The 134977-nt window shown below is 57.8% G+C and overlaps 10 protein-coding genes and 1 pseudogene across 24 annotated transcripts; 6 read left to right on the forward strand and 5 right to left on the reverse strand.

Annotated features, from left to right (window-relative positions):
- Positions 1–327: 327 nt before the first annotated feature.
- On the reverse strand, positions 328–11970 carry TCIRG1 (T cell immune regulator 1, ATPase H+ transporting V0 subunit a3). 3 transcript variants are annotated; one of them, XM_057553788.1, is made up of 21 exons: positions 11885–11970; positions 10823–10886; positions 9508–9628; positions 9043–9121; positions 7969–8189; positions 7795–7880; positions 7424–7547; positions 7258–7340; positions 6988–7081; positions 6625–6837; positions 5792–5936; positions 3115–3254; positions 2862–3019; positions 2696–2786; positions 2038–2156; positions 1746–1959; positions 1299–1421; positions 1102–1206; positions 910–1027; positions 549–726; positions 328–465 (listed from the first exon to the last, which is right to left on the reverse strand). In XM_057553788.1, the coding sequence occupies exons 3-21, from the start codon at positions 9622–9624 to the stop codon at positions 387–389; spliced, it is 2487 nt and encodes an 828-aa protein (XP_057409771.1). In that variant the 5' UTR covers positions 9625–9628; positions 10823–10886; positions 11885–11970; the 3' UTR covers positions 328–386. The 3 variants fall into 3 exon arrangements, with proteins under 3 accessions (XP_057409771.1, XP_057409773.1, XP_057409772.1); XM_057553790.1 differs by having other exon boundaries at positions 10782–10886; positions 11885–11952; XM_057553789.1 differs by lacking the exon at positions 10823–10886 and having other exon boundaries at positions 11885–11960.
- A 2612-nt stretch (positions 11971–14582) lies between these two features.
- On the reverse strand, positions 14583–18751 carry NDUFS8 (NADH:ubiquinone oxidoreductase core subunit S8). Of its 3 annotated transcripts, none has more exons than XM_007171097.3 (7): positions 18662–18751; positions 17645–17702; positions 17505–17555; positions 16841–16930; positions 16574–16746; positions 14857–14985; positions 14583–14771 (listed from the first exon to the last, which is right to left on the reverse strand). In XM_007171097.3, exons 2-7 carry the CDS (start codon positions 17700–17702, stop codon positions 14640–14642), a joined length of 633 nt encoding a protein of 210 aa, XP_007171159.1. In that variant the 5' UTR covers positions 18662–18751; the 3' UTR covers positions 14583–14639. The 3 variants fall into 3 exon arrangements, with proteins under 3 accessions (XP_007171159.1, XP_007171160.1, XP_057409938.1); XM_007171098.3 differs by lacking the exon at positions 18662–18751 and adding an exon at positions 17958–18058; XM_057553955.1 differs by lacking the exon at positions 18662–18751 and adding an exon at positions 17841–17884.
- Positions 18752–20144: 1393 nt separating this feature from the next.
- ALDH3B1 (aldehyde dehydrogenase 3 family member B1) lies at positions 20145–38026 on the reverse strand. Of its 8 annotated transcripts, none has more exons than XM_057553926.1 (12): positions 36769–36819; positions 33000–33084; positions 32629–32791; positions 28968–29078; positions 28735–28855; positions 28353–28438; positions 27771–27852; positions 26741–27097; positions 25169–25555; positions 24291–24457; positions 22641–22740; positions 20145–20837 (listed from the first exon to the last, which is right to left on the reverse strand). In XM_057553926.1, the coding sequence occupies exons 3-12, from the start codon at positions 32788–32790 to the stop codon at positions 20647–20649; spliced, it is 1764 nt and encodes a 587-aa protein (XP_057409909.1). In that variant the 5' UTR covers position 32791; positions 33000–33084; positions 36769–36819; the 3' UTR covers positions 20145–20646. The 8 variants fall into 8 exon arrangements, with proteins under 8 accessions (XP_057409909.1, XP_057409917.1, XP_057409910.1 ...); XM_057553934.1 differs by having other exon boundaries at positions 32629–32774; positions 36769–36813; XM_057553927.1 differs by lacking the exons at positions 33000–33084; positions 36769–36819 and adding an exon at positions 37887–38026.
- Positions 38027–45627: 7601 nt separating this feature from the next.
- Positions 45628–56086, forward strand: UNC93B1 (unc-93 homolog B1, TLR signaling regulator). Its single transcript, XM_057553919.1, has 11 exons — positions 45628–45809; positions 45983–46124; positions 46718–46871; positions 49220–49381; positions 49605–49737; positions 50085–50178; positions 51085–51209; positions 51721–51903; positions 52542–52815; positions 54367–54485; positions 55331–56086. The coding sequence occupies exons 1-11, from the start codon at positions 45714–45716 to the stop codon at positions 55652–55654; spliced, it is 1806 nt and encodes a 601-aa protein (XP_057409902.1). The 5' UTR covers positions 45628–45713; the 3' UTR covers positions 55655–56086.
- Positions 56087–74647: 18561 nt separating this feature from the next.
- On the forward strand, positions 74648–85688 carry ALDH3B2 (aldehyde dehydrogenase 3 family member B2). The gene is given in 14 exon segments (XM_057552472.1): positions 74648–74709; positions 77861–77979; positions 77982–78022; positions 78408–78518; positions 78705–78791; positions 78794–78827; positions 79148–79168; positions 79171–79232; positions 79334–79415; positions 79682–80068; positions 80771–80937; positions 81513–81612; positions 81849–82113; positions 85547–85688. Coding segments are annotated over 14 exon segments (1680 nt in total).
- Positions 85689–87595: 1907 nt separating this feature from the next.
- Positions 87596–92003, forward strand: ACY3 (aminoacylase 3). Its single transcript, XM_028163598.2, is given in 6 exon segments — positions 87596–87831; positions 88683–88862; positions 89369–89455; positions 89488–89495; positions 89591–89685; positions 91737–92003. Coding segments are annotated over 6 exon segments (873 nt in total).
- A 3192-nt stretch (positions 92004–95195) lies between these two features.
- Positions 95196–101609, forward strand: TBX10 (T-box transcription factor 10). The gene is made up of 8 exons (XM_057552478.1): positions 95196–95202; positions 97806–98073; positions 98165–98266; positions 98622–98793; positions 99789–99944; positions 100260–100327; positions 100542–100636; positions 101071–101609. The coding sequence occupies exons 1-8, from the start codon at positions 95196–95198 to the stop codon at positions 101358–101360; spliced, it is 1158 nt and encodes a 385-aa protein (XP_057408461.1). The 3' UTR covers positions 101361–101609.
- Positions 101610–102736: 1127 nt separating this feature from the next.
- NUDT8 (nudix hydrolase 8) lies at positions 102737–104829 on the forward strand. 3 transcript variants are annotated; one of them, XM_007171085.2, is made up of 4 exons: positions 102737–102996; positions 103638–103770; positions 104341–104418; positions 104562–104829. In XM_007171085.2, the coding sequence occupies exons 1-4, from the start codon at positions 102803–102805 to the stop codon at positions 104745–104747; spliced, it is 591 nt and encodes a 196-aa protein (XP_007171147.1). In that variant the 5' UTR covers positions 102737–102802; the 3' UTR covers positions 104748–104829. The 3 variants fall into 3 exon arrangements, with proteins under 3 accessions (XP_007171147.1, XP_007171148.1, XP_007171146.1); XM_007171084.3 differs by having other exon boundaries at positions 102739–102996; positions 104520–104829; XM_007171086.2 differs by lacking the exon at positions 104341–104418 and having other exon boundaries at positions 104520–104829.
- Positions 104830–106691: 1862 nt separating this feature from the next.
- On the forward strand, positions 106692–110688 carry LOC103004645 (double C2-like domain-containing protein gamma; annotated as a pseudogene).
- Positions 110689–111025: 337 nt separating this feature from the next.
- On the reverse strand, positions 111026–116517 carry NDUFV1 (NADH:ubiquinone oxidoreductase core subunit V1). Its single transcript, XM_007171083.3, has 10 exons — positions 116341–116517; positions 115161–115243; positions 114917–115087; positions 114005–114188; positions 112990–113179; positions 112340–112552; positions 112030–112196; positions 111638–111719; positions 111284–111429; positions 111026–111179 (listed from the first exon to the last, which is right to left on the reverse strand). The coding sequence occupies exons 1-10, from the start codon at positions 116410–116412 to the stop codon at positions 111093–111095; spliced, it is 1395 nt and encodes a 464-aa protein (XP_007171145.1). The 5' UTR covers positions 116413–116517; the 3' UTR covers positions 111026–111092.
- A 12374-nt stretch (positions 116518–128891) lies between these two features.
- LOC103003254 (glutathione S-transferase P) lies at positions 128892–131701 on the reverse strand. 2 transcript variants are annotated; one of them, XM_057552932.1, is made up of 7 exons: positions 131582–131701; positions 131353–131388; positions 130949–131049; positions 130752–130839; positions 130264–130367; positions 129339–129446; positions 128892–129160 (listed from the first exon to the last, which is right to left on the reverse strand). In XM_057552932.1, coding segments are annotated over exons 1-7 (627 nt in total). In that variant the 5' UTR covers positions 131583–131701; the 3' UTR covers positions 128892–128971. The 2 variants fall into 2 exon arrangements, with proteins under 2 accessions (XP_057408915.1, XP_057408916.1); XM_057552933.1 differs by having other exon boundaries at positions 131598–131665.
- Positions 131702–134977: the final 3276 nt, after the last annotated feature.

A 134977-nucleotide genomic window follows, 5' to 3' on the forward strand; every position in this document is an offset into this window, starting at 1 on the left:
CTGAGCTAGAATGTACTGGAAACAGCGCTCCCTTGTCCTAGTTCTGCCCCCCCTCGCCCCAAGAGTCTGGGATTGTTGCAGATGTGCTCGTGGGTCCTCTCCTGACATCCTGAGGCCCCAGATCGTAGGCCAGTGGCTCCCACCTCCCCCCACCCCACACCAACTTCATCTGCAGAGACAGACATAAGGGAGATGGGCACAGAGGCTGGCATGGTGTCCATCCAACCAAAAGGCTCCCAGGGACAGGACCAGCCCACGCCAGAGCCCAGGCTCCTCCACACCCAGCCTCCCCAGCCCCTGCCTCCCAGACAAGACCAAGACACGGGCCCTGGGCCTTCCCCTTTATTTCTTCCGTGCTCAGCAAGGCAAGGGCAGGGCTGTGGCCCCTATTCATCCTCCACGGCGAAGGTGAAGGGGCTCAGCTTGTAGCCAGTACCCGAGTAGAACTTGTTCTGGAACTCCACCCTGGGGTGAGAAGGGAGAGCCGGTGAGGGGACGCCCCCCCCGGCGCCCCCCGTGCTGCCCACACCAGCCGGGCGGCCACTCACCAGTGCAGCCGCAGCGCGTGCAGGAAGGCCGAGAGCCCCTCCATCACCAGCAGGATGGCCACGGTCATCACGGCGAAGGCGGCGAAGACGGGGACCAGCACCACAGCCGCCACACCCATCTCGCCGCCCAGGCTCAGGCCGGCTCGCATCACCATGGCCCACAGGACCTGTGACAGCTCTGCAGGTGAAGGAGGGAACCGTGGGGACCACCACGCCACCTCGGCGTCCCGAAGCCCACCCTCCCCGCGGGCCAGCGGGGGACCTCCTCCAACGTTCCCCCCTTTACAGACAGGGATACTAAGAAGTGACCAGAGGAGGCCACCCATCCAGCAGCCGGGTGCGGGAAGGAGCCGGGACTCACGGGCGTGGGCCAGGCTCAGGGCCCAGAGACGCAGGTAGGAGGCCGTGTTGGAGATGCAGCCCAGGCAGAACTCGATGGTGTGGATGGCTTGGTGCATGAACACCTCGGACAGGACAAACTGGGGGAACAGGCGGCAGTGAGGGGCGAGCGGGGCCAGCAGCCATCCCCCACTCAGGAAGGCACCATACCCACCTCGGCCTCCTCCCGGTCCCCTGGGCACCCTGCCTTCTCCTCATCAGAGCCCTGGCTGGCCAGGGACGCGTCAGGCAGGTCCAGGAGCCCGGCCGTGTCCTCATCCTAGGGGTGGAGCAGCGGCATCACAGACCCCCAGCCCCAGATGGGGCTCACGTCCCGGACGGGACCCCACCCCCAGGCTCCCCTGCCTCTACCGGCTGTTGCCTCCTCCGAGAGTGGCAGCGGCGGTGCTCCCGGTGCAGGAACAAGGGCGTGCCGAGCAGCAGGACGGGCACCATGGCCAGGGCCAGCACCACCAGCGTGGGCTGCACCATCTCCTGCGGGGGAGGGGGCGATGGTCAGGGTGCCCCTGCGAGCCACCGGCCAGCTCGGGCCACGCAAGTCCCCGGGGGCCCAGGGAGCCCGCAGCCCACTCCAGCCCAGGGCCCCTCGCTAGGCATGGACGTCACCCCGTGTGGAATTCTTCTGGGCATAGAAGCCACCAGCCCTGCTGGGAGCTCCCAGGGAGGCGCCTCGACCTGCCTGTCTCACGGCCTCAGGCCTGCATCCCACCTCTCGGACGAGGATCCTGCAGCTGAGAGGCCCAGCAACCAGGGGGCCCCGGGGCAGGGTGTGAGCCGCCCCCCTCCGCCCCAGCCTACCTGCCCGGAGAAAAGCGGCCGGTTGGTGGGGCTGCTGGAGAAGAGGAACATGTTGATGAAGTGGATGAGGATGCTGGGGGCCGAGGCAGCGCTGGCGGCCGTGACGCGCAGCCACTTGTAGGCGACCAGGAAGACGAGGTAGCCGAACAGCCCCAGCAGGAAGACCAGCTCGGGGAGGGTCTCCAGCAGCAGCCGGTGCCACTGGCCGAAGTGCCTGGGGCAGGAGGGGAGCCGGGTCAGCAGGTCGCCCTGACCCTGCCCGGCCCCCCACCCCAAGGCCCCCGGTCCTCACATGTGGTTGAAGACTCCCAGGACCACCCCGAAGGTCATGTGGGTGACCCCCAGGATGACGGACATCTTCATCTTGAAGGAGTTGAGGAAGCTCAGGTGGTTGACAGCCAGGCTCCAGACCTGGGGTGGCGGGAGGGATGGGTGTCGTGAAGGGGCCTCTCCACCGGAGTCACTCCCATCGGCCCGTTTGCCCCTCCAGGGCCTCCGCACAACCCGTCACCCGCCCGACGAGGGGCAGCAGAGGGGAACAGTTAAGAGCACAGACTGGGCCGGGCAGCCTGGGCCCCAACCCCAGTTCTTCCTAGCTGGGTGACCTTGGGCGTGTAACCTCAGCTTCCTCACCTGTAAAATGGGGACCGTACTGACGTGCTCCCATGGAGCTGTCACGAGGACTAGACATAAAATCAATTCAACAAGGGCTCAGAACGGTGCCTGCCTGGCACAGAGGGGACTACAGAGCGCTGCCCTTATTAGGACTCGCTTCTCTGCTTCTCAAGTGGCTGCAATGCAGGCCCCCCTGCCAGGCAGGCCCTGGTCTGGGGGGCTTCTGCCTCCTGCACCCGGAATCGGGCCTGGTGCTCGGGAGGGGCTGGGCGAGCAGGGAGCCCCGGACCCGCCCTCCCGCCCGCCACCGCCTCCGACAGGCGGCCGGGACTCACCGGGTCGATGCCGAAGGGGTACGGTCCCAGGAAGACGCCGGTGACGTTGGGGTCCAGGGAGAGCAGCGGCTGCTGGGCCAGGAAGGCGTCGCTGTGACAAGAGCAGGAGGGCTGGTCAGGGGCCCGGGGGCCTCGGGGCTGTGGGGCGGGCGCGGCTGGGCCTCACCTCCAGCCCGACTGGTTGGCCATGGCCGCCACGCTCCAGCCCGAGGGGAAGACGGCCGTGGCGCAGCTGAAGCACTCGTTGTAGATGAAGCCGGTGTAGACGGAGAACAGGCCCATGAGCAGGAGCAGGTAGCGGCCCCCGAAGAAGGTCCTCCAGATCTGGGGGTGCAGGCGCGGTGAGAGCCGGCCTGGGCCCCCTGCCGTGCCCGGCCACCCCCCTCCCCCCAGACCACCCACCCCCTGCCGCCCCTCACCTCGTTCTGTGCCGTCTTCACGGCCGGCCGGTTCTCGGCCAGCACCATGGCCAGGGCGAAGAGAAACATGAGCAGCCCGTGGCCCACGTCACCGAACATGACGGCGAAGAGGAAGGGGAAGGTGATGATGGTGTAGGGCGCTGCGGGCAGAGGGGCCACGTGGTCAGCCAGGACCCCCATCCCTGTACCGGATGCCACAGAGGCCCCCCAAGCCAGGCTCCGGGGCCCCAGGAGACATGAAGGTGGTGTAGCCAGGCAGGGATGCCACACCGCCTGCCTGCATTCAAGATCCAGGCACTTACTACCTGTGCAACCTTGGGCTAGTGTCTTAACCTCTCTGAACCTCCACTGCCCCATCTGCAAAATGGAGATAACAATACCACCACTTTATAGGGCTGTTATAAATGAGTTTATCCCTGGACAGTACCTGGGAGACCATAAATGCTCAATATAACGTTAGCAGTTCTAGCTATTATTATTTACGAGAAGAGCTTAAAGCAGAAGCACAGAGAGCCCAGTGGTAGTCCTGGCTGGCACATGGCAAGTTCCAGAAGGCCGAGTTGGTCACTTAACCTCTGGGGCCTCAGCTTCCCTTTAGTAAAATGGGGAAATTTTCTCATAGGTGTTAGGATTCTAATGCACATCCCAGTTATGGGTTGAATTGTGTCCCCTACACCAACAAAAGATATGTTGGAGCCCTAACCCCCAGTACCTTAGACAGTGACCTTATTTGGAGATACAGCCTTTACAGATGTAACCCAGTGAAAATGAGGTCATTAGGGTGGGTCCTAATCAAATATAACTAGTGTCCCTATAAAAAGGGGGAAATTTAGACCTTAGACACATAGACTGGGAGAATGCCATACGAACACGAAGACAGCTGTCTGCAAGCCAAGGAGAGAGGCCTGAACACATTCTCCCTCACAGCTCTCAGAAGGAACCAGCCCTGCCGACACCTTGCTCTCAGACTTCCAGCCTCCAGAACTGAGAGACAATAAATACCTATCATTTAAGCCGCCCCATCTGTGATGCTTTGTTACAGCAGCCCTAGCAAACGAATACCTCCGCAAAGCTATTGCTTTGAGAGCTGGTGGCATATTACCAACCGTGGATATCTGGTGATCAGGCCTGCTCTAACCGGACTGGCATCCGCTGATGCAGAGGGCCTACGGGCCGGTGAAATGGGCTGGGGGTCCCACGTCAAGCTCCCAGATGCTGGTCCTGCAGGGTCAGCAGGCCCCAGAGCACCACGTGACCCTGGTCTCAGTCCACACGGCCCTGGATTCCATCCTCATGTGCTGCCTGTACCGCCCCGGGGACCCCAAACCCTGCCTCTTGCCCGCTGGATGAGGCAGGACCCCTCCCTGGCCTCCCGTAAGGGACCTCATCACGGTTCACCCTCACACCCATTCTTTGGGCTCACACAGAGATGCACTGCAGCCCCTACCCAGTGACAAGGGGGACGCTGGGCCACTGGCCACACCACAGCCAGCCTGCTTCAGGGAGGGTGGTGTCTGGAGGGAGAGGAACCGGGAGGATGGCAGGCCAGGTCCCACAGGCCTCAGGAAGGAGGAGGAGGCCAGGAAGGGAGGAAAGCCAGTGCCTGCTGCCCTCGGGACGGGCACTGGCAAACAGGAGGGGACTGCCACCACCCAGCTCCAGCCTGTTGGAGGTGGGCCATGTCGCCAAATCTCTCACTTTTCGCCAGTCTTGAGAAAATGCAGACTTTTGCAAAAACTCCCACTTTAAACCCTGGCACCCGCAGCAGACACTGAGGCTCTGCCCAGGCGGCCGCAGCTCCCTTGGCAGCTCTGTGCAACCCTCTGCCCAGTGGGCCACTTACAGAGCCTCGCCAGGCCAGTGAGGACCCAGGTGGACGTGCCTGGAGCTGACAGCCTCACTGCCCACCCGCGAGGGCCGGCAGATGACTGAGGGCTGGGTTTGAAAGCCCTGCTCATCAGCCTTGAGTGGACACACCATAGTGTCCTTCATGCTCTAGAGCTCCCTGCAGGCTCAGGCTGAGGCCGGACTTCACCTGAGACTGGCCCTACTCAGCTCTCCCCTTCCTGCCTGCTTCCCCATCCCCTGAGGTCCCTTACTGGTTTCTCCCAGGAACACCTCTCTTAATAGGCCACTTGCATCAGAGACCCCATCTCAGGGTCTGCTTCTGGGAGAACCTGACCTGGGGCTGCACCCAATTCAAACCTTTCAATGTGGCCAGACAACGTGGCCAAGCAAAACACATCCGCAGACTGATGCTGGCCTCGTGGACCGCTGGTTTGCAACCTTTGGCGATCATTAATCTTCCCAACACTGCTCAGGTCTGTACCATTATCCCCATTTTATAGATGAGGAAACTGAGGCTCAGAGAAGCTAAGAAACTCATCAAAGTAAGTGAGTAGGACCGCCAACCTGGGCCATTCCTACCGCAAAGCTGCTATTCTTTGCACAACTCTGCTGGTTCCCCTGTTAGCTTAACAGCAGGGCAGTGGGGGTGTTTGCGGGGGATAAACACGAAGCGCCTCCACTGGACCCCCAAGAGCGTGACCGGGAGTGCGCCTCTCGTCTCAGGAGGGCGGGACGGGCCCAGTGTGGGGACGCAGCCCTCCCAGGCCTCCACCCAGGGCGGCAGCTGAGCCTCCCGAAGGCCGGGGCTGTGGGATGTGGCGGCTCTCACCGGGGTTGACCTCCTGGTAGCGGCCCACACCGTAGGCGTCCACGATGCCCTGGAAGCTGGCCGTGAAGCGGTTGGTACGGATGAGTGTGGGGGGCATGTCCCGGCAGGGGATGCGGTGAACCACGGCGCTCACACCCGCCTCGCTCTGGGGCACCCGGCAGGCGGGCAGGCAGGCAGACAGACAGACAAGACTGATGGCAGGGGCCTTCAGGGACCCTCGGACCCTCCGACCCTCCAGCCACGGCCAGCTAGAGATGGAGAGCACTGTGGGGACTCGCTGGGTGGGACCCAGGGGACCCAGGGCAGCCCCTCCGCTCCCTGTGAAATAGCACGACCAGCCCCACCTGCCCCAGTTCAGGGGGATTCAGGGAGGGGCAGAGATTGGCCCAGGAGTCACTTGGGAAACAGAAGCCTGCTTCTTCCCATCCAGGTGGCCCGGGAGAGGGAGTCCCACTGCCATAGGTGAGCACCTACCACGGTGACCCCTGGAAGCAGGGTCAGCAAACCCATTTCACAGATGAACCCAAGGCTCCCTCCAATTGGCCCAAGGTCACAGGGCCAGTGCCTGCAGAGCCTGGATTTGAACCCGGTTTCTAACTTAACACCCAGTGCAGCTTCTAGGGTGTGACGGACCATCCCAGGGCCTCTGGGAAGTCGGGGCAGGGAGAGGGCTTGCTGGGCCAGGGCCATCACGGTGGACTCCCTGGAGGAGGATGAGCCCCAGCAAAGGCACGGCGCTGATGGCACCGGGAATGGGAGATGTGTTGTGAGGAGGAAACCAGCCCCTGCCTGGCAGCAGGGGAGGGCGGGAGACCCCCCCACCCCATGCTCACCGAGCTGCCCTGCAGCGCCTGGTGCAGGGTGGGCAGGTCGCGCGTGGCACACCAGGCCTCGGCGATGAGGCACTTGTGTGTGGTGCTCACGCTGCACTGGTTGAGGGCCAGGTACACGGCCTTCATCTTGCGGATCTGCACCTGCCAGGGCGGCAACAGTCTCTGCACCCGGCCCAGCACCTGGCTCAGGAAGCGCTCCGTCTCACCCAGGACCTGCGGCCAGAGCAGGCGGTCAGGAGGAGTGGCGGGGGGGGGTGGGGGGGAGGCAGGAGGAGCCGGGGTGGGGGGGGAGGGAAGGGGAGGGGTGTCCGGAGGGGAGGGGCAGGGGGAAGGCAGGGGTCCAGCCAGGCCACGGGCACCCACCTCCTGTAGCTCTTGGCTCTGCTGCTGCAGCTGCTGCAGCGCTGCACGGCGGGCCTCCTCCTGCTCCACAAATGGGAAGACATGGCAGTGGAAGCTGGCAGGGAGGAGGGGGGAGGTGAGGTGGGCACAGGGTCCAGGTCTTGCAGAGGCTGAGTCTAAAGGGAGCCCACAGGGCAGTGTGGCAGACAGAGCGGGCTCGGCGGAGGTGACACGCAGGGTCCTGGGCACGAGGGCAGCGGGTGGCCAGCCCCCCACCCGATGGGCGCTCACCAGTCAGTGATCTTGCGGATCTTCTGCCCGATCTGCTCGCCCCAGTAGGAGATGAGGAAGGTCATCCAGGTCGCAGGCTCACCCTGCCGGAGCGGGGCCCAGATCACCCTGCAGTCCCCGCTCCACCCAGGATGCACCCCACCCTGTGTGCTCCCGGCCGGCTCACCGTCACGGGGTCCTCCAGCGGCTCCACCTCCCTGAAGCTGGCGATGAGGAAGCCGCGGCAGGCCCTCCAGAGCAGGCGCTCCAGGGCGGCGGCCTTGTGGGGTTCCACGGCACCTGCCACGAAGCTGCGGGGACGGGCGGGGCTGGGCAGGGGCTGCTCCGACCTCCCCCCGCCTCACCCGGGCCAGGCACACTGCCCCCGTCCCCACAGAGGAGGCAGGAGCCCACGAGGCAGGGCCAGAAGAGACCCCCAGGGGCAAAGGCAAGTCCAGGCCTGAGGGCGGCTGCAGAAGGGCCCCGGACAAGAAGTCCGAGCTGGCCTGCCTCACCCCTGCCCCAACCGGAAAGAGAGCGAAGCTGCCCCTCACTTACTTGACCCTCAGGTCCTGGTGCGGCCCCCCGGGGGACTGGAGCAGGGGGCTTCTTTCCAGGGGCCCATCTGTGTGGCTGGCTGCCAACTAGGAGCCGAGAGGCGCCATGAGTCCCGGCCCAGGTGGGGCCTGGGGCCCCCGCCCCTCTCCGCGCCCTGCCCAGGCCGGAGCTGACCGGGGGGCCGTGGCCCTGGCCCAGTACAGCCGAGTGGAGCTGCAGCTGGTGGAGCTGGGCCCGCAGGGCCTGCTGGTTGCCCCGCACGTCCCGGAGCTCCTGTGCTAGGCGATCCGTCTCCTCCTGGATGCGCAGAAGGTCGCGGGGCAGGGGCGCCGGCAGCCCCGCCTCGGGCAGAGGCAGCGTCAGCCCAGCCCGCCGCACCTCCTCCTGCAGGAAGGCTGGGTGCAGAGGGACGGGTGTCAGGGGATCCCGCTCAGGGGCCACCACCAGCCAATGGCCACTATTAGCCAAGGGATGGCTAACACCTAGGGAATTCCAACTGCCTCCCCAGACTCGGCTGGCCACCAGCTAACTGATTCACTGCGTCTGAGACCCTGGAAAAACCTCAGGCTAAACCTCCATCCCTGCAGGTCTGCTCCGCCTCCCCCCACCCTGGGGCTCTTCTGGGCTGCTCTCCGTCCCCAGCCCCTGGCCTGGGTCCCACAGCGGTCCCCCGGCAGCTGGCCCTAGCGCTGCAGGGGATGAGAGCTTGCATGGAGGCCCACAGGGTACCTGCCTGACGACTTAAAACCTATCAGTCAAGCTAACCATTAAACAGACATGCTCTATCCTCCCACCTTGCAGGATCCTCCTAAGAGGGGTTTCCAGAATTGAACCCAGGGCAGGGGTCCCTCTTGCCCAGGTCCAAGAAGGAGCTGCTCCGTGGGGGCACCCGACCCAGGATCCTGGCCTCTGCCCACCCCAGTCCATCTGCAGCAGAGGAAGTTCTGTCCATGCTTCTCTCCTGCTTAGGAACCTATGGGTGGATCCTGGCATCCAGAGGATGAAGTCCTGAGCCCTCATTCGGTATTCAAGCCCTCTTCCAAGCCAGGCCTGGCCTGGACCCTCTGCTCAGCTCACCCAAGAACACCCCAAAGATCCCAGCTGCCCTGTCCCGGCTCTGCAGGGCCTGGCCCGGACCTCCCTTCTCTGCCGTCCGCCTGCGCAACTCGGACTCTTCCTTTCAGACCAAGCTTGACTGGCGCCTCCTCCAGGAAGTGTGCCTGGGGTGTGGGCCCAGGGCCAACTCACCGAAGGTCTTCTCCAGCTCTTCGCAGCGACGAACATCTACCACGAAACGTCTCTGGAAGGCACTCACCGAGGCATTGAGCTGTGGTTGCCAAACGGAGGGGTCAGTTTTCCAGGCAGAGGGCCAAGGAGGTCCCCCCACCAGGGCCCAGGCCTGGCTCTCCTCAGGCCATAGCTGCTTCCCCTAGAAAAGTGCTGAGTACACTGTGACCCTCCAGATGCCCAGCTGAAGACACACCAGACCCCATGTGGCCTGGGAAGGGTGAGGCAGGGCCCAGGAGGCCTGGCTGAACCCAGACTGGGGCAGGGTGGTCTCAGCCACAAGTAAAGCCGGCCTGAGAGCAAAGTATCTATGGCAGAGGTTGCCGGGATTCAAGCAGGGCCGGGGGTCAGTCTGGGGAAGATGGTCCACCATATGGGACACCCAAGGACGAGGCCTCCTCCCACGCCCACCCCGGCCCCACTCACGTCTCTGAACTCCACAAGGCCCAGCTCCCCAAGCTGGCTCACGCAGGCGTAGGCAGCAGCTGTGGGCAGGAAGAGCTGGACCAGCACCACCTCCTCACTCCGGAACATGGAGCCCATGGTCCTGTGGGGCCGGCAGGGGTGGGAGCTCAGGCGGGTGGGGTCACAGGCAGTTCCCCACCAGGTGTGAATTCTGGGTTCACATGATCCTGCAAGGTACCGCTACCACCCCTATCTGACAGATGGGGAGACTGAGGCCCAGGATGGCTCAGCGGGGTGCTGAGGTCACACAGGAAGTAAGCGGCACAGCTGACCTCACAGCCGGACCCACAGTCCAACGTCAAGCTCCTTCCCAGCTGGCTCTGCCCCGTCTGAGACCCCTGCCCCCCACCCCTAGTGGCTCCTGGGGACACTGGCTCTTCTCACACCTGGTCCCTACTCCTGCTGTGCCCTCTCCGTGACCTGCCCTCACCCGAGATCCTACACATCCTCGGGGCCCCCGGCCAAGGGCCACCTCCAGCGCTGGTCACCTGACTGCCCTCGCCTTTCCACCCCGGGGAGCATCCTTGACAAGGAACAGCAGGGCTGAGGTCCTCCCCATCCCCACAGGCAGCCAGGGCCCTCCTCCCTCCCTGCGGGTCTGTGGGCGCCGAGGGGTGGGGGCCTCCGCTGGGACTCGGGAAGGGTAGAGGGGACAGGCAGGGGGCGCTGAGGAAGCGGGACCGTCCCCTGAGGCCCGCGGGTAGGGGCTGAAGGAGGAGCCCTCCAGGTGTCGAAACCAGCAAAAGTGAAACTGTGGAAACTGAAATGGGCAGGAAGGGCCTGGCCAGGCCTTTGCTCAACCGCCGGCAGGGCAGGGGGAGGGCCAGGGTGGCCTCCCTGGGCCCTGGAGACGCCCAGCCCACAAGCCAGGACTCCATGGCCACTGCCCTTGGGGCCCATGGCCGGCCCCTTCCCCTCTGTGGGACTCAGTTTCCTTAGCTCTCAAATTGAGTGGGGGAGGGGAGGGGAGGGGACAGGAACAGGCCAGGGCCCCGCTGAGAGGGTGAACATCTGACACCCGGCCTGCTGTCTGGGCTGGGCTGGGGCCTGCCTAGTTGGTCACTTCCTTTCCTGGGTCTGGTTTACTTAAATGTAAATAGGAAAAGCAGCCCCTTCCCCAGCCCCGGGAGGAGAGAAGAGAGAATGCGGAGAGACAGCTGGGGGCTGTGGAAGCGCCAGGCCCTGAACAGGGAAGGGTGGGCAAGAGGGCCAGGGACCAAGGCTCAGAGCCCTACCAAGCTGTGATTAGCTGTGTGTTCTTTGGGGAGTCTCTCACCCTCTCTGGGCCTCCACTTCCTCTTTGGGTGAATGGGACTTGGCCACCCTGGCAGAGACAGGACCTAGGTGGGGAGATAAAAATAACCATGGCCCCCATGTAACTCCCTTACCCACAATACCTCATTTAAATCTAACAGCAATCTTTGGGGGAGGAGGCACTGTAGACCTGTTTTATAGACAGGACCGAGCCAGGCAGGAGCCAGGCCCTGGGGCTGCAGGTTTGGAAGTCCCAGCCCACAATATGCGCTCAGGGGAGGGCTGTCCTCTGCCCCAGGTACCCCGAAAGGCTGGGCTGGCCAAATGGCGGTTGTAGGGAGCTAGGTCTGGGGATCCAGGCGGGGCAGCAGCCCTGGGGCCTGGGCACGTCCCTTGGATGGGACAAGCCGTGGTGAGCACAGGGGTGCAGAGACCTGGGCAGATCCCTCCCCTGGCATTTCAGGCCTCCACTGTCTCATCCCCTCCCCCTCATCCTCCCTGGCCCCTTCCTGAGGCAGGGGCCACCCCAGCGACATTTACAGAACAAATGAAGGTGCCTCCGTCCTTCAGGGTCCAGACTCTAGTCACTCTGTGCCCCTCTCCTCCTGCTCCCTTGGGAGGCTGGAGGCTTAAGGCCAACTCCTCCAGAAAACCACCAGATCTCTCCTCTGAGCCCCTGGCCCGCTACGATGAGCTGGGCTGGAGGCGAGGGTCTGTGCTCTCTTCTAGCTCCGCCTCTTCCTAGTTGGGTGGGCCTCAGTTTCCTCATCTGTAGAATGGGTCCCTCCCTCCCTGCCAGGAAGATGCAGCAGAGAACGCTCTGAGCACCACCTGGCCCAGCACAGCTGAGCTCAATACTAGTTGTTTGTTACAGGCTGCTAACACCCCCATTCTCCTCTTCTTTCTCCTCTTAGTCGCCTCTGTGGCCCCCAGCAACGGCTGACACCCGCGGGCCGGCGGACTGAGCTGCCTCTACTGACCCAGCTAGTTGGGGGCGCCATGATCCCCCCCCTTCCCGGGGCAGTGGGAAGCGAGGGTGGCAGGCAGAGCTGGGGGCTCTGCAGCCCCCGGCTGGGGCACTCACCCCGGGTCGGCCGCACGCGGCGCTGCTCGGCTCTGCTCTGCGATCCCGGCCGCAGCGCCCACGCAACTCACTTTCCGCGGCGGGCGGGGCCGGGAGGGGCGGAGCCAGGGAAGCTCCGCCCCTGGCCCGCCCCGAACACCCACCCGGCGTCCTGGGAGCTGGAGCGCGGGTGCGAGGCAGGCCCTGGGCTGGGATCGCCTGGCAGCCTCACTTCCTCGCTCAAGGCTGGGAGACCATTCGGAGCTGTGGGCCGCCTAATCCGGGCGAGGAGGCCCGAGACGGGAGCAGACACTGACCAGCGCCAACCGCGCACATCTCCGTGGCCGGGATGTGGGGAGATGCCCAGCCTAGGCCCAGCTCCGGGGCTACAGGGTGGGATCTCCACCATCTAGAGGGCTCACTGGGCCTATGGCTGATAAGACCCCAATACGCTCAGGCCTGGGGCCCAAGACCTACGTATCCCCACCTCTGGGACCCCCTCCCCCTTGCGTGAGGCCACAGTTACACAGGTCCTTATAGCTTCCTGCTTCTGACCACCACCTTGGATTCCAGGTCCAGTGGTCTGGGCCTTTGGGTGGGTGGCTGCCCTTCTCTGGGCCTCTTTCCTCAATGGCAGCAGGACACCGAGGGCCAGGGCATGGGGCCCGCACCCAGCAGGCACTGGGCAATGCTCTGCCCTGGCTGTCACTCCTCCTGTGGCTGGATGTGTCCCCATGACCTTGCTCCTACTGAGCTCCATGCAGTTTGTCCTATCGCAGCACCCCCAACCTGGGGCTCACGACTGTCCAGGTGCCTGCACTTTGGACAGGCCAAGCCTGCACCCGCTGGGGCCCCTCAGCTCTGGTGATTCTTGAACCCCGACAGGGCAAGGGCCTGTGAGAGGTGGGGGGAGGGTGGGCAAACGGAGCCCCAGAGCTGGGGGCTGGTAACTGAGTCACAGCCAAGGCTAGTGTCTTCAGAAAAGTGGGAGACACTTTCTGGGGCACGGTAGGGCTATTTTCAAGGAGTAACCTCGACACAACCAAACTGAGTACCAGTGGGGGCCTCGGGTCAATACTTCCTGTTCAGGGCAAACTGGAACTCTATCATGTTACAAAATGGCGTTAGAGCTGCACTCTGACCCAGCAGTAAGGGAGAGAATCAAGTCAGGAGCTGGATAGACTCATCCATTTTATTATGATTTTTCTTTTTTTTGGCTGTGCCGCATGGCATGTGCCATCTTAGTTCCCCAACCAGGGATCGAACCCCACAGCCCCTGCACTGGACGTGTGGAGTCTTAACCACTGGACCGCCAGGGAAGTCCCTAGACTCATCCACTTTAAATGAAAGTATTCTATTTACCTGCGTACAGATATAGGCTTCATGTCAAGCATCTAGTGCTGGTTATGTGTGGGAAAAACGAAATTAGAGGCGATTTAGGATTTTAAAGCCTGCCTCTTACAACCGGCCTTGTTTTTGGAGAGCTCCTGCCCCCAGCAGCCAGCAGGACTAGTGGACACTCCCCGGGCTCAAGTCTTCCTTTCTGGTCCTGCACTTCTCACCTCTGTGCCATTTTGTGGGTTCAAAGGGCCCCAAAACCTTGGCCAGTGGTGGGGCCCACACAAGTCCTGGGCCACTTCTGCATCAGGAGATGGCCCAGCCTGGCCTGGTAAGTAGGTCCAGGTGTCAGCAAGGGATCTGAGAAAAGGGGCTCCCTGGTAATGAGCTGGGTAATCTGGGTTTCTTTGCTGCAGGCCTTCTCAGAGCCTTGAATGTTCTATCATTCAGTGCCTGTCTCAGAGGGGAGAGGCACTTGGGGCATTTCCCACACTTACTGGTCCATAGAACACCCTTCCAAGAAGCATCTTGGGAGATCAGTGTTTTGTAAAAAGCACTTTTGGAAATAATGGAGAAAGGGAACTCTGAGATCTCTCAGGCCTGGATTAGTTTTTTCATCAGATGTGTACTGTGTGATCCTGAACAAGACTCTTCACCCCTCTGAGCCAGTTTCCTCACTGCTGAGAACGAATTGAAATCCTCTCACACCTCTTAGCACCAAGTTAGAGGGGGTTGTTTTTGGCTATTGTGCTGCCACTGGGCTTGCGTGTGGCCCCAGAAGGAACCACGTCACTTGGCTGAGACTGCAAAGCAGGAAGTCCTGAGCAGCAGAAGCCAAGCCAGCAGCCTAGTCTGCGGAACCTGGGGAGAAAAGGGGATGTGGCTGGAGGAGAGGCAGAGCCAGCTCACAGGCAGCAGGGCCTGTGTCACCCCCTCGTGACTGTCACCACCCCCACCCCCCACCGGGGCAGGCTTTCCCTGCCTCTCAACAAGGATGCCCTGGCCTTTCCAAGTTCCTGCTCTTGATGTGTTTCTGCCTGCGGCCTTGGGAGAGGCTCTAGGTCCTTAGGGTCTCAGCTGTGGGTGGCCCTCAGGAGAGGGCAGGCCCCAGCCCCACCCCTTGGGCACACAGGATCATGGGAACAGTGGACCTGGGCCGACCTCCAGCCTGCGGAGCCTTGGGGAATATGCCCAGGAAGATGTGTGGGCCACACGCTGCCGTGGGCCGGGGCCCAGCCACGGGGAGGGCCTGGCAGGTCCCACAGAGTCGCGCAGGAGGGCGACCCTGTCCGAGGACCTGGTCCAATGCAGGAAGCCACAGGCCGTGGTCAGGCCGCGGACGGTCTCGGCCTGGACGGCGGACTGCTGACAGAGGCGGTGGGCAGGTCAGAGCTTTTTTATTGGGCAGAAGGGGACCTCAGGCCAGCCGGCGGGCCGGTCACCGATAGAGGTAGTCGGCCTGGATGTTGGCGGCGATCTCGGCCTCCCACTTGTCCCCGTTGTTGAGCAGCTTCTCCTTGTTGTACAGCAGCTCCTCGTGCGTCTCCGTGGAGAACTCGAAGTTGGGGCCCTGCGAGCAGGGGAGCAGGCGCAGCCACGTCAGGCCCCTCCGAGGAGCTTCCGCCCCGGCCTCCCCCGCCGCGGGGCCCGCTCACCTCAACGATGGCGTCCACAGGGCAGGCCTCCTGGCAGAAGCCGCAGTAGATGCACTTGGTCATGTCGATGTCGTAGCGTGTGGTCCGGCGGCTGCCGTCGGCCCGAGGCTCAGCCTCAATGGTGATGGCCTGGGGGGTGGCACAGGGTACTGTCACCTGCCAGCCACGCTGGCCCCAGGCACAGGATCCAGCCCCCGCCACGGCTCATTCCCACTCCTGGGGGACTGGTCCCCCAGGGCCTACAGAGCGGACCCTCTGTCATCCACTCTCGGCCCGCGTGTACCTTTCCTGACCCCTCTCCTAACAGGCCGCCCGGTGCGGCTGTGACGTCGGCCTCTGAGCACTTGCCCTAGCTGACATTCTCTTGTTTGTTAACTGCCAGCACCTCCTGCCTGAGAACGTGAGTCCCACGAGGAGAGGGCCGTTGCCTGCCTTGTTCACCATAGCACCTGCAGCCCCAAGGGGTCCCACAAAAAAAAATGCCCCATTACTGTCGGTTGTATGTTGAACAACCTTCCCAATTACATCTAGTTATCCCCATTTAATGGATGAGAAAACTGAGGCTCAGAGAGGTTGAGGGGTTTCCCAAAGCCACAAAGTAAGTGAGGGGCAGAGCCCAGACTCAAACACAGGTCCTTAACTCTCACTTCCTGGGTGCACACTTGCACCAGCTGGGGGAAGGGGTGGCCTGGGGCCTCCCACAGCTGGGAGGACCTTCAAAGGGATGTGGCAAAGGCCCTCAGATGTCCCCAGGAGTGTAATGCCCACCACTCACAGTGGGACCTTTGGCTAGTAGCCTCATCTCTTTGTGCCTCAGTTTCCTCATCTATAAAAATGGGGATAATAATTTCTACCTCCTAGAGTTGTTGCAGAGATGAGTCACGAGTTTGGCTCAGTGCCTGGTCCACAGCCGGCACTCACTGTCTGGATGCCACCACTGTTATTAGTTTTTCGGGGCTCTCCTACGTGCTCCAGGTCGGTGGCTAGACTGGGGACAGCAAGGCCACAACCCGAGGCCTGCAGGACCTGGGAGTGGTCCAGGAAATGAGGCAGGTCGTGGACAGGAGCCATCCTGAGTCACAGAGATGCAGCCTGGAGCAGCCGCTGGGAGGGGGTCGCTGTGTGGACAGTGAGGACCCCCGAGCCTGCTGGGCTCCTGCCAGGCACATCCACCAGCCCAAGAGCCCCAGCTGTGTCTTTCTGTTTCTGCACTAAAAGGCCGTGACTCCAGGCAGTCCGTGCGGGACCCTCCGACAGAACCAAATGCCAGGGGCTCAAAGGAGCAGCAACCGGGGGCAGTGAGGGCCTCGGCTGCGGCACACGTGTCCCTGGGTCCGGTCCTGTGACGGGCACACAGGCAGTGCTCCTGAAACTGCTGCTGCATCCGGGTGAAAGTGGAGACCCTCAGGCGCCGCCTCGTGGCTCGAGGCCTGGGTTTCTCGCCCCTGACCAGACCCCCAAGGGCTGGACCCACGTGCGTCATGTGGCCTGCTCAGGGCTGGAAACTTCCCTCCCCTGACTCACTGCCTCTGCGTCGGCTCCCATTCACAGGGGGAAGTGGCTCAGAGCCGGAAAGCGACTTTCCGGGGACACACACCCAGCAGGGGGGGCAGAGTGTGGGCCCAGGGCTGCCCGCTTCACTCTCTCTGCAGCTGGCTGTGGCCTCCCTCTCCCAGTGGCAGGGGCCGGGGGCGGTCAGGTGGGGTCAGGGGCTCACCTGGGCTGGGCAGACGGCCTCGCAGAGCTTGCAGGCGATGCAGCGCTCCTCCCCGGACGGGTACCGGCGCAGCGCATGCTCGCCGCGAAAGCGCGGGCTCAGTGGGCCCTTCTCGAATGGGTAGTTGATGGTGGCTGGCTCTCGGAACAGGTAGCTCAGGGTCATGCCCAGGCCTGGGGGCGGCACAGGCACGGTGGGAGGGGGCCCTCCTCCCTAACACATCTGTGCCCCCGACCAGCCGGCCTCTCCCCTCCCCCCAGGGCCCACCTCGGATGAGCTCGGTCCACAGCAGGGTCTGAGCTGCCCGGTCGGTCACCGACTTCATGTCCATTGAGGGCTCCCGCATGTTCACATATTCTGCAGGGGAGGCGGGCAGAGAGGCCGTGGCAGGAGGCCTCACACAGGCCCTCCCCAAGGACTCCAGCTCAGGGAGATGAGGCCTGGCCTCCTTCTAGGTGCAACAGCTGGGCCCCCCAGGGGTTTGTTCATTCACCAAACCTCCCCCGCCTCAGTGAGCACCCTCAAGGCCAGCCTCAGGCCCTGGGCAGTCTTCGCCTGCTTCTCCCCGTGCCTGTGTGGCCACCCAAGCCAGGAGTTGATGGGGGTTGGAAGGGGCTCGGGTGCTGGGGTCCTGATGAAGAGGCACAGCTCCCAGGGCTCACACCTGGTGGCTCCCTCCTTGTCCCACACGGGGAAGGTCTGAGATCACTCGGTGTGGCCATGTGGAAGGCCCTCCACCCCCTGCAATGACAGGCCCTGCCCCCAAAAATCATATTCAATCTTGATCACCATCCTCTTTTTACAGAGTGGAAACTGAGGCTCCGAGACGGCGAGCCCCCAGCAAAGCCAGGACCAGGACCCAGGCCTTCTCCCCTGCCTCTGGCGGGACCTTGATCAGAAAGCCTGAGGCTTGAGGCACCCCGGGACTCACTGTAGGTGGCTGCCACTGTGCTTCTGTGGAGGCTCCGGCCGCTGGGATGCCCTGCAAGGAGAGGGGTTACGCTGTGCAGATGCGACCTCGTGCTAGGAGGCTGGGTCCCTCACACCCAGGAAAGGCTCCCTTGGTCCTACCTGCACGTGCGGCCTGGGCCAGGGCCCGAAGCAGCATGGGCGTGGTCAGGCAGCGCATCTGTGGGCATGAAGAGAGTGAGGCATAGGTGGGTCTCAGACAGGCATGGTTCCCCACCCCCACCCCCCGGGAACCCGAGCATTGCAGGAGCCTTGACCCTTGACCCCAGTGCCACTGTGTCAGCTTGTCCCTGCTCACCCCCATTCTTGTCAGAGGCACAGACAGGTTTCCTGTTCCCAGGTGCAGCGCCTCCCGGCCTCCAACCTGACCCAGGTTAACACTGCCAACTGCCACCGGCGTTTATTCAGAGCTCACCGTGCCAGGCACTGTGCTAGGGGTCACGCGCACTGTCACTTTGTCCACATGAGGACCTCAGAGGGAGGCACAGATGAGAAGCCACAGCTCAGTCGTGTTAAGTGACTTGCCCAGAGTCACACACTGAGGGGGGTGGGACCAGGATGTGAACCCAGGCCAGACCCCTCCCTTTACACCCCCAGCCCTCCCCTGCTGAACCTTTTAAAGGCTTAAATAACCCTCAAGATCAAATTCCTCTTCCCAGCCTCAAGGTCCTTCTGGAACTGTCTCCCAGCCTGCCAAGTGACCTTGGGTTTTCTCACTTGTGAAATGGGAGGTCACGAGAATGGAGGCGGCTCGAAGATGCCAAGGGTTTAGCCCAGAGCCTGGCACTTAGCCGGAGCCCAAAAGTGCCCCTCTCGTGACCTGTGACCTCTAGCGGGACCATTTCTTTTGACCGCTGACTTAAGTGCCAGGCGCCCAACCCGGCTCCTTCCCCGACCTTCCTCATGACCTCTGACCCGACGGGCGCAGGAGGTGCATATGCGCCCTGAGGGTGCCGGTTTCCCGCCCGCTGCACGCTCAAGGACACAGAGGCCGCGGGTCCTGAGCGGGCCGAGATAAAGCCCGGGCGCGGAGCCGGCGGAGCCAACGGGGGCCGCACACGCGACCCCGATGCCGCGCTGCCCAGGCTGGGCCTTAACAGCTGAGCCCCGAACACCCACCTTGAATCGCTGCCTCTCCTTCCAGGGCCGAGGGTTCTGTCCGTCGAGAGGAGGAGCCTACATTCTGGGATGCTGCCATTGGGCGCGGACTCTTCATGGTGTGGTCTGATTGGCTGGTGGCGCAGCCGAAAGAGGCGGGATCAAAAAAACCTTTTCTCCGATTGGCTAGGGTAGCAGGCAGGCGCTTGAAGTGGTGCAGAGCGCCGCCGGGTTGGGTGCGAGAAGCTAGTGAGCCGGGACTCCTGAGCACTTGGAGGCGGGACATCCGAGGCGTGGTTTAAGGTTGCGGCTGCTGTCTGACCCGGCGCCCTGGGCCGGAGGACACCTGCTCGGCCTCGGCGGGGCGTGTGTGATAACGGTGATGAGAATCGTAGCCTGTGGTGATTCCGCGCGGGAGCCATGCCTACTCTATGCTAAGCCTTCATCCTGGCGTCTTCATTTAATCCTCCCGGCAGCCCTGTGGGGAGGAACGATTATTCCCGCTTTATAGATGGGGAAACTGAGGCACGGACTTGTGTAGTAACTTGGCTCAAGCCTTAGATTTGCGAAGTGCGGCCGCCTGAACCACTCCTGGATCTGTATGACCCGGTAGCCCCGTCCCTCAACAGCCCCCAAACCCGTGTTTCCTCCCAGTGAATTGTGTGGCAGAGGGACCCCGGAGGCTGCGGACACTGAGAAAGCCCCTGAGGCCGCCTGTGTGTTGGGGGGAGTGGAAGGTGGTCAGGGAGGGCTTCCTGGAGGAGATGATATCCAAGCAGAGCGCAAGGAGGAGTCGAGCAGAACCAGAAGGGCCAGAGAGCATGCCTAGCTTCTGTGCGGAGGTCCACCAGAGAAGAAGGACACATCCAGTGCGTTAGAAGAGGACAAGGATGGGTTGGTGGGTTGGGGGGGGGGGCGGGGGACGTGCACAGGGCTGTGCGGAGCCTCCCAAGGATTGTTATGGGTCCAGACTTGTGAGCCAGGGAGACCACTTAAGGGGTTCAGGCTGAGGGCTAGTATGGTCCAGTGGGCTTTGGGAAGATCTCTGAGGAGAAGGGCTGGGCCCCGGGGGAAGAGGGTAGGTGATGGATGGCCCGGGGCCCAGCGATTAGTGTGTGGATTGGGGAAGTCTGCGGTATTTTATGGAATCATCAAGAATTGCTCAAAAATGGGACTTGGGAGGTGAGGAGGGAGTGTCTAGCAGGAGGCCCGGGAGTCTGGCTTCGTGGCTGAGTGGATGGGGGATCACTCCATGGCATGGGGGCCCAGGAGGACAGGGAAGAGGATGAGTCCAGTGTGGGACACGGTGAGGGGAAGGTGCCCAGGGCCAGCCGCCTGGGGGACAGGAGCCAGTTCAGAGCTCCTAAGAGGCCCGAGGTGAAGGGAAGGGAGATCCTACAGTGGGCATCTCATCAACCTGACCTGGAGGGAGAGGTGCGGAGAGAGTAGAGGGAAGCAGCCTTCCCCCTCCCAAATGAGGAGACAGGACGCCTGGAGCCTGGAGTCGGCAATTAAGCTCCAAAATTTAATCCTCACGGTGATCTCAGGAGGTGTTAATCACCTCCTCTGTGCAACAGATAGGGAACCAGGCTCAGAGAGGGCAGGGACGACCCAGGTCACAGCAGGCCCGCAGTGTGTCATGGACTAGATGCCAGGACCCCTTCTGCACCCTCCACAGAAAGGGGGGTCCTGAGAGGTGCCCACATCTGCCCTCGTCTCCCGGAACACAGGTGGCCAGCGTGGGAGCGGGAGAGCAGGTTACTGCACTGTTTCCCATGCTCCCAAACCTTGGCCCATCCTGGCTGGGGGGCAGCTTAGGGCCTGAAAAGAGAAGCCCCAGGAGGGAGGAGGGCAAGCACTGGTCTGGGCCGTGGCCCCGGCAGGTGTTTTCCTCCTGTGTCGTGGACCCCAGGTCGTGTCTCCACCAGCCTCAGGTGGCCACGGCAGCGGAGGACGCGTAGACATGAGCTGGGAGGGATGCTCGGAGCCCCTGTGCGTGGGTTGGCTCAGAGCAGGGCGCAGCTGCAGCTGCGGGTCTCCATCGCCATGAGCAGCACACTCAGGTTGCGGGGAGTGTGGGGCGGGTAGCGGAGAGCGTAGACCTTCTCCAGCCCAGGGCGGCGCAGCAGGCAGGCGCGGTGGTGGGAGAAGGTGTCGAAGGAGAACTTGCCGTGGTAGCTGCCCATCCCACTGGCGCCTGTACAGTGACAGGGAACACAGCAGTCAGGCCCCCAGTGGCCAGCCGAGGAGCATCAGACAGACCTGGGCTCTGCCAGTCACACAGTATGACCTGGGTGGGCTACTTCACCCCCCGAGCCTTGGTTTCCCCAGCTGTAAAGTGGGCTAATCATGAGATGCTGTGGGTAAAGGGCTTAGCCCTGAGCCTGGCCCCAGCACCCACTCAAATAAATATTGGGGACACCAGGTGCTGGGGCACGATGGGTAGACAGTGGCCAAGAGTGGATTCTGGGGGGGGGGGATGTATTGGGAATTTGGGATTAACAGATACACACTACTCTATATAAAATAGATAAACAAGGACCTACTGTATAGCACAGGGAACTATATTCAATATCTTGTAATAACCTGTAATGGAAAAGAATCTGAAAAGAAGAGCGTGTATATATATATAACTGAATCACTGCTGTACACCTGAAACTAACACAACATTGTAAATCAACATTTTCAATTAGAAAAAAAAGAGGGAAAGTAAAAAAAAAAAGTGGATTCCAGGGCAGCTGCCCAGGGTTGAATCTCAGCTCTGAAGTAGCCATGTCACCTTAAGCAAGTGACTTCGCCTTGGTCTCCTTTGTGACATGGGGTGACAGTGGCACCCACCTCCTAGAGTTGCGGGGATTGGGCAAGTGTTCAGACCCATAGATACAGTAAGTGCTGTGTTATGAGTCGCAATGTCCAGGTAGGGAGGCAGTCAAGGACCCGGCAGTGGGAAGTCCAGGGGACCCAGCCTGGTGGAATCAGGAGTAATCCGGGAGGGCTTCCTTGAGTGGGTGAGGGCTGAGGGATGTGGAGTTGACCAGATAAAGTGGGTGTGTGGGGCAAGAGGGTCCCAGGCTCGGGGACAACTCAGGGAGCCTTGGAGGTGGCTGACCGTGGTGTGTTGGGACTTGGGCAGAGCTCTGTGTGTCTGGGGCAGCAACCAGGGAAGCGGGGAAGGAGGCGGGAGCAGGACTCCATGGCCAGACCAGGAAGGGCGGCCTCAGGAAGCTGAGTCAGAGCCCTGGCTCCGTCTGAGGGCCTGGGCGCCGTGGAAGGCTTTGTCAGGGAAGCAGCAGGACCAGATTTCCCCGCAGACAGACCCCCACGCTTCCCTGAGGAGGGGGTGCTGGGGAAAGGGGTTCCAGAACCGGGGACAGCAGCGGTGCGCAGCCCTGGACCTCCACCACCACAGCATCGATCTCAGCCTGCCGTGTGCTCCTGTGACACCAGCCGCTCCCCAGGGAGGGTCCAGGCCCACCAGGGCAGCCCGCCAGGACCTGCTGGTCATTGACTCTAGTGCCAGGTGTGGGCAGGTGGCGGGACCACAAGTCTCTGGCCCTCTCGTCCCCTGAGGAGGAGGTGGGCTCAGAGAGGGGAAGTGGTGGTCTTATATCACACAGCCGTCAGGCTTGCTGGGACCAGCCTCAGAGGCCAGGACTTCACAGCGGTACTGGGGGCTGCTGGGGCTTGGTGGAGGGGGGAGCCGGCAGGAGCCCCTGTCTCCTGTGCGACATGCCGAGCATGGGACAGAGGGGACACAGGAGGGGTTAAAGGAGCAGCATGTAGCCTCACTGTGGAGTAAAGAGAACACCCAAGGCCGCCCTGCGTGTGCTAAGCCCTAGCAATCATAGTGATGTTTAAAAAAAACCTAAACTGTGTATCTGTGGGTCCACCTACATATGTACGTGCAGAGACAGGTATGGAAGGTTCCGCCTCAGACTCTGCAGAGGGGAGCAGGGTGAGAGATGACGGTAAGAGATGGCACGGCTCTGCCGGCACGTACCCACTCCTCCGAAAGGCAGGCTGGCGACAGTCATGTGCATGAAGCCGTCGTTCCCACAGAAGCCCCCACTGCTGGTCTGGGCCAGTACCCGCTTGACCACCTGGGAGAGAAGCAGCTATGAGGCTGGTGGTGGAGCTGCCGGGGCCGCGGGGGCTCTGTCTGGCCCCCTCAGGGCCCTGGGACCCACTGCAGGGTCTGAGGCCACCGTGAGAGCTGAAGGGGGTGGCTGTGAGCAGCCTGCCACCCATCCCCAACAACTGGAGACGTGTTTCTTGAGCGTCCCTTGCTCGTGGCCCATGCAGGTGACTGTGGACACAGACTCAGGCCTGATGGGGAGGCGGGAAACCCAGCATCCTCCTGGGGACGTGGAGGGTGCAGGGTGAGGGGCGGGCAGTCAGGGAGGCGTTCCCGGGAGGGATGTGAGGTGCCTGCTGAGTCTCAAGGGGGGGCAGACATGAGTAGGAGGGCCCCCCAGGCAGAGTGAAGGGCAGGTGGGGAGGCCAGGGGTGGGGTGGGGCAGGGACGCAGCGAGGGGCCTGTGTGCAGCACAGGGAGGACATTGAGATTTGGGTTTTGGAAACATGAACTTGATCCTTGCTTGACTTAATGAAGGCCCTTCGTCTTCAGTCTGTAGGTGTATTTGAAGAATGAGGGCGGTGGGGTGGGGTAGTGGGGGGACTTCCCTGGTGGCACAGTGGTTAAGAATCCGCCTGCCAATGCAGGGGACACGGGTTCGAGCCCTGGTCCGGGAAGATCCCACATGCTGCGGAGCAGCTAAGCCCGTGAGCCACAGCTACTGAAGCCCTGCGCGCCTAGAGCCTGTGAGCCACAACTACTGAAGCCCACGCGCCTAGAGCCCATGCTCCGCAACAAGAGAAGCCACGGCAATGAGAAGCCTGTGCACTGCAATAAAGAGTAGCCCCCGCTTGCTGCAACTAGAGAAAAGCCCACGTGCAGGAACGAAGACCCAGTGCAGCCAAAAATAAATAAATAAATTTATAAAAAAGAAGAAGAAAGGGGGAGGAAAAGATTAGTAGACACTAAACAGTAGTTGCACGAAAACTTGGCTATAGTTAGTTGCAACGTGTGACCCTCAGGTAACAGCTAGGTTGGGGCTTGCCTGCTGGTGGGTGGAGTGGACCCCCATCCGCTGACTCAGAAATCCCACTGAGAGAAATCCCAGGGAGGGGCAGGGGACCAGGGCTCATTCTTGGGCCTGCATGTCCTGGTCATTCATCCTCCCCCAGTCGTGCCATCCCATGTCGTGTGTGCCTTCCATGAGCCAGGCAGAGAAAGGGGACACTGCCGCCACCAGGCCATGATGATGCAGAAGAATGGAGGTGGGGCTGACCTAGAGGGGACACTGGACCCTAGAGAAGACCCTGGGGAGCCGCCCACTAAAGGCCCAGGAGAATGTGGCCTAGACTGGAGGGCAGGGGGAGGCCCTGCTGCCCCGAGGAGAAAGGAGAGGGACAGAGCCAAGACAGCGCCACCATCCCAGAGCTCCTATGACTGTCCCCGAGGGACCAGGACCCCCTCCCCTCCTGCCAGGCCCCCTGGTCCACTCTGGTCCTGGAGCCACCTCACCCTCTGCTGACCTCACTCCACCCTCCACTGCTGCCACCTGCGCCCACCTCTGCCCAGCCCCACCTGGTTGCTGTTGGAGAAGGTGTACAGGGCCAGGGGCTTCTCCCGACGGTTGATGAAGTCGATGGCCTCGTCCAGGCTCCCCACGTTCATGATGGGCAGGATGGGCCCAAAGATCTCCTCCTGCATCACCGGCTCCGTCTCCTGCACGTCCACCAGCACCGTGGGAGCTGCCCGGGCACAGGGCACGGCTCAGCCCCAGGGGTGGGGCCTTGGGCAGGCAGGGCTCAGGGACCCAGGGCCCCAGGGCCCCAGGCTCAGGGACGTTCTGGGGAAGGTGATCTCCCCACAGCCCCCGGGAAGTGATCTTGAGGGGCTCCCCAGCCTGACCGGGGCCCGTGGAGCCCAGAGAGCCCCTGAGCCTTGGTCTTACAGTCAGAGGGTGACCGGACCTGAGGTCCCAGGTCCCAGCCTGTTGGGGAGCAGCGCCACCCTCTGAGCCGTTCGGCCCAGGAGACTGGGGCTGCTCTGTTCACAGCATAGCGGATGCTCAGGACGGGCTGTTGAAGTTCAGAACCAGGAACCGTGGGCTCATAGGACCTGGGGTCATGGCCCCGTGGAGCAGCAGAGCTTGGGGCTGAAGTTTGGAGCCTGAGCCCTAGAACTCTGGGGTCTGAGCTTGGAGAATCCAGAGCCTGGGCCAGAGTGCCGAGTCGTGGGGTCACAGGCTCAGACACGGCAAGGCGGAACACTAGTGTCACAGAATCGTGGCACCAGAGCCGTGGACCAGGCTGGGCTCTAGCAGTGGGGTCGGGGAGCCTCAGGGCCCCAGGTTACAGGCTGGGCCCAGACTCGGGGCCCAGCTGTGGCCCCCAGCGTGGAGGGGCCTTAGCTGGGGTGGGCTGGGAGTGGGGCACAGTGGCAGGGAGGGCGGGACTCACCGATGTAGCGATCGCTTTCATCACTCTGGCCCCCGATGGCCACTCGGCCACAGCTCAGCAGGCCCCGGAGCCGCTGGAAATTCTTCTCACTGATGATGCGGCCCAGGTCTGGGGAGCTCTGGGGGTCTTCGCCATAGAAACGGGTGATGGCGCTCTGCAGGGCGGGCAGCAGTCGAGCCTGCATTTCGGGGCTGCACAGGATATAGTCGGGGGCCACGCAGGTCTGGCCGGAGTTGAAATAGCGGAAGAAGGCCACGCGGTTGGCCACGGTCTGGGGGTCGCAGTTGTCGTCCACGTAGCAGGGGTTCTTGCCCCCCAGCTCCAGCGTGACGGGCGTCAGGTGCTTGGCGGCAGCAGCCATGACGATCTTGCCGACTCGGGGACTCCCTGGGGTGGAAGGAACCAGAGTGGCTCTCGGTCACTTGGACCAGGTGGGATGGCCTCAGCCCAGGGCTGGGACACCTCTAGGGGGCTCACTCCCTGCCCTGCGGCTCCCTGGAGAGGCAGTAGAGCGGAGGGTGGGGCGGGGGCGGGGCGGGGGGGGGGTGCGGAGAGTCGCCCTCACTTGGCTTTTCCTTGTCAGTTGCTGCTGCACTGGGACCTTTTTCAGGACGTCCCCCCCTCCCCTTCCTCCCACCCTCCCCCACCAGCCCCACACAGTGGAAGGTCCCCGAGGAGCTCTGCCCACAGCTGCAAGCCAGGCCCTGCTACCTCTCCTGACCTGCCCAGGTAGACACCCAGGAGCCCCCGTCTCCTGCTTCTGATCCCAGCTGGGCCTGCAGGCGACTCTTTCTAACCTGCCGCCCGAAGTCCCTCCCCACTCTCCACTCTCCTCTGAAAGTGACTCCTATGGGCCGGCTCCAGCTCTAGCTTGTCCACATTTGGGTCTCCCCTCCCTGACCTAATCTGGCAGCCGTGGCGCCCTCCACACCCACCGTCTGCCCCCCCTTCCCCTACGTCCCCACCTCTCCTCTGGGCTGGTGTCCTGGGTCTCACTGTCCCCTCCTCCACTCAACCACCCCCAAACACTCCTGACAGCGCCCCCAGGCCTCGAGACACTCTTGCCCATGCCTGGCCCAGGGTCCCACGCTGCCATTTCTGTCGTGATGACCCTGGCCTTTCTCGCCAGCCACCACGGCCCGAGGGAGCCCAGAGCCCAGTCACCCCTCTGGTCTCACTTCCTCCTGCTTCCCTGCCCTCGTTCCCTCCCATCCAGGCCCCCGTGTCCGCTGAGCCTGCCCCAGGGGCCTCCCCCTACCACGGCTCCTTCCTTAGTTCTTCCTATCTTTGTTCAAACACCTCCTTGTCTGTCAGGCCGTCCTAACCACGCCCACAACTGAATTCCCCACCTCCACCCTGATCACCTTTGCACGGGCTCCAGGACTATGTAGGAGGCTTTGTCTTCCTAGCCCTGCTTTATCCCAAGGCCTCGCGGTGCCCGTCTGCGCTCTCAGTAAACATTCACTGAGTGAGTGAGTGGATGTTGCCCAGGCCACATGCTGTGACAAAGGCTTTCATTCATTCATTTGTCCTTAAGACAGGCCTGTGACTTGGGGATGGCCCCTATCATACCAATAAGGAAGCTGAGGCCTGGAGAAGTCAGGAGATTATGGCGGAGTAGCTTCTGGCGGTCCATCGGCCTCTGCACAGACTGCCTCGGGGACCTGGCGTAGAAGCTGGCCTCCGGGGGTCTGCCTGCCTTGCCTCTGCACCCTCGGTCCTGGGGGGCCGGGGCCCAGAGTCCACCGAGCTTCGGGGTGTGATGGTGGAGGGTGGTCAGGCACCCCCCCGGCTTCCTCCTCCTGGTGCTCCCACCCCCTGGGAATCTGTAGGAGCAGCAGAGGACCCTGGCCCCTCTGCTCCCACAGTTGCCCTCCTTGTCTGTTAAGGTGGCGGCTGGCAGGCCTTGTCCTGGGCTCGTGGCAGGGTCTGGGGAGGAGAAAGGCAGAGACGGCACGTCCCCTGCTCTGATGGGGACAAGGTGTGCAGCACAGGAGGCGGGTCTGCTCCTCCCTCCCCCAGGGCCTCGTCTTGTCTGTATCCTCCGCCCTTCCATCTCTTCTGGAAGCTCCGTCCTGGTCACTGGGAGTTAGGTGGTGTCTGGACCACATGGGCACATGTCAGGGTGATGGCAGGTGACCTCTGGGAGCAAAATACAGCCTGCCCCAATCCTGGCTAGTGCAGTGGGCACTGCATCTTTTTGTCACCCGAGCCCCCAAACCCTCATCTGTCCAGCCCTCCAGAAGGGCCGTGGGCTCCTGAATGAGTGCCTGGCACAGCGGGAGCTCAGCCAGGGCAGGTGCTGTGATGCGTGAGATTGTGGGTGGTGGAGAGGCCTGTTTCCGGGATGGGGCCCATCCCTCCCAAGGGTCCCCAGGGGCCCGGGGCTGCTCCCCAGCCTGCTCAGGGAGCACGGAGCAAGCTCGTCCTGGGGCCGAGAGCACCACCCAGCACTTGCCCCAGTCTGCATCGTCCCTGGCTGTCTGTCTGCTTCTGTCCCTTGCAGCCCCTCTCCGAGTTGGGGATGAGACCCCTAAGGGTGGGGCTGGGCTCAAGCCTCTCACCTCTCCCATCCTGCGCAGCCCCCAAACTGGCGCCTCACCTGTGAAGAAGATGTAGTCGAACTTGTGCTCCAGTAGCTGCCCGGTCTCCTGGGGCCCGCCCAGCACCACGGCGAAGCAGCTCTGCAAGGCACACAGGCGGAGGGCTCCCTCTGGGACCCCAGCCTGAGAGCCCAGAGGGCACCTGCCTGCCTGCCTGCCTGGGACGGCTCCCCCCTTGCCTGGCCTGACCCACAGGTGCCAGGGCTCCAGGTGGGCTGGGTGTGGGGGAGCGGGGAGCTCCCCAGGGGCACTGGGCACAGGCAGTCCCAGCCCAACAGGTGTAAGGTTGGGGCCTGGCGGGTTTGGGGTTGGGACTGAGGCCGGGGCTGGGCCAGCAGGGCTGACCAGAGACAGACAGGGACCCCCAGGGGACAGGCCCCACCCCTCTGTTTCACTCAGAGGGAAACAGGCTGAGAGGGGCGGTGGCCTGGCCAAGGCCACACAGCCCAGAGGAGGCAGGAGTGAGGCTGGAACTCACGTCCTGTCTGAGGAGCCACCCAAGGGCTGCCCGGCCCAGCGGGGCCTGCTTAGCCCTGCTCAGCGCCAGCGTAGCTGCTTGGTCTGTACCTGGCCCTGCTCACCTGGTCCAGGTATCGGGGCAGCACCTCGGCCAGGACCTTCTCAGTGCTCTTGCTGATCTCTGAGGGCTTCAGCAGCACGCAGTTCCCTGAGGGGCGGGGCGGGGAGAGGAGGGGGCCAGTTGTAGCCACTCCCTGTCTCCATTCAGTCCTCACACCTGCAGGGCAGGTGCCGGCCTCACTCCACCTTCAGGTGACGAACATGGCTCAGAGAGGTGCCGTGCTGGCCCCAAGGCCACACAGCCTGGGGATGGCGGGCCAGATGGGAACCAGGCCTTCTTAGCCACCTGGTGCCCGCTCCCCCCTCCTCCCTGGCTCTGTGGGCGGCTGTGAGGCTGGGGGGATGGGCGGGGGGTGGGGGGAGAAGGTGGTGGTTCCCTCTCACCTGCTGCGAGGGCGCCCACCAGGGGCTCTAGGCTCAGGTTCAGAGGGTAGTTCCAGGGGGCGATGATGAGCACCAGGCCGAAGGGCTCCTTCCGGATGAAGGCCGAGTCCAGCTGCGTGGCCTGGGCCGGGGCCGGAGTGATGGTGAACGGTGAGGTGCCAAGACCCCAGCCCCTCAGCACCACCTGCCACCCAGAGAGGCTGCCTGCGGCCCTGACCCCCAGGGTCACTCACCAGGTTCTTGGGCACTTTCTCATCCTTCATCCAGGCCCGCAGGTTCCTAAGGGCCGAGTTAATCTCGTTCTGGCTGATGCTGATTTCAGACACCTCTGACTCGAAGGCGGACTGCAGGGGAGGGGGAGGGGCAGGGGCAGGGCTTGGGCCAGGGTACCCAGGATCCGCAGGTGGCCGGAGCCCTGGGGTGGGCAAAGCCTCCCCAGGCAAGGCCTGTCTTATCCACTCATTCATTCATTCATTCATTCACTCCATGTTCACTGAATGGTTACACTGTGTGGGTGCCGTTTCTGTGCTGGGGATGCAGCGGTGACTGAAACAGACAGAAAAGCTGCCCCACGGAGCTGACATTGTAGCGGGGACGGTCGACGTGATGATGAGAACACTGACTGCTCCATTAGGACGTGACAAGCGCAATAGGAGGGGATGAAACAGGATAGGAGGGATAGAGACGGCTGGAGTGTGTGTGCGTGCGTGTGAGTGCATGTGCGCATGTATGTGTGTGTGTCTTTGCTCTATTTTATATAAGATGGTCAGTGCCAGCCTCTGGGATGGGGTGACATTTGAGCAGTGAGGAAAGGGAGGGAAGGAGCCCATGGATACCTGGAGGCAGAATATTCCAGGCAGATGGTATGTCCTGTGCAAAGGCCCTGGGGCAGGTTCAGGCTTGCTATGTTCCTGATTGGCAGGGAGAAGAGTGGGTGAGGTGATGAGGCCAGGCAGCTGGGGTGAGGACTGTTGAGCAGAGCAGGGACAGGATCTAACTTAAGTTTGAACAGGACTGTCTGTGTGGCCCTCTGTGGCCTGCTGTGTGGATGTCAGTCTGCAGGGGACACTGGGGACAGGTGTCTCTGGGTCACTGGGGACTGGTCACTGGGGACAGTTGTCTCTGCCATCAGTTCCCACAGCCCAGGGGCCAGGGCAGATTTCAAGGGCAGGAGTCGGAAAAAGGAGAAAATCAATAGGGCTTTTGTCCTGATCTCTGCCTGCCGGCATGCCTGCCCCACCCCCATGAGGGAGGAGGGACCCAGCCTGTGGGCTGCAGGCAGCTGGAGGCCCATGGCCTAGGACACAAGAGCCAGGCTGTCCTGATGCCTGAGACTCAGCCATTATGGTGCAAGTTCCTTCCTGTCAGAAGAGAGGGTGATGGGCCCAGGAGTGCCAGAGCTGAGCCTTGGGGGGAGGGGTAGGGTGCAGGGACCTTGTGGGGGAGAAGCCACGCCCACCAGCGCTTCTAGGAGCTGAGCCTGCTTCAGGCATGCCTTCTACTATGTCTGTGTCCACAGCCCACGCTCCTGCCCAGCGAGGTCTCCTGTGACCTGAGTGAGGTTTGGGCCTGTTTAAGGGATGATCTGGACCCTGCTGAATGCCAGGAGCTTGGAAGAGTAGGCTGTTTTCAGCCAGGGTTCTGTGCCCTTAGGCAAGAACATGCCCTCTCTGAGTCTCCTCTGGGGGTGACTGGGTGTGACCACCTCTACCTGGAAGGGCTGTCGGGGGGTTAAATGGGAGGATTTGTGCAGGTCAGACAGGGCAGTTGCTGCCTGCTGGGAGGGTGGGGGACAGGGCTGGCCGAGCCCAGAGGGAGGGACCAGACCAGGGGCAGGGACCAGATTGGATTTTCTGGGCTTCTGCTCCCTTTGTGGGGCATGGGCTCCTGGAGCCTTGAGGGTTGCAGGCAGGAGGTGAAATCTGAGCCATAGGGAGAACAGGGACCAGATAGACCATCGGGTCAGGTCTCACGGAGGCGGCCAGGCCAGGCCAGCTGGTGGGCAGGGCAGAGGCTCAGTGGGGTGTCAGTCCCCAGGGAGCCCGACATGCCAGGGTAGGGGGTGTGAGCCCCCTCTGTCCTGGACCAGGTCCAGTGAATGGACACTCCCCACAGGGAGGCAAAGCCAGGCCCCTTGGGCGTCGGAGAGCCAAGGAGAGTACGACCCGGTGCCCTGGTTTCATAAATGGGATAGCAGATGATTCCAGAAATGGCTGACGAGGGAGCCCAGGTCTCACCTGGCTACAGTCCCGGAGTGTGGTGATAAATAGAAGGTTTGAGGACCCTGAGAAAGGCAGTAGGCGTCACCAGGAGGCCACGTCCCCAGGACAAGTCCTTGTGGCCAGCTTTTGCTGCCCCCGTGAACGGGGGTGCCCGATCCATGACCCCAGATGCCACAAGATACTAGTCTCGAAGTCTGTGACTGCTCTGGACACCTGGCTGGGTGCCTGCAAATCAGGTGGGGCCCAAGGAGGCTGCAGAGGGCCTCCCAGGCCTGCCAGTGCCGGCATCTCTTTCATGACCTGGGTGGAGGCCGTAGGCCCACCGGAAGGGCAGGGGAGGCAGGAGGGCAGAAAGGGATGACCCCAGGGTTCTGCTCGTGGGCTCAGGAGGTCTGGGGAGAAGATGAGCTCAGCGCCCAGCATGAGCCAGTGTGGGACTGCTGCAGCCCCCTGGGGACAAGTGGTGACCACAGGGGCTGGCCGGCAGCCAATGTGCACCGTGGGCCTGTCCTGGGTGTTAAGTATCAAAACAGCACCTTACCAGCTGGTAAAGAGTCACAGCCTTGGAGAGTTATAGGTGGTGAGGGGCCAGTGGAGTGGGGCGTCAGGGGTGAGCTTGGACACCGTGGCCTTTGTGGCAAGCCCAAGGGACATTTTGTCCAGAGAAGAAGCCCCTGGACAGTTGTCCTAGGGTAGCGGCAGCCACACGGGTGGGGCCCGCTGGCTGAGATGGTGGAAGGCTGCCTACAAGGGAGTGTATTTCTTGAGGTCCTGCTGTGGGTGCTGCTGGAGATGGGAGGGGCCGAGCCCCCAGGCCTCCAGGGTTTGGACAGAGGCCCTGATGCCCACAGTACCTCGTGAAGCAGAAGTCCTGCACATGCGGCCCTAGCGGTGTGACCCAGCTCCCTGGACCTCATCGCTTGCACACCTCTGCCTCTTCCACTCCCCTTCAGCCACTCTGGCCTCCTTGCTGCTCCTCAAGCACAAACACACCAAGCACCTCCTGCCTCAGGGCCTTTGCACATGCTGTGTCCTCTGCTGTTTCCCCCTCCTTGTCCACGTGGATCCTTCCCCCTCCTCCTTCAAATGCCACTGTCTCAGAGAAACCTTCCCTGACTCCCACATACAAAACAGCACCCTGACCCTGGCCCTCTCTCACCCCCTTCACACTGGGAGTGTCTCTCCATGGCATTCATTACCATCCAACGTACTGTGTATTTATTTACTGTCTAGTTGTGTCTCTCCCCAGGAGGCCAGCTCCCTGGACACAGGGACTTTGTTTTATTTGTTGTATCCCCAGAGCCTACAACAGTACCTGGCCCATAGTAAGTGTTCAGTAAATAGTAGTGGAGTGGGGGAATTCCCTGGTGGTCCAGTGGTTAGGACTCCGCACTTTCACTACCGAGGGCGCAGGTTCAATCCCTGGTCGGGGAACTAACATCCCTCAAGCTGCACCGCGCGACCAAAAAAAGAAAAAAATAGTAGTGGAGTGAATGAAGAAATGAACAAATGGGTGAATGTAGAAGGGCGGGTTACGGCACAGGAAAAGAGGTGGGGTTTGATGGCTTTTAGTTCCCCTTCATGGAGGGTGCAGCTGTCCCCATCTCCCCTGTCTCAACCTCCCCCGCCCCTGCCCTCCTCCTCCCGCCCCTGCCCCTCCCCCCCAACCCACCTTGTGCAGGTCCTGCGCCAGCGCCTCCTGCAGAAGCTGCTTGTTCTCTTGCAGGAAGCGGCTCAGGCCCTTCAGCTGGGCAGCCCGGAACTCAGCCGGCCGTGTGCGCCCCGAGCCGAAGGCCTCCCGCAGCCGCTGCAGCGTGTCTGCGAAGGGGTCCATCCTGCCGGGCGGGGCAGCATGGGCCGGGGCGCCCCACCTCCAGGCGCCCTCCACCGCCCCTGCCTGCACCCGCGTGGGCCCACGGGCGCCCCCATGGGGACTCACACGTCAGCCCAGGGACCAGGGCTGCCCCACCTACACATACACACACACAAACACACACGCAGGGGGCACACTTGGACACCCACTGACAGAGCTACAGACCACACCTCTTAACCAGTGGGCAGGAGGGCTCTGGACCCCAAGGCAGTCACCGGACTGGGTGTGGGCTTGCAGACAGCTACTCCGTGGCCCCTAAGAGTGAGCAGGGAGCCAGGGGGTCACGCTTCTTCCTGCCACACGGAAATTAGCCCTAAGCCATGGCCCCCACCCTGCTCCGATGCCCCTCCTGGAGACGGGTAGCCCTTACCCCAGCAGGCCTGAGTGCAGTAAGCAGGGGGAGTTCGGTAACTAGAGGGAGAGTCCAGCAACCACCACTTTGGGACATTCCCAACACGGAATGCTCTGTTCCCACTGTCCCCAGCCTGGGGGCCCTGCCCAGGGTGGCCAGGCTGGCTGGTGGTGGCTCAGAGGGCTGGGTGACAGGACTCCTCTCCCTGTGCCCCAGCTCCGCAGCAAGACGGGGAAAGAAGAACCTCACCTCCCAGAGGCCCTGCTGCCCATCCCAGCCCCATCGGCCACAGAGTTGGAGAAGCAGGGAATGTTGAGGGGTGAGGGGTGAGGGGTGAGGGGTGAGGGGTGAGGGGGCAGTCATGCCTCCATGCTGTCATCAGCCAGGGCTGGCAGGCAGGGTAGGGGCTCTGACATTCCCCCGGGCGCCCGCCTGCTTACTTGAAGTTCATCAGAGGAGCTCTCTGATGCACTCAGTCCTCGGCCTGGTGCCAAGGACCAGTGGGGAGCCTTTCCTCCTTCTCTCTCTGACTCACTTCCCTTCTGGTCTCTGCTTGGCTGATGCTTCCTTCAGGCAGCCCACCATGATTACTCCCTTACACATTCTCACAGTGGGCCCTTGGCTCTGCTCCCCACCACACTGTGTCATATCTTGTGATAAATACCTGGTTTCCTTCTGTCCACCTCCCTGCCCCGCCTCCCCATCCCTCTCTTTCCCCTCCCACTGGACTGGGCAGCAGGACCCCTCTTTGCCTACTTAACTTATCATTTGGGTCTTTGTGCCCCAATCTCTTCATCTGTTAAGGTCACCCTTCCACCTACCACCTGATGGGTGTTTATCAAGGATGAGACCATGCTGGCCAGTTCTAAGCCCAGGACAGGGCGTCAGTGCCCTCAGGGTTGCCAGCTATTGTTAAGTGACTACTGCCACCACGGCCTTAAGTTTTCTGGAGGACTCCATGACCCCAAGGGCTGAGCTGTTCCAGCCAACAGGATGGCCTGGCCTGATGGGCACTCTGTGCTGAGAGCCTGGCTGGAGCCCTACGCTGTCCCCATAGGCACGATGGGGGCCAAACCGAGCCCACAGGCCTCCTACTCCGATCAGGAGAAACGGGGCAGTTGTCTCGGGCACAGGGCGGGCACCACATCCCCCAGAGAGGGTGACTGTAGCAGAAGAGGGACCTCATCAGAGCCCCTCTCGCTCCAGGCTTGTCCCCAGCTCCAACCCTCCTCCAGGGAGGAAGGCATACTGGCCAGAGACCCAAGAGCCAAGAGACTTGCTGACCCCTAAAGCCGCCACCTGAGCTCAAACCCTGACCCTGCCTCTCTGGCTGTGTGACCTTGGGCAAGTCACTCATCTTCTCCCTGCCTCAGTTTCCATGCCTGTAAAAAGGGGGTGCTACCGTTCCACCACATGAAGCACCAGCCATTGTGTGCATGGTAAGAGCTTAATAACAGTCAGCTGTGGTTATTGTTACCAAGTATTCAACAAATATTTATCGCTCTTCCTTCCTCCCATCCTCTCTCACCTTCAGACTTCTGCTGAGGGCAAACCACACCCGCCCCTCTCCCGCCTCCACAAGGTTCTTTGCACTTTCCTAAGAGTCTGCAGAACCCACAAAAATGCAAGGCACGCCACTTGAATAGTGCATCTCCGAGTACAGTGTGGGGTGGGGAGCTCTGCGGGGATGGAGGTCTGGTTGGAACATTCCAGCAGCCTCTCCTGGCAACACGGAGGCCAGCTCACACCATATTGCAGTTTGGTCAGGACCGAGGCCCCAAGGGGTGACTGCTGCAGGGCAGGGAACTGGACTCAACCCAGGTAAGCAGATGTGCAAGGCTGCCTTGGGCCTGGGGGGACCCTGGGCCTGTGAGCCCACAAGGGAGCTGAGCAGCCACTGTGGACACACAAATGAGGGGGTTCCTTCATCGGGTGGTCTGGGGGCCCTGAGCCCACCTCCCTGGGAGTTGCTAAGTCACTTGATGCGACAAGGGATGGGCCTGGTTCCCCGGGCCCCAGGGCCAGCCACCTTCCCTCAAGGCCATGAGCCTGGGGATTCTATAATAATAATAATAATAATAATAATAGTGACCAGGCACTGCCAGCGTGGGTGCCTGATGTGAGTGCAGCATGGCTTTTGGATGGCACCCCTGTAGGAAGCTGAGGCCCAGGTCATGTGGCATCGAGGAGGGTGACAAAAGGGGCGGGCACTCAGGTCTGCTGCCTCCAAATCATCATCAAGAAACAGCTGCTGCCCGAGCCCCGTCCCTGGGCCCTGGCTGGTCCTGCCGATGAGCTACCTCCCAGCCCCCACCTCTGCCCACCCTCTCATCCTTTCTGCCTCGGTTTCCCTGTCTATACCACAGGCCTTCTAAGAGCACCCTCCGTATGACGTGTCGGGGGCCTGAGGACCTGGGTCCAAATCCCAGTAACTCTGTTTATCAGCTAGGAGACCTTGGGCAGGTGGCTTGGCCTCTCTGTGGCTCACTTTTCCCATCTGTGCAATGGGGATGGTGTCTTGTAGGTACCCCATAGTGCTGTGAAGTGCTTGGTGCAGGGCCGAGCCCCGTGAGTGCTCAGTGAGGATGGCTCTGAACGATGGTTATTCAGACTGCAAAGGACAGCTGTGCTGGGGGGGTCTCGGGGAGGAGACCCTGGGGTGGGAACCCGAGGAGACCTTGGCCCCGTGTGGGCACCAGGGAGGCAAGGACATCAACTTGAGACCCAGGTGGGGGCAGGGATGCGGGGCTGGCAAGAGTGACAGAGGTGAACATGGTGATCTGAGGGCCCAGGGGACCCCCATCAGCCTGTCAGAAGGTGGACGGCACGGGGCTGCCTTGAAGGCTCTGCAGGTCCCAGTACCCTAGAGTCTCCAATCTGATCTCCCCGCCCTGCCCCGTGTAGCCTTAACCTGGATTTTTACAAGGTCTCCCAAACTCTGGGGAGCAGCCCCCTCCCTTCCATGGTGGGTGTGGGGAGCTGGGGACCAACCCTTGGCCGTGGGCCAAGCCAACCCCCGCCCCGCCGCACGGAGAGGCTGTGCCACCGGCTGCCTGATGCTGGCGAAGTCTCTCCTTCCTGGACCCTGGCAGAGTCCGTTCCCAACAACACGATCGCTCAGAACCGCTCGCTGCGTAGCCCACCCCAGCAGCGGGCATGCGTGGCAGTTGCCCAGGAAATGTGTTGCCAAATGGATGCTCGACCACCCTCCCCCCAGGGACAGGGGTGCATTCCTTCCTGGGGCGGCCGGTCCAGAGCTGGGACTCTTGGCTCCCTTGGTAACTCCAGGGAGAGGAGGGGCGTCAGTCCAGCTCAGACAAAATAAGGGTGCTGCCTGGCCTCGGGGACTCTTGGCCCTCTCTCTTTGCTCTCTTAGGCTGGGGCAAAGGGAACTCCCTTCCTCCTTCCCCTTTCTCCTCAGGCGAGCAGAGAAGCCCCAAGAAGACAAAGCTAGTCCCTGTGCGTGGCCGTGAGTGGCCAGGCTTGCCAGGACTGACGGCAACCCAGAGTCCCCAAGCCAACCTGCCAGCGGGTCCCTGGCCCCGACTGCTCGCTGCTATATCCCCAGCCTCTGCAGAACACCGTACCTGAGGCCCTGCCAAGCTGCCCTTCCTCCTGGTCGGCCCTGCTCTACCCAGCTGCCCTTCTGTTACGAAATGTCCAAGGCTGGGCCAGCCCCTGGGGCGGGGCTGCCCTGGCCTCGTGCCTGACTTTGACTCTGGGCTGGCTGGAGGCTGCAGGCTGAGATTTCCCCATCACTTCCCTCAGGGGCCTCTAGATCCTTTCCTGGACCACAGAGAAGGAGCCAGGGCGCAGAGAGGGCCAGCACCAGGCCAGGGCCACACAGCAGGTCTCCAGGGAGCTCTGAGCTGAGGGGTCCATCTCGACCCCTGATGGGAAGGATGGAGGATGAGCTCAGGGTAGTGGGCCCAGGAATTACGGTGTGGGGTGCAGGCTGTGGCCTGGAGTAGCAGGGAAAGCCCCACTCCCCACAACCTGCCGCCCCCCACCCCGCCAGCCCCTCTGAGCCTCAGTTTCCCACCTGCAAAATGAAAAGCTCAGATCCAAAGACAGCTGGAGTCCAGAAATACAATCCCAGGGCCCAGGCCCGCTGCAGGCTTCGTCCCTGCCCTCTGCGCGTCTGTGTCCAACAGCACCACCTCATCCAGTACCCTGCTCACAGCACCTGTCACCCCTGCAACCTGACATTTTACAATGAGGAAACGGAAGTCCAGAGAGAGGGCACAGGGCATGAGTGACAGGCTGGGACCCACATGAGAAGGTTGTTGCTCCAGAGCGGGGCTGGGTCCACCCCGCTGCTGTCCCCTCCTACCTCCCGGGAAAGAGCGCCACCCTCTGCCCTCTAGGTGAGCCGTCATGATGTAAGTGTCGCCATGAGGTTCCTGTGTCCCTGCCCCTCTGCCTCACCCCGCCCCCACTCCGGGCACACCTGTCAGAGCCAGCACAGAGGGGGATGATCCCCTGGCAGGTTCTGGTGTCAGACAGGCAGGCGATTAGGTTACGGGTAGGGGGACAGGAACATCCTTTGTGCTATCGCCCCATGCCTGTCGCCCTGGGCCCGCTGCTGCCCTTCCACCTGGGTGCCCTAGGTCTTGCCTGGGATCCGGGCCCAGGGCCTCTGGGCCGACTGGGCACCTGGGAGATGCTCCTCACTGCCCCCGCCCTCCCCGCTGCCCCTGCCTACCTGGGAGGGCAGGAGAGGTCTCCCGGCCCACACCTGCTCTGGTAGCCCCTGGAGGCTTCAGCCGTTTGGGACTGGGGTAAGGGGCTTCAGGGGCCCTGTCCTCTGCGTGGGATAGAGCCCCCAGCCGCTGCCTGTCACGTGGCTCAGCATGTGACAGCCCTGCCCTGCTGTCTGGAGCTGAGCCAGGCAGAGGCAGAGCCAGTGTCAGGCGGGGCTGGGCTGGAGCTGAGCCTGGCAGCGGTCAGCCAGGAACCAGGTCCAGAGAGGGGCAGCCACTGATCTAAGGCCACACGGCCAATCAGGGACCCACCTGGGGAGGTACTGGTGGGTGGGAGGGGTATTGCAGGATCCTGAGCGGCCCCTCCCTGACTGGGGATCCCTCCAGCTGGGGTTACCCTGAACTTGTCATGAATTCAGCCTGGGAAGTCCCCAAAGAGGCCTGTCCTCCCGACACAGGGGTCCTAACCTGGCCTGGGAGTGAAGCGCTCGCCAGTCTGAGGGGGCACTGCCCCTTGGGGAGGAACAGGGACCGGCCCTCTCCCCTCTCCGGTTTGGATGCCTCTTGTTGATCCTCAGAGCTCCAGGAGCAGGACGTCCCTGGCGGTCCAGTGGTTAAGAATCTGCCTTCCAATGCAGGGGAAGAGGGCTCGATCCCCAGTCGGGGAACTAAGATCCCACACGCCGTGGGGCAACTAAGCCCACGCGCCACAACTAGAGAGAAGCCCGTGCACCGCAAAGAAGAGCTCGTGTGCTGCAACCAAGAACCGACGCAGACTAATTAATTAAAAAAAAAAAAAAAGCAGCTCCAAGGGCTCCGTGGTACCTAGGGGTGACATCCTTGTCGCAGGGAGCTCGGGATAAATGGGGGATGTTGCGTGGGGTACCACTAGGAGCCACTCTTAGAACCAGCTCCGGCGGGTGGCAGGCTCTGCCGGGGTCCCAGGTCAGCTGGTGGGGCGGGTGTTGGGGGGAGCACAGAGGTTGGAGGGGACACATCTGCCCAGCCAGGCCCTGCTCTTCTGCAACTCCTCTGGGTTTTAGTTTGGAGAACGGGATGAAAAGACCCTCATGAGTGTCACTGTTGGCCTCCCTCTCCGGGCAGAGGTGGGGGAGGATGAGCTGGTCATGGGCTAAGGCATCATTCATTCATTCATTCATTCATCATTCCCTCCCTCACCTGGTGAGCCTGGCTCACAGAGCCTCAGACCTGCCCAAGAGCACCTCACCACGTCGCCTGCTGACAGATTCAAACCTGGCTCCGCAGCCCACCTGCTGGGTGACCTCGAGCAAGTTAGGCCCCTCTCTGGGCCTCCGTTTCCTCCCCCCAAAATGGGATTGATTCGACCTGCCTCACAGGGCTGCAGTGAGGGCGAAATCAGAGCACATCTAGAATGCACCTGGTATACAGCAGGTGCTCAATAGGTGCGAAGGCTTTTCTGTCCCTTTCCCCACCTTCCTAAGGGAGTGGCCACCCCAGGCCTTGTCCTGGGGCCCTGCCCCCGCCTCCTTCCCCCTCCCAGCCTTGAAGGCAGGACCACCTGGCTCCCCCCAGCAGCCACCCACAGAGGCCAGTGTGACCCTGGGGTGCAGTCAGAGGCCACTGGGGTGCAGTGCCTGGACACAGCTGGCACTCATCCATGTGCTCACTTAGCAAAGCTTTACTAAGCACCTACTGTGTGCTAAGCGCTGCGCCAAGCACTTGACACAAATTCTTGTATAATTCTCAGATGTTATGGTCTGAGCTTTACAGATGAAACAACAGGCTCAGAGAGGGACAGTGGCCGGGCTGGGGCCACACAGGAGAGGGACAGATGGGGATTCTAACCCAGCCAACCCCAAGTCCCCAGCCCGCAGCGTCTCCAGGGTGCCCCGAACTCTTGCTTAGGAGCTGGGTGGGGGTTACCCCCACTCCCAGGAGTCTCAGCCGAAAGCAGCATCTCTCCTGGACACTTGCTGTGCCAGGCGCTGGGCAGGGTCTTGGCACATCCCAGCTCGGGGACCTCCCGACAGCTTGGGACGATCATCATCCCCATGGTTTTCAGTTTAAAAAGATTAGGGCTTCCCTGGTGGCGCAGTGGTTAAGAATCTGCCTGCCAGTGCAGGGGACACAGGTTCGAGCCCTGGACCGGGAAGATCCCACATCCCACATGCCACAGAGCAACGAGCTGGCAAGCCACAACTACTGAGCCCACGTGCCACAACTACTGAAGCCCGTGCGTCTAGAGCCTGTGCTCCGCAACAAGAGAAGCCACCACAATGAGAAGCTCGTGCACCACAACGAAGAGTAGACCCCGCTTGCCGCAACTAGAGAAAGCCCATGTGCAGCAACGAAGACCCGATACAGCCAAAAATAAATAAACTAAATAAATTTATAAAAAACAAAAATGGTAAAGATTTGCCTCAATGCCAGGGAAGTGGTGTTAGATGAATCAGCAGTGGACCCTGCATGCTACTTTGGATACAATGCAGGGGTGACACTTCACAAGATCGCCGGAGCTGTCTCAGGGTGTTTGAATCGGGAGCAATATGTATCTCTCCTGTTTGCTTTTCTGCAAGGAACATCTATTATTTTCATAGTGAGAACAAAAATGGAACCTAGTATAGAGAAAACCATTTGACAACAGTGAGGGTAGATGTGACAGGGAGTGCTTGAGGTCTGGATGGGGTGGGAGGGGCCGCTGGCCTTGCTCCGTTCTCTGCCCTGCAGGTCACATGGGCTGTGTTTATCTGGGTCCCCTCTAGGACAGTCTCACAGGAAGTCTCAAGGCTCCCTGACAGCAGCTTATTAAGCCATGGAAAAATTCTTTCTGGAAACAAGGGGATTTATAAGTCAGGGTTTAGTGAACAGAAACCAAGCTAGGTCTTTTGAGTAGGGAAGATTGAGTACAGGGAATTGGGTTGGTGAGGGAGCCTGGAAAGGTCAAAGGCAGGAATTGGTGTCACCAGACCCCAGAGGGTCAAGGTCAGCCAGGGAAAGCTAGACCATGGTAGGACTGCTCTGTGGACACTGGGACCCTGGAGGATCCAAGCCACTCTCCACGTGCTCCCCCATCCCCACCCTAGTTACAGCCCGGCTCTCTCCTCCTCCCAAACCCAGAACCTCCCACTGGCCGAGCCTAACCAGGGAGCTTGTTGCTCAAGTATTTGTCTCTCCAGGAGCAGTTTGCCAGTCACATCCAAACCCCAGCCTGGACTGATGCGGAGATGTTTTTCTTGGTAATTGACAGAGTTCCTGAGCAGTCAGCAGATTCTAGGAGCCCTGCGCCTGAAAGCACCTGCTTCTCAAGTTCATCCAGGGTCACTGTGTCAAACGCTAACAAGACCGAAATTACTCCTCACTCAACTTGGGACATTTGAATTTGCATTTTTCATGTCAGTGTTTTTAAAAATTAATCGATATTTAAAATTTAGATGTAAGTATATTTCCTTTTCGCTTTTAATAAGATTAGGACAGTGTCATTAACCACTGGGTGCCATGATGTCAGGTTTGGAAACAAGCTACCAGGAACCCCTCCCCCAACAAATCTTCTAGAATAAATTGATTTTAATAATGCAATTCAAAATTAAAAGTTACCAACATCACAGAAGGAGTCCACATGTAACAAGGACTCCAAGGACTTAATTAAATCATTTTAGGGCCCTAAACTGTACAGTAACCTCTTTTTTTAGGCATGGACCAAGACCCCACAGAAAGCAAGCAATATTGCAGAAAGCCAACATCTAAGAAGTAGCTGCCAGAGACTTCCCTGGTGGTCCAGTGGTTGACTCTGAGCTTCCACTGCAGGGGGCGCGAGTTTGATCCCTGGTCAGGGAACTAAGATCCCACATGCTGTAGCGCGGCCAGAAAAAAAAAGAAAAAAGAAAAAAGAAGTAGCTGTCAGTGGGGCTCAGCACAGGGGAGGCCAGGGGGACCCACTGGTATAGGCAGACCACCCACTTCCTGGAGCAGTGTCCCTGCTCCCCTCCTACCTTCTCTTTGCTTTCTGGCTGGTTCATAAAACACACTGCACTTGATTTCGTCTTCGGGGGTCCCTCCTGGTGGGAGATAAACAGCCTGTGAGTTCTGGGTCTGCCCAAGGCATCTGCTGTTCAATAAGCCTTGCCCCCTTCCCCATGAGCACATAAGCCCGCCCAGGAGGACTTTACCCTTTCTTGGACGACACACACCCGCTCTGGGTAAATACTGGGCCACCTGGAAACCTCAAAATGCTGGATGGGGGGCTCTCGGGCGGAGGGAGCTTCAGGTGGCTGCATCTTGGAGCTTCCTGACCCCTTCAGAGGTCACGCCATCTTCCCTTTGTCCCTTTATAGGACTTCTGTAGGCTTGCCCTCTTTCCAACATAGTGACAACTAAAAATCTTCCCTGTCCTCTCTCTCTCTAAGAGCCATTGGGCCTGGGACACTGCCCCTCTCTTTCCTTGGGTGCAATAAAAGAAATGCTCACATATTGATGTCTGGGGAAGTCATTCTGGCTTATCCATGAGTTAACTTGAATCTGATGCGAACTAGAACAGCCTGTTTGTGGCCCATCAAGCATACACTGTACATCTGCTTTAATCATTAAAGAAAAGGGCGCATTGACCAGAAGTAAAGAATGTCCATGTTAAAAATAAAGATGAAATGCGTCCCTTCCTGGGACGCCAATGCTGGTGCTCCTTTGATAATAAGACTTCTTTCCCAAGTGCCAAGGCCATACTGACTCGCCGTGTTGGTGCTGATCTGTTTTTTCTGTGAAACCTTGAAGGAATGTCTCCCTGACTTGTTTGGTGTTCTTTGTTCTGACAAGGCATAAAACTGTGCTGAAAACCATGCTTCTCCGGAGCAGTTCCTCGGAGTTACCTGAGAGGCTGTCTTCCGGGCTATAGTCCTCAGTTTGGCTCAGATAAAACTCTTTTCTATTTCCATTACAGATTGTTTATTGATTATTTTCATTGACAGGTGTCACACTCCTCTCTCTTGCCCCTAAAGGTCTGCTCTGGCCTCTAAGATGCTTCTCTTCCTCCTGGCCACTAGGCTGGCCCCCTCCAAACTATTTTCAGTGTGCAGAAGCCTTTTTCACCTACTCCTATTTTGCAAGGGAGGAAATATTGGGGTGAGGGAAGACGAGGTGAGGGGGTTTCCCACACTAACGCCCAGAGAAGACCGGGCACCCTGGGGGCCCCGCTGCATGGCAAGAGGGCCCTTCGCCCACCCTTCCTCCCTGGCTTGTCCCACGTTCTCCGTTCTCCATCCAAGGAGCTGGAGGAGCCAGGTGCACTTGGCTGAGTGATTTCTTTCCATAACTGCCTCAGGTGCAGAAGGTGGCAGACAGGGAGGTCATTTCCAGACCACAGATGCTAGTCTCCACCCAGGCCCAAGGGCCCCCTTTCTGATATGGTTTTAGGAGGGTGCACTCTTAGGAGGGGCAAGGGCCCCTCCTTGGTGTCCTCACTCTCCCATTGAGCCTCTGGACCCCCTGCCTGCTACCTACCCTCTGCTTCACTGAACCCACCCTCTGCGGTCACACCAGCCACCTCGGACAGCTACCTTTCCCTCCGTCCTGTTCTCCTGCCCTCCCGCTGAGTTCTACAGGACTGCGTCCTCCTGGGGGCGACAAAGTCCACTGCCTGCGTGCGCCCCAAGTCCCGTGACCTCCTGGACCTCATCATCCTTCCCCACCCCGTGCCATGGCCATACCCTGGACTTTGTCATCTCCCAAGGTAATGAGCGCTGCGTCCACTCTCTGACCACAGCCCCCCGGTGCCCACTGCATTCTTGCTCTCCCGCCTCCTCCTTGCCTCTGGACCACCTTGGGCCCCGCCCTCTCTCTTGCTCCTTCCGTATCTCCCACTGCCAGGTCCTGCCTGCCTGACTCCACCTGTCTGCTTTACTCATATCTGCACCTGGGCACGGTCTGGAGAAAGTTCCACCACCTTGCAGACAGAAGCCTCTGTAAATTCATACCCTGCACACGGCCAGCTCTCCACTTTCCCAGCAACCCTTCTGGGGTGGATATTTGTCACCCATTTACCCGTCCATCCATCCAATCACATTGATTGAACACCTACTAAGCGCCTGAGACAATCCTCTGCATGAGCGGTACGTGATGAAGAGTCACCCGGGGGGACAATTAAACTACAGAAAACCAGAAGGGAAATAGTTGGGGTGGGGTTTGTACCCCTCATCAGGGATGGCTTCTTATTCTGAGGGTGGGAAGGACCCCTCCTGGAAGGAGCAGGGGAAGGGGCTCTCCAACCGGAAGGAACAGCTTGTGCATTGTGCAGAGTGGGGGGAGGGAGGGGAACTGGGTAATTTTTTTAAATTAATTAATTTATTTTTGGCTGCATTGGGTCTTGGCTGCTGCGCGCGGGCTTCTCATTGCAGTGGCTTCTCTTGTTGCGGAGCACAGGCTCTAGGCGCACGGGCTCAGTAGTTGCGGCACGTGGGCTCAGTAGTTGTGGCACGTGGGCTTCAGTAGTTGTGGCACGCGGGCTTAGTTGCTCCACAGCATGTGGGATCTTCCCGGACCAGGGCTCGAACCCGTGTCCCCTGCATTGGCAGGTGGATTCTTAACCACTGCGCCACCAGGGAAGCCCCCTCTACACATTTTTAAATCGGTTTTTGTTGTTGTTGTTATTGAGTTGTATGAGTTCCTTTATGTATTTTGGATATTAACCCCTTATCAGATGCATAGTTTGTAAATATCCTCCCACATTCCATAGGTTGCCTTTTTATTTTAATTATTTCTTTTGCAGTGTACAAATTTTAAGTTTGATGTAGTCCCACTTGTTGATTTTTTCTTTTGTTGTTCATGCTTTTGATGTCGTATCTGAGAAGTCATTACCAAGACCCATGTTGAGGAGCTACTATGTTTTCTTCTAGGAGTTTTAGGTTATTAGGTCTTATGTGTCTTTGATCCATTTCAAGTTAATTTTTGTGCGTACTGTGAGACAGAGGTCCAATTTCATTCTGGGCATGTGGTTATCCAGTTTTCCCGACACCATTTGTTGAGGAGACTATCCTGAAACCAATATTTTTAAAAGCTTCCCAGAGTATTTCTAACCAGGCTGACACCCAGAGCTGTGGAGTGTCAGCTCTAGCAAAGCAGAAATTTCATGGGCTCTCACTGCAGCCCCAACCCCAGTGCCCAGTCAGACAGGGGCAGGAGGCTCTGGCCCCTGCTGCAGGGTGGTGGTGGGTGGGTCGCCCCTTGCAGTCCGGCAGCCCCCACAATCTCGGCCTCCCAGGGGCCCTGCCAGAGCTCCCACTTACAGGTGCCCAAAGGAAGCTCAGGGTGAGCGGGAGGTGGGCACGGGCTGCCAAGTCCTGTGGTGGAAGCCCTCTCCCCCCGCTATGAGGGCTCTTTGCTGACCTGCAAACACACCAAATGGGTCAGGGATGACAGTGGTAGGGGTAGGGCTGGAGGTGGGGTAGGGATGACAGTGACAGCGGTAAGGCTGAGGGGAGTTTTTACGGGCCTGGCACTTTCCTAAGGCTTTGCATTAACTCAGTAATCCCCAAAGAGCCCTTGGAAGTCGTGCTGAGTATCCCCGGTTTACAAGTTAGGAAAATGAGGCACAGAGAAGTGGACTTAATCTCCAAAGTCACGCCGGGAAGTGGCAGACGGGGGATTCGAAATCGCACCTCGCATTCCTGAAGCCGCCGAGGGACGCACGGACACTCCCCTACACACACGCACACGCACACGCACACGCGCTGGGCACGCCCCCAGCGGCGCCAGGCCCTCCCCTCGCGGAGGAGGTGGGCCCCGGGGCGGGGCGAGGCAGGTCCCGGCGCCCGGAGGAAGTGGCCGTCCGCTGCCGGACGAGTCCTCCGGCTGGTCCAGCCATGGAGGCGGAGCCGCCGCTCTATCCGGTGGCGGGGGCCGCGGGTGCGCAGGGCGATGAGGACCAGCTCGGGGTCCCAGACGGGCCCGAGGCCCCGGTGAGCGGGGACGGGGAAGGCGTGGCGGCGCGGGGACCGGGAGGGCTGGGGTCTCCCCCGCGGGAGTGGGATGCGGCCCCAGGGCTGGGGTGAGGGGGGCCGGGGGCGACCGGGGATGGACGCGGGGCTCCGGGGGTGCAGTGGCCGGGTGCGAGCGCCGTCGTGCCCCGCAGCTGGACGAGCTGGTGGGCGCGTACCCCAACTACAACGAGGAGGAGGAGGAGCGCCGCTACTACCGCCGCAAGCGGCTCGGCGTGCTCAAGAACGTGCTGGCGGCCAGCGCGGGCGGCATGCTCACCTACGGCGTCTACCTGGGTAGGTGGCCCGCTGCGCCCCGCGGGTTGGCGGGATGGGTCTCTGGCCACGCCGTTCCGCCCCGGGCCGGACGAGGTGGCACGGCCCGGCGGGTTCTGCGCTGGGACCCAAGTCCCTTCCCCTCCACCCGCGCGCCCCTCCCCAGACCTGAGGTTTCTCAGGAAAAGAGAAACCTTGGGGCCAGTCGGCTCCCTTCCTCTTTCACTTCTCCGTCTGCGCCCTCACAGCTGCAGCTGCGGCCTCCGCACATGGGGGGACGGTGCAGTGTCCCCGGGGCCCAGCCACAGGCTTCGTGAGTGTGTGGGCGGGCCCTGGGCGCCCTGGGCAGGTCTGCTGCCTTCGGAATCAGGGGCGCTGGGGTCCAAGTGGCTAGCGGAGGGACGTGGCGGGGCGGGGGTCTGGATTCAAGTCGCTGTCGTGGCCACTGGCAGGTAGGACCCTTGGCCCAGCCTGGGCTTCCACTCTGTCCTCACAGGCATTGGAACCGGGGATCCCTTTGGTGCCTGGAGCTCCCTGCCAGGCTTGCGTTCCAGCCTCTGCTTGGTTGCCCCCAGAGCCGGGTCGCCCCCTCCATGCCTCCTCCCTGTCCCCAGGCCTCCTGCAGATGCAGCTGATCCTGCACTACGATGAGACCTACCGCGAGGTGAAATACGGCAACATGGGGCTGCCTGACATCGACAGCAAGATGCTGATGGGCATCAACGTGACCCCCATCGTGGCCCTGCTCTACACACCTGTGCTCATCAGGTGCGACACTGCTGTCCCTATGAGGGCTGTCTCCCTGCTCTTGAAGGGGTGCAAGGGCTGTTGGACATGGGGTCTCCAGCTGCCCTGGTGTTCTTTTGGGGTGGGGTGGGGAGAGAACTTGCCTACCTGGAGGGGTGAGAGAGAAGGGGTGAAACCCAGGTTTGGGGAAGAAACAAGAGCTTTGCAACCAAGGCACCTTGGGTTTCAAGCAACAGAAATTCACTCAGGCTCCTTGCCTCAGCTTGCCCGTACCCCATGTGGCATCATCTTCATGCCCTCCTTTGTGGCCTGGAGCTACAATGACCTTTTGATATCAGGGCTGTGGAGTTTCTGGAGAGAATCTGATCAGCCAGCAAAGCCCAGGAACGCACCAAGAGCCCAATCAGCTGTGACAGTGTTGAGGGACATTTCTCACTGAAAAGGGTGTGGCTGGGCAGGTGCCCCAGGGGGTCTACTCCATACCTGAGCCTTAGTGGCGTCTGGTGCAGTGCAAAAATGCCCTCCACGAGTATCCTACTGCCAGGCAGTAGATCTGTGCTCAGATGGGACCCAGAGATCAGTGGACACATTAGATGAATTCCCCTGTCTTTCCGAAACAATAACAACCCCCTCAAACTCTTTTATCACAATCGCACAGACAACATTAGAATCATAATTGAAATCAGAAAAAAGAAAACCCCTCCCAAGCCTTCCAGGCAGTCGGCTAACTTTGTTTTTCCACCAGCATGCATGGATAACATTTCTGTCCTTGTCAACTGGAGTAGTGTATGCATGTGTGCATGTGCAATGTCACTTTTGCTTTCTTTTCACTGCACACATCTTGGCTAGCTTCACAGTGGGGACTTTCGTGATGTTAGCATCTTCTGCAGACATGGGGGCACTGAACTGTGGCTCAGGGCTGGACATTGCGGCTCCCTCTCCTTTTTTGCATGTTCTCTTTATGCTTCTGGCTGTTTCCTCGTCTTAAAATTAAAGAAAGAAAGAAGGAGAGAGAGAGAGAGAAAGGGAGGGAGGGAGGAAGGAAGGAAAAAGGAAAGAAAGAAAACCTCCTAGGATAAACTCTCAGAACTGCCCTTACTAGGTCAGAAGCATAGAAAAGGCTTTATGGCTCTTGAAACCTAGCAGTATTATTAATGGCAAACTCATTTCATTTCCTATGTGCTGGGCGCTTTATAAGCATATCGCATTCCCTACAATCCAAGGTGGATGCTCTGATCTTAGACACAGGGAGACCAAGAGGTTGAACCCATTCCCACAGGCAGCAACTGGCAGATTGAAGGTCTGAACCCAGGCAGTGACTCCAAACCCCATGCTTGCCCCCCCTCCCCCCCCCCCGACCCAAACTACCAGGCTGACTTTCCAAAGGGCTGTACCATCTGCATGCCCTCTGGCTGTATGTGTCATTTTTAAAACCACAGCCTCACCAGCAATGAGTGCTAGTATTTTTACTTTTTGCTGTTTCAAAATTTACAGTGCAGTTTGGGTGCCCTTCCCCAAATAGATCAGAGGAGGCTGCCTGTCAATTTATTATATGGCAAGATAAGGATAAAATTAAAGAATCAGGACCCTGCAATAGAAGAGAAAGTAATTGTATCAGAAAACCAGAGTCATTGAGCTTTGAGCTTCCTGGAGACTCAGACAAAGAAAGGAAATAACGAGCACAAATACTCAAAACAAACAAACAGAACCCAAAACAAAACCAACCCAAAGATCGCAATGATTGTGTCTAGGCTGATCAGCCTCCAGTGCCCTGAATGGGCCCTTATCCTGTCACTCGTCAACCTGCCTCTAACACGGTGCAACATTTTCCCAGAGCCAGTGAGGCCGTTGTTCTACAAGAAACTTCCTGACTGACCACAGTAGACTGAAAGGGCAAAGTGCAGAGGGGAAGGGGCGCCAGGGTTCCTCTCCCTGGTCCTCAGTCCCAGCTTGGGACAAGTCCCTCAGCTGTTCACCTGGGTCCTGCAGTCACTGCACGTGGGTGGGGAAGGGGGGCTGGCGAGTCAGCCCAGGACACAAATGAGGGTTGCATGTGCCCAAGGCCCACTGACTCATGACACCCTCTCCCCGCTTTATCTCCTCTATCCCTGCAGTGGCCGTGAGAGGCTCGAGGTTGGGGCAGAGCCCACATTACAGGTGTCTGGTTAGAGTGGCTCCCCTGAGGCCACCAGCAAGTCCGTGTCTCTGAGACTCTATCTTAGGACCCTCGACTCCAAGGCCAGGGGTCCCTCCCCACCTCATACAGCCTCGGGAGCTGGGGCCTGGAGTTGTGGCCACGCTGCTTTCGGGCTGCAGCAGGCTGGATGGGCCCATTGTGCCAGCATCCTCATCCTTCCTGCTGCTCGCAGGTTTTTTGGCACCAAGTGGATGATGTTCCTGGCTGTGGGCATCTACGCCCTCTTTGTCTCCACCAACTACTGGGAGCGCTACTACACGCTTGTGCCCTCAGCCGTGGTGCTGGGCATGGCCATTGTGCCTCTTTGGGCCTCCATGGGCAACTACATCACCAGGTGAGCCTGGTGGGCAGCAGGGTGGGAGACTGGAGACCTGGCAGAGCCTCTCCTGTGTTGCCCACCTCATCTTGGGGACCTTGGACCAGCCCCATCCGCCCTGTGGGCCTCAGTTTTCCCGTTCGTGAGACATTGGCTGGCCAGTCCGTAAGCCTGGGTGCAGGAAGTGGAGGTATCTGGCGGAGGTTGGGCTGGGGAGAGCCTTCTCTCCTTTGTGGTCCAGGATGGCCCAGAAATACTACGAGTACTCCCACTATAAGGAGCAGGATGAGCAGGGCCCCCAGCAGCGCCCACCTCGGGGCTCCCACGCACCCTATCTCCTGGTCTTCCAAGCCATCTTCTACGGCTTCTTCCACGTGAGCGCCCTGTATGGGAACACGGGGGGTGGGGTATTCCAGGCCCAGAATCACATATTGGAGACCTTTCCACAGACTTTTCAGCCCTCTAGTCCCACTGCCCTTTCTTGAGCCAACTCCTGTTTGCTTACCTCTGGTGACAGAGACCTCATTCCCTCCCTGTCTACAGCGCTGACCAGGAAGAAGTCTTCCTGCATTGGGCACCCCCCCCCAACCAGGCTGCCCCCGAGAGGTGGGAGGGCTCCTGTTCCCCCAAGGCTGTGCCCAGGCCCCCTCCCAGATTGTGCCTGTGCTCCTTGCCCAGTTGCATGCCCCAAGCCTGACCCAAGCTGCCCTCCTGCCCACAGCTGAGCTTTGCCTGCGCCCAGCTGCCCATGATCTACTTCCTGAACCATTACCTGTATGACCTGAACCACACGCTGTACAACGTGCAGAACTGCGGTTAGTGTTCATGGGGGTGGGGTCCCTAAGGTCTGCTCACCTCCCCCATTGAGTCACCTAGCAGACACTGGGCCCTCAAGGGCAGAGAGGATGCCCTCGCTCACAGGGCTCAGGGCTGAGAGCCTGGTGTCCTACAGATCTGATGACCGAGGCACAGGGCCTTGTGGTTAGGACATCTGATCCAGCCTGGGGTGGTGGTGGGGTGCGTCAGGGAAGGCTGCCTGGAGGAGGTGCCATCTGGGCTGAGGCTGCCTGTGGGATCTCTCAGGGCCAAGTATACCCTCAGTGCAGGGCGAATGTATGGAGGTGGGAGGTGGACTGGCTCCCACGGCAGCCTCGGGGCAATAGGGCAGGAGGGAGGGGAGGTGCTTTCAGCCCCAGTGGCCCTCATCTCCGAAGTGCTTCCCAAAGGAACCCTGCCTTTGCTGGCAGGGTCCTTGCCCACCCCCTCTAACCTTGCCCTCACCCGCCTGCTTTGCTGCATTTCTTTTTTTTTTTAAACTAATTAATTTTATTTTTGGCTGCATTGGGTCTTCATTGCTGCGTGAAGGCTTTTCTCTGGTTGCGGTGAGCCGGGGCTACTCTTCGTTGTGGTGCGCGGGCTTCTCATTGGGGTGGCTTCCCTTGTTGAGGAGCATGGGCTCTAGGCGTTCAGGCTTCAGTAGTTGTGGCATGCGGGCTCAGTAGTTGTGGCACACAGGCTTCAGTAGTTGTGGCACACGGGCTTAGTTGCCTGCGGCATGTGGGATCTTCCCGGACCAGAGCTCGAACCCGTGTCCCCTGCATTGGCAGGCGGATTCTTAACCACTGTGCCACCAGGGAAGCCCTGCTGCATTTCTTTGTGGCTCAGCTGACAGTGTGCCCTGCTCCCTGCCTCACGATGCCCCCCACCCTCCCCTTTCTCAGGCACTAACAGCCAGGGCATCCTCATCGGCTTCAACAAGACGGTTCTGCGGACGCTGCCGCGGAGCCGAAACCTCATCGTGGTGGAGAGCGTGCTCATGGCGTTGGCTTTCCTGGCCATGCTGCTGGTGCGGCCCGGGATGGGGGTGTTGACGGGGTCAGATCTGGGGACCGTGGCGGGGAGAGAGGAATGCGAGCTGGGCGCGCGGAGGGCGGGCCGGAGGCTTGTTCTGAGTCCAGAGTTAGGGCTGAGTCCTGGGGAGGGGGCCTGAGCCTAGGAGCTGGGCTTGAGGCTCGGAGGTGTGGCTGATGCCTGCGGACTGAGAGAGGAATTGGAATCCCAGAGGCCTGTGAGAGGGGGTCCAGGCCTGGTCCGGGGTCGAGCTGAAGACGGGGTCCTAGAGGATTGGCTGTGACATGGGCTGGACCTAGGGCCGAGGGTCAGAAGGTGGGGCTCCAACCTGGGGGTGGGACCAGGAGGCAGCGCTGAGGCGTTGGGGGCGTGACTACGTTGTGTTCTAGGGCTGGAGGCGGGGCTGGGAGGCTCATCTGTGGATTTGCCTGCGGGCGGGGCTGGGTCCCAGGGGCGGGGCCAGGATGCCCGGCTGCCCGCCCCCACCCTCACCTCCTTGCCTGCAGGTGCTGGGCCTTTGCGGCGCAGCGTACCGGCCCACGGAGGAGATCGACCTGCGCAGCGTCGGCTGGGGCAACATTTTCCAGCTGCCCTTCAAGCATGTGCGCGACTTCCGCCTGCGCCACCTCGTGCCCTTCTTTATCTACAGCGGCTTCGAGGTGCTCTTTGCCTGCACTGGTCTCGCCCTGGTAAGTGCAGCCTGAAGAGCGTTGCCAGATAAAATTACACGACGTCCGTTAAATTTGAATCACAGAATAACAACGAATAAGTTTTGAATATATATGTATAAGTATGTACAAGTACAGTGGGCCCTCTGCATTCGCGGATCCGGAGGGCCCACCGTACTACCCCATATTATATAAGGGACTTGAGCATCCGCAGGTTTTAGTATCCGCGAAGCGTCCTGGAACCAATCCCCCGCAGACACCAAGGGACAATTGTAGGCCCAGATATTCCCCTCCTTCTCCTTTTCCCTCTCTCCCCCCATCCCCCCCTCTACCTTGGGAAAGTTACTTTCACCTCTCCGAGCCTGTTTCCTCATCTGTGAAGTCTCTAATGACCATGCTCACTTCCAGAGGAGTTACACTGTTGAGATGGGATAACAGCCGTAAAGTGTTTGGCTCCATGCGGGTTTCAGCCTTGGTGTCTGGGGACACTGTCCAAGCGTCTTCTCACTGTCTGTCCCCGAGGAACCGTCCCACAAGCCTCGGAGGAAGCTGGCCCTGCGGTGGCCTAGAGAGGGCAGGACGTGGCCTGAAGTGAGACCTTGTGGGGAGGACCAGAGCCTGGGCCGGCTGACCTCCAACCCTCACCCCTGTTCCCGCAGGGCTATGGCGTGTGCTCGGTGGGGCTGGAACACCTGGCGTACCTCCTCGTGGCTTATAGCCTGGGCGCCTCGGCCTCCTCGGCCCTGGGCCTGCTGGGGCTGTGGCTGCCGCGCCCGGTGCCCCTGGTGGCCGGGGCGGGACTGCATCTGCTGCTCACCCTCAGCCTCTTTTTCTGGGCCCCCGCGCCCCGGGTCCTGCAGCACATCTGGATCCTCTATGCAGCAGCCGTGCTCTGGGGTGTGGGCAGTGCCCTCAACAAGACGGGGCTTAGCAGTGAGTATAGCCGTGGGCCCTGGATGCTGGGCAGGGGAGCCTGTGGCTACCTCGGGGCGGTTGCGGGGCGCACAGACATCCCAGCGACAGACACGGGGTTGCTGGGCACAGTGGAGGGCTGTTACGGGGTCCCGTGCACTTGGTGGAAGTAGGTGGGGATCCCTGTGCACACTCTAGGGGTGGAAGGAAGTCCTGTGGACTTACCCCAGGGGGTAAGTGCAGATACGGCATTTTTATGGAGAGGAGCTGGAAGCAGGCTGTAAAATCCCAACAGCAATCTGCAGAGCAGTGGAACCCAGGCCCCAAGTCTGGGCTGCTAGGGTGGAGGCACTGGGGCCTGGGGCCCTGCTTGCAGAAAGGGGGGGGTGGGACAGAGTTCATCTGTGTGATGCTCTGGGCCCACAGGTGAGCTTTTGCCAGTGACATGCGGCTGGTACACATGGGTGCAGCCATTTGGGTCTCCCACGTTGGCATCTGTTCTGGTGGGCCGGTGCCGTTAGCAGTTTTGAGCATCTCCCCAGTATGGCGTGGTGGAGGTCATGCCTGCTGCGGGCCGGGCAGGGGATGGTTCAGGCAACCCCAGCGCCCAACATCCGAGAGAGAGAGTCAGACACTGTATCTGCCATAGGGGATGGAGCCCCACACCCTGGACCACACTGTCTTGGCTATTTTGCCTCTGGACCTTGAGCCCATGATATGTCTGGACTTGGGCCAGATCCCAGCGTCCTCTTCTGCCCAGCTCCGCTTCCTCCCTCCTCTTATGCCCCACCCCTGGGGGGGCCCTCCGTGTCCTTTCACAGCACCCCCATGGGGTACCGTCGCACTGCAGGACCTCAGGATGGGAGTGTCAATGTCCTGAGTGGCTGGCGAGGGTACCAATCGCCAGGTGCTGTGCAGGCTTTCTCCCATTAAAACCTCACGGCACAGGATATACGTGTCATCGCATTTTACAGATGAGAAAAGTGGCTCTGGGGAGTTCATTGACCCCGAGTCACCCACAGACCCAACATCTCTGTGCCAACTCTCTCCACCTTTCAGTCCTGAGAGTGGAATCTGAGTCTCCTGATTCCCTGTCCGATGCTCTTTCTGCCCCACCCAGGGGAGGATGCTTTGGGAAACAAATTCCTCCCTCCCAGCTTCAGGTTGGATTTGCAGAAAGCTTGTTGCTACAGCGATTTGCTCTCCCTGAGCCCTGGGTGAGGAAAAACAGCCCCTGCAGGCCTGGCACCGCATGCCTGGGGTTCGGAAGAAGGCGGGATGTGACTGCTCACAGAACTTCCCACTTTTGAGGCCACAGATGGGTCCCAGAGCAGGCCCATTGCATCCCAGCAGGGGCGCCCACTGTTCCAGCCTCTGCTCAGCTCCCAGGCAGCGTGGTAACCAGTGTGTACACTAGGGGGCCGGCCAGGACCGGTTTACAGCAGCTTTCTAGGCGCTCCTGCCAAGGGCTGGGACCAGCGCAGGGCATCCGGGGGTCACCAGTGGGAGAACAGCAGCTCTGGGCCCCAGCTGGCACCTCTCCCCTTTCTGCCCTGTCCTGCCCACCTGCAGCACTCCTGGGAATCCTGTACGAGGACAAGGAGAGGCAAGACTTCATCTTCACCATCTACCACTGGTGGCAGGCCATGGCCATCTTCACAGTCTACTTGGGCTCAAGCCTGCCCATGAAGGTGAGTCCCCCTCCCCCACTCGACCCCCTAGACAACAGAAACTTCCTGAGTGCCCGCCCTGGCCTCACAGCCCCTGAAGGGCACCACTGCCCCAGGGCCCGGCCCTGGGCCAAGTCCACTGGGCGGCCCCACACCCATCACTGGCTTATTACTTACCGCTTCACCTCCTGCAGGCCTCAGTTTACCCATCTCTGAAAGGGTTCACAGTTCGCTCTCTACTTGTGGGCACATCCCAGCAGCCTTGTGGGTAGTTTGGTAACCTGTTCTCTAGACGTTGGGCTCTGAGCTGGATGCCGAGGGTCTGTCTCCCTTCTTGGCTCTCAGGGGTCCTCGTCCTCTGCTCTCACCTGCTGGTGGGTCAGTTTAGCAGGTCCCGGCCAACTTTTAAAAAAATGAAATAGAATAGGGAATAGCAGGGAGTATGCCTGTGAACATGTGTGTACGTACTGAGTTATGATTTAAAATTATTTCTGACTGCCTGTTACACTCAAGACCTCTAAGAAGCATTACTTATGATCCCACATGTAAGGGACAGAGTAATCTAAGCTCTGGTAAGGGAGGGCCAGGCCTCCCTTCACATCTACCCTGTGAGGCAAAGGGATTATCATTACAGTTAGGGAAACCGAGGCCCAGATGGATAGGGTGACCATAAGGGACAGAGCTGGGCAGGAGGGTGCCCAGGAAGTGTGGGTGGCGGGGCGGCTCCCAGGAGGAGGGAGGGACAGCAGAGGAGCTGCAGGGTTCGAGTCCCAGATGGGAGTGGGCCTATCGGGGCGAGGGGCTGGGCGGGGCGGGCGCAGGACCGGCCGCCCGCGTGTCCCCTGCATCCCTCCCTGTGTGCCCAGGCTAAGCTGACGGTGCTGCTGGTGACGCTGGTGGCGGCCACGGCCTCGTACCTGTGGATGGAGCAGAAGCTGCGGCGGGGCGTGGTCCCGCGCCAGCCCCGCATCCCGCGGCCCCAGCACAAGGTGCGCGGCTACCGCTACCTGGAGGAGGACAACTCGGACGAGAGCGACGCGGAGGGCGAGCGCGGCGGCGGCCGGGGGGACTGCGCGGAGGAGGAGGCGCCGCCCGCGGGGCCAGGGCCCGGCCCCAAACCAGCTGGTCTCTGCCGCCGGCCCTGCCCCTACGAACAGGCGCTGGGAGGTGATGGGCCCGAGGAGCAGTGAGGGGCCAGGCCTGATCACCGGCCTCGGTTTAACGCGTCTCAGGTCGGGGCCCCTATGATTCCGCGCCAATTTCTGGAAGGACCCTTGGCGCACCCCGGGTTCAGGAACGGCCCTCCCAGAGCCCCGGGCCACCGGGAGCTTGGGATCCTCCCCGCAGCCCCCTCCAAGGGAGGGTGGGGCCTTGAGACCTCTTGGCCAGGCCCAGGGTGCGAGGGACCGCACAGCCGAAACCCTCCGACCCCAGGGGCAGCTCTCCACGACCGCCTACCGGGCCCAGCCCCAGGGCTGGGACCCCGCCGTCCCGTTGTCCCAGCTCTCGGCTACAGGCCTGGGCCGTGCGCGTCGCCCGCTTTGCACATCCTATCCCCATGGACTGCCAAGAGGTACGACTTTAAGAAAATGAGCAATAAAGAGATTTGTGTATTGTCCTGATTGGGAAGTCTCCTGCCGTGGGAGGACATTGATCGCCCTGGGTGTGTGCCTGGCTGACGCTGCCCACTGGGCACTGTGGCCGTCTGCCTTGATCCGGGGGTGGGGAGGGGGTGGGGGGGCGGGGTGGTCGCTTAAGCCCCGCCCACCAGGCTGTCCTGGCTCCTGGAGGCACCGCCCCTCCCCACACCCGCCGGCTTTTGCCAGTCGCACCCCGATCCGCTCAGACAAAGAAGCGCCCTGGGTGGTCTGCAGGGACCTCAGCGGAGTGTGATGGGGCTGCCAGCCCCTCGTCGGTCTAGAGGATGGGACGAAGTCAAGAAACCCAGGTCCCGCTGCCCCCTCCTCAGGCGTCCCCAGCCCTCCTGCCCACTCCCATCTTTTTTTTTTTTTTTTTAATCCCTTGGGACGCTTCTGCCCACAGCTCCCCAAGGGACTCCTTTGGGGGCCAAGTCCACTTCTGAGCCGAGTGCAGGTCACCCCGTGTCCAGTGTAGGCCTGGGGCATAGATGTCTGAGCCCAGGTAAACTTGGCTACTGATGTCTCTGGGCTACAGCCTCAGCTGTGACGCCCGTGAGGGATGCAGAGGCTGGTGGGAGGGGCAGACCCGTACAGCCCGAGGGCGCCCCCCACCGTGGGGAGAGGGAACTGAGATCCCACTGTGAAGAGCTTTGAACAGCGGGGTGAGGACAGGCAAGGGGGCCACAGGAGGGTCCTGGAGCCCCCAACTGCGCCCCAGATCCGCACCACCAAAGCTGGGGGCCACACCATTCCTCACTCCTCACACGCCCTCCACCCCTGGCTGACTGCCGGACCCTGGTCTACACCCACTTCAGCGTCAGGTCTCCTAGATTCTTCCACCTGTAAACGGCGGCCCCCTCTCTCCTCTGCCTCATACAGTCCTCACTTGAGTTTGGTCCCAGCAGCCTCAGCGGGGGCCCTGGAGCCAGGCTCTGCGACCTCAGGCAGAGGGTTGGCCCGTCTGAGCCACAGTTTCCTCCTCTGTAAAGTGTATCTGTGGTGGCACCAAGGTCCCCAGGCCCTGCAGGAAACTCACAAGGGCAGAGAGGATATTTGAAATTTTCTAAAATTTGGACATCTACCCACTCTGAGCAAATTAATAGGTTCAGGTGGTTCACAGTTTCACTGTCAGCTCACACCACGATCCTTTCATGTCATATCTTTGAGAAGCTGGGTTTCCTGTGGTTTGGGGATAAAAAGTGAAAATCTCTGTGTAATAGGAAGTGAGGCCGGGGGTCTCCAGTCTGATTCCAAGGTTTGAGAAGCTGGCCGGTGCACACAGCCAATTAGTAAGTCATAGTGGTTATTAAAGAATGAAGTAAACACCGTTTCTCTTTCTCTTGGTGTGTGTTATATTTTCTAAGTGACTACTAAGTTACTAGAACCTAAGTACTTATTGGTTGGACCTAAAATATCTCACAAATAGAACTATTCGATATTTCTTTTGGCCTAGGAGCACCATGAAAAAATTCCTGAGACACTGAGGGTTCCATGAACAGGGCAAGTTTGACTCTGTGTTAGCGCAGGGCTGGCGCAGAGTAACTTACAGTGAGTCCCTCGTTGGACCCCGTGCCTCCACCCCCCACCTTGTCCAGAGAACCGGCGGGATTCTTTCTGGACCCAGCCTAGGGAAGGTGATTAAACCTAAGGTCCGTGATGCCTGGGAAGGGAACGCCCAGGGTCTGCTGTGAACCAACATGAACTAGTTGCCAAGTTGTTTTTGGCAGATTCGGGGGTCTTGCAGTCATGGGCGACGGTGAGGGCCACAAGGCTCCTCTCCCCAGCCTCCCTACCAGGTGGTCGCTAGACTCAGACAGATGAAGGGCTGAAAACTGCCTGCCTCACACACAGACTTTCAGTGACAAGCAGACCAAGACCGGTCATGCGGTGTGACCAGCACTCCGTCCTTCCCGTTCCCCACCAGCCTCTGGCATGGAGCGGAACTTCTCTGACGGCAGATGTGGCAATATCCTCCTGGCAGGATTCCAGCTAAGTTCCAGTCAGAGATGGGCAACCAGATGCTTGGGTAATAGGCCTCTGAATGCAGGGCAGGGTGCCATTTGGAAGCGCGTGGGCCCCTGGGCAGGCCGGGCAAGGTGGGGGAGGGGATGAGGATGGTCCTACAACTGGTCTCATTTCAAAGTCATTTCCGGTGATGAGCAAATGAAAGGGTGGCCCAGGCACACGGAGGGAGCACGGCTTCTGATCGCATGCCTCACACCAAGGTAAGTTCCCCATCAGAAGACTCCACACCTCCTCTCGCTGCTCCTGGCACACGGACAAGACCCACAGACAGACACACGTAACAGGCCACACCCATGACAAGCAACACACACACACACCCCCAGGACAAGCGGGGTAACTGTCACCGCAGCAAGCCCCTGCAGGCCGGCTCTTTTGGAAAGCCTAATTAAGCCATCAGATGTGAATGATGGAGCACCTTGGCAGCTCCAGGCCTGGTTGTAAAGTATGACATTGATGTCTCTGTATCAATAAGGTGGATAAGGTGACCTCTGGATAAGGTGACCGGGCAGAGGTCTGGACTCTGAAGTGGAAGGTCAGACTCTGTGTCATGGTTTCAGCTTCTGTGATTTTGTCAATCTTCCCCAGGGTAATTTTATTTTATCTATTTTTTTTTAAGTGAACACTTTTGTGATAGTACATTCACAATGTTGGCATTGAATGATTTTTTAAAATATTTATTTATTTATTTATTTGGTTGTGCTGGGTCTTAGTTGCAGCAGGCAGACTCCTTAGTTGTGGCATGAGAACTCTTAGTTGGGGCATGCATGTGGGATCTAGTTCCCTGACCAGAGATCGAACCCAGGCCCCCTGCATTGGGAGCGTGGGGTCTTAACCACTGCGCCACCAGGGAAGTCCTTGCCCCAGGGTAATTTAAAAATTATCTGATTCCAAGACTCTACAGTGTAAGATTTTAACTATCTTTAACTTCTCAATAGCGTGTTAGCCTGAAATTTCTCCTGCTAGAAACACCTAGAGATCCTGGATCAGAAACAAACTGATTTTCAAATACATAACTGAGCTCTCAAGAAAATAAGCAGTACCCCAGGGGGAAGGGCTGGGCTCTGAGACCGAAAGATGGCCCACTGAGTATTTCAGACCTGAGCAGGATCCCCCAATGTGTGGCAGCGTCCCAGACCCAAGACGTAGTGAAGGAATAGCCAGAAGGCTGAGCAGCGGTTCTTGTGTAACCGCCTGTGTTTAAAGATCTGAGGAAGTGGAAGGCCTGGACTTGGAATAGGCATTGTTTGGGGTGCGGGTGGGGGCTTGCTTAATATCTGCATGTTCAGGACTCGGGAGCACCTCCTACTGGAAGACACTTTATGATGTGCTGATTTTGATTCTCACCTGTACTGTGAGAAATGTTCGTTAGAATTGTTAATTATGTATTTTATATTTTTGATAATTTTTTTTTTTTTTGCCACACCGCACAGCTTGTGGGATCTTAGTTCCCCAACCAGGGATCGAACCCGTGCCCCTGCAATGGAAGCTTGGCCTCCTAACCACTGGATCACCAGGGAAGTCCATATTTTTGATAAATTATGCAACTTAGGTAGATCTACATCAGCAGGATACCAAAAGTAAAAGTCGATATTTAGAGGGTCTTAGGGTTTATATTTAGAGGGTCAGTCTGGTCTCCATCCCTTACAGCATGCAGAGCAAGCTTGTAAACGTGGACATTTTCCCGAGTGTCTTGTTCAGGCTATGAGCCTTTTATGAGAAGGTGAGACCTTCTGATAGTTGTTGAAGTTTCAAAATTTGGCACACAGGCAAATCATTTTGTGTTGTATATTACGGCTTATGAGGCAACAGATGTTGTGGTTTTGCTTTTATAGACAGCCAACCCATCAGCACAGCCCAGGAGTCAGGAAAAGTGCACATGAGGCCCCGGCTGGTCAGGGTCCTGCTCTGGTGCTAACAGTAGCACCCGCTTCGTCCAGCTGAGCTGCCCCGTGTTGATCAGGGAAGGCCGACAAGAGAGGGAACTGCTGCTCTCTGTGAGCCCCTTTCTTGTTTACTCACTTATTCCTAGGGGACCCCAAAGTGGTTAATGTCTCTGGGACAGGGGTGGCCTCCCCCAGAGTCACAGTCTCGGGCAAGGGACCAAGGGCGGGGGTGGGGATGGGGAAGGGGTGGGGAGACACTATGCCAGATGACCCAGGTCTGGCTTTATCCTAAAGATGTCGTCTTTACTGTAGCAAGGAAGCTTCTGTGGCCCACCTTCCTGACCCAACACATATGCGCAACTGTCCGAAAGGTCATCAGGTCAGAACCAGCGAGCTGTTACATAAACAGAAGTTTTATATGCGCTGGGGAACCAAAAAAATTTCTTGTGAGACTTGCTCTATTACGATACTTGCTTCCTTGTGGGGTCTGGAACAGAACCTGCAGGGTCTCCGAGGTCTGCCTGTGGGTGACGGTACGGCTGGTCAAGCTCATACCCAAGACAAGGCCAAGCCAAGGTCAACCCGACTGGTTTGGCTGGTAAAGGCACAAGGAGCCACTTTTAGATTTAAGGCGTATTATTTCCATAGACAGTGAAAAGGAGAATAAGCCCAAGGTGCCAGCCCCTGGAGGTCCTTGTCACTTACTCCGAGCTCCAGGGGCCCAGACTGCAAGGCCACTGTGGGAGACCCTGGAGCTGGGGAGCTGATTCTAGACCGCTGCTGAGTGCCTTTTTATCCTGTGCTTTCTTCTGAGGTGGGCAGCAGAAAGCCTCAGACCTCATCAGACTGGAGGTGATAAGAAGCTCTCAGGACAGCCTCCAAGGTGGGTAGGTGGGCGAGAGGCAGACGGCCTCACAGCAGCTCCCACAGGCCTCCCACCCTCCTGTGTCCTGGTGGATTATAGCTTCCTGCCAAGACTCAGATGAGCTGCGGTCCAGGCCTCTGCCTGCGTGGCCTGTGTGGACACGTGCAGGTCACTGGGGCGCAATGGAACCTTGAGGGCTTGTGCCCAGGTGGGCTCCATTTACGACGAGCAGACTTCTGAGAACTTGTATAATTAGGTTTCTTTTTTCTCTTTTTTTTAAAATTGAAGTATAGTTGATTTATGATATTATCTTAGTTTCAGGTGAACAAGCACAGTGATCCAGTATTTTTTGCAGATTATATTCCATTATAGGTCATTACAAGGTAATGGGTATAATTCCCTGTGCTATACAATAAATCCTTGTTGCTCATCTACTTTGTATATAGTAGTTTGTATCTATTAATCCCATATCCTTAATTTGTCCCCCCGCCTTCCCTCTTTGGTAACCCCAAGTTTGTTTTCTATGTCTGTGAGTCTGTTTCTGTTTTGCATACACATTCGTTTGTATTATTTTTTAGATTCCACGTGTAAGTGATATCATATAGTATTTGTCTTTGACTTATTTCACTAAGCATAATACTAAGTCCGTCCATGTTGCTGCAAATGGCAGTATTTCATTCTTTTTTATGGCCGAGTCATATTCTATTGTATGTATATATATATATATATATATATATATATATACACCACATCTTTCTTTTTTTTTTTAAGTTATTTATTTTTGGCTGCATTGGGTCTTTGTTGCTGCGTGCGGGCTTTCTCCAGTTGTGGCGAGCAGGGGCTACTCTTGGTTGCAGTGCGTGGGCTTCTCATTGCAGTGGCTTCCCTTGTTGTGGAGCATGGGTTCTAGGTGTGAGGGCTTCAGCAGTTGCGGAACGTGGGCCCAGTAGTTGTGGCTCACAGTAGTTGTGGCTCACGGGCTCTAGAGCTCAGGCTCAGTAGTGTGGCGCACAGGTCTAGTTGCTCTGCGGCATGTGGGATCTTCCCCGACCAGGGCTCGAACCCGTGTCCCCTGCATTGGCAGGCGGATTCTTAACCACTGCGCCACCAGGGAAGCCCTGTCGTTTTTTTTTTTATAATTTTATTTATTTATTTATTTATGGCTGCATTTGGTCTTCGTCGCGGTGCGTGGGCTTCTCATTGCGGTGGCTTCTCTTGTTGTGGAGCACAGGCTCTAGGCGCACAGGCTTCAGTAGTTGTGGCATGCGGTCTCAGTAGTTGTGGCGCACGGGCTTAGTTGCTCCGTGGCATGTGGGATCTTCCCAGACCAGGGCTCGAACCCGTGTCCCCTGCATTGGCAGGCGAATTCTTAACCACTGCGCCACCAGGGAAGTCCCTATACCACATCTTCTTAACCCAATCATCTGTTGATGGGCATTTGGGTTGCTTCCATGTCTTGGCTATTGTAAGTAGTGCTGCTATGAACATTGGGGTGCATGTATCTTTTCGAATTAGTGTTTTCATTTTTTCCTGATATATACCCAGGAATGGAATTGCTGGATCATATGGTAGTTCTAATTTTAGTTTTTTAAGGAACCTCCATACTGTTTTCCATAGTGGCTGAACCAATTTACATTCCCACCAACAGTGTACAAGGGTTCCCTTTTTCCCACACCCTCTCCAACATTTGTTATTTGTAGATTTTTTTATGATAGTCATTCTGACAGATGTGAGGTGATACCTCATTGTGGTTTTGATTTGCATTTCTCTAATAATTAGTGATGTTGAGCATCTTTTCATGTACCTGTTAGCCCTCTGTATGTCTTCTTTGGAAAAATGTCTATTCAGGTCTTCTGTCCATTTTTTGATTGGGTTGTTTGTTTTCTTGATATTGAGTTGTCTGAGCTGTTTGTATATTTTGGATATTAAACCTTTGTATGTCTCATCATTTGCAAATATTTTCTCCTATTCCCTAGGTTGTCTTTTAGTTTTGTTGATGGTTTCCTTTGCTGTGCAAATGCTTTTAAGTTTAATTAGGTCTCATTTGCTTAGTTGTGCTTTTATTTCTTTCACCTTGGGAGACTGATCCAAGAAAATATTTATGATTTATGTCAAAGAGTGTTTCACCTACGTTCTCTTCTAGTTTTATGGTTTCATAAAGATTCAAGATTTAGGTCTTTAAACCATTTTGAGTTTACTTTCGTATATCATGTGAGGGAATGTTCTAATTTCATTGTTTTACATGTGGCTGTCCAGCTTTCCCAGCATCACTTGAAGAGACTGTCTTTTCTCCACTGTATATTCTTGCCTCCTTTGTTGTAGATTAGTTGACCATAGGTGCGTGAGTTTATATCTGGGCTCTCTATTCTGTTCCATTGATCTATGTGCCTGTTTTTGTGCCAAATCATGCTGTTTTTTGTTTTTTTAAATTAATTTATTTATTTTTGACTGCGTTTGGTCTTTGTTGGTGCGCCCAGGCTTTCTCTAGTTGTGGTGAGCGGGGGCTACTCTTCGGTGCGGAGCACAGGCTCTAGGCACACAGGCTTCAGTAGTTACGGCACGTGAGCCGTTGTGACTCACGGGCTCTAGAGTGCAGGCTCAGTAGTTGTGACGCACAGGCTTAGTTGCTCTGTGGCATGTGGGATCTTCCTGGACCAGGGCTCGAACCTGTGTCTCCTGCACTGGGAGGTGGATTCTTAACCTCTGCGCCACCAGGGAAGTCCCACCATGCTGTTTTGATTTCTGTCACTTTGTAGTATAGTCTGAAGCCTGGGTGGGTTATACCTTCAGCTGTGTTCTTTTTTCTCAGGATTGCTTTGGCAACTCATGGTGTTTTGTGGTTCCAGATAAATGTTAGGATTATTTGTTCTAGTTCTGTGAAAAATGTCTTGGGTATTTTGATAGGGATTTCATTAAGTCTGTAGATTGCTTTGGGTAGTACGGCCATTTTAATAATATTGATTCTTCCAATCCAAGAGCAAGGGATAGCTTTCCATTTCTTTGAGTCATCTTCAATTTCCTTCATCAATGCTTTATAGTTTTCAGCATACAGTTCTTTCACTTCCTTGGTTAAGTTTATTCTTGGGTATTTTATTCTCTTTGATGTGATTTTACATGGGATGTTTTTTTAACTTTCTCTTTCTGATGTTTCATTATTAGTGTATAGAAAAGCAACAGATTTCTGGGTATGAATCTTGTATCCTGTTTGTATAAATAGTTTTCATAAAATTTGTAAATGGGAATATGTCACCTCAAAAATCCAAGTAGGCCCAAGAAATATTATTAGAAAACTCTTTAATAAGCATTTGGGGGGACTCCCTGGTGGTCCAGTGGTTAAGACTCCACGCTTTCACTGCCGAGGGCTTCGGTTCAATCTCTGGTCAGGGAACTAAGATCCTGCAAGCCACACAGCGCAGCCAGAAAAAAAAAAAGCATTTGGATACTTCTGTGGAAATTGTAGTCAATAAAATGTCACACTTGGATTCTGGGGACAACTACATGTGACCGAGGGTCTGTCTGCATGGATTTCATGCCACAGCTGGGCTGTTCAGGTATCCTGGGGAGTGGAGCACAGGTGTACTGTGCCTGGTCCAAGGTGAATGCAAATTGCTGAGAGTGACGGTGTACCACACGGGAGAGCCCCGATTGAACAGTGGGGCCTCCAGGAAGGCTAACAGGGTAATCCCTCCGCCCTCTCTGCTGGAGCTTAAGATAGAGAAGGACTTACCTTAGAAAGAACTGTGGGTGTACCTTTCATCACATGGAATGAACTTCAGTGAGAGTCACAGAATTCCCACAAAGTTTTTGAGAAATTTCGCCAGCTTGGACTGAAAGGATGCAGACAATACAAAACAAAAAGAGGCCGTCAGGATCCTCCCCAGTCCATCAAATTCTACCGCAGGAAGTAGGCTGAGAACACCACTCAGCTGCAAACACATGCTTCCTTTCATGAAAAAGGAAGGACTCAGACGACCAGGACCCAGAAAGCAGAGCCAAGAGCCATGGAGAATTCTTCCCAAACCTTGGAAGCTGATCAAAGAACTTCCAGCATGTTCCTGGCTGGATTGTAGAATTGCTTTGGACCATGGGACTTCCTGGTGGTCTAGTGAGTAAGACTCCACGATCCCAATGCAGGGGGCCCGGGTTCGATCCCTGGCGGGGGAACTAGATTCTGCATGCATGCCACAACTAAGAAGTCTGCACGCCTCAATTAAATATCCTGCATGCCACAACAAAGACCCGGCACAGTCAAAATAAATAAATAAAAATAAATAATAAATAAATATTTTAAAAAAAAGAATTGCTTTGGACCAGTCTGGTCCACTGTGCCTCACATTTTCTCCCTCTTTCAACAGGAATGTCTATGGCACTTATCCTGCACTGAGGTTATAAGACTGCAGTCAAGGCATCAGCCAGAATTCCAGTCATCTCAGGGCTCAGATGGGAGTAAACAAGAGAAGAAGCAGAAAGAGCATGAGCGATGGAACAATAGTCTTTTATTTTCGTGGAAACAAAATTCAAATAACACGCAACTCACCATTTTAAAGTTGCAATTCAGTGGCATTTTCTGCATTTGTGATATTACGCAATCCATATCCCTCTCTAGTTTCAAAACTTTTTCGTCACCACTAGGTGAACACCCTGTACCCATTCAGCAATCACTCCCCATTTTCCTGTCCCCAGACCTTGGCAGCCAACAGTATGCTTTCTGTCTCTATGGATTTGCCTATTCTAGACATTTCATGTGAAAGGAATCATGCAGTATGTTTGGTATCTGTTTTTTTTCCACTTAACATAATGTTTTCAAGTTTGGTCCATATCGTAGCACATGTATCACTACTTCATTTAAAAAAAATAGACTTTATTTTTTATCACAGTTTTAAATTCACAGCAAAACTTCATTCCTTTTTATGGCAGAATAATATTCTATTGTATGGATATGCCATATTTGATTTATCCATTCATCCATTGATGGACATTTGGGTTGTTTCCACATTTTGGCTGTTGTGAATAATGCTTCCATGAACATTTATGAACAAATATTTGTTTGAACACCTGTTTTCAGTTTTGGGGGGTATACACCTAGGAATGGAATTGCTTAGTCATGTGGTATCTTTGTTAAACTTTTTGAGAAACTGCCAAACTGTTTTCCAAAGCAGATGCACCATTTTATATTCTCACCAGCAATGTATGAAGATTCTAATGTCTCCACATCCTTACCAAGACTTGTTATTTTCTGCTTTTATGGGGTTTTATTGTTGTCATTTCATTATAGCTATCCTAATGGGTGTGAAGTGGTATCTTATTGTGGTTTTGATTTGCATTTCCATAATGATCAATGAGGTTAGATGTCTTTCCATATGCTTTTTGGTCACTTGTACATCTTCTTTGGAGAAATGTCTATTCAAGTACTTTGTCCATATTTAAATTGAGTTGTTTGCCTTTTTGTTGTTGACTTGTGAGAGTCTTTATGTATTCTAGATATAGAACCCTTACCAGATATAGGAATTGCAAATATTTTCTCCCATTCTGTAGGTTGTCTTTTCCCTTTCTTAATAATGTCCTTTGATGCACAAAAGTTTTAAATTTTTGTGAAGCCCAATTTATCTATTTGCTCTTTTGTTATTCGTGCTTTTGGTGTCAAATTTAAGAATCCATTGTCAAATCCAAGGTCATGAAGATTCACCCCTATGTTTTCTTTTTTTAAGTAGAATGCAATATATTTCCCTCTGTATTCTCTCTCTCTTTTTTAGAAGTTTTATTTTCTTTTATTATTTTATTAATTTATTTATTTATGTATTTATTATTTTTATTTTTGGCTGCATTGAGTCTTCGTTGCAGCACCCGAGATCTTCTTTGCAGTGTGCGGGCTTCTCTCTAGTTGTGGTGTGGGGGGTTTTCTTTCTCTAGCTGAGGCGCGTGGGCTCAGCAGCTGCGGAGCGCAGGCTTAGTTGCCCTGCGACATGTGGGATCTTAGTTCCCCGACCAGGGAACCCGCGTCCCCTGCACTGGAAGGCAGACTCTTTACCACTGGACCACCAGGGAAGTCCCCCCACCCCTATGTTTTCTTCTAAGAGTTTTATTGTTTTAGCTCCAATACTAGGTTGTTGATACATTTTGAGTTAATTTTTATATGTGTAGTGAGGTAGGTATTCAACTTCTTTGGCATGTGGTTGTCCTGGTATCCCAACACCATTTGTTGAAGAGACTATTCTTTCCCTACTGAATGCTCTTGCCACCTTGTTGGCAATCGATTGCTCATAGATGTTTGGGTTTATTTTTAGTCTCTCAGTGCTATTCTATTGGTCTATATGTCTGTCCTTAAGCCAGAACCAAACTGTTTTTGATTACTGTAACTTGAAGTAAGTTTAGAAATCAGGAAATGTAAGTCCTCTAACTTTGCTTTTCTTTGTAAATATATTTTTGGCTATTTAGAGCCCCTTGCAATTATGTATGAGGATTGACTTTTCCATTTCTGCAAAACATTGGAGTTTTGATAGAGATTACATTGTATCATAGATCGCTTTGGGGAATATTGCCATATTAAAAATTATTCAGTTTTCCAGCTCTCAGATCCCTCTTCCAAGATGACCAAGAAAAGAAGGAACAATAGTCGTGCCTAAAAGGGCTGTGGCAACATTCAGCCTACTCGTTCACCAGCTGTGCCCAGTGTGTGCCCAGGGGCAAATCCGTTAAGAAGTTCATCATTCAGGGACTTCCCTGGTGGTGCAGTGGTTAAGAATCTGCCTGCCAGTGCAGGGGACACGGGTTCAAGCCCTGGTCCGGGAAGACCCCACATGCCGTGGAGCAACTCAGCCCGTGCGCCACAACTACTGAGTCTGCGCTCTAGAGCCCCCATGCCACAACTACTGAGCCCGTGAGCCACAACTACTGAAGCCTGCACTCTAGAGCCCATGCTCCACAACAAGAGAAGCCACCGCAAAGAGAAGCCCGCACACCACAACGAAGAGTAGCCCCCACTCGCCACAACTAGAGAAAGCCTGCGCACAGCAATGAAGACCCAACACAGCCAAAAAATAAATAAATAAAAATTAAAAAAAAGAAGTTCATCATTCAAAACACAGTAGAGGCTGCAGCCATCAGGGATATTTCTTTTTTTAAAGAAAATATTTATTTTATTTATTATTATTTATTTTGGCTGCGTTGGGTCTTTGTTGCTGTGTGCGGGCTTTCTCTAGTTGCAGCGAGCAGGGGCCACTCCTCGTTATGGTGCGCGGGCTTCTCATTGCGGTGGCTTCTCTTGTTGCAGAGCACAGGCTCTAGGCCCGCGGGCTTCAGTAGTTGTGGCACGTGGGCTTCAGTAGTTGTGGCTCGTGGGCTCTAGAGTGCAGGCTCAGTAGCTGTGGCACACAGGCTTAGTTGCTCTGCGGCATGTGGGAACTTCCCAGACCAGGGCTCGAACCCGTGTCCCCTGCATTGACAGGCGGATTCTTAACCACTGCACCACCAGGGAAGTCTACAACTGGGTATCTTGATGGGAAAAACATTACATTGGAACTCTACTTCACACCACTTACAAAGTGCATAAATTCTAGCAGAACTTATTGTGAAAAGCCAACTTTTGGAAGAAAACACCAAAAAAAAAATTTTTTTGTAACTTAGAGTAGAAAAGGATTTCTTAAACAAAGTATAAAAAACACAAATCTTAAAGAAAAAATTAATTGGACTATATTGTTGATGTCCTCCAGCCAAAGACCACTGAGAACACACTTATCTTTGAACAAGCTGGACGTATTGCTCGTGAGACCGTGGAGAGCCGTGAGGCATCTCAGTAGGAGGGCGTTAGAGAGGACTTGTAAGACTCATGTTTATGTCAGGTGACTGGGAGGATCTGAGGAAGTTGGACTTTTCTCTGGATTGGGTGTTATCAGAAGCAGGGCTGGGACTTCCCTGGTGGCGCAGTGGTTGAGAATCCACCTGCCAATGCAGGGGACACGGGTTCGAGCCCTGGTCCAGGAAGATCCCACATGCCGCGGAGCAACAAAGCCAGTGCGCCATAACTACTGAGCCTGAGCTCTAGAGCCTGCGAGCCACAGCTACGGAGCCTGCGAGCCACAACTACTGAGCCCGTGTGCCACAACTACTGATGCCCACGCGCCTAGAGCCCGTGCTCCGTAATAAGAGAAGCCACCACAGTGAGAAGCCTGCGCACCACAATGAAGATGGTCCCCACTTGCCGCAACTAGAGAAAGTCTGCATGCAGCAACGAAGACCCAACGCAGCCAAAAATAAATAAATTAATTAATTAATTTAAAAAATACAAGAAGCACGGCTATTTCTATGGTTGGGTATCTGAATAAATCTTATCTGTAGGGAGTATAGACTAGAATGAGGGTAAAGCTGTAATTGGTCCAGCAGTTACTCATATTAGCCAGGATAGTGGAACGTTTAGTCACTTTTGTGGTCTGGACAACGTTCATGTTTGGGTGATGATGGTGTGTCAGTGGAGGTTTGTTGGTTGTAACAAATGTACCCCTCTGGTGGAGGGTGTTGACGGGGTGTGTGTGGAGGGGGGACAAAGGGAACTCTATTTTTTGCTCAATTTTGCTGTAAACCTAAAACTACTCTAGAAAATAAAGTTAATTAATTTAAAAAAGATGCTTGGCAAAGGATTACTGTTGCGAATATATAGAGAATTCCTACAAACCAATAAGACAAAAGAAAAATAAAACAATAGAAAACTGAGCAAAAAACTGAACTGACCAGAAGCCTGAATGGCCCACAAGCCAATGACAATATGGTCAACCTCGACAGCAACTGGGAAAATGTAAAATAAAACAATTGTAAATGCCTTTGCACATCTATTGGATCAATTTCCTAGGACAGCTGTGACAAATTACACAAACTTGGTGGCTTAAAAACCAGATATTTATTCTTTCACAGTTTTGCAGGGCAGAAGTTTGAAATCAAGGTGTCACAGGGCCGTGCTCCTTCTGAAGCCTCTAGGGGAGGATCCTTCCCACCTCTTCCAGCTTCTGAGGGTTCCAGGCATTCCTTGGCTTGTGGTGGCATCACTCCAATCTCCGCCTCGTGTTCATATGGCCTTCTCCTCTTCTGTCTCAAATCTCTCTCTTCCTTTTTCTTATGAGGACCCTTGTCATTGGATTTAGGGCTTTCCTGAACAATCCAGGATGATCTCATCTCAAGATCCTTAACTTGATTACATCTTTTTTTTTTTTTTTTTTTTTTTGGCCACACTGCATAGCTTGCAGGATCTCAGTTCCCCAACCAGGGATTGAACCTGGGCCACGGCAGTGAAAGCACCAGATCCTAACCACTAGACCACCAGGGAACTCCCTTGATTACATCTTGAAAGACCACTTCTCCAAATAAGATCGTATTCTCGGGTTCCAGGACGTGAACATATCTTCGTGGGGAAGGGTGGCACCGCTCAACCTGCTACACTCATTGGCAAAAAGTAAAAAGGCCAACAATGCCGAGTGTTGGAGACCATATGCAGCAAGGGGAACTGTCACACAATTGTCAAGAGGACTTTTAATTAGTCTCTTTGGAGACAGCATCCCCAATCCTGGGAAAGTTGAAGATGTACGAACCGCATCACCTAACTGTTTCACTCCCAGATACACAGCAAGAGACGTGACCCAATGTTACTCGCAGCAATGTTTGTAATCCTCAAAAAGGGAGCACTTCCACCAGCAGCGGAACGGGTAAGTAAACTGTGGTGTGTTTATTCAACCACAGTATGAGTAAGTACGGACCAGGGTGGGAAAACTTCAGAAACAGAATGTTGAGGAACAAAGCAAATTGCAGAAAGATAAGTAGAATATGACACCAGTGGTCTAAAGTTTAAGCTATGCAAAGCAATCCTATGTAATGTTCAATGATAGCAGATATACACCAAGAGCATAATGACACTCACAGGGTGATAAACATAAGGCAAACGTTAAGATCTGACAAAGCCGGGTGGTGTGTACATGGATGATTATATGTTATCCTGTGTATTTTTCGTATGTTTGAAACATTGCATAAGGCATAAAGAAAAAAAGAGGATTCTGTGTGTCCCAAATCCTAGTGTTCTCCATATTCTGAAGTTTAGAGCAGCTAAGAAGAGCTTGAGCTCTCAAGACTACACGTTTCCCTGGGTCCACGGTGCTAAAACACAGTGATTCTGGGGTCTTAATACGATTCAAGCCCGTCCTGGGACCACAGCTCCACAGCTGCCCCTCTGCCCTGTGCCGTGAGGGGCATGCAGGCTCCTCTGGCCCTGCCTCTGCTCCTTGCCACACCCTCACCTGGCTGGGTCCTTGGGGCTGGAGAGGACACATCGACCTTTGTCCCTCCCACCACCCCTTAGGCTTCTCACTGCCTGCAGTACTTTGAAGTTTCTCGAAGCATCCCACCTGGTCCTGTAACTACCACCCAGCAACCTTGTCGGATGGATGTCACATTTTTGCTTCTTTTTCCCCATTCTGTGGATGGGGAGACTGAGGCTCTGGGCATTCTGGACAGGGTTGATTCCTGGCTGAAGAGCTTCCACGTGGAAGAGGCCCGGAGGGATGCTGCCAGGGGCCCCCAGATCTGTCACAAACCTATTGGGTAGCTTTTCCCAGGAATGACCAGGGAGCAACCCCCTGCTCTGCCCAGGGAATCCAGTGGCAGTTTCTAAATCCATCTGAACCTCGAGATCATTTGGGAGCTGGTTAAAACCGCTGATGCCAGGGCCCATCCCACACCTGCTGGGGCAGAAACACAGAGTGGGCCCTGGAATCTTCAGGTCCCCAGGGAGGTTTGAGGGCCCCTGAATTAACCTGTTGAGTCCCACTGAGGAGGCCGGGGTCCTGGAGTCCTGGACACTGCTGTTTTTTTTCCCCCAAGAAGGATCCCCCTCACAGCGCACCAAGCAACTTGGATCTCTCCCCACTCCTACCTGAGGGAATAGAGGGTCCCTTTCTCCAGGCCCCACCCACCAGGTGGAGAATCATGCCAGGTCCGTATCTTAGGCAGCTTGGGCTGTTCTAACAAAATACCACAAATATTTCTTTCTTGCAGTTCTGGAGGCTGGAAGTCCAAGACCAAGGTACCAGCTGATTCGGTTTCTCATGGGGGCTCTTTTCCTGGCTTGCAGATGGCTGTCTTCTCCCTGTATCCTCACGTGGCAGAGAGAGCCAGCAATCTCCCTAGTGTCTTTTCTTATTAGGGCACCGATCCCATCACAGGGGCCCCACCTCCTGACCTCATCTAACCTTAATCACCTCCCAAAGACCCCAGCTCTAAATACCACACATTGGGGGTTAGGGCTTCAACATATGAATTTGAGGAGACACCATTCAGACCACAGGAGTCTGTCAGATCTCACTGCAAGGTCATGACCTAGACCAGAGTCTGCTGCTCTGCCCTCAGATTTGTCACAGCAAATCCCTCACTCCCCTACCCTGGCTGGTGGTTACTTCCTGGAAAACACAGAAACCCCCAGAGGAAATCACCCCTCATTCTCCCACCCCCAACTCTGCAACGCCCCACCCCACATCCACACACGCCACCCCCGGTGACATCGCCGTCAAGGGGATCATCCTGTAAGCACCCAGCGTGTCCCTGGACCACCCCTCTCTACTCCACCCCGCCCGTCAGCCATCACCCTTTCTCTGCTTCCCTAGAGCAGCAGAACTTCTTGAAAGAATCATCTAGGGCGGTGGCTCTCAACCGGGGCCGATGTCGTTGCCCTGGGGACACTTGGCAGTGTCTGGAGACCTTTCGGGTTTTTGAGGAGGTGTGTCCCAGTAAGAGAGAGGCAGAAGGAGATTCGACACACACGGCGAAGGCCATGTGAGGACAGAGGCAGAGCTGGGAGCAGTGTGGTAGGAGCTGAGGAGTGCCGGCAGCCACAGAAGCCACAGGGGCCCGGGAGGATCCTCCCCTGCAGCCTGCAGAGGGGGTGCAGCCCTGGCAGCACCTGGACTTCGGGCTTCTGTGCTCTGGGACTGGGAGACAGTAACCCCGCTGTTGCAGGCCGTTTGTGAGGGCAGCCACAGGAAACTGATCCAATGGGTTTGCAAAGCATCTTACAATGGTTTTATTTTGCATTTCACAGTCACTCTGGGGGCTGGACATATTTTCATTTGCTTGCGGGCTATTCAGGCTGCTTACCGGTTCCGTTCAGTTTAGTTTGTTTGTTTTTTGGCTGCAAGGTGCGGCTTTTGGAATCTTAGTTCCCCGACCAGGGACTGAACCCGTGCCCTTGGCAGTGAAAGCGTGGAGTCTTAACCACTGGACCGACAGGGGATTCCCTAGTTTGTTTAGTTTTTATTTATTTATTTATTTATTTATTTATTTATTTATTTATTTATTGGCTGTGTTGGGTCTTCGTTTCTGTGCGAGGGCTTTCTCTAGTTGCGGCGAGCGGGGGCCACTCTTCATCGCGGTGCACAGGCCTCTCACTGTCGCGGCCTCTCTTGTTGCGGAGCACAGGCTCCAGACGCGCAGGCTCAGTAGTTGTGGCTCACAGGCTTAGTTGCTCCGCGGCATGTGGGATCTTCCCAGACCAGGGCTTGAACCCGTGTCCCCTGCAATGGCAGGCAGATTCTCAACCACTGCGTCACCAGGGAAGCCCTAGCTTGTTTAGTTTTAACAGCTTTACTGAGATACAATTCACCCATTTGAAGCGCAAAATCCGATGGTTCCAGGGAGTGGGCCTCCTCAGTCACCAGCCTCTGCGCCCTGCTCTTAGACTGGTCTTGCCAGCCCTGTCTTCCCTTCTGGTGTCTTGTGCGGCTCCTGCTGGCCTGGTTCCAGTCGCAGCCAGGGATGACCTCAGACACCCCACCTGCCCACGATGCAAGAGGGTTCTCACGCTCTGCCTGGAACGGCTCTCTATAGCCCTTGGCCGTGGGTGTTTTTGGTCCCTTGGGACAGGCTGGAGGTTGGTGGGGGGACAGGGTCAGACCATACATGAGGGATAGCGGTGGGGCCTGAGTGCATTCTTCTGCTTCCCAGAACCTAGCAGGTGCTCAAGAAAGACTCGTGGAAAGATTAGTAGCCAACACTTAAGAGCACCGATTTTGCGCCAGGAGCTATGAAATGTCTTGTCTAGTCTTTCGTCTTCTCATGTGATCCTCTCAAGAACCATGACAATTAAGTGCAAATGTTACCCCAGGGAGGCTCAGGGAGGTTAAGTAACTTGCCTAGGGTCACACAGTAAACAGGAGAATAAGGGAAAAAAGGAACGAGGTGTGCCGCCCTGCAGCCACAGGTTCCCCAGCCCGTCCAGGCTCTCTCTGCAGCTGCCAGGGCCCCTCCCTCTGCCCCAGGGATGCCAGTCGGGCACATTAGGAGAGTGCAAATGAAGGAGCCCAGCAGGGTGGGGATGGGGGCATAGACATGAGGACCTGGTGCGGGGGCCTCGTTGGGCCGAAGAGCCCTGCAGGCTGAGGGCGTCCTGGAGGAGGCTGCCAGGGTCCCACTATTTTCATCCTGTAACCTTATCTTTCTCCTTATCAGGTAACTTTCTGCCAGGCCCTCCCAGCGATCACAGAGCAGCCTGGAGTTGCCAGACCTGTTCCCAGGCCAGCTGTGCCAGGTCGGGTGAGGCAGCTGCCGGAGGTGCCGATGTGTAAACCAGGATGAGGCCAGACTAGCTGGAGCTTCGGTTAGGTCAATCCAGGTGCCACTCCACTGCCAGACGTGGGCCCGCGGCATCCGGTGGGGGGCTGCGCAGGCTCCTGGGAGGACTGGCCGTCAGCAGAGGCAGCGGTGAGACGGGCCAGGAGCAGAGTCGGCACATCTGGAGGCAGCATGTCAGGCAAAGAGGGCAAAGGCTCGGCAATGGATCCAGGGTCGGAGCCCACACCTGCGGGGTACCTGGGGTCCCGGGGTGAGGGCCAGCAGCACGAGGTGCGGGGAGAGGAATGGAATGTGAGGCCACAGGGTGGGGGGTCGTGGTCCTGGGGCCTGGCTCAGCGCAGGGAGGTGGGTGCTGCCCTGCCCCAGCTGTGCACGTGACCTCCGGCCCGTCGTGCAGTCTAAGCCTCACTCCCCACCCCTGCAACCCCTGTGACACCCAGGAGTACCCTCGGAGGAACCCTCCATCCCTGGCCTCTGCTGGCCTGGCCCCGGGGGTAGAGGCAGACCCGGTCCTCCCTCGAGAGGCTCCCCAGGCTGGGGGAGGAGGTGGCGTGTGGACAGACGGGGGCCAGCCAGGTGTGGCCTGGGCTGTGATTGGGATGTGCTGGGGAGCTCGGATGAGGGAAGCTTCTTGGGAGGTTGTAGAAGCAACACTCACTGTTCATTTCTGATTCTGGAAGCATTGGATGCTCACTGTAGAAAATTTGGAAGCTGCAGAAGGATGCTGAAAAGTCAAAAAAAGTGCAGGGCACACATTGATGCTGGTGAGGGAGGTGCTGCAGGGCCACAAGGACTGGGACTGAAGCCACCATGTAGCAGCTGTGAGGAGGGCAAATCGGATCATCTCTCAGAGCCTCGGGTTGCTCGTCCTTACAACGAGGTAACAAAAAGACCTTTGAGGCTTAAATGAGACAATGCATGCTGAGCACTGGGCCCCAGGTGCCAGCTCTGCTTCCCCTCCAGCCTGTGTTCTTGTGCCCGCAGAATAGATCCCAAATCCCTATGTGAAGGTCCTGTCAGGCTGCTGACCTGCCCAGTTGCATCTTGTTTCTCTAAATCTGCCCCCACAGGGCCTTTGCTTGTGCCGGCCCCTCTGTCCCGACGCCTGCCCTCCGAGGGCCCTCCCCTGCCCCTTTCCCACTGCGGTCGGGGCTTCTGCTGGGTCTCCAGCCGGCCTCTCCCAGGGCCTGCGGCACCAATTCACGTTTTTGTTTTTGTTTTGTTTTGTTCTTAATATTTATTTATTTGGTCGCGCCAGGTCTTAGTTGCTGCACGAGGAATCTTTTAGTGGCAGCATGAGGGATCTAGTTTCCTGACCAAGGATCGAACCCGGCCCCCTGCATTGGTAGCACGGAGTCTTAACCACTGGACCACCAAGGAAATCCCACCAGCTCATGTTTATAATTATCTTGTTTTCAGTGTCATTATTGTTCCATGTCTAGACTGTGAGCTCTGCGCAGGCTGGCTAGGTCTGCCGTGGTCACCTCTGTGGCCCAGGTCCAGCCAGGGCCTGCCTGGTCAGCAGCCAGGGTCCCTAGTCAGCCCCACGTCAACAAGCACCTGGGAGGAGGAGCAGGAGCCGGCCGTCCAGCTCCAGGGCCCCTGGGGATGCGGCCGACCTCAGCCCCATTCAGCCGTCTGCCTCCTCATTTGACTGGGCAATGCTGGGGCTGGGATTTGGCCATGCACAAGCTAAGCCTGAGGCTGTCCCCAGGTACCCCAGGTGTGCACAGTGAGGACACAGACAGTGACAGTGGAGAAAGTCAGGGAACCCCTGCCCTGCTTGCCTCACCTGGGAAACGTATGACTGAGCTGGGGCCAGGGTCCCTCGCCAGACCTCAGGACACCTGGGCGCCATAGCTCACCCCAGACTCCTCCACTCTGGCCTTGATTCAGCCCTAGAGAGGCTCTAGGGAGCCACGGACAAAGTTGGAGCAGGGCTGATCGGACCACGAGCCACTTGAACCCAGGCAGGGAAAGCCGGGTGAGACAGGTGATACTGGCACTGCAGGCAGAGCTCTGGGGCAGCCCTGGAACATGAAGTCCTGAAGGGGATCCAGGCAACACTGGACTGAGGGTGGGCGCTGCCAGTGGCCAGAGTTGGGCCCAAAGCAGCCCCAGCCAGGCCCAGCTCCTCCAGGACGCACTCGGGAGGAAACGGCCCCCTGCCCCTCTTGGCCCGGAGCCTGGGTCTAGGACTGACTTCCCTCTGCCCCTCTGCAATCTGGGGCAGGGGTCTAGGTGGGATCACCCCTGGGCCCGGCTGTGGGTGGGCACAGCTTTGGGCCTGTTCCAGCCCAAGACATGGTGGACAAGTCCTTACTGAACACCTACTGTGGGCCACGTCCTCCCCCAGGCCGTGGGATGGGGGGAGGGGATGGACAGTGCCGGGAATGAGGGCCTCACTGCCAGGCGGAGGGAGGTCGTTCTGCAGGTGTTGCCCAGGAACGTGCCCAGCCTCTGTTCCTATCTCCCCATACTCCTCAGCGTGGGTGGCCCCCTGAGCCGGGCACCAGTGCTTTCCCCGTCTTATGGCTCCTAAGAATAATAACGTCGGTGGCCAGGCCTCTGCTGCACACGCCCGTGGAGGAGTGCTGGCCCCACTTCCCAGATGAGAAGACTGAGGTCCAGAGAGGAGGAGGGGGAGGTGACGACGGGGCCCCAGCCTGCAGGGTGCCCACGGGGGACGTGGAGACGCAGCTCACTCCATGGCCAACGCTCTGACGCAGAGGTCCTGGGCTTAGGCCTGTGGGATGCTGAGGACGACTCACGTCCACACACAGAGAAAGAGAGACAGAGAGACAGAGACACAGAGAGACAGACAGACAGAGACGTGGAGGCACAGGCAATGGTATGGTTTTGTGGCCCCAGCTGGGGTGCTCAGAGCGCTTTCTTGCTCAAGGTCCAGGCAGTTTTCCCCCAGAGGCCCTGCTGGGCTCCTTCTTCCCACCCCCATGCCCCATCCCTCTCCACTCTCAGCCCCACTGGGGTTCCCTTGGGCGTCAGGCCAAAGCCCGGATGGGCTCCAGGCCGCAGTCAGCCGTGCCGCAGGCCTTCCCATGGACGCCCCGCCTGCCCCAGCGCTTCCTCTGCCCCTTGCTTTGAGACCCTATTCCAGGACCACCTCCCCAGAGCACACTGAGCCGTCCCCGTGCTCCAAGGACCTGTGGCACACCCCGCCTCAGTTTCCCCATCTGCCACCACGAAAGCTCTGTGGCCTCTGAGGCAAGGAACTCTCCAGGTCCCCATGGGGGCGCCCGTGGGCCCATGTGGGTGCAGTGGGCAATCAACCCACTGCACGTGGGCAATCAACCGGGTGCAGGCAGGGGCAGTGGAGGGCGCCTGGAGGTGGGGTGCCCTGGCCCACGCTGCCCCGCCCGGCAGGATGGACCCCTTCGCGGACACGCTGCAGCGGCTGCGGGAGGTCTTTGGCTCGGGGCGCACGTGGCCGGCCGAGTTCCGGGCTGCCCAGCTGAAGGGCCTGAGCCGCTTTCTGCAAGAGAACAGGAGCTTCTGCAGGAGGCGCTGGCGCAGGACCTGCCCCAGGTGGCGGGGGAGGGGGCGGGAGCTGGCTGCGTCCCCAGTTCAGTCCTGTGTATTTTGCAGACCCTTCCCTGGCCTGCCGTGCGTGGCAGGTGCTCTGCATCAGCTCAGCAAAACTGCGAGGCAGGTTTGACTGCTGTCCCATGTCACTGATGGGGAAAGTGAGGCACGTGGGAGTTAAGTCACTTGCCCAAGGTCCCACAGCCAGGAAGTGGCAGAGCTGGGGTGGGACCCCAGGACCCACGCTCCTCACTGCAGTTCCCAGGGGTCCAGCTGGGCTGCCCCTGGAGATTGTCCCCATACCCACCCTGGGGACTCCTGGGGACCTCAAGCACTAGATCCCCTCCCCATCCCGCCCAGGCCTGACCCCCGAATCCCACCACCGCAGTTGGCCTTTGGCGGGGACATTTCGGAGCTCATCCTCTGCCAGAACGAGGTCGACCTGGCTCTCAAGAACCTGCACACCTGGATGAAGGACGAGCCAGTGGCCAAGAACACAGTGAGCCCGCGGTCCAGGCGGGGGCAACTCCAGGGCGGCTCGGCCCAGGCCCAGGGAGAGTCGCGGACTTTCTCGGGATCTCTGTCTCCCTGTGGGGACGCCACTGCACAGGCAGCCCGAGGACCCTGGGGGGGTGGGCTTTGGGGTGATGCTCGGTGGGGCCTCACTGTCCGTCCCACATCCCAGCTCACGCAGCTGGACTCGGCCTTCCTCCGGCAGGAGCCCTTCGGCCTGGGGCTCATCACCGCCCCCTGGAACTACCCCCTGTACCTAATACCCTGGTGCCCCTGGTGGGCGCCCTCGCAGCAGGTGAAAGAGAGCCTCCTCCTTCCTGCCCCCTGCCAGTCCCCCCAGCCTCATGGCCTCACAGCCGCCCACAGAGCCAGGAAAGAGGGGCATCAGGTGGCTAAGAAGGCCTGGTTCCCATCTGGCCCACCATCCCCAGGCTGTGTGGCCTTGGGGCCAGCACGGCACCTCTCTGAGCCATGATCTTCACCTGAAGGTGGAGTGAGGTTGGCACCTGCCCTGCAGGTGTGAGGACTGAATGGAGACGGGGAGTGGCTACAACTGGCCCCCTCCTCTCCCTGCCCCGCCCTGCCCCACCCCCCTCTCCCCACCCCGCCCCTCAGGGAACTGCGTGCTGCTGAAGCCCTCGAGATCAGCAAGAGCACTGAGAAGGTCCCAGCCGAGGTGCTGCCCCGATGCCTGGACCAGGTGAGGGTGGGCCTGCTCCTTCAGCACCTGCGTCCCACACCCGCACCCCTGCCGGTAGGAGCTCCTGCAGTGTCCCCTGAGCCGTCTGTCCCCCCTTGCAGAGCTGCTTTGCCATGGTCCTGGGCGGGACTGAAGAGACGGGGCAGCTGCTGGAGCACAAGTTCGACTACATCCTCTTCACGAGTGAGGGTGGCCCCGGCCAGTGTCCTGGGGGAGAGGGACATTGAGAACGCGATGGAGAAGGCCATGGAAGGAGGAAGTGGTGGCCAGTGGGCTGGAGCATCCCAGGTGGCAATCAAGCCAGGCAGGCAGGCCTGGCACGGTGGGATCCTGGGGCAGCAGGGCAGGGGGCATAACCCAGTGGGTGAGCCAGGATGGGCTGGGAAGGTGGTGCCTGAACCATCTGACCAAGGGCAGTTGAGGCTTGGGGACAACGCTCATGTCCCCAGGGAGCCCCCGAGTCGGCAAGATCGTCATGGCTGCTGCCGCCAAGCACCTGACGCCCGTCACGCTGGAGCTGGGGGGCAAGAACCCCTGCTACGTGGACGACAACTGCGACCCCCAGACCGTGGCCAACCGCGTGGCCTTCTTCCGCTATTTCAACTCCGGCCAGACCTGCGTGGCCCCCGACTATATCCTGTGCAGCCCCGAAATGCAGGCTCGACTGCTGCCCGCCCTGCAGAGCGCCATCACCCGTTTCTATGGCAAAGACCCCCAGAGCTCCCCAGACCTGGGCCGCGTCATCAGTGAGAAGAATTTCCAGCGGCTCCGGGGCCTGCTGAGCTGTGGCCGAGTGGCCATCGGGGGCCAGAGTGATGAAAGCGATCGCTACATCGGTGAGTCCCGCCCTCCCTGCCACTGTGCCCCACTCCCAGCCCACCCCAGCTAAGGCCCCTCCACGCTGGGGGCCACAGCTGGGCCCCGAGTCCGGGCCCAGCCTGTAACCTGGGGCCCTGAGGCTCCCCGACCCCACTGCTAGAGCCCAGCCTGGTCCACGGCTCTGGTGCCACGATTCTGTGTCACTAGTGTTCCGCCTTGCCGTGTCTGAGCCTGTGACCCCACGACTCGGCACTCTGGCCCAGGCTCTGGTTTCTCCAAGCTCAGACCCCAGAGTTCTAGGGCCCAGGCTCCAAACTTCAGCCCCAAGCTCTGCTGCTCCAGGGGGCCATGACCCCAGGTCCTATGAGCCCACGGTTCCTGGTTCTGAACTTCAACAGCCCGTCCTGAGCATCCGCTATGCTGTGAACAGAGCAGCCCCAGTCTCCTGGGCCGAACGGCTCAGAGGGTGGCGCTGCTCCCCAATAGGCTGGGACCTGGGACCTCGGGTCCGGTCACCCTCTGACTGTAAGACCAAGGCTCAGGGGCTCTCTGGGCCCCACGGGCTCCGGTCAGGCTGGGGAGCCCCTCAAGGTCACTTCCCGGGGGCTGTGGGGAGATCACCTTCCCCAGAACGTCCCTGAGCCTGGAGCCCTTGGTCCCTGGGCCTGCCTGCCCGAGGCCCCACCCCTGGGGCTGAGCCGTGCCCTGTGCCCGGGCAGCTCCCACGGTGCTGGTGGATGTGCAGGAGACAGAGCCGGTGATGCAGGAGGAGATCTTCAGGCCCATCCTGCCCATCATGAACGTGAGGAGCCTGGACGAGGCCATCGACTTCATCAACCGTCGGGAGAAGCCCCTGGCCCTGTACACCTTCTCCAACAGCAACCAGGTGGGGCTGGACAGAGGTGGGGGCAGCAGAGGGGCCCAAAAGAGTGAGACCGGTCACCTCCCCTTTCCCAGCCCACTTGTGAGGGTTAGGGCAGCAGGTGCCTCCAGTGTGACTATAATCCAGGCCACTGGACAACGGGTCCCTGCACGCAGCTGCCTGGCAGAGACGGGGGGCAGCGTCAAGAAGCTGCCAACACGTGGCTGGCCAACTGTCTGCCCTGGCGCCGGGGCAGCTCCCGCCCGGACGAGGAGGTGCTCCTTCTATCTGGCCTGCCCCGGGGCAGCCCTCTTTTCCTCAATCGTGCAAAAGTTCTGTATGGGCGAGCAGAGCCCCTGAAGGCGGATGGGGCAGAGCAAAGGTGGGGCCCGGCAGGCAGGGCCAGGCTGGCCGCCATGAGGCCTGTGACCTGCAGCTGCTTGTGACCATCGCTGCCGCTTCTCAGGGCCACGGACTCCCCTCTGTGAGCTCAGAGGGGCGACACTCACTCAGTAGAGGATGGAGACAGGGGAGACTCCCCCTACCTTCCACCCCCCCACCCCCCACCCCCCCGCCCCTCGCCTCCCTCCTCCCACCAGGTAGTGAACCAGGTGCTGCACCGGATCAGCAGCGGCCCCTTTGGAGGCAAGGAGGGCTTCATCTACCTGACTCTGCCGTCCCTGCCACTAGGGGGAGTCGGTGAGCCCTGCCCTCCTTCACCCTCCAGCCCCAACTCCCAGGGAAGCTCGGGTTGGCACCCCAGACCCAGGAAGGCCCAGTTTTGCCTTCCCTCACTGTTGATCCAGGCCCCAGGCCTCTCAAGGCCTCAGTTTCCTTATCTGCAAAATGGCTCTTAGAATGGCCTGGCTTTCCCTGAGCTCCCTGCTGGGCGGTGGGCTGCTGCTGAGCGGGCCCTCACTTCCGTGCCCATGCAGACAACAGCGGAGTGGGCAGCTACCATGGCAAGTTCTCCTTCGACACCTTCTCCCACCACCGTGCCTGCCTGCTCTCCCCCTCGGGCCTGGAGGAGCTCAAGGACATCCACTACCCGCCCTTTTCTGCCTGCAAAGAGAAGTTGCTCAGCTGGGCCTTGGGCAACCAGCGCTGCATCCTTCTGGGAGCACCCTATCCATCTCCAGTGCCCCATCCCCACGACTCCCCTGCCCTGCTGCTGCCCAGGCACTCAGTGGCCCCCCAAAGGCAGGTGTCCTGTCCAGGAACACAAAGATCCTGTTCCTGGGGCTTTGTCTGAACAGACCCCTGGCTGGGCAGGACCTCTGGGACACTGGTCCAGCCCCTTTCAGGGCCAAAGTCCCCTCTGCAGCCTCCTGACAGATTTGTTGACCCTCTGCTTGAACATATCTGATGACAGAGAACTCACCCCCAAGGTTGGGCATCTCTGGTGGTTAGAGAAGACTCCCTCACGTCAGATCTATAAATAAGCTCCCAAAATACAGAGTGATTTCTAACAGCTCCAGTCACATCTGGTCTGGGGAGCTGGGTTTGTCTGACCTGAAGTGATCAGATCTTGAACTCAGATCTGGCCAGTCGGTGGTGTCGGCCTGAAGTGTGTTATTTACAAGGACTCACTCTGATGGTGTGTGTGGAATCTATAGGAAGGAGTGCAATGGTTGATTAGTGATGTCTGCTACGGGCACAGGAGAGGGTTGTGCACATGCTGGCCACATCCATCATTACTGCTCTAATCTCCCAGAAGGAGGTCAGGGGGGGCAGAATCTAAATCTGGTCTCTTCATCTGACACATGGGAAAACAGATTTAGAGCCAGGATAGGGCTGAACTGAGTTCATACGGTAAAGCAGGGCAGAGCTGAGTGACAGTGGGATTTATGGTCTCGTGGCCCTCATCTGGCTCACACAGAACCCTACCCATCCCTGCAGTAGCTCCGTCACCTAGAAAGCTCGGGTTTGCGTCAGTCCATGGCCATATTGTTACTGAGTGCCTTTGGTAATGTCCCTTAACTTTTCTGAGCCTTATCTTGTAGAACAGGGTTCCCACCTACCTCTTACAGTTGGTGTGAGTATTAAATGGGATCATATGTGTCTGGGGCCCAGGGGCCCCCACCCCGGACATAGTAGAGTCCAGACTCTGATGTACGTTAAGCCAGCATTGGGCAGAGGCCGTGGCTGCAGAGGTGCCCCTGGCCACACACCTCCCAGTGCTTCCCAGGGCTCTGTCACAGTCACAGGTTCTGTGACAGCAGCCTCTGCTTGTCCAGCAATCATGGCATGCTGCTGTCCCAAGGCTTGGGGGTGGTCCCAGGCTCCCTTAGGGCTCAGAGGTCAGCTTCAGCCATAGATGCTGGTTCCACTCGGGGAACAGGCCACAGTCCAGAGTGGGTCATTAAGAAAAACAACAATATGGGGTGAGTCCTCCTCCCACCCCCACCCCAGGACACTAGGCCAGCAAGAAGGAGTGAGCAGGGTGGTCCTGGGGGGCATAAAGGAGCACCTGATATGAGGGCGCTGTGAAAAGCTGACAGGAGGGGGTGAGCAGAGGCCAAAGGGGGACTCAGAGCCTGGTCAGGATGGTAGAGGGTCAGGCAGGGGCTCCAAAGCCACTGGACAGGGCTTTCCCTGGCAGTCCAGTGGTTAAGACTCCGTGCTTCCACTGCAAGGGGCGTGGGTTTGATCCCTGGTTGGGGAACTAAGATTCCGCATGTCACGGCGTGGCCAAAAACAACAACAGCAGCAACAAAAAAAAAACAAAGCCCCTGGACAGTGGCCCTTGGGTGTGGCTCCCAGGTCACGTGGCTCTCCTGAGCCAAGACTTACAATTTTGTGGGATGGTTCAGGTTCTGACCCCTCTCTGGGCCTCAGTTTCCTCAACTGCAGTGAAGAAGTTGGACCTTTGGATACTCACGATGCCTCTGCCCTCCATCAGGCCAGGGTCTGCCGTGCATGTGTCCGTTCTCCAGGCTTGCACCTGCCCCTTTGCTCCCTCACTCCTCACAGCTGCCCAGACCCGGGAGGAAGCCTCATTCCCATTTCACAGGCAGGAGCCAAGGCCCAGAGAGGGCACTGACTCCCCAGGTCACACAGCTTGTCAGGGAGGGGTGTCAGAGCCAGTGGGGGCTGGGGGCCCCCTCTACTTCCTGGGGCTCAGAGGTGTGACTCAGCAGGCCCACCTCCAGACTGTTCTCACTGCTGTGGCTTGCACACACGTTGGTACACGCAACACAGATGTGAATACACAGATTCTCAGACACACAGACACCAGTGTACACACGCACGAGCTTGCACACTTAGTTGGGATTGGGGGCTGCTGTTCCTGGGAGCTCTTGCCCCGGCTCCCAGATGCCCTTCCATTCTATAAACACTTTCTGAGGGTGTGGAGAAAAGGGGAGCCTCCTATACTTTTTGTGGGAATATAAATCAGTGCAGCCACTATGGAGAACAGTATGGAGATTACTTAAAGAAACTAAAAATAGAGTTACCATATGATGTAGCAATCCCACTCCTGGGCATATATCTGGAGAAAACTTTAATTCAAACAAATATATGCACCCCAATGTTCGTAGTGGTATTATTTACAATAGTCAAGACACGGAAGCAACCTAAATGTCCCATGACAGATGAATGGATAAGGAATGTACAATGTACAATGGAATATTACTCAGCCATAAAAAGAATGAAATAATGCCATTTGCAGCAACATGGATGGACCTAGAGATTATCACACGAAGTGAAGTAAGTCAGAGAAAGACAAATATTATATGATATCACTGATACGTGGAATCTAAAAATTAGTACAAATGAACTTACTTACAAAACAGAAGCAGATTCACAGACATAGAAAACAAATTTATGGGACTTCCCTAGTGGTCCAGTGGTTAAGACTCTGTGCTCCCAACGCAGAGGGCCCAGGTTTGATCCCTGGTTGGGAAACTAAATCCTGCATGTATGCCGCAACTAAGAGTTCTCATGCCGCAACTGAGACCCGGCACAGCCTAAATAAATAAATAAATTTAAAACAAAAACTAAAAAAACACACAACTTTATGGTCACCAAAGAGGAAGTGGGGGAGGGATAAATTAGGAGTATGGGATTAACATATACATACTACCATATATAAAATAAAAAACAAGGTCCTATTGTATAGCACAGGGAACTATATTGAATATCTTGTAATAACCTATAATGAAGAATTAATTTAAAAAATTAAAAGAATTTAAAAAAGAATATATATCTATATAACACAATATTGTAAATCAACTATACTTCAATTTAAAAAATAAATAAATTAAAAAAAAAAATATATATATATATACCTTCTAAGATGGGGACGCTGGACCCCAGTGAGGGGAAGTGAAACTTTCCAGGACCCCCTAAGGCTGTCCTCCCCAGAGCTGGGGGCCCACCACCTCCTGGCAGGAAGCATTCTGGTCTCCAGCAACCCCCCAAATAGCCAGGGCTGCTGCTCAGGCCCTTCCTTCCCAAGAGGCCCAGCATTGAGAGAATCAGCAGAACCCCGGCAGCCTGGGCGGGCCTCTCAAAGACTGCGGCTTCTGCCTTAGAAAGCGGGGCCTCGAGGCCCCCACCCTGAGCAAAGCGGGGAGCAGGGACCTGGAGGGAGGCAGACACCCCACTGACTCGCTCCACCACCACTGGCTAGGGGGTCGGCCGAGTCGCTCAACCTCCCAGAGCCCAGGTCCAGCCCCACGAACAGAGCGAATTACAGCTGCCTTCCGTTTGCGGCCGCCAGGGCCATCGCCCATGAAGATTCAGTGACCCCACCCCCCCAGCTTCGCTACTGAGGTACCAGCAGGCCTGACAGGTCCCACAGCTCCACCTATGGGGGTGAGCAGGAGAGCAGGAGAGTGCGGGGTGAGCCCAGCCCTTGCGTGTGATCCGAGCAGCTGCAAAGAGGGCTGGCCTGGAGGGAGCCCCAGCTGCTGGGCCTGGTTCTGGAGCAGGGCTGACACCTCCTGGGAGGACTCAGCCTGGTCGTGAAGAAGGCCTGGGACCAGACGCCTGGGGGAGGCCCAGCTTCAGGGCCCCAGTGCTGGCACACAGTAGGCACTGGTGACCTGACGGTCACTGCCCAGCAGTGCCTCTCTCCTCAGGGACCACTGGACCGCCCTCGGCTCCTGGGGAAAGGACAGGACTTGGGGCCACGTGCAGGGGACTTTTAGTCTTCATCCTTCCCCCCTTGTCCCTTGAGAGCAGCAAGAGGAGAGTGGGCTCAGATTGGACCCCCCCCACCCCCAGGTTCCAATTCCATTTCTGCCTCTAGTGCCCTGGGTACCCTTGGGCATCCTGTCTGAGCCTCAGTTTCCACATCTATAAAATGGATCTGAGGGTCATTTCCAAAACAAAGCAAGTTGAATCATTTGAGTCATACCTGTCCCTGAAAACGATCAAAAACAATGAAATATTTTGAAATTGTTTAAAGCATCAAAGAGCTGTAAAGCTGGGACCCCACAGCTCATAGCCCTTTAGGGTAAAGGGTGACCCAGGAGTGACCCTAGCCCTCTGAGGGCTGCAGGGACAGAAGCATGTTGCTGAAGGGATAGAGGGAGGGGGATATTCCTCATCTGGGTGGCCACCAAGGTACCGCCTCAACAGGCAACTTGTAGTGGCCTGGTCTGGTGGTGGCCCATGGCTCAGCCAGTGGTGGATTCCAGGCCTGCCTTCCCTTGGCTGGACACCTGGGCAATGAACGGCCTGCACTTGGCAGCCCTCCAGGGCTCTCTCTGGGGGAGTAGTCTTCATCCCAGGCTTTAAAGAGTCCTTGCAAGCAATTTCCCAAAGCCTTGTGCAGCTCCCCAGCGGGAGCCCCAGCTGGCCCCAGGAGGCGGGGATGTTGAGATTCCCAGAGGAGGGACCGAGGGCAAGGGCAGGGGCCTGGCCGCAGGACCTGGACTCAATGGACCATGGCAGCAGCAAGCAACAGTGTGAGGTAGAGGCAGGCAGGGAGACCCCAGCACTACTGACCTCTGGGTGGACCTCAGCCCATCACCCACTCCTGCCCCCTGCTCTCCACCAACTCAGCACAGACACTTCCTGCCCAGGGATCTCCTGGCCCGTAAATACCCATCGTTCCAGGAGGTGCACACCCCAGCCCAGGTGGCCCAGGAAGCTGAGACCTGCATTGACAGGTAACCACCCCTTCCCTAAGGCCCCTGCACCAGCTCAGAGGAGCATGGGGGAGGGGCAGGAAGGAGCAGGAGTCGCCTGGAACCCGACACTCCACAGCCAGCTCCTGTGACACGTCCCCTTCCCGTGCTGTGCCCGGTTTCCCCATCTGTAAAATGGGAGCACAGCCCTCTTGCTATAGGGAGTGTGCCTTGGTGAATCCATCTTCCCAAGTCTGGGCCCCTTTTCTCAACTTGGGAGAAAGAAACTCCTTCTCTCCAAAGGGAGCAGAGAAATGATCTCCTCAGAGGAAGGCAGGGGAGGGCAACACTTACCCTCAAGGGAAGGGTGCCAACGGAGGGACTGCAGGCACCAGGAGGGACCAACCTGGGCCACTGGAGGTGCAGGTGGGACACCGCTGAGCTAACATCCAGCCACGGCTTTGGACAAGCAACTGCCCCGCCTGGCTTGGGCTCCTCAGGCCTCAGGGAGCTCACCACCAGCCCAGCTCTAAGCACTGGGGGTTGTGCTGGTGCCAGGGTTGCCTAAGCAGGTCCACCCACCAGGTGCGCCACCCCACACGGCGATGCGCTGGCTGCTGGTGCCCTGAGAGGCCCTGCACCACGTGGCAGTGACCAGGGCCACTCACGGCAATGAGACAGCTAGCGCCTACCTGGCCCGGCACTGGTTGCAGGTCCCAGGGGAGGTGCAGAGACTCAGCTTCTCCACTGTGCCTGTGCTGCTGGCCAGCCCGGTGGCCTCAGCCGCCTGCTGCCGCTACGCGGGCCATGACCTCAGTCATGCCTTCACCGGGTCCTTCCTCAGGTGAGCCTCCTGCCCCGCTGCTGTAGGGCCCCCACCTGCTAAGCTGGTCCAGTCCCTCCACCCGGCAGGAGGCACCCTTCTGCCTGTGATGCCCATTCCTCCCTTTTCAGTTTAGAGAAATTCAGATTGATGTCACCTCCTCCAGGAAGCCCTTCCTGATCCCAGGCTGAGACGGGGCCTCTTCTGGGTTCCCCAGACCCCGGGCTTGCCTCAGATCAGCCCACCACAGGCTGCGTTTACGCAACCGCTGTTGATACCTTCCTTCAGTGGGTACTGGCCGAGCCCCATCTCTGAGCCCCATCTCAGGCCAGCTCTGCTGAGAGAATGGGGAATAGGACTGAGGCGCTGTCCTCAGCTTACTAAGGACAGAGAAAGGACAGAGACAGAGAAAGGACTCAGCGACCACAAACCAGGAGGCTAAATGCAGGTGTGGGGGCTACACGAAGCATCTAACTTGGTCAAGGGCAGTCAGGGAAGGCTTCCGGAAGGAGGCGGGATCTCAGCCAAGCCCCAAAGGGTGAGTATAAGTTAACCAGGTGGAGAGGAGAGAAGGAGTTCCAGGGAAGGGCCCAGCAGGTACGAAGCCTGAAGGCGAGACCAGCACAGTGCTTGGAGGTGTGGCCGCCGTGAGCTGATGAGGCAGGTGGGCAGGGCCAGGACGAGGGTTTGGGGCCGTGTGAGGGGGCAGGCATCCACATGAACCCTTGAGCTGCTCTGTCCCTCCTGCAGGGTCTCAGGGGCTTCACTCCTGTCGGCACAAGGCTGCCCTCCCCCGCACCACTCACACACTCTGACCCTCTGATCACTGACTGAGACTGTCAGGGGCTGACACTACATTTTCGCCCCTCAAATGCCAGGGCCAACCCAGATGACCCACACGAGGTGTCAAGAGCCAGATATCTGAACCACCTGCTGGGGCCCAAGGCCTCGGGCCGGCCTTCTACTTATCCCAGACCTTCACAACACCATGGCCTCACCTGGAAGGCACCTACAACGTTTATGCCATGTACCTGTGCCACCACCTACAGGTGGCCCTAGCCTCCCAGAGTACACAGCAGGGGAGGGAGAGAAGGGGACAGAGGCCCTGACCGGCCACCTCTTCTGGGCTTCAGCCCCCAGGGCCTGCGGTGCTCCGGACCCTGTGGTCCCTCTCTCCCCTCCCCACAGGAGGGCACAGGGAGGCGAGTGCTCCCTCCAGGCTCTCCCCCCTCACCCTACTCCCGCCTCATCTTCCACTCCCGAGCAGCCTGGGGCCCTGACCCGCCCCCCACAACCCCCGGCTGCAGAGCCCTGAGCTCCCGGCCGGGTCATCCCGCACCAGTGGCGGGGGGAGGAGAGTCAGAGCGAGCACACTGCGAACAAGAAGGGAAAGGGTAGGTGGTGACCTCAGAAGTGGGCGGGCCCTGGAAGGGCGGGGCCAGATGATGGGCGGGGCGGGGGCGGGGCCTGAGGTCTGGAGCGCCCCCTCTTCTCGGGCGTGGCCTGACCCCTCCCTTCTCGGTCCTCAGCCCTGGAGCTGAGCCCCGGCCTCAAGGGTGCTGCGGGCCAACGTTTTCACCAGGATGAGGGTCCTGGTGGCCGCAGCTATAGACTTCATCGAGCTGTTCAAGAGACCCCCAGGGTCTTGCTGGGAAACTAAGGCCCAGAGAGGAGAGGGCCTGGTCCCGGCGGGACCAAGGAGCCAGGCTCCCCACCGCCCACTCGGCCCTGGGCCTGGAGGGAGGGACGGGCTCACAGACCCCAGCCTCCTGCACAGGCATGGAGATGGAGGCATACGGAACCGTAAGCAGCGTGGACTTCCCACGCACCGAGGCCGGGGACCTGGCCGGCACCGTGCACCCTCAGCTGCGGGTGTGTGAGACTCCAGGGTCACAGCCTTGGGGTGTCAGGGGAGCCTGAGGCCCAGAGGGAGGGATCACAGGTGCCTCCCACAGGGTGGGTCATCAGCACCTCAGAATCAGGAGCAGGACAGGAGGCTGGGCCCCCCATGCCCGCCCCTACTGCCTCCCAGGGAACCCCACACGCAGGCCTGGCACTCGGGGCCACAGTGATCCTCACAGCGCCTGCGGAGAGCAGGGGCGGCTCCTCAACAGCCTGGACACGCCTCCCTCGCCTCCGAAGGCGGAGGAAGGGAGGGGATGTGGAGCAGGCAGGACCCAATTCACCTGCTTAGAGGTGCAAATACAGAACCCTCTCTTTAATTAAACCCTTCCAGTTAATTCCGCGAGCGTCCCTATGCACGTTAGCAGGGAGTCCAGCATCTCCATCTCCAGGCCTCCCTTTCCTCGTTGTCACAGGAATGGGGTAATCCTGCTTCTACACCTAGCGAAAAAGGAGGTGGGGAAGAACGGGCAGCCCACTAGCTGCTGCTCTACTTGCTGCCACATGGGGTCGCTGTTGAGCAGTGCCCATGCCCTCCAGTGGCCTTTTATGTCCTGCAGTCCCAGGCGGCAGGGTCCTAGCCTGCTTAGTACCTGTTCCCCAAGCCCCGCAACTGGCCTTCAGAGGTGGGAGGAGCTTCAGAGAGAGCCACATGCTCTGTTGGCACCGGCCCTCCCCCATCCACCGCAAAGCTCTGCTCCTGAGCCTGGTGACCATCCAGAGCCCCCTCCTTCATAATGAGTCTTTGTGGGCCAGCAGGGTCCTCTCCTGCCAGAGGTGACCAGGTAATGCTGAACCTCTGCAAGGATAGGGTTCCGGCTCAGGGGCCTTGCTTCGTCAGCCCTGCCCATCCCTGACAGGGGCAGCTGTGGTCTGGCTCCCAAGGCAAGCAGAACCCCCAGCCGAGGGCACAGCAAAGCATGGGCACAAAAGAGAGATAAATATTAGGAAGAATTTGACATTTCAAAAATGTGGTCCTTTTAAAAGGACCAAATAACAACGGTAGGAAAAATCAGAACTTGGCTGGACTTTTTTGCTCTTATTACAGCTTCGTGTTTTATTTTGAGGTGTTATTTTACTTGTAACAGCATTATGGTGGAGGGGGCACCATCCTTTCAGTGTTTAGGGCTAGAGGCCCATCTTCCTTGTGGATGCTGAATAATAGTCATTTTGAGTGATTTCTCCCACAATTTAAAAATTTATTTAATAAACTTTTATATTATATTCACTATGTGTCAGGCACTGTTTTAAGCACTATTAGCTGTTTAATTTAGACTTCAGGATAATAGGAGGAGATAGAATAATCCCTATTTTACAGATGGGGAAGCTGAGGAACAGAGAGGTTAAGTGACTTGCTCAAGGTCACACAGCTAGCAAGGCTTTGAACGCAGCCTTCACTATCTGTGCCCGTAACCACTAGGGTACACTTCCACAATGACAAGCGTCTTTCTTTTTTTTTTTTTTTTTTTATTTATTTATTTTTGGCTGCACTGGGTCTTTGTTGCTGCGCGCAGGCTTTCTCTAGTTGCGGCGAGCGGGGGTTACTCTTTGTTGGGGTGCACGGGCTTCTCATTGCGGTGGCTCCTCTTGTTGCGGAGCACGGGCTCTAGGCGCACGGGCTTCAGTAGTTGTGGCACGTGGGCTCAGTAGTTGTGGCTCGCGGGCTCTAGAGCGCAGGCTCAGTAGTTGTGGCGCACGGGCTTAGTTGCTCCGCGGCATGTGGGATCTTCCCGGACCAGGGCTCGAACCCGTGTCCCCTGCATTGGCAGGCGGATTCTTAACCACTGTGCCACCAGGGAAGCCCAAGCGTCTTTCTAAGGCGACTGGTGTCTCCATTTCTAGACACAGAGCCAGTTGGCATCTCAGCAGACACCCTGTTGCATTGATCGAGGAAGTGAAGGAGCAAGTGGGCAGGGCCATAAATGAGGGGCATCTCTTAGGCAGTCCCTGCTGGGGTCGCCCACACTGGGGCCAGGGCAGAGGTCGGCCCCAGCAACCTTGGCCCTTGGCTCTTCTCCCAGGACTGAGACTTCGAGCCACTGCGGCCTGGCGCACCCATCTTCCAGATGTTCAGCGGTGAGGACGTGCTCTGTGAGGGGGAGTCTGCCATGGACCCTGTGTTCATCAACGAGGTTGCCTACTACGAGGAGGGCATTGCCTTCCTCCAGACTGAGAGGCTCACGTTCTCCGTGCCTGCCCTGCCCGCACTGGCCTCCACCCCGCCAGGGTCCCTAATCCAGGCCACACCTGCCCGACCTCAGCCCGCCCTTCTGAACAGTGGGTCCTGAGGCACAGTCTCGAGCCCAGGGCCCCCCCTTTGCCACCCACTGTGTACCATGTTTCTTGCCATATCCCCACACCTCCCTGCCTCAGTTTCCCATTCTATAAAATAGAAGATGTCCAGGGGTCCATGGTTCACGTCCTCTCACCTGCATGGCCCCTCTCTGTGACCTCAGGATCTGGGGCAGGTCTGGCTCAGGGTGGTCTTGGACATTCTGTGTGTACTGGGGCCAGGGGTGTCTGTCTCTGTGCCCACGCTTTTTCATCAGTGCCCAGGGGGAAGATCCCATAGTGTGTGTGTGTGTGTGTGTGTGTGTGTGTGTGTGTGTGTGTGTGTTGAGGACTTGGAGAAATACTGTCCTGGGTCCAGCAGAGGGGCTTCCAGAGGAGGCCATAACCCAGAGGAGGGCTCCAACCCCTCTGTGTTCCCAGAGCCAGAAGGTCGATCTCTGTGTGCCCGTGTGTGTGTGTGTCCAGGCGTGTGCCTGCCCCAGGTGCTCCGTGGTTGTGTGTGTGTGTGTGTGTCTGCACACACATGTGTTTCTGAGAGCCTCAGTATCTTGGGCATTCTTCCGGGGGGCTCCATATGTGGCTGGTGGCACAGCCCAGATGTGCATTTCCAGGTGTGTAATGAGCTCAGGGCTCATGGGGGCTCAGGGAGCGTCAAGGCTGGGGAAGGGGTGCAGCTCGACAAGGCTCTCCCCACCCAGGACAGCCGTCCAGGCACAGGGATGCAGGGAGGAGGTGCAGGTAGGGCAGGCGGAAGTCTGCACCACCCAGGACAAGAAGTCAGCGTCGGGGAGGGAGCGGGCACAGGGTCTGCGGCGGGGTCCCCTCAGTCCTGCCCAGACACTCTCTGCAGGGTGTCCACAGCAGGGCTGAACTGGATGGGGCGGGATGGGGCCTGGACACAGCCTCACCCTTTCCATGCTCCACCCCCCGGGCCCGCACCCCACCCCACCCCTGTGTTGAGAGCGTCGCTCCTGCCTGACGGTGGGGCTGGTGGAGCCCAGAGCTCCGTCCTCTCCAGGCATCACTCCCTGGCCCCTCTACACCCCCGCCGCCTGGCCCATCCATCTCCCCGCGGGCACAGCTGCCACGCTGACTTCTGCCATTGAGCATCGAGATGAGAAGGTGTGAAGGATATGGAGGCACTAGGGACAGGCTGGCAGGCAAGATGGATGAGGGGGCAGGGGGCCAGCGGGCGCCTCCGGCAGGAAGGGCAGACTGGCCGGGGAGGAGGCTGTAAAGGGAAGCGTGCCTGTGTGCATGGTGTGTATGTGTTTGTGTGCGTGTGTGTAAGAGGAGCTTGTGCACATGTGCACAGGAGTGGTGGCAGGTCATCAGGTCTTGAGTTCGTTTATGCATTTGGGCTGACATGTGAGTGTGCCCACGTACACATGAGCATGTGTGTGTGTGGGGGGGTGTCCCATCACACAGACCAAAGGCGTGTGCAAGCACACACACACATCAGGAGCCAGTAGAACCCCGGGGCCCTGGGAATCCGGGCTGAGGGGGAGCCACTAGGACTGGTGCAGATCCCCCAAACCCCTCCATCACCTGCCTATTTCTCACCTGCCCCACTGTGCATCTTGGGACAGGGTCGCACGTGGGAGCCGCTGGTACCCTCCATCACAGGCGCAGAGAACTCTCCCCCATCTTGCCCAGCAGCAGACCCCAGTGCTGTGCAGCCTTCCTCCCAAAGCTGGCCGTGGGTCTATGCCAGGGGTCGGTCCATGCTCTCCCCGAGGACTTGCTCCCAGCCTGGCAGGCAGGGACCGGGGGCACAGGGGGTGGAAGCAGCAGGCCTCCCTGAGCTGAAGGGAGGAGAGGTCTGCCCCCGACATGCGACATGTGGCTCTGGGAGGGGCCAGTGTGTCACACTTGAGAGGAGCAGCCCCTCTTTGCCCCCTGTTAGGTATGGCCTCTGCCAACCCCTTGTTCCCATGCCAGACTCTGGAGGAGGTGCGGGGGTCCAGCCGCCTTTGGGGACCCCAGTCGAGCATGCCCAGCTCGGTGTGCTCTCACCTAGTGCTCCGGCCTGCGGGCTAGCCTGTGATGCTCCCCCCTGGAGTGGGCTAACCGGGTTGTAGCCCGATGACCCTCCTCGCACCACATGGCAGACACCAGCTTCGGGGAACCCCCCTCCTCTGCCTTCCTGACTGGAGATCTGTGTGTTCCCTGAATGCCCAGCCCCAGAAGGGCAGGGGCCACCTGGGGAGGGTGTCTGGTCAGGACATGCCCCAGAGGCCTCTGACCTGGGCCAGCGTCCCTCCCTGTGGGGACTGTGTAGGCACTGTCAACCAGGATGGGGACAGCTTACTGCCCCCCAGGCTGGGCCAGCACATCCCAGGCAGAAGGGATTATGCACTTAGTTCAGTTGGGGAAACTGAGGCACGGGGATGTCAGGATCCTGCCAGCGTTGCATAGCTCTTCGGGCCGAGCGGTCAGGAGGACCTGGCTTCCTGCCATCCCCAGTCCTGGGGCTCTGCCTCTGCTAGTACTTGCGGCTGCTGCCCCCTTGCCTTTCCTGCTCAAGCTCCCTGGTGATTCCACACCAGCAGCCCCAGGTCAGGTGTCTGGGTCCTGAGGAGAGAGCTTCGCCTCTGCCATTCAGCCCTCCATGCTCCTGCCACCACCGCAGCCCCCTGACCTCCCCGAGGTGCTGTCAGCCCCGGCCCCTCCAGTCAACCAGGCATGGCCCCCTGCAGATCACCCAGCCTGTCCTCGAGATGGGCCCCTGCCCTGAGTCTGGGTCCATTGATCAGGAATGGCTGGGGGGCTCCTAGCTGGGGAAGGAGGAAGCCGGGAGGGGGGACCGGGGGAGGGAGAGGAGGCTTTGCCACGTCAGAGCCTTCCCACCTGCCCTCCTCCCGCACGGCATTGCGCCTGGAGCTGACGAGCCCAGCCAGGGGGCTTGCACAGTCCAGTGAGAGGGCGGCTTGCAGAAGGGGCGCTGCACACCCCAGAGCCAGGGTCCTGCCTGCAGAGACCAGGTGCCTGGCTTGAGTGGAGAACCAAGACCTGGGCGATCGAGGAGGGAAGGACAGTCCTGCCAGGAGACTGGGGCCTGAGGGCCTGAGAGCTGAGCCGTGCTGCCGAATGGACCGGGAGACCGGGAGACACTGACCACAGGCGGGACAGGCAGGGACCCCAGCTGAGCCGCCCTTCTCCTGGAGCTGGAAGTCCGGGCTGTCCCCATGGCAGGTAAGGGGCGGGCAGCCAAGGGAGCCCCATGGGTGGGCTCAGGCCCTGGGGTGAGTGGGGTGGGGGGCAGGCACTGGGCGTGGGGACCAAGGAAACCCCACTGGACCCAGGGCCTGGGCAAGGGCATGGGGCAGGGGCACACCAGGCTGAGGCCTCAGATCCCCCGGGGGGGGGTCGATGGGCTCACAGCCACCCAAGTGCAAATATAGGGGTGCTGACAGGCAGGGGGACACAGCCATTTCTGGGAGGTGAAAGCCTTATCAGACGTGGGTGACCTTGGGCCCGGCCCCGCCCCTCTCTGGGCCTCACCCCTTGAGGATCAAGGTTGGGGGGAGTGCTGGACAAAGAGCCTCTAACTTCCCCTCCAAACCTGACTTCATGCCGGTGGGAAACTGTCAACTCCTGACCCCAAGAGGTGCTGGCTTTTAGAGGAACTGGGCAGAGGACAGGCGCCTGCCCAGAGTTACTGAGGGTACTCAGGGGTGGCACATTGACTGGGATGGGCAGGGTGTAGGCTTGTAGACTTGGAAGCCAGTAACCAGCCTGTGAAGCCCCCAGGCCCAGCAAAGCCATGAGCCTCCCCCACTTGGGACGCATCACCACGGACCCTGGGGGCTGGCATCGGTTACCTGGGTGATGTACATGTTCCAGCAGGACAGCTGGGTGACGGGCAGTTGCCCATGTGACGGCCTGGTCTAGGTGATGGGGGACATTAGCCCATCCACCCTTCGTGCCCCTCTGGGGGATTTGGACCCGATATGGCCCATTCCCCTCTCAGTGAGACCCACCCACCTCCAGACTACAGAACTGCCAGGGGCTTTAGTGAGGTGCCACTTCTCACACGTGGCTCTCAGGGCTGCTAAGGATGGGGCCATGGGCCCGGAGCCCCACACTCTCACCGGGCACCTACTGTGCACTGACTCTGGCCAGCACATCACACGCTATACCATCCCAGGAACCTCCGTCTACCCATCTATCTCTCCGTCCATGCATCCATCCATCCAACACCAAAATTCTACTTCTGCCCAGAGGATCTCATGGTTTTACCGGGTCCTCAGCCCTTTATGGGGCTGCTAGAAACTAACAGTTTGTTTTTCAGGATATTTTTCCTAGTTTTAAAATTGTAATTGTGTTAAAATATACGTAACATAAAAATTATCATTTTAACCATCTTTAAGTGTTCAGTGGCATTAAGTACATTCATACTGTTGTGCAACCATCACCACCACCCATCTCCAGAACTTTTTGCATCTTGCAAAACTGAAACTCTGTCCCCATTAAACATTAACTCCCCTTCCCCTCCCCCTGTCCCTAGCAGCCACCATCCTACTTTCTGTCTATGAATTTGACTACTTTAGGCACCTCTCATGAGTGGAATCACACAGTATTTTTGTGACTGACTTGTTTCACTTAGCATAACATCCTCAAGGCTCATCCACATTGTAGCCTGTAGCACAATTTCCTTCCTTTTAAAGGCTGAATAATATTCCATTGTCTGTATAGACACATTCTGCTTATCCATTCATCCATCGATGGACACCAGGGTTTCTTCCACATTTCAGCTATTGTGAACAATGCTGCTATGAACACCAATGTACACATATCTGTTCGGGTCCCTGCTCTGGATTCTTTTGGGTTTATACCTAGAAGTGAAACTGCTGGATCATATGGTAATTCTATCTTTAATATTTTGAAGGACTGTCAGCAGTTTTCCACAGGGTTTACACCATTTTTAGATTCCACCAGCAATGCACAAGAGTTCCAATTTCTCCACATCCTTGCCAACACTTGTAATGTTTCATTTCTTGTTTTTGTTATTGTTTTGGATTTTGGTAATAGCCATCCCTGTGGGTGTAAAGTAGTATCTCATTGTATCAATAGTTAGGATTTTTTTTTTTTAATCAGAAGGGTGGAGCTGTGGCAAATCTTTTGGCCAAGCCTTGTGCCAGGACTGCAGATCAAAAGGTGGGCTCCTTAGAAAAAACTGAGGAGGCCAGAGCAGAAAGATGTTAGAACCAGCTTCTGGAGGCAGGATTTGGGCCAGTTTTCAGGGGTCAGAGATGGGTAAGAGTCATTCGTGGTAATTCGGGGATCTCCTTCAGCTCAGTATTCCTTAAGCAGCACGAGGCAGCCAGGTCTCCCCAGAGCTGAGAAAGACCCCCCACCCCCATGACCCCACGTGTCGCATCATCCATAACAGATGTCCTTTATGAAGGGCCTACTGTGTGCCAGGCTCATGCGTGTCCTCACAAATCCTCACATCAGCCCTATAAGGCAGATATTAAGAACCCCTTGTGACAAATGTGGAAACTGAGGCTCCGGGAGGTGAAACAATTTGCTCAAGGCCACTCGGCCTCCTGATGGCTCAAAGATTCCCTGGGGAGCCTGACAGGTCCTGTCTCTGGTCTCCAGGAGCTTTAAGTGAGCATTTACCTCATGAAGTGATGCCGAGTTGGGGATCCTGTGGGAAAACAGGCCTGGCAGTCAGGGAGAGCTTCCTGGAAGAAGAGGCATCTAGGTGCAGCCTGAAAGATGAAGGCTGGCTGGGTGGAGTGGGGGTGGGTGAGGTGAACAGGGGCCCACACTCCGTCCTCTCTCCCCAGCTTTCCTCTCTGCTGGCCTCGGGGTATTTGCCCCCTCGGAGATCTACCCTTTGCCCATGACGAGCTCCAGCTGGGAGCCCCAGCTGGACTCCCTGTTACCATCAGGCCCTTCCACCAGCTCCACAGGGGCCCAAGCCATGGCTGAGCCCACAGAGCAGGGCCCCAAGAACCCATGTGTGTCTGGTGTGACGGTTCAGCTGGAGATGAAGGCTCTGTGGGAGGAATTCAACCAGCTGGGCACAGAGATGATCGTCACCAAGGCGGGCAGGTATGAGCAGTGGCGGGCGGGGGTGGGGCGGTGGCGGGAGTTGGGGGCAGGCCGGAACCACGTTTGGGCTGCTGAGCACCCCCTCCCGCAGGAGGATGTTCCCCACCTTCCAGGTGAAGATCCTGGGCATGGACACGCTGGCTGACTATGCCCTGCTCATGGACTTCGTGCCTTTGGATGACAAGAGATACAGGTCCGGGCCTGGCTGGGGGTCGCAGCTCAGACCTCAGGCACTTGGTCGGGGAAGTAGACCCCCACCAGCACCCTGGGGGAGGCAGGGGCCAGTCGGAGCAGTGTCGGGGGTGCCTATCCTGGGCAGCAGTGGGCGCACCTGGGCAGGTAGGGTGGGCTAGCCCAGGGCAGCAGACGCAGCCACGGTGAACCCAGTCCAGACAGCGCTCTGGAGCCTCCGGATCCTCACGTGCAGATGGGGCCAGTGCATGGGCAGTAGGAGAGGTGCCCCGTCAGTCTTGGCTCCGGGTGGGGGCAACAGATGAGGTGCCGTGGGCTGCAGTCGGGGCGCCCTCGCCACCTCGCTCTGTCCCCAGGTATGCTTTCCATAGCTCAGCCTGGCTGGTGGCGGGCAAGGCGGACCCGACCACGCCTGGCCGTGTGCACTTCCACCCCGACTCGCCGGCCAAGGGCGCACAGTGGATGCACCAGATTGTGTCCTTCGACAGGCTCAAGCTGACCAACAACCTGTTGGACGACAACGGCCATGTGAGGCCCGGGCCACAGTGGGGAGGGGTTGGGCCAGGGCAGGGGACGCTGGGGCCTGATTGTGATGAAGCCCGAGCCAGGGCTGGCTGGGCCTTTGGTGCCCGAGCTCACCCGGCCGGGGGTCGGACAGCAGAGACTGCCAGGCGGGTGGGGCGAGGCCCACGTAGGTGCAGGAACCCGGCACCACTGACACTGTGTCAAACAGACAAAGATCCCTGCCCTCACGGGGGCTTACCTCCTGGGGTACCGGGCAGATGGTAAGCAAAGAATCCAGATGGCAGAAGGGTGATAAATGTCAGGAGAAAAATGAAACACGGAGGGAAGCTGAGACGGAGGTGGCCGTTGAGTTCAGGGGGCTCAGGAAGCAGCTGAGGCGCTATTTGAAGAGGGGTCTGATGGAAGTGGAGGAGGGAGCCTGTGCATATAGAAGGGGGAGCTGTTGCAGGCAGAGGGAACAGCAAGTGCAAAGGCCCTGAGGCTGGAGAATGCTGGGGAGTTGGGGAAGCTGTGAGGAGACTCCCGTTTGGCTGGGGTGGAGCTCAGAGGGGCAGTGGGAGGGGAAGGGATCCTAGGGGCATCTGGCGCTACTCTGCAGGGCCAGTTGGCTGTGGAGAGGATTCTGGTCTTTACTCTGTGTAGCTCGGGAGCCGCAGGAGGGATCTGAGCTGACTCACTGGGGCTGCTGTGTGAAGGGAGTGCAGCCAGGAAGCAGCTGCGGAAATCCAGGAGAAAGATGACGGTGGCCGGGCGGGGTGGAGCCAGTGGGGTGGGAGAGGTGGTCAGATCCCGGATAGTTCCGTGACAGCTGGGACGTGGGAGTGAGAGACACCAAGCAGCCTGGATGCTCAGACAAAGGGGCCTTTGATACAGAACTGCAGACTCTCAAGTTCAGACCCGGCACCGCCGCTATCAGATGGGGGCAGCGGGCCCTGGAAGAAGGGCTTCGGCCTCAGAGAGGGTTTGCTGCTGCCCCACCCCTTCCGCACCCCCTGCAGATCATTCTCAGCTCCATGCACCGCTACCAGCCACGCTTCCACGTGGTCTTCGTGGACCCACGCAAAGACAGCGAGCGCTACGCGCAGGAGAACTTCAAGTCCTTCATCTTCACGGAGACCCAGTTCACGGCCGTGACGGCGTATCAGAACCACCGGGTGGGTCAGGCCACAGCTCGTGAGGCAGATGCCAGCCCATCTCACAGGGGGGAAACTGAGGCGCCAGGCTCTTAGGCCCCACAGGCACACAGACCCCTGCCCTTCTCTCCTTCCCGGACTCAGTGGGCATCTACCCACAGTCCTTCCCCTGCCTTCATGCCCACTGGCTCTGTGGTTCCTGGGCTGGGGGGCCCAGGTCCCAGGGCCTCCAGATTGGGGATGGGGGTGTCCAGGGAGGAGAGGGTGGCTGAGCCTGGGGCCCATGGCCTTTCCCCAGCTCAGGGCTGGCCCATAACTACCCTTTCTCCTCTGTAGATCACCCAGCTGAAAATCGCCAGCAACCCTTTTGCCAAGGGCTTTAGGGAGAGTGACCCGGACTCCTGGTACCGTCTGGCCCCTGACAGTCCTGCCCAGCTGCCCTAACCCACCCCCTCACCCCATCCCTATCCCCAGGCATCTCCTAAGGCCTCCGACCCTTCTTTCAGGGTCACGCCCACTGGCTTGTCCTGGGGTCCCACTGTCTGACTCTGACCATGACCCTTGGCCTGGGTTCTCCATCTTGACCCCCTGCCCCATTCCTGCTTGCCCCACCTTCAGGCCTATATCTCCACGGCCCCTGCTCAGCGTCCCGACCCGGAGTTGCAGCAGCCTCCGCCCCTGCGTGCTGAAGGGCTCCACAGAGCAGGAGAAAGGTCAGCCCCCAGGCCCACAGACACAGTGGGACCAGAGCCTGCGTAGTGGACAGGGCCATGGGGCCCCAAGGAAGGGGGTTCAGCATGCTCAGCGAGCTCCCCGGGCATCTGTGTGGACAGAGAGGAGGAGGCAGAGATTTCTGAGACAATTTGGGACCCACGGCAGAGAGACCAGGGCCGGGACAAGGTGCTGAGAGCAGGGGCAGGGGGGTCGGGGAGACTTCCTGGAGGAGGTGGTTCCCGAGCTGGGCCTTGGAGGACTGGGAAGGGTTTGGACAGAGGAAGAAGGTGGGGAAGAAATTCCAGGCAGAGGGAAGAGCAAGAGCAAAGGCTAAGCGGTGGGCAACTTGGGATGCGAGGAGCAGGGAAGGGGACAGGAAGGCTGAAGGTGTGAGGGGAGGTCTGGGGTCCACTCAGACCATTTCCTCCCTCAGACCCCAACAAAGCTCCAGCCTTCACCTCCAGGACCCCTGCCAGGCTCCACCATCAGCTGCTGGCTCCCCCTGAGGCTCTGCTGGCCCCAGCCACCTACCGGCCCCTCACCTACCAGGGCCTGTACCCTGGAGCCTCAAGCCCCCTCCGAATCCCAAGGGCCCGACCGACACCATACCCCCTACCCAATATCCAGGCTGACAGGGATCAGGGGGGCCTCCGCTTCCCAGCTGGGCTGGGGCTCCTCTCCCCCACTGCAGTGCGCCTGGGGCCTGGCCAGGACCCGCAGTGACGGTAAGGCGCTGTGGACAGAGTGCTCTTACCCTGGAGCCCACCCTCATCAGCCTCACCTCTGCAGAGACATCCTCACAAGGAGAGCAGGGCAGGTGGAAGCCAGAGAGGAAAGCTACCTGCCCAGAGTTCCAGCAAAGCTGGGGTGGTGTCAGGCTTGGAACCAGAGCCCCTTCCTCCCAACCTGCCCCCTTCTGCCTTGGAGGTGACTCCTCCAAACCCTGCTTTACCTCTCTCTTCCCTGCAACATTAAACTGTTTGGAATGGGTGGTCAGCTGCACTTCTGTCCTTGGAGGCCAAGGTGGAGGGCCTCAGGAGTGCCCACACCCCAGAGTCTGGGCTGCAGACATCGCAAAGTTCTGCCCAGTGCTGCTGGCATCCCTGGGAGCACAGAGTGATGGTAAAGGTGGCGACACATGCTGAGTGGCAGGGCTGTGAAGGAGGCTGCGTTCCTGCCCTCTGCCTCGTGTGCCCAGATGAGGACTGAAACTGCAGCTCAGGGAAGCACCTGCTCAAAGTCGAAGCAAAACATGGGACATCTGCCACTCCACGTTTAGGTGCTAAGTGCGAGGCTGGGGTGTGTGGTCCTCAAGGGGCCAGAGTCTGGCCGAGGGGTGCACAACACCACAGGCAGTGACCACAGGGATCAAGGTGAGGGTGGCGGGAGGAGTTTGAGAATCCGATCAACACTCCAGGTAGAAGAGCTTCTAGAGAAAGTGACATTTAAACCAACACCTATAAGAGTAGAAATTGCGGAGGACGGGGGACGGGAGGAGAGACGAGCTCCCGGCGGCGGGAAAAGCAGAGAGAAAGCCGGGGGCTGGAGTGGGACCCTTGGAGCGAGAGGGCGCGGCGCGTGCCACCCAGTGGAACCAGGAGAGAGGGCCCGGAAGGTGGGGAGGGCCGGGCACTCCTCCCGCGGTCCCAGGCGTCTCTGCCTCATAGACCCCCTAAACGTCGACCCCGAACATCCTGGAGCACTTCCTCTGAGGTCCCGGATCCCCGCGGGCGCGGAGAAACGCGGGACCCGGCGGGGCCTCAACAGCCAGACACCCCGACTCGCGAACCCCGCTGTCAGCACGGCCAAGCCCGGTCGCCGGGCCAGGAGCGACCCCAGCTGCTCTAGGCGCTCGGAAGGGACACTCTCCAGACCATCCACGCCCGCCCCAGGCCCGCCCCTCTACCGGAAGTCCAGGCTATCTGGTGACGCCCCTTCTGGCCGCGCCCCACAACTCGCGGAGAGGCCCCTTCCCGGCATGGGCCCCGCCCCTTAATCGGGCCCCGCCCCATGGGCGAGGCCGGTGCTGCTACGGAGCCCCACCCTGCGGGCAGACTCCTCCCACGGCCCGCCCCCCAGATTCCCGAGACACCCTGGAGTGTGCGCTCTGCCCTTTCCCTCTCGCCGCCCGGTGACCTCGGTGTCCCGGCCGCGCTGGACCGGACATGCTGCCCGACTGCCTGTCGGCGGAGGGCGAGCGGCGCTGCCGGCGGTTGCTGGCGGGGGCCACGGCCCGGCTCCGCGCGCGACCTGCTGCGGCCGCGGTTCTCGTGCCGCTGTGCTCGGTGCGCGGGGTCCCGGCGCTGCTCTACACGCTGCGGTCCAGCCGCCTGGCCGGGAGGCACAAGGGTGACGTAAGGTACACCGGCCGAGAACTCCTCTCCCTTCTAGGAAGAGGCCGCTGAACCCGGAGACCGCAGGGTCGTGGGCAAGGCACTTAGCCTCTCCGAGCCTCGGTTTCCGCCTCTGTAGAATGGGTTCTGGGTCTGAGAGCCCGTCCGGCAGAGGGCTATGGCGGGAGTCAGCAACCCACGTCCCTCCGCCCCGAATCTGGCGCCGCAGGTGGTCCTGCCCGGGCGCCGCGCGGATCGCTCGACACCTTGTTCAGATCTGTGTCCCCCTCCAGAAAGGCAGGACTCCGCCCCCTTCCGGCGACTACTGGGAGATTCGTGTCCCCGAGCCGAGGAAGCGCGCGGGGCGGGGTTACCTGGCTTCCCGCCCTGGCCCCGCCCCCGGCGGGAATTGGGGACACCCTAGGGTCAATGTCAGCGCCTCTGGGGCCACCATAAGCAGAGTTTGCATGTCTGAGCCCCAGGGCCTCTCTCCCTTACTCCCGTTGTTAAGGGAAGTAAACCGGGCCTGGAGAGGTCGTGTGGCTTGCCTAGCCCTCTCTGCAAACTAGGGACAGAGACGTTATTTAGGTGGGTCACTGCCACAGCCCGACCCCCACCCCTCCACGGCCCCAGCAGCCCAAGAACCAGGCTCCCTGTGCCTGTTCAGTTTCCCAGGTGGCAAGTGTGACCCCGCTGACCGGGACGTGGTGCACACGGCCCTGAGGGAGACCCGTGAGGAGGTGGGCCTGGTTGTGCCTGAGGAGCACGTGTGGGGTGTCCTGAGGCCCGTGCACGACCAGGTAAGCCCACCAGGCCCTGAAACCACCAGCGGCCCTTGCCCCATTCAGCCCCTCTGCTTGCCCTGGGCTAGGAGCAGGGACCCAGGGACGAGGAGGGTGGTCATGGACTGTGGCAGTCACGGAGTGCGGTGGGGACACCCGCCTGGCAGTTGCATTCCAGCCTCACACAGCCCGTCAGGGAGGGGCCAGGGGTATTTATCCCCTTTCACGAGGGATACTGAGGCTCAGGTCCTGGGGTGGAGGTGGCTCCAGGGTGAATCAGCTCTGCTCTGCTCGGTGGACAAAGGTTGGGGAGGGCTTCGCAGGGTAGGCAGGGACTGAATGACCATTGGGAGATTTTAGGGTAGTAAAAGTAAGGAAAAGCGAAGGCCCAGAGGCCTGAATGGGTCTGGTGTGTTTGGGGGGCCTGAGTCAGTCAGCGTGGCTGGAGCAAGTCCAAGGGCAGGGGCCGGGCAGACCTGGCCTGCACTGCTAAAGGCCGCTGGAGTCTTCCTCTCAGGCTCCCTGCCCCAGCCCCAAAGCCCCGTCCAAGGCATGCCTCCCCTGACTGCCTGCCCTCCTCCTGCCCAGCAAAAGGCCACTGTGGTGCCGGTGCTGGCCGGCGTGGGCCCACTGGATCCCCAGAGCCTCAGGCCCAACCCCGATGAGGTGAGTGGGGAGACGCTAGGGGTGGAGTCTGGGTCGTCCGGATGGGCGGAGGCTGCGGTGGCCAGTGCTCTGTCTGCCCTCTCGCTGCCTCCTGCCCACAGGTGGATGAAGTGTTTGCACTGCCCCTGGCCCATCTGCTGCAGGAACAGAACCAGGGCTATACCCACTTCTGCCATGGTGGCCACTTCCGCTACACACTGCCTGTCTTCCTGCATGGGCCACACCGGATCTGGGGGCTCACGGCCGTCATCACTGAGTTCACCCTGCAGCTGCTGGCACCTGGCATCTACCAGCCCTGCCTGGCCAGCCCTGAACTGCCCAGGGGCTGATGACCTGGCCCTGAGCAGCCCCTGCCTTTGCCCTGCCACGCCAGCTCCACTCCAGGACTGAATAAAGAGCCTTTGCCAACTCCGCGGCGACTGCACCTTCTGCACTGGAGCCTTGACCTTGGGCAGACCCCATGGGACAGCTGGCCTCCTGGCTGGGGTGCCTCTGGATAATCACACTGTTACTTGCTGTGCCCACTCACTGTGTGCCAGGTGCCTGGAGTCTTTTTTCTCATTTCACTCTCACCACAACCCTGTGAGGTGGGGCCAACGCTGTCCCTGGCTGGTGAGACTGAGGCTCAGGGAGGGTAGACACCTTGCCCAAGGTCACCCCAGTTTGGGATTTGAACCAGGCCCTCTCTGACTCCAGAGACCAAACTCCTAGCCACTACACTGTACGAGCTCCTGTTCCATCTTCCGTGCCTGGCTGAACATGTGCTGGGCGGTAGGCATCCAGAAAGGAGCCCTGCATGCTACTGCAAACCTCTAACATGCCAAGCTCCCACCATGTGCCAGGTGCTATGCTGGGGTCCCATCTGTGCACCAGCCAGATGCTACTCTGCCCTCTGGGGGTTCTTAGTCTGTGGGAGATCTTAGACCAGGTCACACAGATAATCATGTGATTGTACATTAATTACTCACAGATGTGTAATGGAATTATGTATCAATTTTGTAAATCTCTGTGAGAGAGTTGAAGGGGTGGGCAGTCTAACCTTGACACGGTGGACTGAGCAGTATTAGGCAGGACAAGTGCTAGAAAACCCCACCCACTAGCTGACTTTGCCAAAGGAGGAATGGTGATTACAAACTCCAGAGATAGACCAGCTTCAGGCATAGCTGGATCCAGGAGCTCAGGAACTTTCTTCTTTCTGTGCTTTCCACTGTATTGGCCTCACTCTCAGGAGCATTCTCTACTCCACAGGGGTGAGAGGTGAGGAGAGGGCAACAGCTCTAGGATGGCACGGTACCAGCATCCCATCAACAGAAAACAGCTTCTCTTTCTGGGCCAGTCTATCCCAGAATTGTACTTTATTGGCCTGCTTCGGGTCACATGCCTTTCCCTGAGCCTGTCACGTGGCTGCTGGATTTGGAATTCATTGATTGGCAGGGTCTGGGGCACAGGCCTGGGGAGCAGGGTGAACCTCCTAGAGTGAGAGTAGCGAAGGGGTGGCCCCCAAAAGACCCCTGGGAAAATACAGGGAAGGTTGAGCAGGTAAAGGCAGCCACGTTCCCCTGCAGAGAGTGACCTTGAGGCCATAGGTAAGCAGGAGCAGGCCAGGTCAAAGGGCAAGGGAGGAAAGTCGGGGCAGAGGGAGCAGCATGTGCACACAGCTTGGGGTGTTCTAGGAAACGGAGAGAAGCCATGGGGACGTGGGGGGAAGGGGTCCAGCACTCAGGGGGCCCCAGTGAGCGGCCAAGGGGGCAATCCTCAGTGATGGGTTAGGATTTTATTCCAGGCTGGGAGAGGGGGAGAGAGGTGCCGAAGTGATCGGATTCAGGTGTTAAGAAGCTTGAGCTCCAAGGGGACCAGGTTGCGGCGCCACCCCCGCCGCCTCCACAGAGCCCTCCCCGCCCGCCCATCTCCCCTCCCCCCCAGCCTGCCCTCCACACCCCTCCCCCTTCCCACACGCCTCCCCACAGGCTCTCCCCCGACCCCTCTGTCTCACCTACCCCTTCCTCCCCACACTCCCCTCCCATTGCCCCTCACACCCCTTGTGTCACCTCTGGCCCTCCAGCCTCCTCACCTGGGAGCAGGGCCACGTGATGGCGGTAAAAATAACTCTCCCCGGCTGTGTGTGAATTGGGGAGGAGTTGGGGGAGGAGAGAGGCTGGGCCCCAGCACTAGGGAAGGGGCCCTTGGGGTGGAGGGCAGGGAGCTGCTGGTCTCCTGGGCCCCAGAGAATTGTTCTGAGTCCTGAGTCCCGCCCCTTCCCGCTCCCCCCAGGGCCACACTCTGGCTCTCCAGGTCACCTCCGTCAGGCGCACACCCAGCACCGGCAGCGACCCAAACCAGGTGGAGGAGCTCTCAGAGCGGTAAGTAGCCCAGCCGGCCTACCTGCCAGCCCACGGGGTCCCCCTCCAGGCTGGAGGCCCCCACCCCACCAGCCTTGACCTTGCGCTCTGTCCTCAGGTCCCAGCTGCTGCCCAGGACCGCCCCCCGCCAACACCCTCAGTGATGCCTCCTCGCCCTGTCTGGTTGGCCTGTTGCGGTCCCCTCATCTCCGGTCCTCGGGGGCTCCTCTGAGTCCCCCCTCCATGTCCGGTCCCCCATGGCGGGCACGGCGGCGGTGGGCCAGGGGCGGGTGAGCGTTCAGGAACACATGGCTATTGACGTGAGCCCGGGCCCCATCCGGCCCATCCACCTCATTTCTGACTACTTCCCGCACTTCTACCCCTTCGCTGAGCCGCCCTGTGCACCCGAGACCTACGCCCTCCAGTGACCCCCACCATCCGCTCTGCATCCCAGTCCCAGCTGGACCCAGAGCCAGAGGGAGACTCAGACGACAGTATTGAGTGGGCGCGGGGGACAAGGGGGACCCTCTGGGCCCAGCCCAGCCAGGATGGGGTCTGGGGCCCATCCCAGGCTTCCGACCAGGGGAGGGGCAGGGCAGGAGGCGTGGTGCCAGGGCGGGGGTTGATGTAGAAGCTGACCTGCCGGCCACCTGCCCTTAGCCACCCTCGGCACCCTCGAGTTCACGCTTCTTTTTGACACGTACAATAGCACCCTGCACTGCACAGCTCGCCGTGCCAAGGTGAGGATGGGGCGGCATCCCTGGGTCCCAGGCGTGGGCCCTGGGCCTGTCCCACATCCACTGTCTCTTCCCAGGGCCTCAAGCCACCGGCCTCGGGCTCCGTGGACACCTATGTCAAAGCCAACCTGCTGCCCGGGGCCAGCAAGGTGAGGGCGAGACACAGGCCCCTACTGCTGCCCCTTGGCCGCACACCCAGCCTGCAGCACCAACCTGGCCTGCCATGCCCCTCTTCCCCAAGGCCTTGACCTCAGACAGGGAGCCCCCCGTTGCTGGGATGTGCAACTAGAGGCCATATGAGGGAGGGGGACCAGGCTGGGGCCCTGGGGCCCGATGAGGCTCTGACCCTCCCTGCTCGGCCCCCAGGCCAGCCAGCCGCGGACACGCACGGTTTGGGGCACAAGGCGGCCTGTCTGGGAGGAGACACTCATGGCTTCACCCTCCAGGACGCCCAGCGCAAGACCCTGCGGTGAGGATAGGGCCTGGGCCACAAGGGGGCAGGGCCGAGGCGGGGGTGAGGGCTTGCCTGGCCAGGTCTGACCTGGGTGGCCACCAGGCTGTGCATCTGGGAGGACCCACGGCAACGGCGGCGGGCGCCTCCCCTGGGGGAGCTGCCGGTGCCCCTGGGGAAGCTGGTGCCCAACTGAGCCAGGAGCTTCGATGTGTGTCTGGAGAGGCGGAGGCTGGTGAGTGGGCTGGTGCACAGGGTGCGGCAGGCAGGGAGGGAGACCTGGGCAGTGTCCAGCCAAGGGGACCGGGCTCTCTGCTCTTTCAGACCAAGAGGCCCGAGAGCCTGGACACAGCACGTGGCATGTCTCTGTATGAGGAGGTGGGTAGGACGGCGGGGCCCAGCGAGGATTGGGGGGGCAGGTCTGGGGTGGCCCAGGCTGAAGTGTGTCAGGCAGGGATTGATGTGGGCTGGACAGGGGTCCAGGCCCAGGCAGGCTTGGAGAAACCAAGGCCATCTCGCTCAGCGGCCCTGTGAGCGCTCATAGGCCCAGGGAACAGCCAGGCCCCAGGGGCTGGGCAGAGGGTGACTTCCCCTGCCAGGGCAGCCCAGGGGAGCTGTGGGGCGCTGGCACAAGCCCTCAGGGGGCAGAGACACAGGCCAGCTTGAGGCAGAGGCTGGAGCCGGTGGGATTTGTCCATGGCCTGAGCTGGGAGGGCAGGTCAAGGTCCGGGAGAGAATGGGTATGGTGGGTCTCCACGGCTGCTAGGTCTGCCCGAAGCAGTGTGGGTACCACACTCCTGGGGCTGGTAGCCACAGACAGGCCCTTGGCAGGAGGCAGTGATGGTGATCGCAGGGGATTTGCAATAGGAAACCAAAGACCTGGGCAGAACCCCTGCAGCCCAGCAGGCCCCCGGCACCTGCAAGGCTGAGGCAGGGCCCTCCGCAGCTCCTCCGGGGCCGGAGGGCCAGGTGCTGCTGCCCCGCCGCCTAGTGGAGCCGCATGTTGCTGCGACTGTCAGTCAGTCAAGGCGAAGCTGCGGAGCCCTACCGGGTGGGGCAGGGACCCACCACAAGCACTTACTGGCCCAGACCCCGCACAGCAGCCCCTTGGCCCACGGAGCACTCCCTTACTGAGGGCTGACCGCCAGCAAGGTGGCTGGGCTTTCGGCAAATCAAATCCCTCGTTAAGTGTGGGAGAAGCACATTGTCTCCAAGGCATCCTCCCAAGTCCTTTGGAAGCTCCGGGGGGCCGAGTGTGGCAAAGGACGTTCAGAATCTGGCCGCTTGGGCTGCGGGGTGTGAGGAGGGTGGGCTTTGTAGCTGAACAGACCTGCATGTCCTTGGGTAGAGAACAGCCTCTTGGAGCTGCTTCTGTGGCAGCAGGCTTACCCTGCGGGAGGGTGGTGACGAGTACCTAATGGAAGGCCACCTAGGCAGCTCCTAGCATGTTTGTGGCCCTTAGGGACATCAGTTCCCTTCCCCTCCACGACAAAGATGCCCCGAACTGGCCAGTCACGTGGCCTGGGCAAGCCCGTCCCCTTCTCAGGCCCTGGAGGATAGAGCTGACCTGGAAGTTTCCTTCCAGGGCACTAAGCCAGTGACTGTTTTTGTAAATTGAATCATGAAATCAAACCACTGGCCCCTGACTTCTCTGCAGCCAGTTTGCGTTCTCATGTCCAGACCAGCACGGGTGGGTGGCTGGGCTGCGGGCCACACGGGAGCTGACCCCAAGCCTACCCCCTGCAGGAGGCGGTGGGGGCTGAGGTGGCCGGGGAGGAGCGTGCTACAGCTCTCAGCGGGGCGGCCTGCTGGTGGGTGTGCCCACCTCGCCCCCACGGACGGCAACGGCTACTCGGACCCCTTCGTCCGCCTGTGAGTGTGACCAGGGGCGGACAGGTGGATAGTGAGTGTTCCTCAGAGCCCCTCTGGGGCTCACCTCTCCAGGGCCGCACCTGAGCTGGCCCCGTTCTTCCCCATCAGTTACCTGCATCCAAATGGGGGGAAGAAATCGAAATATAAGACCAGTGTTCGGAAGAAGACCCCGAACCCCGAGTTCAACGAGGTAGGCCAGGGCTGGGGGGAGGCAGTCCTGGCTGCGGGGGGGGGGGCAGGAGCGGGGTCAACATCCCGCCTCCGAGAGCACAGGCCCCAGCTACCCTGAGCCATTCACCTGTCTGAGTCTGTTTCTGAGGCTGTGAAGGACCCAAGGCCGCCTCCCTCCTGCCTTTCTGCCCCTTCCCTGCAGGAGTTCCTCTGCGCAGGCCCGCGGGAGGAGCTGGCGCAGAAGACACTGCTGGTGTCTGTGTGGGATGGTGACCCGGGCACAGCTGACGACTTCACTGGTGAGTGGGAATGTCGGGGAGCTTGGGAGGGGACCAATGGACTCCCACACGACTCCTGACCTGTCCCCCAACCCAGGCGGGGTGCAGCTGAGTAGCCAGGCCCGTGGGGAGCGCCAGCAGCACTGGCGTGAATGCCTGGGCCGCAGTGACCACCAGCTGGAGCTGTGGCACCCGCTGGACGGCGTGCCCCTCCAGCTCAGTGACTAGCGGGGGCCCCCGGCCTGGCCCTGCTCACTGCCCGTCCCCCAGACTGACCTGCGGCCGCCTCCATGGAGCTCGGAGGACCTGGGGCTGCCTCACCCACCGTGTCCACCCCTAGTCAATTGCTTCCTTCCTTCCCCCCTTTCAAATTCACCCCACCGCCAAATCATGAAGCAAAAATAAACCTCTCCTCCAAACCAGACTGGACAGCTGGTTCTTTCCCTGCCCATCGCCTCACAGGGCAGACTGGGCCCTGTCCCCCTTGCTCCCACCCTCCAAAGGCCTGCACTGGGCCAGGCCCAGGTCTGCACCCCAGGCCACAGTTTCCCCCTCCCCACCCCTGCTTCTTGCACTGAGGGGTCAATGCTCAGGATGGTCTACAACAGACTGACGCACAGGAGGCCAAGTGTAAATTCACAACGAGACCTTGTGCTGACCTATCCCTCCCAAACCTCCACCTCCGTCTGGGAAATAAGCCTACAGGAATAATGGGCCGCAGAGGCAGAGTGAAGAGCAAGGCCACGGAGAAGACGCGACGAGTGGGCAGCACTTGCTTTATTGTCCAGCCGTCCAGGCAGACGGATGCCAGCCCAGCACAGCGGGCTCAGGAAGCGGCTCGCCTGGCCTGGTGCTGCTGGGCGAACTGCTGCATCCGCTCCTCAAGCTCCGGCCGGAAGTGTCGGATCAGGCCCTGGGGGTGAGGGTCGGGGTGTTGGGTGCAGCAGGGCCTGAAAGTCCCCCAACGCCCCGGCTCTCAGCACCGCCCCCAGCAGCACGCAGCAGGGCAGCAAGTACCTGCACGGGCCAGGCAGCTCCGTCGCCCAGGGCGCAAATGGTGTGGCCCTCTATCTGCTTGCTGATCTCCCACAGGGAGTCGATCTCAGCCGGTCGGGCGTCCCCCTTCACAAAGCGGGCCATCACCTTGTTCATCCAGTCCACACCTGAGCCGTGGCAGCGAGAGAGGGCCTGACGAGCTCCCTAGGCCGGCGTGGGGGGGATGGGACCCGAGGGGCGTGGGCCACAGGGAGGGGGGGGCTCAGAGCAGACACAGCAGGCTGGGAGGCAGCAGCTGTTTATTCAGGGTCCAGTGCCCGGCCCAGGCCCGGCGTGAGCCACCGAGAAAGCCCCCAGCCTGCCCAGCGTGCTTACCCTCGCGGCACGGGGTGCACTGGCCACAGCTCTCGTGCTTGTAGAACTCGGTGAGGCGGGCGATGGCTTTCACAATATCCGTCTGGGGGGACAAGGGACAGTGAGGAGGCACCCAAGGCCTGAGCCTCAGCGCCCCTCGGCGGCACACCCTCCTGATTCCAGCGGCGCTCTGGCTGTCTCCTCCACCCGCCCTGGGCATCCCGCCCTGCCCAAGCTCCACGGGCTTGTCGCTCAGAGAAGCCTTGCTCCCCGCCTCTCCCACCTCACTGTATCTCAGGTGACAGGAACCGGGACCCAAGAGCTGGCAGGAGTTCTCCGAGAGGCCCCGGAAGGGTTACTAACCAAGCTGGCCTAAGGCAGGGACTGGGTGGGGAGCATGGGCCAGCCCTTACCGAGCGGTCCATGACGATCACGGCAGCCGTGCCCAGGCCCGTCTGCGCCTGCACCAGCGCGTCGAAGTCCATCAGCACCGTCTCACACACGGACTTGGGGATCAGTGGGGTGGACGAGCCGCCAGGAATCACAGCAAGGAGGTTGTCCCAGCCACCCGTGACACCCCCTGGGGCCCCAGTCAGTCCCCAAAAGGATGGATGGTCAGGGCTGGGGCCGGCACACCTGCCTAGCCCTGAGGCCAGGACCTCTGCTAGCCCCAGCCCCAGCTCCTGAGGCTCTCCCACCCTGCTGGCTGGCCCCAGGCCTCACCGGCGTGCTTTTCAATCAGTTCCTTCAGCGGTATAGACATCTCCTCCTCCACGGTGCAAGGGTGGTTGACATGGCCGGAGATGTTGAACAGCTTGGTGCCTGAGTTGCGTTCGCGGCCAAAGCTGGCAAACCACACACCCCCTCGGCGGCAGATGGTAGGGGACACGGCCACTGTCTCCACGTTGGCCACGGTTGTAGGGCAGCCGAACACTCCTGTGGGGGAATGGGATGAGAAATCGGTGGCTTCCCGTGGGTGGGGACAGGTTGGGGCGGGTTTCCTGGCAATGGGGTACATCCAGGGTCCTGCTCCGGTGGCAGAGAGCCCTGCTTTCACCCCTTTGTTATTCTCGTCCCCCACTGGACCCCAGATTCCAGCAGGAGATGCGCTGCCTTTTCACCATCCTGCCCCGAGTTCCCGGAAGGTTGGAGAGGACTTGGGTATCTGACGTGGGAGCTGAGGCAGGATGAGGGACTGCAGGTGGCACCGGTGAAGCCTCTATGTTGTTCCCACCCTGCTCTCTGTGTCAGACGCCCAGTGCAGAAGGGACTCAGAAATTCCCTAAGAATGACCAGTGGGGACCTGAAACCAGATCCCGGACTCCACAGGACACAGGACAAGGCCCAGGATCGGGCCAGGCGCCAGGTCTTACCCACGTCTGCAGGGAAGGGAGGCTTTAGGCGGGGCTTGCCCTGCTTGCCCTCGATGGACTCGATGAGCGCTGTCTCCTCCCCGCAGATGTAGGCCCCAGCCCCGCGCACCACAAACACGTCCAAATCGTAGCCGGAGCCGCAGGCATTCTTGCCAATCAGACCAGCCTCGTAGGCCTCTCGGATGGCTACCTGTGGGACAGGGGTGTGAGGGCACAGTCCCCAAGAGCCCAGGAACACTGTGCGTGGGAGGGAGGGGCACTGGCCCAGTGAGCCCATCACCAAAGTCCAGAGCAAAAGCTCCCTTTGGACACAAGCAGAGGACGCTCTGGGAGGGGGTGGGGATTTTTATGATGCATGTGCTACTTCTGTAATAACATTTAACAAATTCTCCAACTATATGTATTTTTAAAGACTTTAAGGAAATAATGAAAATTTCAGCAAGTAGTTTCTCCAGGTGGTGGATCTGTGGGAGAGTTTTCTTTCGTGTGTGTGTGGTTTCCTATCTTCATAATGAGCGAGTACTGCTTCTGAGTAGAGGAAAAGACCCTGGAGGCTTATTTTTAAATATGTAATAATAATAATAATAACACTTACACATAATGCTACCATGTGCCAGGTTATTATTCCCACATCCTTCATCACTGTTGTGTAGGAGCCTAATAGAAAGGTGAGGCTTTGGCCCTGGACCAATTACTACAGGCGTCACTGAGCTGAGAATTACTGAAATGACCCCTTGACCCTTCAGGAAAAATGCCCATATGGGAGTTCCCCAGCCTACCCCTGCCCCAGGAGTCATGGAGCCCAAGTTGACGCTCTGGAACATACAGAAAGAGACAGAGGCATTGGGGGCCATGTCCCATTCAGGACACAAGGCATGCAGGCGTGATCGCCACTCGCCTAGTGCGACCCCAGACAGATCAGGAACTAAAATCTAAGAACAACTCTGCCTAGGATTGGAGCATGTAAGTGCACACTGAGCACCTTCTCCTCTGTTGACGCCCCGCCCCTGCCCACCTGCAGATTGGAGGCCTCATTGTAGAATTCCCCGCGGACGTAGATGTAGGCGGCACGGGCACCCATGGCCCGGCCCCCCACTAGGCAGCCTTCCACCAGCTTGTGGGGATCGTGGCGCATGATCTCCCGGTCCTTGCAGGTGCCAGGCTCCCCCTCATCTGCGTTCACCACCAGATACTTGGGCCTGTGGGGGCCAGCAGGTCAGTCGGGCTACAGGGCCACCAGGGTTGGGCCTTCAACCACATGCCACCCCACTCCACCCAGGGAAGCCTCCTCTGACAGCCAATCCCTCTTTGTCCTCCTGACATGTTCACAGGGGCTCTGCTTGGTCACCACCGATGACAGGGAGCTCACTGCCTATTCCGTATTTGGGTGGCTATGACCACAGGAAAAGTCTTTGTTCTGTCCAAATGTCTCTCCTAGTGCTTTCCCAAGAGCCCAAATCTGCTTTTGGTCACAAAGAGCATTCTGTGAACCTCCACCATATCTCTGGAGCCAAAAGGAGGCAAAATAGCTGACATTTAGCCTTTTCTTTCTATGTACCAACCAAAGTGCAGGCCAAAAGCTGTACGAACATTATCTCTTTCATCCCTGCACAATATAATATCCATTTACAGAATAGAAAACTGAGGTTCGGAAAGGCCAGGAGACTGCCCAAAGCTATATGATTAAAAGGCAGAGCTAGGAATTGATCAGTCAAGTCTGAGTCAAATTTTTGTGTTGATTCTGCTACCCCTCAAGTCTCCCCCTGAGGAAGACCAGAGAGAACTGAGTCCCGCCTACTTGAGCTCTGGCTATGTTTTCCCACTTCATTCACCCTCAGTTTCCAAGGAATCAGCCCAAAGGCCCAGGTAAGCCACAGCCACCCCCAAGGTCTCTCCTGCAACCCCATTTCTGCCTGCCTACACACACCTGCCATCTGAGGGCTTATTCATGAAGCTCCATTTAAGGCCAGTTGGGAAGCCAGCACCTCCACGGCCCCGCAAGCCCGACGTCTTGACCTCACCCAGGATCCAGTCAGGCCCCTTCAGCAGAATCTCCTTTGTCTTGTACCAGTCACCTCGACTCTGGGCACCTTTCAGCCTGGACAGAGTGGGGAAGGCAGTGAGGGGGAGGCCCTGCCTCGGGAACCACCGGCCTAAGGGCACCAATTTACCTCCAGTCATGGCGGCCATACAGGTTGGTGAAGATCCGGTCTTCATCCTTCAGCGAGCCAAATGAGGTTTTCTTGGGCGCTGTCTGGGGACACAGAGGGTCAGCAGGCCCAGCAGAGCTCTGGGGTCATGAGGGGCCAGGCCAGAAGGTACAGAGTTTTGAGTCCCCCTGATTAGAGAGGGCTGGGCTGGGAGGAGGGCAGGGGCCTAAGCCTAAGAACCCTTCGTAGTATCACAGCTGCCATCACCACTTAGTAAGCACTTCCTATTAGCAGGCACGAAGCTAAGCTTTCTATATCCAAGACCCCATTTCATCCTCATAACCTTGAGACAGGAATGATTTCCTCCATTTTACAGAAGAGGAAACTGAGGCTCAGAGCAAAATGAGCTTATGAAAGGCACACGGCCCAAAGGAGCAGATGAAATCTAAGCTCAGGTGCGTCCGTGGCCAAAGCCCACACCTGAGCCACAGCACATACTACCCCCGAGCCCAGTGTGATGCTATGTCCATTTACTTGTCTGGCTGTGCTGCTGGACCAAAACTTGGTTAGGCCAAAGCCTTGTGTTACTAAACTCTGCTGGCGACAAAATGCACTTTCTGAAGGAAAAGAAATGCCTCACTGCGACTGGGACACAAGATGACGGAGGGAGGCCCGCTCGGGATAAAACTGTTGAGGAGAGATGGGTCTGGAATTCCACGTGACCCAGTGAGAAGCACCCCAGCTGAGGGCTAAGGGGACCTGGTTTCCAGACACCCAACCCCTTAAAAGCCAATATGGGGATCGGAGCGCTGAACGAAGAATGAGGAGGCGCACGGCCCTCTCCAAAATTATTGTCTGCATCTGTAAAATGGGTCAGTGGCCCCTTCACGCCCTACAAAGCTGTGGCGGGAAAGGAATGAGACAAGGACGCTTTGCCACCTTCAAAATTTTCCGCTAAGTCGCGCGGCTGTTAAATAAGGAAAGCCAAGGTGCCGGAGGGCTGGGGGCGGGGGTGAGTCAGCCTCCCGTTTGGACCCGTTCCCTTTCTACACCCAGGCCGGATCGGCAACCTTCCTGCCGGGCTGCGGAGATGAGAATGTTCTCCAGAAGGCACTACAGACCCAAGGGATGGTGCGCGCACAGGCGCGGCAGCGAGAGCTGGCCCGCGAGCACCCCTGGCCCGAGCCAGGTCAGGCCTCACCGTATCGCCGCTGAATCGCACAGACACGCGTGCGGGGAGCGACCCGCCCAGCAGCCGCCGTGCCGCCAGCATCGCGGGGGCCAACCCGGTCACTTCCCGCTGTCACCTTCACGGCTCTGAGGCTGAGGAACCGGCTCGACCTAGACGCTAGGCGGCGCACAGGAATAACGTCACCCGCCCTGGCGCCGACGGCGCGCCCAAACTCCCCTGCACCGCTCCCGCCCCGCCCTTGGCCCCGCCTCCTCGTAGGAGGGCGGAAAGGCCGGAAGTGCCCTGTCTGGCGCTGAGGCTGCTGGGAGACGCAGTCCTGCGGGCTTTGGGACCTCCTTTCTCCTTTCGCGCGATTGGTATTTACTCTCTTGCTCCCCCGCGCTGCTCCATCGCATTAGCCCGTGGACCCTCAGCCTTTCAATCCCCAAGTAAACAAACCTCGCATGTCACCTTCTGCTGGTTCTGGTGTTTTCTGCAAGTTCCGCATTTCGCGTGCTCTTGTTGTATGCACAAATGTATGGGGGAAGGAGGAGAAATCAGATCGGCGACAGCCCGACCCTCATGACCGCCTTGTAATTATTCCGTCCCCGTCCAAAACCCTCCCAGACTATGATTTTTCCCCTCACCCACTACGGGCACCCCTGGGCTCAGAGAAGGATTGCTCATTAGCCGCAGGGAGCCGGGGCAGACTGGGGGTTGTTGGCGGAGGTCTCCCCGGAGGAGGTGCGTCTAGAGTCCTAGGTTGGGGTGAGGCCAGGAGGGTGGAGATAGTCAGTGGGTGGCACATCCTCTTGCTAGTGCTGCTGAACTCTCCCAGCCATTCCTTCCTCAGCCCCCGTCAGGAGAGTTTGGCACTTGGTGCTCCTGCACAAAATCCTGGAGCGGCTCCTACTGCCTCGGCAACCTGGCATTTAAGGACTCAGCCACTATCATGCAGGTCATCAGGCCCAGGCCACATCATGCCCACTCTCCCCAGGACCTCTTCCTCTTGGGGCTTTAGGGCATTTCTGCCCACTCCCTCCCCACCCCGCAATGCTCCCGTGACCTGAGGAGGGCCTCTGTTCTTTGCCTTCTCTTGAAGTCTTGGAAGCCTGATTAACTCTTGTTAATCAGTTTGTCAGTTCTCTGGAACCCTTTGGCTCTGAGTCCCATGATACGCATGCCGGTTTTGGTCTGCCCTCCCCAGCTCCTCTATTCTCTTGTCCTGTGACCATCCTTTCCTATCTCTCGAGAGACGCGCCATTTACAAAGTAATATGCCCTTTTTTCCTCGTACGTTCCCCACAGTAGCCCTGGATAGTGTTGACTCCATTTTCTACATGAAAAAAATTGAGGCCCATGGAGGTTTCATCTCTTGTCCGTGGGTATGAAGCTGCTGAGTGGTAGAGCTAGAGTCAACCCCAGGCCTTTCTTCCTTCCCAAAGTGCCCCAGACACGGCACACATGTGACAGTCATTGCAGGATGTCAGTGGTGTTTCCAAAAGAGGCGGCAAGAGCCTGGGCACCTTGTCTGAGGGCTCACAGATGGGTAGGGCAGTACCAGGCCCAGGGCCCAGCAGTCCTGACTGCCAGCCCCAGGCCCCCTCTCCTGGGCAGGGAAAGAGACTGCCCAGACAGAGCTGGGGATTACACAGCTAATCCGGAGCTCAGACCCGAGTCCATGGATCCCTCCCTCTGGGGTGGCAGAAGGGGGGCAAGATGGAGCCAGAGGGTGGATTCTTTCCTCATCCCTATCTAACGGGGTCAAGGGAACACAAGGCCATGGGGAGAAGGCAGCCGGGAGTTGCTGTGGATGGGAGATGCTGGGCATGGGCCCATGGGAAACTAAGAGTGAGGGGCAGGAGCTCCAGTTCGTCCAGCGCCAGGCTCTGTGCCAAGCACTTGCCATGTGTTATCTCCTTAACCCTCCCACAACCCAGGGCATGGGAGTGATAAGCCCCTGTTTTCAGAAGAGGACAGAGTATATTAGCCACGCTGAGTTGCCTGCCCAAGTTGGCACAGCTGCCAGAACTCGGCCTGAGGTCTCCTGACCCTCAGTCCCCCACTCAGTCCCCACCCATCTAGAGCACCCACTTGCCAGGCTCCACTCAGTATCACCTCCTCCAGGAAGCCCTCTTCCAAAGCATCCCAGACCCTGTCTCTCACCTGTCTCATCCTATGCCACTGTCCATGTCTGTCTCCCCTACCAGCCTCCAGGCCAGAAGCTGGGAGGCATCCAGGATGCCTCCCTGTCCCCATATCCACCGCATCCTGCCAACTCTGCCTTCTGAACACACCCTGTTCCCGTGCCTTCAAGCCCCACCCCATGGCAGTGACCCATCAGCTTTTACCTGGAATTTTGCAAAGCCTCCTTGAGGTCCCCCAGCCTCAAGTCTCGGCCCCCGCAATCACTTCTTTGCACCATGGAACGAGCAGGATTGTTGTAAACCTTGGATCCATTTTGCCCCTCTCCTGCCTGAGACCCTTCGTGGTTCCCTCGTGTCTTCAGGACAAAGCCGAAGTCCCCGGCCCTGGCACTCAAGGCCCGTGCTGACCTCTCCAGATCCAGCTCAGATTTTCTCCAGGAGATCTCTTCCAGTTTTGTTAAAATGAGGTGTGCCCCTTTCCACCCTTTCCTGTACATTGCAGGAGTTTTCTGAAGGTAAAAGTTATCATCTCCTGAAGTGTCACTAGAACTCACCGTAAGGCCATCTGAAACTGGGGGCTCTGCTTAAGAGTGATCTGATCACCATTTCCATTTCTTTTATGGCTATTTGTTTATTTCCTTGAGCCAATTTTGGACACCTATACTTTATTTTATTTTAGTTTATTAAATATTATTTATTTATTTGGCTGCGTCGGGTCTTAGTGGCAGCACGCGGGATCTTTGTTGTGGAATACGGGATCTTTTGTTGCAGTACGTGGGCTTCTCTCTAGCTGTGGTGCGCAGGCTCAGTAGTTGCAGCATGCGGGCTTAGTTGCCCCAAGGCATGTGGGATCTTAGTTCCCCAACCAGGGATCGAACCCACATCCCCTGCATTGGAAGGTGGATTTTTAACCACTGGACCACCAGGGAAGTCCCTGAACACCTATATTTTAAAGAATGTTTTCTTGATGGATCTTTCCTTTTTCTAATATAAAATATTTCTCTGCATCTCTTTTAACAATTTTGCCTTGAGGTCTATGATCTCTGATATCACTATTGCTACACAAGCTTTCTTTTTATTAGTATTTGGGGTTTTTTTTTCATTTTATTTTCAATCATTATCTTGTTTTAGGGATGGCTTTTAAAACATCATCTAATTAAATTTCATTTTGTTTTATTTTAACTCAATCAATCTCTGTCTTTTAAAAAGTGAGTCTGGCCTGTTTACATTTATTGGTATTGCCATTGGAACATATATCTGCCATATTATATTGTGTTTTCTATTTAGCATTCTTTCTCTTCATTTCTTTTTCCTCTATTTTCCAGACTTCTACTGAATTAATTGAGTTTTCTTTGTGCTATTCCCTTCTTCCCCAGTATTGGTTTGAAAGTTATACATTTTATTTCTATTTTTAGTGGTTTCCCTTACATTTTTTTCCTTCCTTTTTTTAAAAATTAATTAATTAATTTATTTTTGGCTGCGTTGGGTCTTCGTTGCTGCGCGCGGGCTTTCTCTAGTTGTGGCGAGCAGAGGCTACTCTTCATTGCGGTGCGCGGGCTTCTCATTGTGGTGGCTTCTCTTGTTGTGGAGCACAGGCTCTGGGCGTGCGGGCTTCAGTAGTTGTGGCGCACAGGCTTAGTTGCTCCACAGCATGTGGGATCTTCCTGGACCAGGGCTTGAACCTGTGTCCCCTGCAGTGGCAGGCGGATTCTTAACCACTGCGCCACCAGGGAAGTCCCCTCCCTTACATTTTTAACAGTCATGACAAAATTTCTTTTTCCAGCAAAAGCTAGTTCATACGTCTATCCTCCTGCTGAATATGAAACAAAAACAGGTATACTGCTTCCCTCTGTACTTACTTCCATCCCAAATTCTGCACTCCTGTTTTCTGGGTTGGCCCTGTTTGTGACCTGGCAGGGAGGGCATTTCTGGCCCCCTGCCTCATGCTCCTGGTGGAGACCTGGTCTCAGTCACGGGAGGCTCTCAGCCTTGCTCTCCAGCACTGGGTACAGACTGAGGACTTGGCCCCAAGCCTGTGCATTTGGCTTGGCTGTGTTCCTGCTTCCTGGCTAAGTCACAAGGCTTCAGCTCCCGCCCCAGGCTGTGGGTTTCTTCCTATTTCTTTCCTTCAAAGAGAGCCTTATGTCAAGTCTACACAGAATTCCCCTTTTCATTTCTATGTGGTTGGAATATCATTATTAACGCTTTTTTTCCTTCTCTGATTTTGATGTGTTTGAGAAGGACAGGGAGCATTTCAGGTTCTACTCTAATATCTTGAACTGGAAATCTATCTTTTTTTCCATTAATTTAAATTCGAGAAAGTAAAGTCGATCAGTCATGGCTGGAGGTACACACAGGACAATGTGAGTGCATTTGGGGCAAGCAACACAATTAGCGATGCATGTGACCCAGCCTCCTTCCCTGCTCTCTAGGGCAGGGTGCCCTCACATGCTCTGCAGACTCTCGTCCTGGCGTGAGAACCACTCCCTGTCAGGCTGCCAGTGTCTCAGGGTCCCTCTTTGGCTCATACTGGTCCTGAAGCACTGGGCACCATCATGCAGTCTCCAACAGGGAGGACCTGTGAAGTTTCAGTTGGGCACAGGTCCCAGGGACCGGTACAGTCCACTCAGCCCACCCACCCTGGCACCTCCCTGGCAGCAGATCCACACTCAGACACCCAGTAGATCAGGTCTAGGTATCTGGAGTGTCTCCATGTTGGTCCTTTTCCCATCCTCAAGTTGTTCCTTGGCGTTCTGCCTACACCCCCTTTGTCCCTTAACACAAAAACTGTAGTCTCTTCTTTGCCCCATGTAGCCCTTGACGGCTATTTGGGAGGACAGATACCAGGAAGAGCTTACACACCCCTTGACTAATCCCAAGCTGTTAGAAATGTGAGACTCAAGGTTCAGTTTTTAGAAACGCCAGGCCCTACCTTATAAATCAGCAAAAAGAAAAACCAGTTGAGTGTTTATTAGAGACAGGTTGAGCTATTCATCTTCTGGTACATGTTCTTCTTCCCGTGACCACTTTGCACCTTCCAAAGACAATTTCCTCCCAATACACAAAACTCAGAGCCACAAAGGACACATGGAGGGGCGCCACTTCTGCAATGGGTCATGACACCATAGCCAGTATTTACGGCTGCCTTCGTCCTTCAAGAATCCCACATTCCCTTTGCCTCTAGCCAGTACTGCAGCTGCTGAGGGGACTTTAACAGGTGGGTGACAATATCATAAAGATACCACATCTTTCCAAGTTAATTTACAAACTCTTTGCAATTCCAATCAAAATCCCATCAAGGCTTTTCATGGAACTGGGAAAACTGATTCTAAAATGGATATAGAAGAACAAAGGGCCAAGAAGGGCCAAACCAATTTTGAAGAGGAACAAGAGGGTTGGGGGAATCTGCCCTGCCAGATAGCAAGATTAATGATAAAGCTAGAGTAATCGAGACAAGCAGACCAACACTTCCGATTTATGGTGCTTCTTTATCATAATTTGCTAGAAGTTCTGCAATTCTGGTTTTGATTTCTTTTTTGACATGCCATTCTTTTTCTTTTTTTTTTTTTGCCTCACACACCACGGCATGTGGGATCTTAATTCCCCAACCAGGGATCGAACCCTTGTCCCCTGCAGTGGAAGCGTGGAGTCCTAACCATTGGACTGCTAGGGAAGTCCCATGCCATTTTAAGAGAGATTTATAAATATAAATATAAATATTATAACTGTAAGCATTACAGTCTTTTTGTTCCCTGGGTTTTGCTATTTTTCATTTTATTGCCTTATAATGAGAGACTGTTGTCTGTACTGTTCCTCTCTCTCCCTCTGGAATGTTCTAAAACTTTCCCTGCCCCATGACATATGGTTACTATAGTAAATGTCCCATGAGCAATTGAAAGGACAGTGCCTTCTCTGTTTTCTTATTTCAGAGTTGGACATTTGTTGTTTCCAGTTGCCTAAGTCCCCGTCTTCCCATCAGCTTTTGCTTTATGAACGTCAGGGTATGTTATTTGGTGCATAGAAGCTCATAACTGTAATCACTTCAGATGTCTCCTACATACATGAGAGAAGGAGTGTGTGTTTGGTTTTTTATGGTCTTTGTGGCTTTGGGGTTTTGTGTTTTGTTTTTTTTTGTTTTTTGTTTTGGCTGTGTCAGGTCTTCGTTGCTGCGCGGGTTTTCTCTAGTTGCGGTGAGCAGGGGCTACTCTTCCTTGTGGTGTGCGGGCTTCTCATTGCGGTGGCTTCTCTCGTTGTGGAGCATGGGCTCTAGGCGCGCAGGCTTCAGTAGTTGCCGCACGCAGGCTCAGTAGTTGCGGCGCAAGGGCTTAGTTGCTCCGAGGCATGTGGGATCTTCCCGGACCAGGGCTGGAACCCGTGTCCTCTGCAATGGCAGGCGGATTCTTAACCACTGTGCCACCAGGAAGGCCCCCTTTGGGGGGATTCTGCAAGATTAGTGGGAACACCATCTCCAACATTGTAAACCACTGGTCCTCCCTCCCCCGTCAGATGTGGCAAATATATTTCCTTTGAGTTGATCATTTATCTGATAATCTGATAAATAGTAATCATCATTGTACAAGAGAAATCCTCAGTTTTGATGTAGTCAAGTTCATTCATTTGGGGGCCTTGTTTAAGGAATTCATCCCCAGTCCAAGGTCATAAAGAAATCTCTTACTTTTTTCCTGTTATTATTTTATTTTTCTCGTTCACATATAGGTGAACCCTATGGCAGGGTTTCTCAATCTTGACACTGTGGACATTTGGGCCTATACAGTTCTTTGCTGTGAGTGGCTGTCCTGTGCATTGTGAGAAGCTTAGCAACATCCCTAAGTGCCAGCAGCACCCCATAAGTTGTGACAACAGAAATATCTCCAGACGTGGCCAAGCATAATCTGGGGGACAAAATCACCCCCAGCTGAGAACAACTGATCTATCTGGAGTTTATTGTTGTAAATGGCGTGAGATGAGAATCCAGTCATTTTTCTCAATACGGTGAATCAGTTTTACTAATACTAAGTAACTCCTCAAACTTATTCAGTATTTGTGATGGCACTGCTATCACACATCAAGTTCCTGTATATGTATAGATCTGATGTTGTATGTGGTAGGGACTGACTAGATATGACAAACTTATTTCCTCCTCCTGGGCACAGAGCCCCCTTGTATCTGGATGGGGCAGAAGTGAAGAGTGTCACTTCCAGGGCTGGGCAGCTGGGAGCAGGTGTGTCTTCATCACTGCTCCCTCCCTCCCTTTTTCTCCCCATCTCTGGTCTCTCCATATGGGCTCTCTGTGTGGCAGCCTCAGGGTGGCTGGACCTTTTGAACAATGACTGAAGCAAGTGTCTCGAGAGAAACTGCAAAGCTGTGTGACCTTCTCAAACTTAGCCTGGGAAGCCCCATCGTGTGGCTTCCACTGTTTTCTCTTCACTGAGGCAGCAGCAAAGTCCTGCCCAGCTTCCACGGGAGGGCATAGAGATGCCGGAGCGTCAAAGTATTTGTGGACATGTTTCATCACCACCACAAGATATCTGACGCGATTTCAAATTCTTTATCCCTCGTGTGTGGTGTTTTTCTCTCTCCAGAAGGTTGCAGGGTCTTCATTTGCCTTCTGGGGGCTCTGGAATTTCATGATCTGCTTTTGTATCAGTCTTTGGTCCTTCTTCATTCAATGTGCTGGGCACTCATTGTGCCTTTCAACGTGAAAGCTCATCTTCTTCAGTCCTGAGAAAATGTATTATTCATCTGATAATCTGCTCCCTCCGATTTTTTTCTACCCTCTTCTCTCCCTCTCTCTAGACTTCCTCGAATAATACTCTGTTTTTCTCATCTTTCCATGCTTTAATCTTTTTGTTCTATTTTCATATGTATTTTTCAACTTTACCTTCTGATTTTTTTTTTCTTTTTTGATAAATTTATTTATTTTATTTATTTTTGGCTGCGTTGGGTCTTTGTTGCTGCGCGCGGGCTTCCTCTAGTTGCGGCGAGCAGGGGCTACTCTTTGTTGCGGAGCCCGGGCTCTAGGTGGGCGGGCTTCAGTAGTTGTGGCACACGGGCTTAGTTGCTCCTCGGCATGTGGGATCTTCCCGGATCAGGGCTCAAACCCGTGTCCTCTGCAATGGCAGGCGGATTCTTAACCACTGCACCACCAAGGAAGCCCCTGAGATTTTTCATTTCTGCTATCATATTTTTAATTTTTCCGGGAAACGCTCTTTTTAATAGCCTCCTTTTATCCTCCAGATGTAATAACTTTTCTTATCTCCCTGAAGATACTGATTAAAGTTTATTTGAAGTTTTCTCATGCACAGCCTGCACAGTATCTTCTCTGAGTTCCTTTTCCCCCTCCTGTTTATTATTGTTCCTCTCTTTTATGTTAGAGATTTCCCTCAAATATCTGGCAATTGTTTGTTGTCCGTTGATATTTGTCGTGTTAGGAGCGAGCAGGAAGTTTGACGGAAGTTCTGGGTGACCGAGGGGACTGTAAACTTCGTGGCAGGTTTGCTGGCTACAGATCCTGTCATTGGATCAGTTTCCACTTCTCGCGGAGGCCTCCGCTGCTCTCCCAGCCGGGTACGGACCTCTCTGCGCATGCTCTGGGCGGGGGTACGGCGGAGGCGCGAGTGGAGCTTGGGGACCCGCCCGCGGCTCGCAGGCTGCTAGCCCCGCCCACTGCATGTAGCCAAGGGCGGGAGGCCAGACCAGGCCTGTGCAGCATCAGGCCTACGGCGGCCGGCCTGGATTCCTGATAGAGAATGATGCCACCAAGTTTGTTCTGCAGCAATAGGTGCCTGGAAACCCACCGAGTAGGCACTGGGTCGGCTGGGGTAGGAGGAAGCAGCGAGCCTTCTAGAGGTCAGCGCCCCCGATTGTTTGGAGCCTTGTTCTGCAGCAGGGTCATCCCACTGGCCACCCTAAGGCCCTCCCTTAATCCTTTATGCCAACAACCTCAACGCCAGCTCCTACCTCCCCCGCTTCCCCCTCCCCCCCTCCCCCGCCCCGCATCTTGCCCCTTCCAAGTTCCTGAGCACTGGTCTCTCTCTGCCCAGGACTTTGGATGCTGACCTTGGCCTTCTCTCTTTCCTGGCAAAGTGGGCAGTGAGAGGTGCCACTCAAAGTTCTTCCCTGGGGAGAGCTTCCTTCTCCAGGGCCCTTCAGGGCTGCCCACCTTGGCCAGAGCCAGCAGCCCTGCTGCACGGAGCCCTGGGGAAGCCCAGCTCCTGGTTAGCCCCCAGGGCCCTCCAGGCCGGGCGTGGCCGGTGCAGGCACATTGCAACGTGAACCACGAACTCCTGCAGTTTCCCGAGTCCCTCACGTGTCCTGGAAGCAGTGCTGTTTGGCACACCATCTCTGACTCGCTGTTCTCATGGGCAACTCAGACTGATCCTCTGGTGCCCCCTGAGTGTTCAGTCTCCTCCAGGGCCCAGAAATGAGCCAGGGACTGTTCCTCAAAGGAGAATGTGTGGGCTCCTGCTTTCCCCCTACAGGATTTCTCCACTCAAGGTAAATGCCTGAGGAAAAGGCTTCCAGTTGCTGTAGCTGGGGTCACCTCTCTGCAGAGGAGACTGAACACATAACGGACAATGGCCAGACCGTGTATGGAAAAAGATCTGACCCACAACCTGCAGCAACCTGCCTGGAAACCGACCTCTTATCTACAATAACCGGACAGGAAGCCAGCCCATTATAGGTCAGACTTGTAGGAAGTCAGACTGCTATCTCTAGGAACAATCCGGAAAGCCAACGATAACCCTTGTAAATAATCATCACCCCAAATGTCCAGGACTTAATAAGTGACAGCTTCCTTAATTTTTATCCCCTTGTCCAACTTAGGACCAACCAGAGGAAGCCAAATCTGCTCCCCTAAGCAGTGACATAGGATGCCCCAACTTCCAGTCAGCCCACCTACAGCTCCCCGGGCCGACAGCCTCCATTCAGGGCACAGCTGAAGTCTCCCTTTTCCCCCATAAAGCTTCTTCACTCCTCTGCCTGCCTTTGAGCCAGCCTTTGGCAGTGGCCGATTCCCTTGCTGGAGCCAGCTCTGAGTATACAGCTTGCTGTCATTTGCTTGTCTTTATTTTCACAGAGGGCAGCTAGAACCAGCTAGGAGGGAAGTGGAGTTTCCAAAAGAGAGGTGAGGGAGGTGCTGAGGTCAGGAGATGGTGGAGTGCAGAAGGTCTCCATCAGTCCGTGGGGGCGGGCCTTTGGGATGCAGTGGACGAGGTGTGCAAGTGCAGTGTGCTCCCAGGCAGAAGGAGCAGGCCCGGCCTGGCTCTGAAACCATCCTTTGCTCTCCCCAGTGGCCAAAGTCACCTAGCCATGGTCTCCAGGTCCAGGTGCTGTCTCCAGGAGAATCTGTCCCACTTTGGCCCTGCAGCCAAATGTCCAGGCCAAGGAGAGGGCTGGGCCCTTTAGTCTCTCTCCGATCACCTCCCTCAGCTTGGGTGTCTTCCTCCACTCCCAGATGAAGACATTTTCTCAGTTACCCATCACTGACAGCTCTCAGGGGCTGGTCTGGGAGAGCCAGAGGGGCCTACTGTTGGAGTGGGGAGAATACCCCAGAGTCATAGCCCCCTCCCCTTCCCTGATCACCTTCAGAGGCAGGACAAAGTTGGGAGGTGACTGGATTCCGTTAGCCTGAGCTGAGAAAAAAGGATAGATCAGACAGGATGGGTCAGGTTATGCTGCAATAACAAACAACTGTAAAATGCCAGCAGTGTAAAACCACAAGGCCACTGCTCAACCGCACCACGTGTCCTGCTCCATGGTGTCCTTGGAAGTGATTCACCCACTCTGCCCACAGTCCAACATGACCAGAACATGTTATATGGCCCCTCCCAACTGCAGAGGGGTCAGGGAAGTGTCATTTTCCCAAATATCATCGGTGAGCAATAGAAAGAAGTCTCTTGCCAAGAGGGCTGCACTCTGTTGGCCCAGCCCCGTGCTCCCAAAAGGCCTGATCCAGGCCTCCTTGCTCTTTTTCACAGTAGCAAAATTCATTGTGTGTGTGCACCTCACGTACTTAGGCAGTCTCCTGTTGATGGACACCTGTTCTATTTTCAACCTGTTGTGATCACAGGCAATAATGTAATGATAACCCTGCTGGTGCCTCTATTCACTCTTCAGCAAGTTAAACGTTCTGTGACTCAGTTACCTCATTCATAAATAGGGATAAGAGTACCTACTCAAGGGTGGTGAGGACTAAGGAAGGTAATATACTAAGGCATTTAATATAATGCCTGGCATCGAAGGTACTCCATTAGCTTTAGCGATTATTATCCTTATTTGCAAGGGCAGCTATAGATGGTTCAGGGATACATGCCTCTTAGTTTTGATCCACACTTCCTGAAGCCAATGTCCCCCACGGGCAATGTCTGTTCCAGCCTCTAACCCATTTCCCCAGCCACCTGCCCAATGGCACTGCTCTCAGCTGTTCTGTGCTCCTGGGGTGCTCCGAGGGTGTTTAGGCATGAACTGAATCATGGCTGCCCTGATGCTGGAGCCATGATTGCTCTGACACCATGAATGGCCCCTAAACTGGGGCTCTGTATGTGGGATGGGTGCAGGTACCCCTCTGCCAACCCACCACCCCTGCAGCATGCAGGCTGGACACTTTAGTCACTGCAGAGCTGCTTCCCTCTGGGCCCTCAAATAACATTTCCTGGAAGTCTCACCTACTTTGAGTTCTCTCAGCAATAAGAGAGGTTGACTTACTGAGAGGTTTCCTGCTTTGGGCAGGAGGCTCTGATCCTGGGCAAGGCTCCCCAGAGAAGGGTCTGCTCCTCCAGGCTGCACCAAGGGGGCCTCCCACAGGCCCTCCCCTCCAGCCATCCGTGGGAGCCCCGAGAGCCACAACCTGTTTGCACCCCAATGCCTCCCCACTGTGGACACCCCACAGCCAGCTCACCCAGGCTGGGTCATTCTCTTTGCCCAGCTGACAAAAGATGGTGAGAGAAGGCAGGAGGCGAGCCGCCTGGATCGCCCAGCGTGGCTCCCACGCCCACGACGCACAAGGAAGAAAGGAGAGCCCCATTTGAGCAGCAGTGACTGACCCTCCCACCGACCCAGCCCGGGGCTGCTCTGAGCGGCTCAGCTCCTCCCCACGCCCCTCCTCGGCCAAGGGCCCCTCAGCTCCTGCAGTCCTGGATGGAGGCCCTCTGGCAGGTGGCCTGCTGAGAGCAGAAAGCATGTTTATTTAAGTGAGCCTGTCCTCTGTAGACTGTGGGGATCTCCAGAGCAGGGACCATGGTTGATTTCTCTTCCTGTTTCTTTTTTTTTCTCTTTGTTTCTGGAGTTCAGTAAACACAGAGCTGGTTGAGGGCTCCAGGAGGATACTCTGTGTTTCAGGATTCAAGTATCCTGTCCAGTTGCCTGTCCCTCCCCCAAGCCTGAGAGGATCAGGGAGCCCCTTCCCCAGAAAACTCAATGCTCACAGCACTGCTTCTCTCTTGGAAACTTTATTGGTCCTGGGGAAAGGGAAACAGGCAGCTCCCTGCCTCTTGCTGAGGGTGCCACAAGCCCTCACTGTTTCCTGTTGCCATTGATGGGGCGGTTCACATGCTCCGGGGAGGCCAGGAAGGCCTGGAGCTTGGGCCTGGCGCTGAGGCGGGCCACGTAGGCTGAGAGCAGGGGGAAAGAGTCCAGGCAGCTGGAGGCCAGGACCTGGTGAATCCGAAGCAAGTCCAGCAGATTGTAGTCGGCAAAGGAGATCTGCAGGGCAGAGAGGGGCAGGGACTCAGTGGGTGTGGGAGGTGTGAGGCAGGGAGCCTGAGCCAGTCCCTTGGTCTGCCCAGCTTTGCTGAACCAATGGCTCATGTGCTCTCTCTGCACCGGTTTGCCATCTGTAAGAAGAGGGTGGTGGGGAAGGGGCGGGACAGGGCCAGCTCACCTGGTTGCCCACGATGAAGGCCTGGCCGCCGTGGTTCTGGGACAGCAGGGTCTCAAAAGGCTTCAGGTGCTGGGGCAGTGCCTTCACATAGTCCTCCTTGCCCGCCTCCTGCCAGAAAGATGCCACTGTGTACCATCCTCCTGACGCTCACGCTGCTGCATGCCCTGCCTCTGCCCCTGTCCTGAGACGTCCCCTCCTGTCTGCCCCATCTCAGTGAATCGCCGCTCACCCAGCCCCCACCCCTCCTCTCCTCACCCCCCACCCCAGGCCATTGCCACATCCTGTCCATTTCAGCTGCCAATTCTTCGCTAGTTCACTCTTGCCACGATCGCTCACCGGACTGTTGCAAAAGCCTTGTAGGATCTTTCCAGCTTAGACTCCCCAAAGAGAGCATCCAAGCCAGCTGGTTCAAGGCCTTCAGGACCTGGTCCTGCTGCCCCCTCCAGCTCCATCTCCTGACACTCTCCCTCCCTCTCTCTCTCTCTCACACACACAGGCACACACGCCTTGCCTCTGCTAAACTGGTCCCAAGTCCCTGAATGTGCTCTGTGCCTGATACCTCGTGCACCTGAAAGTGCCAGCGCCCCTTCTAGAAGCTGACTGTAGGTGCTCCTCCTCCTGCACCTGGCTCCAGGAAGTGCTCCTGACCTCCCCCAGCTGCGGATCGGGGACCACCTCTGGCTGGATGTCTCCTGTCCTCACGCTGTTCTGCCATTGCCTGCTACTTGACTGGGTCCCTCCCCCAGGCAGGGAGGCCAAGTCTTGTGTCCAGTCCATAATGGCTCTTGACCCCCCCCCCACACAGCCAGAAGCAGCCCAAGGGAAGGATCAGTCAGAGCTGCGTGAGGGCTGTTGTGTAGGGTGAGAAGGAAGCCAGCCCCTTTCTTTCTTTGTCCTCAGTGACCGTCCCCGTGTCCGTGCTTACGTAGTTTGTGTAGATGAGGGTGCCGTATTTGCAGCGAAGGTCCTCCACGCCGTCATTCACCATGTCCACCAGGGCCGCCTCCCGCTGGTCCTTCCCATACAGCCCTGGGGTGGCGGGAGAGCAGACAGCATGACGGGGCGCCTGACCAGCCACTACAGCCTGACCCACCAGACAGGCCACGTGGCTGCCTGTGAGCCTCCGCCAGGGCGGAGGGAGGAGGATGTGGATGAAGAAAAGGACCATTGGAGTCCATGCTCAGAATTCAGCGGGAGGTGGCCTGCTACGGGGCAGGGATTGCTCGACAGACCCGGGCCTGACCCTAGGCGAGTGAGATAACCTCCACCTGCCTCCGCTCCACAGGGTTGCAGGACAATTTGATTTAAATGGAAGACGCTCAGGGGGCCAACACTGAGCAGATGCTCAGGAACTCTGACTGATGCCCGCCGACCCCTGCCCCGGACTGGGCCCCCTGCAGCCTCAGGACTCACCGAGGGAGCGGCCCAGGTGACGCAAGATGGCATTGGACTGGTACAGGGTCAGGTCTCCATCCTGGAACTTGGGGAGCTGCCCGTACAGCTGGGGGGAATGCACAGCTCTGTCAGAGGTGCTGAGCTTGGCTGCCCCCCACCCTAGTTTTGCCCCCCAGTGCCCAGCCCCTGACCCGGGATACGACAGAAGTACTCACACAGGAGGCCTTGAGTGATGGCCAGGTCTCCATGGTCACCACCTCCTCCTTCCAGCTCTGGTCCTGGTCGGCCAGCAGCATGCGCATGGCCTCGCAGCGCCCTGGGGGAGGGGAGGACGGGGTAGTGGGGATGGGCAGGGACCCCAGCCTCGCAGCGCCCTGGGAAAGAGCCAAGGAGGTGAGGACTCCTCCGATGATCTCCCAGCACACTGCGGAGGGACGGGCCAGGGCCGGGAAGTTGCGTACTCCAGCAAGGGGCAGCTCCGGGGCACAGGGAAGGCGGAGCTAGTAGCCACGTGATGGAGGGAAAAGGGAGGTTGGGGACTCCCTCAGGTGGGTGAGGGGCGTGGGCTGCTGCAGCCTCCAACCTCTGCCTCCCCTCCCTCCCCGTCACAGGCCCCTACCTCGAACAGGGAAGTAGACGATGGTGTAGGGCGGCACTGCAGGATGCAGAGAGAAGTCTGTTAGCATCTGGGAGAGGCGTGTTACGGGGGACAGGGCGCCCGCCCGTCCTCCCTGGGGTCGCATCCCCTGTTCTGGGCGCTGTAGGTCCCCCGAGAGCCCCAACTGCTCCCCAAAACCCTGGGAGCCCCCTCGGAATCCCCCTGGGAGCCGCAGGCGGCGGGGACTCACTGATGGCGACGCGGACCTCAGCAACAGCGGCGGCAGCAGAACTCCAGCGCCCGCGACGGCGGCCCCGAGCCTTATACGGGTGGGCGCGCCCCGCTCCGGCCCGCCCCACCGTGCTGAGTCACCGCGCTGGCTGCGAGCTGCTCCCCCGCCCCTCAACCCCGCCGCGCAGCCAGTCCCAGCCGGTTGCATCCGATTGCCGGACTTCCAGCCGGGGCTGATGGGCTCACAGCTAGGGCTGGGTTCCAGAACCTTACAGAGGCCTGAGAGAGCGCGCAGTCCAGCCCCTTCCCCTGCTGGGGTCGCAGACCCCAGAGACACAAACCCTTGCGTGTAGACACTCGTTCCCAGATGCTGTACAAAGACGGACACACCCCCTGTGCACCTACGCGCGCACACTCAACTCACACCCCAAGCTGGATTTTCAGACCCATCCGCCGTTTGGAGTATCCCGCTGCTTCCTTCTTACTTTTTTTCTCTAAATTACCTCATTTCTTCAACTCAGATACGCTTACCTTCACAGGAAGCCTGTTTCACTCCCCTACGTGGAAGCGGGCACCACTTGTGATAAGTAGGCATGGTAAAAATCACGACAGGAGAACGATATGGTTTTTGAAATCTATCTAGACAATGGGACACTGGACCCTCTCTTTTCAAAAGTATCCCTGGCAAGGTTACACGTTTCTGGCACGGTAACACCAAGCTGGTCACCGTCCTTCAGTCCCATCAGGATTGAGGGCAATTTTAAAGGATTCCAGGACGAGCACCAACGCTGTTGAATCCCCATCTGTCCACCGGGCAGCCCCTTTCTGGGGGTTCAGGCCCTACTCTGGGTCCCCCCATGGCAGTGATGGAGAAAGCTTCAGTGAGGGTTGTCCAGGCGGTATTTCATCAAGACCCCTCTCCCTCCCCCAGAGCTGGCTGAGCGGGCTGAGACTGCAGGGAAGCCAGGCCCCAGGTGGGGCCTGGGCTGGGCCCCGGGCAAGTTCTCCAAACACATCCAGGTGGAAGCTTCTGGACTTGGTGACTGTGTGGGGAAGGAGGCCTCCAGGGAGACCGAGATGGGGACCCGGGAGGAGAGGCAGGCACTGGGAGGACATCGTATGTCCCGTGTTGGACCTAGTGAGTCCAGGCGTCTGTGGGATTGGCAGGGAGGAGGGGGCGTCCAGAGGCAGAAAGAAAACCCAGGCAGGAGTTCGGCGGAGTCAGGAGAACCACACTCCTGCTCAAGGACCAGTGCTCTTCTCCTTTCTTCACTTTTGACATCTCCTACACCACCCAGCCCTCCCCACCCCAGCAGTGATTCTTCAGGGGCGATGCAAAGCTTGAAAAACACCGTCAGTTTATTACTTTTTAAGTGGATAATGAAACGGTCATTTCCTGACTGCACCCTCTGGGACTGGTGCAGGCAAAGGTGGTGCAGGCAAAGGTCGTACAGGCACTGTTCTGAGGCAGACAGTTCTGGACCCAGGGAGGGCTGGGCCAAGCCAGCAGCAAGTACCTGGGCCTTAGAACAGGCTCCAGATTCCCGCCCAGGGGGCCAGGACTCAGGGTCTCCGCCCCTCCCCCATTCACAACCCTCTTCCCTCAGGTCCCGCCAACACCCTTTTTATCCCTTAACACACAAAACCCTTTTCCTCTTTTTCTTCCAGAAGAGCTTCCTTTGCTCCTTTGACCTGAGCTAAAAGCAACCTGAGGGGCTTCCCTGGTGGCGCAGTGGTTAAGAATCTGCCTGCCAGTGCAGGGGACACGGGTTCGAGCCCTGGTCTGGGAAGATCCCACATGCCTCAGAGCAACTGGGCCCGTGAGCCACAACTACTGAGCCTGCGCGCCTGGAGCCTGTGCTCCGCAACAGGAGAGGCCACGATAGTGAGAGGCCCGCGCACCGCGATGAACAGTGGCCCCCGCTTGCCACAACTAGAGAAAGCTCTCGCACAGAAACGAAGACCCAACACAGCCAAAAAAAATAAAATTAATTAATTAATTTAAAAAAAAAAGCAACCTGAAATTTGCCTTCCCCAGTTCTGAACGTCTGGTATTCAATGAGCTACAATGAGCAAAGAAAAAAATAAAGGAAAGAAACAGTTGCAATTTTATATCAAAAAATAACCTGAAGAGGGCTTCCCCGGTGGCGCAGTGGTTGAGAATCTGCCTGCTAATGCAGGGGACACGGGTTCGAGCCCTGGTCTGGGAAGATCCCACATGCCACGGAGCAGCTGGGCCCGTGAGCCACAACTACTGAGCCTGCGCGTCTGGAGCCTGTGCCCCGCAACGGGAGGGGCCGCGATAGTGAAAGGCCCGCGCACTGCGATGAAGAGCGGTCCCCGCACCGCGATGAAGAGTGGCCCCCACTTGCCGTAACCAGAGAAAGCCCTCGCACGAACCGAAGACCCAACACAGCCAAAAATAAATAAATAAATAAAATAAAGTAGCTATAAAAAAAAAAAAAAAAAATTAAAAAAAAAAAAAAATAACCTGAAGAGTTCCCTTCCTGCTACATTCTCTCTTTGCAGCAAATTCCACAGCCCTGACAAAGACAACACGCCCCCATCTCCAAAGACACACTCACACAACCCTTTCACACACTGTCACACACATTCAAATACACCTGCACACACACACGCAAAATGATAGGAACTGAAGTCTCACCAGGCAGCACTGAGGCCTCCCCTCTGAGCTCTCCAGGGCCTAACAGGGACAGCCAGACCTCAGGGTCTTCCTGTGTAGGCAGGGTGCTAGGTCTGGGCAATTGAAGGGGAGGGGAGGGGAGGGGGGGAAGTGGAGGAGGGGGGTGGCCCTGGCTGGTGTTCCCCTCCCCCACCCGTCCTGCTGTGGCCGCATCTACAGGTCTCTGTCCCTTTCCCATCGCTCTGAGTAGACATTAGCCCAACTCAACCTCCCTGATGGCCCTGGGGTGTGCAGGAGCATTTGCCTACTCCCACCCTCCATCCCTGTGCCCTGTGGACCATCAGAGACCTCCAGGGTTCATTTTAGCTTGTCTTGTCCCTCTCTCTTCCCACAGCAAGGTTGCAGGGCAGTCCTGGACTGTTCCTGCATGCTGGACCACGGCACAGGGTGTGTGTGTGTGTGTGTGTGTGTGTGTGTGTGTAGCACGCATGCTTCTCAGATTCTAGTCCATTGTCATTGCTAGTCCGTGCTGGTCCTGCCCACGCCATTTGTTTAGTTAGTTAGTTAGCTCTATGTTCCCTTTATCCCCACATTCCATTCTCACTTCCTGTGGGAATAGTGGGACTGCTGCGTCCCAGGTATGTGAACACTTGAGTTGCATAAGTAGCGCCAGGTTGCCTTCCCCAACGGCTGCACCAGCCCACCCCACGGCCCAGCTACTCTTCCAAACTACTCCAGCCCCATGTGCCCCCAAGACGTGGCATTAGCAGC

This window comes from Balaenoptera acutorostrata, chromosome 9 (genome assembly GCF_949987535.1).
Source record: "Balaenoptera acutorostrata chromosome 9, mBalAcu1.1, whole genome shotgun sequence".
In the NCBI taxonomy this organism is placed as follows: domain Eukaryota; kingdom Metazoa; phylum Chordata; class Mammalia; order Artiodactyla; family Balaenopteridae; genus Balaenoptera; species Balaenoptera acutorostrata.

Bases quoted from the DNA above. Each gene is read 5' to 3' on its own strand.
- LOC103003254 (XM_057552932.1), bottom strand. The intron at 130,368-130,751 runs GTGAGTCCTGAG...CCGCCACCCCAG, and splicing joins TCACCTGGGCCGCTCCCTCG to GGCTGTATGGGAAGGACCAG. The intron at 129,447-130,263 runs GTAAGCACGGAC...TCTTTCTGGCAG, and splicing joins CCCTCATCTACACAAACTAC to GAGGCGGGCAAGGAGGACTA.
- NDUFV1 (XM_007171083.3), bottom strand. From the start codon at position 116,412: ATGCTGGCGGCACGGCGGCTGCTGGGCGGGTCGCTCCCCGCACGCGTG. The intron at 111,430-111,637 runs GTAAGCACGCTG...GCCACGGCTCAG, and splicing joins GTGCACCCCGTGCCGCGAGG to GTGTGGACTGGATGAACAAG. The intron at 111,180-111,283 runs GTACTTGCTGCC...CCTCACCCCCAG, and splicing joins GAGCTGCCTGGCCCGTGCAG to GGCCTGATCCGACACTTCCG.
- NDUFS8 (XM_057553955.1), bottom strand. The intron at 16,747-16,840 runs GTGGGCCCTGGG...TGCCGCCCCCAG, and splicing joins GTGGACCGAGCTCATCCGAG to GCCTGGGCATGACCCTGAGC. The intron at 14,772-14,856 runs GTGAGCGGGCCC...CCCTGCTCGCAG, and splicing joins CTGTGGACGCCATCGTTGAG to GGCCCCAACTTCGAGTTCTC.
- TCIRG1 (XM_057553788.1), bottom strand. From the start codon at position 9,624: ATGGGCTCCATGTTCCGGAGTGAGGAGGTGGTGCTGGTCCAGCTCTTC. The intron at 5,937-6,624 runs GTGAGCATGGGG...CGGGTGCCCCAG, and splicing joins AGGCGCTGCAGGGCAGCTCG to AGCGAGGCGGGTGTGAGCGC. The intron at 1,960-2,037 runs GTGAGGACCGGG...CTCCTGCCCCAG, and splicing joins CTGGGAGTCTTCAACCACAT to GCACTTCGGCCAGTGGCACC.
- NUDT8 (XM_007171084.3), top strand. From the start codon at position 102,803: ATGCTGCCCGACTGCCTGTCGGCGGAGGGCGAGCGGCGCTGCCGGCGG. The intron at 103,771-104,340 runs GTAAGCCCACCA...CCTCCTGCCCAG, and splicing joins TGAGGCCCGTGCACGACCAG to CAAAAGGCCACTGTGGTGCC. The intron at 104,419-104,519 runs GTGAGTGGGGAG...TCCTGCCCACAG, and splicing joins TCAGGCCCAACCCCGATGAG to GTGGATGAAGTGTTTGCACT.
- UNC93B1 (XM_057553919.1), top strand. From the start codon at position 45,714: ATGGAGGCGGAGCCGCCGCTCTATCCGGTGGCGGGGGCCGCGGGTGCG. The intron at 46,125-46,717 runs GTAGGTGGCCCG...CCCTGTCCCCAG, and splicing joins CACCTACGGCGTCTACCTGG to GCCTCCTGCAGATGCAGCTG. The intron at 51,904-52,541 runs GTAAGTGCAGCC...CTGTTCCCGCAG, and splicing joins CCTGCACTGGTCTCGCCCTG to GGCTATGGCGTGTGCTCGGT.
- TBX10 (XM_057552478.1), top strand. The intron at 98,074-98,164 runs GTATGAGCAGTG...CCCCTCCCGCAG, and splicing joins ATCGTCACCAAGGCGGGCAG to GAGGATGTTCCCCACCTTCC. The intron at 100,637-101,070 runs GTCAGCCCCCAG...TTCCTCCCTCAG, and splicing joins CTCCACAGAGCAGGAGAAAG to ACCCCAACAAAGCTCCAGCC.
- ALDH3B1 (XM_057553927.1), bottom strand. From the start codon at position 32,790: ATGGACCCCTTCGCAGACACGCTGCAGCGGCTGCGGGAGGCCTTCGGC. The intron at 22,741-24,290 runs GTGGGGCTGGGC...CTTCTCTCCCAG, and splicing joins CCTTCTCCAACAGCAACCAG to GTGGTCAAGCGGGTACTGGC. The intron at 20,838-22,640 runs GTACGTGCCGGC...GTCACTGTACAG, and splicing joins CCTGCCTTTCGGAGGAGTGG to GCGCCAGTGGGATGGGCAGC.